We start from the raw sequence: 144,179 nt of genomic DNA on the forward strand, positions 1-144,179 counted from the left end.
GTTTTTTTCCTCCAATCTAAAAGGTTGAAGTGCCTCTCCTAAGGTTTTGTGACTGGCAGGAAGAACATTGAGCTACAATTTGGGATATTTGGCCCCACCCTGTTTTGCCTGGAATGAATGCATCTCCAAAATTTAATTTGGCCCTTGGGCTGAAAGAGGTCCGGCACCCGTGATGTCAGCAACAGAGACCTAGATGGATCAGTGAACAGACTTGGTACAAGGCAGCTTCCTGTGTTCTTGAACTTGGTAAGCCTGGCACTTTGTTAACAATTCCTTCATAGTTTTCTTTAAGTTGCTGAGCTGCCAAGATTTGGGTTTGTTTGTTTGTGTGTGTGTGTGTGTGTGTGTGTGTGTGTCTAAGTGCTTCCAACTGTCAAACTATCATTTGGAAAATGACACTTTTCCCTGTCTCCAGTTTTCCTAGCCATTCTCCCATCTTTCGATTTGTAGAAAGTGCAAGTAACATGCCTGTCATCTCAAAGACGTGGCAATAAGTTTATGCCAGCACCTGTGGCATTTGTAGTGTCACTTTGGTACTGCAGCAGTAAACTGACATCAAGCGTACTCTGGGAATTCTTTGCCATTCTCTTTTGTAAAGAGAGAGAGTGAGAGATTGCTTGACTGCATCAAGATACAGCAACCAAAAACAGACATATGAAGAACACCTATTTCATAGATGATAGAAAGATAGTCATTCTATATGTCATTATAGGATTATTATCTGATTGCTCTGAAGGAGTTCTGGATATGGACAAGAGTTGGGGGAGGGGAGAATGACTGCTTAAAACCCCTTAATAAGCAGTGGCTGAGCATGCCTGCCACATCTAGTATTAGGGTGTGGATGACCTTAAGGCACAGGTAGGTTCATGGACATATTAGCATGCTGTGGATTCTAGCAGGCTACTCAGATTGGTCCCTCTGCACTCTCAAATCGGAGATAGCAGCAGAGATGTGGGATGGCCTAGGTCCTTTTCTCCTTCTGGCACAAAGAAAAAAGAAAGAAAAGAAAAACGGGGGTGATGTCAGAGGTGGAGCTACACCACCAATGTGATGTCAGGGTTGGGGTGGCGGCACATCCATCCCCTGATGTCATCCAGCCTGCAGTGGGCCTGGTGGACGGGGGATCCCACCTTCCCACCCCTAAAGTCTGCAGTTCTGCACCCCTGCTGTGGACTAGCAGGGTTCATCTGAATGGCTGGACCCTCAGGGAAGATGGGGTAGAGTAAACTCTTAGTGTACAAAGGCCAATGTGGAGAGCAGCTTGAAGGGGTAGTGGACAAAACGTACAGCCAGATGGAGGAAAGGTCCATGAGCTGCAGCAAGCAAGAATCAAGTCTCCTGCTCGTGTATTGTTCCAGAAAGATCAATATAGACTTTGTATGACATCATAAGATGGTTACTTTTCCTTTTCACAAGCAGCCTTTCAAGTGTATTTCTCCATGGAGCAACAAACAATAACAAAGAAATTGTTACTTTCAATTTAGTTGAGTGCTCGCATGAAATACCAGCTATTTATCCCGATGATCCTTTAAGTAGCCTGTCTGATAGTACTAGCTGGCATGGGGAGGATTATGTGCTTTTGTGCAACCAGAGTTCAAGAAAGACAAGTGGCTACCCCTTGCCCATAATGCAGCAACAGACCCGGCCCCACGACCCATTTTTACCTTCTCCCACGGTGGCAAGGGTTAGGAGAAATGAACAGGAAGCTTGGACCAAGTCCCTAATGGCAGATTAAAGATTGGTCTTATTGCATCCAGGGGGAATTTGATATAATTGGCAATAAACAGGAAGAACAGCTCTGACGTTAGCAGATGAGGTGCGGACCTGCAACAACGGCAGCTTTCATCCACAGATTAGTAGGAATGTTGCATCAACTCCTTCATTGATCCCATTTAGAGTCTCTTTCACACACACACACACATACACACACGCACCAACTAACTGTTTCATGGAGTTTCTTTGACCCCCAAGGGCAGGGGAAGCAGACTGAATAATTACATTTCTTTCTTTGTTAAAATGTAATATCCCACACTTCGGTTCCATTATAACTCCATGGTGTCTCACACGTTACAAGATATAACAATAAAAACAGAATGCATTACAGTATAGTAAGTAAAAACAATAAACTACCCCACCCACCCCCAAAAAACCACCCAAGAGCAGTCAGCAGCATTAATAAATCTAAAGCAGATTAAGATAGTTAAATATTTTTTTTTTCCAATGGGACAATTTCTTTTTTAAAAAAGGCCATTGCTTGGTGCTGAAAAGACAAAAGAGCGCCTCAGAGGCAGGAGTCCATCACTGACAAGTTCCCCTGCAGGTGGTCTCAATACTTGGGCAGGTTTGTGCAAGAGCAGATGATCCTTTAGAGTAGACTAGGGATGGGAGGGAAGTAGAAAATGAAGTCCAGGCCATCTGGAGATCTACCTTCTGCCTACCCCTGTTTTAGATGAGATACCCATTCATGAACTGCAAGCTCAGTGCTTTCGGGCTATAAAGCTTGGCACTTAGTAGAAACAGTGTGGTGTAGTGATCAGCATGTCAGATTAAGACTGTGGAGACTTGGGTACAAATCCCACTCAGACATGAAGCTAACTGGGTAATCTGGTGCCAGTCACCATTTCTCAGCTTAACCTAAAATGGGAACCATAAGGCCAAAACAAACATTACTTTAGGGATGGCGGAGAATTTCTCCACGAATCTCTGGGAGGCCGAATGCCAACGCATTCGGCCCCCGAAATTGGTGGAGAAATGGTCCGCCACCCCCCCGCCACCCCCCCCCAGAATGGGACTTACCTTTGGCGAATGTCCCTGGCGCTGGCGGCTCCCGGCGGCGGTTCGGTGGCGGTTCGGCGGCAGTTCGGCGGCGGTGGCTGGTCTTCCGACCGGCTGCCGCCGCCGCCATTTCCAAGTACAAAAACAAACAAACAAACAAACAAACAAACATGATAGGCTACGTAAAGATTTATGTAGCCTATCATGGCTAGATTTTCAAAAAACACCGTGATAGGCTACGTAAATCCTTACATAGCCTATCACGGCTGACTTTGGGGGGGGGGAAGCGTGTACGCAAATGGCGGCGCCAATGGGCGCCGCCATTTGCGTTCCTTATTTGGGCATGTGTAGTCTACGTAAACATTTACGTAGACTACGGCGAAAATAAGGGCAGCGCTATTTGCGTTGCCCTTATTTTCGCCATAGTCTACGTAAATGTTTACGTAGACTACACGTGCCCAAATAAGGAATGCAAATGGCGGCGCCCATGGGCGCCACCATTTGCGTATGCGCTTTTTTTTCCTCCCCCCAAAGTCAGCCATGATAGGCTACGTAAGGATTTACATAGCCTATCACGGCTGACTGCAGGGACGCAAGCGGCGGCGGCTACGGCCACCGCCATTTGCGTCCCGGCTGGCCAGGAGGATTCGCGGCCGGAGGGATGGGGCACCTCCCCCCCGGCCAGAATTTCGGCCGGAGGGACGGGGCGCCTCCCCCCTGGCCAGAATTTCGGCGGGGAGGAACGGAGCGCCTCCCCCCCACCGCGAAGCAAGCTGCAGGACCAGGTAAGTGACTTTCGTCCATCCCTACATTACTTTGATCTATCAGCGACACCTTTTTTTTTCATTTGCACTCTAGAGTAGACAGAGGTGGCCTGACCTAGAACTTAAAAGCCTCCATACCCCCCATTCTAAGGCTCCAATCCAGATCAAGGAGCCCTGTACCTAAAAATGAACGTGAGACATAGCTGCTAGAAACAGATTTAAAGTAATATTTGTTTTGGTCCTTCATAACCATTTATGGCTCTTCAGCCCTTAGTGCGTCAGCATCCCCTCCATTATTAGAAGAGCTAATCACACTTCCATGTACTACCAAAGCTGAAGTAAGACTAGATACCACGCTTGATATGGACATTGTTAGAGATAAATGTTGCAAGGAATTGAACTGCTGTATACACAAACATGCACAAGCTGCCCTCTCTTCAATACATTTTATTTCTCTTTATTTGAAATTAGAATTGATACAACAGGAACTGCTATTCCAAGCATCTGAGATATCCCTCCATCTCTTCAAAAGAAACGTGGCTCCCTCTGCCAAGTGGGCTTGAGGTGGGCATGTCCCATGGTGGCTTCTTTCTGGGCTGAGGTCAGTTTGGTTCTGGAAACTGCCCTGAATGTACTGATGTTCATGTAATTCTGAATTACCTTCCTGTATTGTGGGACCTATCCAATGGACAACATAAATGGATCCTGAGAGCTCTTACTGTAGCGAAAATACTTATTCTCTGACACTGGAAGGATTAATCTCCTCTGGAAATAGTTGAATGGGACTTAAAGCTCTATGTGTGAGCATGTCGCATGTTGTAGACAACAGCTCCCAGACATGTATCTAGATATCTGGTCTCCATCTAGGGATATTATATGCTTTAAAAGGCCTCTTCCAGAATGGGATCTGTTCAATTATCTTTTGGTTCAGTCCACACATTATCACTGTGAGTAATTGGTTACTTAGTAACTGTCATACTCTATTAAAGTATAAAGAAAAGGAGGGGGAACAGAACCACATATGCCACCATGAACTCATTCAAGGAAGGGTGTAAATAAAGCATAGATAGATAGATAGATAGATAGATAGATAGATAGATAGATAGATAGATAGATGCATATGCCCAATTAAAAAACCTGGAATTAGAGCCGTAATGAGTGACAATCCCAAGATGAAGCGCAGATTGCCCCAGCCTCTCCCAGAACATAGTTCAAGAGAACTTAAGAGTCTTAATGGGACCTATGGGAAGTACTCAATAAGGGATATGTCCCTGTTGCCGTGACAGAAAATCATCTGCCTTTCTTCCCTGTCAATAAGAGCTTGGGGCGCTTTAAATTATTATGTTGTTGTTATTGTTCAGCCTACCCCAACATGGTGCCCTCCAGATGTTTTGGTCTACAACTCCGGATATTCCTGGCCATTGGCCATGCTGGGTGGGGCTCATGGGAGTTAGAGCGCAAAACATCTGGATGGCACAAGTTGGGGAAGCCTGTTGTTGTGATCCTTGTTGTTGTTATTATATTTGTTTATTTGCAGATCCGTCTATTGACCGCTAATCACTTGCTTTATTTGTTTATTTGCAAATCTATCTAAAGCCTTAAAAAAAAAAAAAGGCAGAGGATTCTAATCTAAACAATATAAACTTAGAAAACCAGCTCTGAATCCCCTGAAAACAAACACTTGAAGAATTTTTTTAAATGGTTGTTTTTGAAAAGTGGAGGACGAAGAACAAAGGCAGAGAGAGAGAGAGAGTTCGCACAACATGACAGCCTATCATGGGTTAATTAACCCTCATAGAACTGTGGCGCATGCTGGCCACCATTATTGAATATGCAATCCCAAACTGGGGCTTGCCGTGTCATGCGAACTCGGCCAGCAAGGGTTATTTGAGGGCTAAACAACCTCACATAACCCTAATACAGACTGTGGGTTATGCAGGGGTTGTTTAAACTTCAAATAACCCCCCACCGACTGGGTTCACATGACACGACAAGCCACAGCAATCCCCGGTTGGGGGTTGCTTATTCAATAACGGTGGCCAGCACGCACTGCAGTTCCTGGAGTGTAAATTAACCCACGATGGGCTGTTGTGTCACACAAAGCAAGTTAGAGGGAGATAGAAGTCCACGGTGTGGAACCTTGCACAGAAAAGTCTGTTAACATAAAACTGGGACCCCCAGGCAGTAAGTGGCATGTGGCCTGAGACTTTGTGGTCCTCTTCTCTAGCATTTTGCTTTCTAAGTAGATTGGAACCCGGTTAATTTAACAAATCAGCAAAGATGAAGGGACATTTTCCTAGAATTAGTTTTCTTCCTTTCTCACAGTACCCACTAAATGTCTGCTTCACCTGTTGGCATCATGTAACATGTCAGACCCACGAGGGGCCAAGGAAACCAAGCTGTCTCTGATTATAGTGATTGAGGGTTACCAATCCAAGCTAAACTAATATTATCTGATAAGGATTGATATTTACCAGTAGCTCCACTCGTGGATTGTAAATTAGTCTCTAAATACCAGTTTGAATGCTAATTTTTAGCCCTAATTATATGCAGCCTTAATAATTACATCCTATTTCATTGTTATAATTACCATAGTTCATGGCAAGACTGTTCATGTGCATTTTGCAAGTGTGACTCCAAAGCCGTTAGTGTGATAAACAAGTATTAAAGCTACACGGTAATTAGTTACATACCAATTTACATTTGAATTGTGTACACTTGGGGAGAAAATTGTGTGAAGAGATTTCAGCTGCAGTGAAATCCACTGGAACAGAAGACACGTTTTATAGAGGCAAAAGAAAGGGGGAAAGGGGAATAGTTTTGCCAAAGATCTGAAAGTGCAACAAATTGTTCAGCTATAAAGTCGTGAGTGCTTTGGCAAAGAAACCAAGATAGATACTGCTTTTGGACATCAGATTTCAAACACTCTATGTTAGCAGTGGGTGTGATCTGGTCAAAAGCAGCCTTTAGTTGGATCATGCCCATTTTGGGGGTGGTAGTCAATTATCTGTTTGTTTATTTGATTTCTTTATTTGATTTATATCCTGATTTTCAACAACAACAGAACGGCTCTCAAGGCAACTAACAATAGTTAGACCAAGTTTAAAAGGCACAATTAAAAACACAATAATAAAAGTACCCAACCCAGTCCTATTCAGTCCATTGTGCAGTTAGGTAGTTTTAGACTCTGCATTAATGGCCTTCTGGTGGTGTGTTGAACCTCTTTCAGCCAGAGGGTCAAATTCAATTTCAGAGAAACTCTCAGGGGCCACATTCCAGTGTGGGTGGGGCAAAAGAGGGTAGGGCCAAAAATACCAGTATATTGTAGCTTAACGTTCTTACTGCCAGTAACAGAGGGAGCAATCCTAGGGCCACTAGACACTGTCTAGCAGGCCATAGGATATGCTCCTTTCTGGGAACTGACCTCGGAGCCCGCACTCCGAGGTTGGTTCCTGGAAATCTGACCTCCCCCCTTGTCCACGCTGCCTCGGAGGCAGTGCAGAGAAGCCCCATCCTCTGTGCTCAGAAGAGAAGCATGGAGCGACTGAAAAGGGGCGGGGCTGGGAGGCGTTCCGGGACGGAGAGAGCGGAGTTGCGTGTCCGACACATCCAACATGTCATATGGCAGCTTCCTCTCCCGGTCAGGGCCCCCCCCCGCTGCTACGCAGCCTAAAACAGCTGTAGGGATGTACGAAAGTCACTTACTTTGAACGAAATTTGATTCGCGGTGGGGGGGAGGCGCTCCATCCCTCCCCCCCAAAATTCTGGCTGGGGGGGAGGTGCTCCGTCCCTCCCCCCAAAAATTCTGGCCGGAGGGGGAGGCGCTCCGTCCCTCCACCCCCGAATCCTGGCCGGCCGGGCCGCAAATGGCGGCGGCCATAGCCGCCGCCATTTGCATCCCTGCAGTCAGCCATGATAGGCTACGTAAATGTTTACGTAGCCTATCACGGCTGAGTAAAAAAAAAACACACGTGTACGCAAATGGTGGTGCCCAGGGGCACCGCCATTTGCATTCCTTATTTTGGCACGTCTAGTCTACGTAAACATTTACGTAGACTACGGCGAAAATAAGGGGACACAAATAGCGTAGACACTACACTATTTGCGTTCCCCTTATTTTCGCCGTAGTCTACGTAAATGTTTACGTAGACTAGACATGCCAAAATAAGGAACGCAAATGGCAGCGCCCATGGGCACCGCCATTTGCATATGCGCAGTTTTTGTTTTTGTTTTTACTCAGCCATGATAGGCTATGTAAACATTTACGTAGCCTATCACTTTTTGGGTTGTTTTTTTTTTTACTGGAAATGGCAGCGGCGGCAGCCAGTCGGAAGACCAGCCGCCGCAGCCGCCGCCGCCGCCAGGAGGATTCGCCCAAGGCAAGTCCCGTCCTGGGGGGGTGGGGGGCAGACCATTTTGCCACCAATTTTGGGGGAATCTCCCCGAGATTCGTGGCGAAATTCTCTGACATCCCTAAACAGCTGTCTAGTGAAAAATAGCAAGGCAGGAGAGGCATGGAGGGAATGATCCCCCTGTGTCCCTACTGCCTTGCTTTGGATAGGCGGTCGCCTCTGAGGTTGGAGGCATCCGCCTATCTAGTTAGGATTGCACCCTAAGTCTTAGGAGGGGTATGTATTTCAGTCTTTTAGAATGGGGTGGGGGAGAAAAACTGCACAAAATCCAGGGAACCACCAAAGGATTCATGCTCAGGGGGAAAGGGGTGGGACCAGGAGAAGGGGCAGGGCCAAGGATTGGGAACCCAGAAGGGCCAGATTTGCTCCCCATTCCTCCACCCCCAGGCCTAAGGTTCCCCACCTGTGCCTTCTAGCCTGCCCCCTTTTTAGAATACTTCACTTGCTTCAAAATGTGATGACCCAGCCCTGCTGCCTTTCTGAGCCCTCCTGTCTGTTCTGCTGAGCAGGACCCAGAGTCCTGCCCGGATGGCACCACTGATGATAGTTGCTGCCAGTTCTTTTCTGTGAAATTAATAAAGTAGGCTGTATTCCTGGCTATATCTAGAAGCTTCAGTGTAATTTTATCCACACAGAATATTTTAGGGGGTACATTATTCCCTACTGCTCATTTCCAACCTCTGATAATTTACCTTACTAACACATTACGGGATCAGCCCTATAGGATCTGCCCTGGGTAAGGCTTCGAATTCGGATGCTTGTACATATCCAGTGCAGAGAGGGAGGCGCATCACACCTCCCACTCTGCATTTAAGCTTGAAGGTGCCTTGCCCAGGGGGGCTCAAAAACCCTGGAATCGGCACCATGGGTGACTTTAGTCCTTTCTATCTATCTAAAATTATTTCTAGGCCACCTTTAAGGGTGGAACCCTCTCAAGGTGACTTTCTTTCCCTACAGTTGGAGCCACCATCAGCCTTTGGATGGCTGCACTTCTAAGTGCCCTACCCAGTAGCTGCTGTTATTCCTATCTTCACCTACTTTGTCTCACAAGCAGACGTGACTCATCCCAAAGACCAATGGCATGATGTGTCTGTTAGCCGTCTGAGATGCTGAGTCCGTGCTGATAGATAGGAGAGCAATGATGCCCAGTGTATCGGCAGACCCAGAAATTTCTCGCAACCACTTTGTATTGTCATGATTGTGTCACAGCTCCACCCTTGTGGTGACTTGGTGTTGGCTGTAACCTAATGTCAGTGACCTAGAAGCGAATACTGGAACTCTGTATTCTAGCCTTCTCCAACCTGGTGGCCTCCAGGTGTGTTAGACTACAGCTCCCATTATCCCCAGCCAGAACAGTCAGTGGCTGGAGATTATGGGAATCATGCTCCGACACATCTGGAGGATGCCAGTTGGGGAAAGATGCTGTATCCAAACTGTGGACATGCAGAAGGTCCAAGAAGAATGGACTTATGTAGTGACCCTTACCTGAAAGCAAGAGCTAATGTCCTCTCAAAGCTTTGCCCCAGTAAACTACACATATATTCTTCCTCTCTGCAAAAACAACACTGAGCACATGTACAGTTCTTGCAGAGCAATCTTATACATGTTTACTCCCAGTGAAGTGGGTATATGATTGCATTCTTAATGGCTCAGTCACAGCACATCCCAATATCAGTGCCACTGGAGATTCTTTGCAATGGAGGTGCACTGGAGATTTGGATCATGCTCATTAAGTGAAAACTAGTCCCATTGCTTTCAGTATTAATGGCACTTGTCTTCACACAAAGAGCATAATCCAAGGCTCTAATGCACGTAGGAACCCCCCATTCCAGGAATGTCCATTGCATGTCCAAAACTTTGTCTAACATATAAGAAAATAGGATAAGAAGTATATCAGAGTCTTCCCATGTCCACACCATAATTCATACCTGGTACCTTCCAGGTATTTTTTGACTACAACTGTCATCTTCCTCAGCCAGCCTAACCAATGGTCAGGAATGATGGGAGCTGTGATCCAAATCATCTGAAGGGCCATGGGGAGACTGCCATTGTTGCAGACTTATTTATTTAGCATGGCTGTATCCAATTACTCTCCAGCCCACCTTTTATTTAGTCCAAGCAACCAAATTAAAAAGAGACAGGTTCAACTTTTCTCATTTATCACTAAGGTGAGAGAGCCTATTGTTAAGCCTTTCTGAGATAAGCAACCATTTAATATCCTGTTTCTTCTAATTCTCTTAAAATATTTGTTCTTAAGAGTTGTCAGAAAGGGGAAGTTAAGAGTTACAATGAGGAACAACTTCCAGGATAATGCAAAGATAAGGCTTAAATAGCTTGACAATATCCCCTTTAATCTGCTCACTATTTACATAATGCTGGCCTATTATGTCTAGAAGGATTTAAGGAGCTTTCCTCCACGTGTTACTGATGGTTTATCATGTCAGTAGGGACTATATACATTTGTGTTACAAGCAGGTCCTGCACTCAACTTGTTCCCACACACATACACACACACTCAAAATAAAGTCATCTTCATACTTGCAAATAGTAGATGATGAAGCTTAAGAAAGCTTGTTTATTATATTGTTCCTCATTTTAAAAAATCGTGTGTTTTATATAGTTTTATGGCCCTTTGGCTCAAACAGTAAAATTTTGTGCTGCATATAGCAAAGCCTTCCCCAACCTGGGGCCCTCCAGATGTATTGGACTACAAACCCCATAGCATGCTGCTTGGAGATGATGGGGTTTGTTGCCTGTCACATCTGGAGGGCCCCAAGTTGGGGAAGGCTGGTCTTAGTATCCCCTCATATGAGCTCTTGCCCATTCAGGTCAAGAACAGAAGCTTCGGTCCAATGCATACCCCTTTCAAAGCGTCAAGAGCAAAGGTTGGGAGCAGGGTCTTTACAATGGTGGCTCCAACTCTGATTCCATTTTGAAGGAATCTTCAACCTTTGGAATCGACTCCCACAAAGTAGTTATGGCTGCTGAGCCACACCTTCTCCCCAAACGAACAATTCATGCTCCAGTAACTTTAGGAACATAGCAGCAAGCTGCCATATACTGAGTCAGTCCGTTGGTCCATCTAGCCCAGCTTTGTTGATGCTGGCTGGCAGCAGCTCTCCAGCATTTGAGACAGGGATATTTCCAGCCCTACCTGGAGATATCAGGGATTAAACTTAAAGGACTTAAAAAAAAAAAAAGAATAAAAAGATCAGTAGGTGGTTCATCGCTTACTGGCAGGTTCTTGCACAGTGGATAAAATCCATTGTAAGGCTGGTGGCTCTGATGTCAGTGGGGCAGTGAATCTGCTCCAGATTTCATTCAGAATCAGTGAGACCTCTGAAGTTCTGAACTTTAGAGTTCTGACTGGTTCTGAATGAAATCCGGAGTGGATTCACCACCCCACTGACATCAGAGCCACCAGCCTCCACTGAGTCCTACTTAGAGTAGGCTCCTTGAAATGAATGGGACTTAGGTTAGTCGTTTTGCGAACTTTTCACAGACCTTCCCTCCACACTGTCATATTGCTTCTTATCAGCTCTTACCTCTGGTCTGCAATTTGATTCCAGTACCAAGCCAGTGAGTTTCTTCATCGGGCAGCCAGATTTGGACACCCGCATCCTTCACATCGCTGCTTCACTGTGTCCTTCTGCTTCTAAAGAGCCAAGAGCTTCTGATGTCAGAAAACAAGTCTGGTGAATGTCAGCTGTACAGAAGGCTGCAGTGATGTAGTCTTCAATCTGTCACCACCCGAAAACATCAGAGTGAAATAGCCAAAGGCCAGCGTGCCAAAAACGGCCCATTCCCATGGCTGGAAAACTCTGCTGGCAGTCATTGAAGAGAATGTACTGTGGGCAAACCCTTTAAGTTGCTCCCCCGCCCTCATCACATCAGTTATAAACTCTCCAAGCAAACCTCCCACTGAAATAAAAAGGAGTTTTTGTCTCCGTGCGGCTATTTTACAGAAAGGAGCCACAAATATTTCTTGCAAGTAAATATGAGATTCTAACCAGGTCTATGAAAGGATAAACCAAACCCCTTTTGAGGCCAGGTCACAAGTTCACTTTTACAACTTCGAGGAGTTGGTGGATGACCACGGGGAATAATATCAAAACCTGGGGGATGCGGCGCTGCTCCTATTGAAGCCTGCGGCAAAACTCCTTGTGATTTCACCATAGCAGGACTGAAGTCTTCTACTTTATACAGAAAACCAGCTTTTGCAGTGATACGTTTTTAAAATGAAATTCTGTTTTCCCCCCAAGCTCAAGTAATAAAGCTCAGAGAAACATTTTTTCCCCCTATTTTCCACGTGGTGCAAGTTTTTATGCCATTCTATCCCTTCAATGATTCATGTTCCAGCAGAGAAATTAATAAATCATAGCCAATTCTTGGCATTTATTTCTAAGATTGAATTCGTGTGTGTGTGTGTGAGAGAGAGAGAGAAAGAGAGAGAGAGAGAGAGAGAGAGATTACTCCTTTTTTAATGGAAGACATCGCTTCTAGGACTCAAAGCCATTGCAGATTCCTCCCCCACCGCACCTCCTCCCACCTCACTTCCCCCTTACATTATTTCATGGTGTGCTAGCTTGTCCATCAATGGACTGTCATTACCCTGCCAATCCTAGTGCACCGAAGGACTTTCATTCAAAGTAAGAATGAGGAATGAAAGCTGGTGTGCCTGTGCTGTGCGATTTGATTGAGTCCGTACACCTCCGATCTGCTTTTTAAATATGGGGGGCGGGGGCGGGATTGGAGAGTAGTTGTGGGCTGTGTGCGCACCCAGAGTAAAGAAAAGAAGGAAGGAGAAAAAGGAAGAGAGAGAAACATTATCTGAAAAGGAAGCCGAGGCACAGAGAAACAGAGAGAGAAGAAAGTACCTGAAGGGAATCCGACGCACAGAGAGAAAAAAAATCTCATTCTTTCTTTTCTCTGTGCTTCAGCTTCCCTTCAGCTGAAGCATCCCTTCAGATGCCCGCCTTTCTGTGTCTCTTTCTCTCTGCTATCATCCCGTTTTTTCGAAGGGAGGAAGGAAGGAAGGAAGGAAGGGCACTGAACTTCCTCAACTTTCCTGGAGGCTGGTGCGCGCCCAGAGTCCGCTGGCAGCTATTGTTTGGCCTCGGGACGTCTGAAAGGAGGCTGGAATAACCAGAGGGGGGGGAGGCGGGGGGAGAGGCGGCGCGCCCGCGGGCCCGCCGCGTAAGCTTTGCCAGCGGAACGGAGGGGTCTGGAGTTGCAGGAGCGGCGAGGAGGAGGAGGCCACCGAAGGGTCAGAGAGGGAGAGCCTCGAAGCGGCCGCCGCCGCCAGGGCAGGCGAGCTGCCCAAATCGGCGGGCCTTCCCCGAGCCTGCCGGGGGTGGGACCCTGGGCTCCCCCGCCGCCTGATGGTTGGGAGGGCGGCGGCGGCGGCGGCGGCGGCAGCAACCTCCCCCTTTTCGCTCGCTCCGCCGGAGTGGCTGGAGATGGATCGTATTACACCATTTGCCTCGCTCGGGTTTGTTTTGCTCGCGGCGCGCCCCGGCGCTGCCTCCGCCGCTGCGGCCGCGCGGTTCTGCAGGGGGAGGCTTACGAGGAGGTGAGCCGAGGAGGAGGAGGTCGTGGAAAGGCACCGAGCCGGCCATCGGATCTTGCTCTCGCTTTGATTTTTGTCTGCCGCCGCTGCTTTTGCTTTTTCTTGTTCTTTTCATCCCTCGGCGTCGCTCGCTCCGGTTCCCAGCTGGACCCCCCCCACCCCGCCACCCCCCCCCCCATCCGGACTGGCGCTTCACGAGGTAAGGGGAGCATCGTTTCAACACGCCCCGATTGGAAAGCGGGTTTCTGGGCTGGTTGGTTTTTTGCCCCGGCACCGTCCGAGCTGCAGCGACGAGCGTCCGCACCTGAGGGCTCGCTGGTCATTGTCTGACATCGTCCGCGCAGGAGAGTCGATCAGTTCGCCACGCGCGTCGGCCGGGGTGCTCGTCGGTGGCGTGTGGCGGCGGCGCGGGGTGGATGGGGGCAGTTAAAGGCAGGATGAGTCCCGAGGCCCAACGAGGTTTGATAGGCTGCGATCCTGTCACCCTTGCCTGGGAGTAAGGCCCACAGAACTCAAGCCGGGCTTACTTCTGAGTCGACGTGCCGTCGAGGATCGAGCTGGTCTTTGGAGTCCTGGGTTGCAGGCGCTGCATCAAGCGGGGGGGGGACCGGGGGGGAGAAAAGGGCTCGGGATACGGTCGAGATCCTTCGAAAAGTTGCGCGCCTCTTCGCCGTCCTCCTCTGCGGGCGTGCCGTGGGGATTTTCTTTGCCCCTTGGGGGACCTGGACGGAGGTCGCCTTCTCTCCAGACCGCGAGGAAGCGAGAAATGACAAAAGAACGAGGGAGAGAAAGCAGCCGAGTTCGGAGTCGGGGTGTCCACGTTTGCAAGAGGTGGGCGAGGGCTGGGACGAGGGGTCTGTGGGGATGGGGACGGGGAGATGCTCTACCGCGAGGCCAGCTGAGGAGGAGAAAAGGCGGGGAGGGCCGAGGGCCCTGCGGACGGCTGGGGAGGTTTGGTGGGATGACGATGTTGGTGTGCGAAGAGAGCGAGCGCGAATGTGTCGGGTATTTTCGCCCATAGCAGCGCAGACAGCTAGAGGAGGAAGGTTGGGAGTCGGGCAGGGAACGTCGGAAATGGCAGCGAGACCCAGCAGCAGACACCTGACGACAGCCCCCAGTATCGGCAGCAGGGAAACCTTCTGTGGCCCGCAGAGCAGCTCGAGAGTCGTGGATCGGCTGGAAAGTGCTCAAACAAGAGGCGCGGGAGCTCACGATCCGCCCAGCGAGCCGGTCCTGCTTCCCCACCCACCCCTCACCCTGGCCCATCGGAGAGCCTTAAGATTACCCAGCAGATTAGGAGAGCAGGGAGAGAAGGTGGACACTGAACCAATAATGCTGAGAAGTCCCTAGTTGTCCTCGATCCAGGGGTTTTGCGCTGCTGGCCCTGCAAATCACGTCGCCCGAACACAGCCCTGACAAGACCTGAGCGGGGTGATGGCTCACCCGTGTTGCATCTTCAGTCTTCTCCTGCATCCAAGCATCCTTCAGGCTGACGGACTGACAATCTGCGGGGGGGGGGGGGGCGGGGAGCCATAGTGCCATTCTCTCCATCCCATCATATTTCTGTATCAAGCCAAACCCGAACGGGCACCAACTGCTCTCGCAAATGTCCAGACAGCCCCCTCCCAGCAGTTTCCCCTGAAAAGAAAGGCTCCCCCTGTGTTCTTTCTCTGCTTTTTTTTTGGGGGGGGGGGGATGGGACATACTCCGGCTTCCTTTTTCTTTCTCCCCGTCTAGAGAAAGGACATTTGGGGCTGAGGCGGGGGAGTGTACCCCAAGTAATGAGCAGGCCTTGAGATGGGGTGGCTGGGGAGGGGGGAGGTAAAGGGGGTGGTTTTTTAAACTCCAAGCGCTCTGGCTTCTTGACATGTTGCCTGCAAGGGTCATGGGGATCCCCGGATCGCTGAGCTTGCAAGGGGGTTCTTCTCCCTTCCTCTGTAGACTTTAGCCCTGTTCACAGCTGGGAACTTTCTCTGCTGGGGTGTGTGGGGGTGAGAAGAACAACAACAAAACCAGCAGCTTGAGCTTCTGTCTCTTGGGCTGGTCGCACCTCACACACACACACACCCAGATATTTTGGGCGGAGGGACCTCTCCCAGTTGTGGAGTAGTGCAAGTTGCTTGGTGGAGCAGTTTTATTTATTTGTTTGTTTGTTTATTGCATTCATATCCCACCTTTTTTTCCTCCAAGGAACTCAAGGCGGCGTACATAATCCTCCTCTCCATTTTATCCTCACAACAACAACCCTGTGAGGTGGGTTGGGCTGAGAGTCTGTGACTGGCCCGAAGTCACCCAGTGAGCTTCCATGGCTGAGTGGGGACTAGGACCCAGATCTGTGGACTCCTAGTCCTGTTTCTGTGTGTGTGTGTGTGTGTGTGTGTGTGTGTCTCCTACCAGTAGAGGCTGGTGGCTCTGATGTCAGCGGGGTAGTGAATGCGCTCTGGGTTTCCATCAGAACCAGTCAGAACACTAAAGGAGCTCTCCAAGGTGCTTCACTCCTTTAATAGCTCCTTTTGAGTTTTGACTGAAACCCGGAGCAGAATCACTGCTCCACTGACATTGGAACCACCCTCCTCCACTGTCTCTTACCCTCTCCACCCCACCCGCTAAGTGCTAACTAAACTCTGAATGATTTAGTGGCTAGCCTGGGAGGAACCAGGCGGCTGCTCCCAGTCCTTCGCAGTAGCCAAGCTTTCGGAGATAGAGGGAGCTCTATTTCAAGCTACCCATCAATTATGGATGGAAACAAATAAGAAAGTCAATTCTGAATTAGCTCCGCACAGTGGCAGGGGCTGCCTTTTTTCACCCTTTCATCTTTGCCTCCTGATGAAAGCAAGGTTTTGTTGAAATGCAAAGGAGTGAAACTTTTTTTTTCTCTCCCCCACCTTTTTGCTTTATGGATTCCAGAGTGGCGAAAACTTGATACAGCTGCTTTCACAGAGCAATTAGGAAAGGTTTAAAGAAGCTTCTCTCCCTCCCCCCTCAAAACACCACCCTAATCCACCCCCTTCCTAATTTATAAATCTTGGATAGAAATGCTAGTTCCTCCAGCTGTTCCCAGATAGTGTTTTCCTGCGTTAAAAGGAGCTTATTTCTGGAAAGCAGAAGTGAAGGGATAAAACATACAGAACAAGGCACCTAGGTAAGCCCTCCTGGCCACAGTGCATTGAGGGACTTACTTCTGAGTAAACAGGTGTCCGATTGGGTTACAGAGCACAGTACTAAGTCACAATGCTGCATTTCTGGTGGCCATCCTGTTTAGCTGCATAAATAGCTTAGTCCAAGACCAGCTAACGGACATTTCTCGATCCCCCAATTGTCTAATGTGGTTGATAAAACTGTATTTGCTACACTTCCATTTCTGTTGAGCCAGTATTAGGTGTCTGTTCTGATACGCGCACACTCCACAAAAGACACCAGAGTACTGAGGGAGGGATAGCGGGATGTGACCCAGAGCAGAAAAGGAGATATGTATTTTTATTTACTTTTGCATACATCAGCGGTAATGTGATTGACTGTGACGGTCTGTGTGCGTGTGTGTAATACATATATTTACAATGCAATTAAGACTGCCGTTTCCATGTACTGTGTAATCAGAACTGCCAGCTTAAATAGATACATCCAATATTCCACGAGTAGCCACAGCAAATGCTAGGATTCCAAAATGACTCATGTTGAATGGCTATAAACATTGCCTTTAGCTATCTTCAGGAGACCAGTATATTGTATATAGGCTTTGCTAATTTGAGATCTGCATTGAAAGTTCTTACAGAGCAATCTTATTCATGTTTACTCAGAAGTAAGTCTCACTTCACTGGGGGGCTACTCTTAGGTAAGCCTTAGGCAATCCGAGTTACTTCAGAGAAAAACCCAACTTAACTCACCTGCCTTACTTCTGCATAGGCATCGTATAGAACTGCACCGTTAGCACTAAAAAGGAAAGTACTGGTGATGTTCACTTTTAAGGCGATGTTGCTTTGGGATTGCTCTCAAACCTATGGAATGATTTTGTTTTAAACCTTCTGAAAACATTTTCAGAAACAGTCTCTTGGAGATGGTTTCTTTGCTGTATGTAGGAAAGGAAGATCTTCCCTGAACCGCTGTAATTTTACTTTTGTTGTGAAAGAGAGTTGGCTGTTTTCAGTCATGCCAGGGGGAGTTTAAAAAGCTCAACACCATGTAGTATTATGTATCTGGTTCAGTAAATGAAGCAGTACATAACCATGCTTAATGTGGCGAGTGAGAGGCATATTCTGTTCTGCTGGCAGATATTGTATAAACATTTATTCTGGCTCAAATAAATAGAAATTTCCAGATGAGTTCCGTGATTCTTTTTTTCCTTGTCTAACATAAACTTTAAATACATTTTATAGTATGTAAGAGAAAGCTCAGCTGCTGCTTTTTTTTCATAGGGAAGAGAGTTGCTGCATTTGCAATCCATCAACTTGTAGAAATTTAAATTTATGTTCAAAAGGACAGCCAAAAAGTATAAGCCAGAGGCTGTTTTACATGCCTGCTCACTTTTGTCTAGTTACTCCAAACGCCTCGCCATCCCTCTCCTCTTACTCTGCCGTCTGTCACTCCCTGTGCTTATTTGTGTCAAAAAGACCAAGACAACAGCCTCTTCTAAACATGCTTTGTGTGACACTAGCATCTCTTCCAGGAATACAGCGAATGCCTCAGCTTCTGTTCCAGAAACCAGCTTGGGTGAATGCATCTTTTTTCCCCCAATCACCAGTGCCCTATGTGATGGTCCATCCAAATATTTTTAGCATTTGGGGGGCGGAGGGCGGCTGTTTGATCTCAGCTGTCTGTTACAGAAACTGTTAGACATTTTGAGCTGTGAGACATTTGGTCTCGCGGTTCCTTGAAAAGCCTACCATTAATACGTCCAGTTCACTTATGCATAAATGGGGTGCCATATTGGGTCATGGCAAAAGTGTGTGTGCATTGGGGCAGGGAAAACCTTTCCCAAGTTAAAAACATGTCTGTGTCAAAATAACTTGTGGTTACCATTAACCTGAGTGACCAAGGCTTGGAGCATATAGTTTTATTTTTACATGCAGAGGTGGGCAGAATTCAGGCTTGAAGGATCTACTTTGTTTTTTTCCTAAAACCCCGAGATCCACTTGTCCAAAGGACATACACTTAGAATGAAAAGAATTCTGAGCCTAGGAATTTGTTTTTGAGTACCAGAAGTGAACGGAGGTCACACTTCTTCCGCGTACAAATCCAGTCCTGGTTATCCCAAGCATTCTTAATTTCAGAAGTATAATTTAAGAGTGGAAGAGAGTCATTTTGTTGCTGCTATTGTTAACCAGTTGGGAGGCAGAAATCCTTGCTGATCTACTACAGGCCACCTAGAGATCTACCAATAGATCCAGATCTGCCTTCTGCCCACCCCTGCTTTAATGAATGGATGAGACACAAGCTCAGTGGAGCCTGGTGGCTCCTATGTCAGTGGGGTGGTGAATCCGCTCTCAGTCAGAACACTAAAGGAGCTATCCAAAGTGCTGAACCCTATCCTCAAAATGGGCTATTTAGGTCATTTAGAGTCTGGACTGGTTCTGACTAAAACCTGGAAAAGATTTACTGCCCCTCTGATATCAGAACAATCACCCTCCACTGTACAGGATGTACCTCAGTTCCCAGGGTGGCTAGCTTAAGAATGCTTGCCCAAGATCAGCCTTACGTTCCCAGCAGTAGCCAACCAGATGTGTCTGGAAACCTCCCAAATTGGGCATGATGGAAATAGCTCTCCACTTTTGTTTCTCCCCATCGAGCTATTATGGCTACTAATAGACAAGGGTAGACTTTTCCTGCATGTATTTGCCAGATCCTGGTGGTTGTGGTTGTTTTTAAAGCCACCTGAGCTATTAGGTGGCTTTATTATTATTTATTATATTATTAATATTATAATAATATTATTATTATTAATCGCCACATTTCCAGAGGGGAATTCCATAAGTTGATGATGTATTGTATGACATGGTGCCTCCAAAGGAGGGGCTTCTTTTAGTCTATCCTGACATTGCCACCGATCAATTTTGTTGGGTGAACTCGGATTGTTCTATTACAAGAGTAGTGGGGGAAAGTGTTCCCATCCAGGATTTTATAGGGAAGCAAGCATAGAGTCCTTTAAAGGCCCAGACTTGCTTGATTGCTTTTCTTTTCCCTGACAACCCCATTCTTAGACTTCAAACAACAGCATTGTAAATAGATTGATTTCCCTATTCCATTCCTTTCTATATTCAGCAAGAGATGCCGTCTCATCCAACATGGATCCATGCCATGTAAAATCCCAGAAACATTTACATGCAGTTCATTGCAGTGTGGCTGTTCCTTAAATTGTTTCTTATTGCCGTTTGGGGCTTTGCTTGATTGGAAATTCAAAGGATTTTGAAAGACTTGTATCTTTTCTTTTCTTTTTGGCTCAGTCAAGAAAAATGAGAAGGTGATTACATATTTATTCATTAAACATACCTATAATTCTAGTCCAGACTGTCAGCACACATTTCACAATTGCAGAAATTAATAATTACCCCAGGAGCAGCTAAGGAGAATGTGGAGGAGAGAATGTTTATTATGGTGGAATACTGTGTTAATTTCAGTCTTTAAAGTCCTGTATCTAATTAAATCAGCCCAAATGTTGCTTTCATCAAAACTACTGGGAGGACAGATGATCTGTCTTTATGCCTCAGATAAGCTGCTGCAGTTGCCGTTAAAATCCATCTAAGCTGTTTTATTAAGTTGTTAGTCTGTTCTGTGAATAGCTGCCAAGTTCAGGCTGAAAAGAAAGTATGTTCAGATTTGTTCCCATGTCACATGGAAGAACAGTTCAGTGAAAAATCACATTACTAGCTTTATCATACTGTTTTTCAATTGCTGTGTGTGTGTGTGTGTGTGTGTGTGTGTCCACGTGCACTGCCAGTTTTCTTTTCCTGGTCATGCCTTAATGGTCATTCCAAAGCAGCTGTTAACACAAGTTGGCTCATTTTATTGAAAATAATGTGTTAGAATGAGAGAGAGAGAGAGAGAGAGAGAGAGAGAGAGAGAGGCTAAGATGCTGTCATTTCTAAATGCTAGTATTTATATAACCACAAAGATCAAATCTTAGGGTAAAGTGTGGATTTGTTACAGCAAATGTGGGAATTTTCACTGGGAAAGCTAGGAAATGTGGTGCAGAATAACCAGTAATTGTTGCATGTTAACCTGCTTTGATAATATGTATCAATATTTATATTTAAATTTGGAAGCCTCCTTTTGGCTCTAAAGTCAGGCCCTGAAGGTGGCTTACAAAAATTGCAGTTACCTATGATGTAAAACAAAGACAAGATTGAAGCAAATCATCATAGTAGCACACACATAATCAACGCATAAAATTCTGCCCATTACTGAATGTGTACATTATCCAACAAATGCATTTGTGCTGCATATTAACACATACTAACCAGAAGACATATAAATATGATGTACGCAATGGAGGACATCTCTGTTTATGCTATTAACAATATAATCCTAGACATGTTTATTCAGAAATAAGCTTCATTGTGTTTAACGGTGATTACTCCCAAGTAAGTGCATATAGGATTACAGCCCAATTTATGTAAATTCTCGGGTGTTTTCAGTTACTTTGCAGACTTGCTGATTATTCTGCGCATTCTCCAAGAGTTTGCATTCACTATAGCGTATCTACTTGCATATGTGTGTGTGTGCACGTGCATGATAAGATTTTTGAGGCGTTCTTATTTCCCTAACTTTTCTGTTCCATTAAGCTTTTGTTAACTAAACTGGATTAGCATTTTAACAACCCTGAAGTGAACTTCTGCCATTCTTTCGACTTGGACACTGTGTGTTGCTCATCCATCATCCTGTCTATGGCTACACCAGGCTACTGGCTCTATAACCATTTGGAGAAACCATCCAACTGTGAACAACACAGCTGGCAACAGCAATTTTTTTCTTCCACACCACTGGCAGCATTGTCTGGCTTTGGTAACTACAGTTAACATCCAGAACGGGAAGTTTCTTTTGTGTTCCTTGGCTTTGTCCTGCCCCAACACAGCTTAGCGGACACACCTGCAGAGGAATGGGTAGAAAGGTTACAAAATGGCTGCTGGAATATAAGGCATAATGAAGCGTTGAGGGGTAGGGCATATCGCTCTGGGTTTAGAAATTGGGGGGCTCATTTTTTAAAAAATAAAGTCAATACCCATCCCTGACTCAAGATGCAATATGGATGTTAGGGCCTGATTTGAAAAACCAAAAAGAAGCACAACTTAATTTAGGCAGCAATCCTATATACCAGGAATCCCCAACCCATCCACCACCAAGATGCTCTGGACTGCAACTCCTGTCATCCCTGACCAATGGCTATGTTGGCTGAGACTGATGGGAGTTGCAGTCCAAAACATCTGGAGGGCAACAGGTTGGGGAAGGCTGCAGGGATAAGTCACAGGTGCACTCATTTGAGCTTCTGAGTAGACTTGTATGGGATTGCACTGTTGGCAACACTGCTTCAGAATGATGTAGCACAGTGCCAAGCAATGCATGCATTTCTTCAGAGTAAGCTGTGTATTGTTCCCTGATGGGGAATATTGGATGAAGAGAAATTGATTGGGTAAACCGATGACTAAAAGGCGTGGTGTTAGGCACTTTCTTGGATGTATTTTATTTGTATTCCTGCTTTTTCAAATGAGCCCAGGGATGGCTTATCCTCATTTATCTTCAGCACAACCCTGTGTGTTAAGCTGATCCGAGAGAAGGTGGCTGACATCAGGTGAACTTTATGTCTGAGCAGGGACTTGAACCCATTAGCTTTGGCTTGAATAAGCTTTGGCTAGTGGGCAGTATATAAATGTATTAAACAAACAAAATGTCTCCTTACTCCAAGTTGGACATTTTGGCCTGGTTCAGAAACAAAGGTAAAATCTAGTTTCGTGTGATGACCATTCTCAACCCTCTGGCAAGGCTGTGAAGAGGAGATTAAAAGTATCCACTTCCATTTTAAACTAACTGCAGTTTGTTGTTTTGTCTGAATCAGGAATTGAGGTTAATTTTAACTATGGTTTATTTAAAAAAAAACCAAAAAAAACCCAGCAGGATCATAAACCACAGTTTGGAGTTCCCTGTTCAGACAAAGTATAGTTAAAACTAACCACAGTTTTTTTCCTGGTTCAGACAAAATGACAAACTGTGGTTAGTTGAAAATGGTAGTGGATGCTTCCAGTCGCCTTGTAAGCCACCATGCCTGAAGAGGAGAAGGGAGGAAGCCTACAAGCCCAAAGCTGGTTCGTGTAGGCCTAAATTATGGTTTAGTGTTACATCTGAAGCAGCCACCATTTGCTGCACCAAACCTGGATTAGATTTGCCATTTTAACAACAGAGTTTGCAAAGTAGTTTAGCAAATTACTACTTGGAATTAAGGTATATCTTGGAGTAGATCAAATTAAACCACCAAGAACATTAGTTTAATTGCTTTGGCATTTAGGATATTAAACATCTTTTTTTTTAAGGATGTATTATAGCATTAAAAACAGTATTTGCAAATCTAATCCATCATACAATTGAATCTAAGCTAGTTGAGCCCCATTGACTTGAGTCATAAACTTAACCAACCAAACACTTGGTCAGCTGCAGTGGACAGGGTGTTGTGTTTAGAGCTAGGCTTCCTAAATTCAAACCGCTCCTCAGCCATGAAGTAGCTCCTTCATGTTACTCAAGATTTATTGTGCACCAGCAGCATGCCAGGTGCCTCACAAAATCTAGAAACATCCCTTTCCAGAGGGTGCAAAACCTTTGTTAGGTGGAGAGAGCACTATTGACAGAGAAAGGCTGGGTAATGAAAGTAAACAGGGAAGGAAATAAATCTTAATACTGAATAAATCAGTTTACAACCAAGACACGAAGTCTTAACTGGATTATTAACTGCACTGGAAATTAGCAAACAGCTGGTATAGGCCATAGCATCTCTATTGTAAGGGCTATTTCTTGTGTTTCCACATAGGGATTTAATATGAATCCTACATAGATAGTAACCTGTAATGGCTTGTATCTTCTTTTTCTCTCTATGTACAAGCACTGGGAAGCTGCCATGTACTTCAGCTCCCAAGTGCCTATTCACTGCATAAAGTATATGCACTTATTTTGGGAAGGACTACAGTTCAGTAGTAGAGGACATGCACTGCATGCAAATGGTCCCGCATTCAACTCCTGGCATCTCCAATTTTGGCGTGTTTTTTTTTTAAAGGGTCATGTTGCAATGGGATGTGAAAGAGCTCCACCTGAGACTCTGGTGAGAAACTGACACTTAGAGCAGACGGTACTGGGCTAAAACAGGTGACAGGAAGCTGCATTTTACCAAGTACAACTAGGGAAGTACGGATTTTGTAAAATTTGCTCCGACTGCATTTCGAGGATTGCCAGGTGCCTTTCATTCCGTCATCCTCTCATTGTTGGAATCAGATTTTTCCCAATTTCCCAAATTTGTGCAAATTCGCACTTGCACAAATTTGCACATGTGCAAATCCCTCCCCCCAATGTACCTTTTCATGCTTTAGCCTATGGGGGAAATGTGCATTTTCAGCCCGTGGTTTTTTATTTTACATATTTTTCTATGACTAAATTTGCATAAAGTTCCAGAACGTTTTTTTTTTAAATGGTCCACAAGTCTGCAGAACCCATGCAGCTTGGAAAGAGCTGGCCAATGTGTAATCCGCAGGTTGCATTCATAGAAATCTTAACTCATTTGATTCCGTTGTGGATTTCTCTGACATCCCTAGGTACAATACAGCTTTCTGTCACCTGTTTTGGCCCAAAAGTAGACCTTATGTTAAGAATGTAAGAAGAACCATGCTGGATCAGACCAAACTCTTCTCTAGTCCAGTATTCTGTTCCTGCAGTGGGCAACCAGACATCTCTGAAAAGCCTACAAGTAGGACATAAATACAGTAGCACTCTCCTGCTCATGTTCCCCAGCAACTGGCATTGAGAGGCATTGTATCACCATCATGACTATTAGCTATTGCTAGCCTTATCCTCCATGAACATGTCTAATGCCCTTTTAAAGCCGTCCAAATTGAAAGACATCACTACATCTCACGCTAGCGAATTCCCTAGTTTAACTATGTACCGTGTGAAGGAGTGCCTCCATTTATCTGGCCTGAATCTCCCACTGTTCAGCATCATGGGAAGACCCCCATTGAACTGTAGTATTATCCACACCATCCATAGTTTTATAGACCTGTGTTAGTTCTTACACAGAAGAGTCCGGTAAAAGAGTTCTGTACTATGTGGTAAGCCTCTCCCATTCGCACATCCGGTGCGCTCACAGATTAAGATGTTTTTAATTTATTTTTTAGAAAACACCTTCCAGCCATTTAGGAGCTATATTTTTCTCTTTTTAAAAAAAAAAAAATCATTGTTGTTGCTGCAGCAGCAGCAACCGAGAATATCAGGCGTTGTTGTCAATAAGGACAATACAAAAACATCAAAATTAATGGTGCTGAAAGTGGGAAGTCAGTGGCTCAAACAAGCAGCTGACATTTGTATTATGCCAAAATGTTTACAAACCCTGTAAATTAAATTGGTCCTTTGAAAGCTTTGATTTATACATTTAACACAGCATGATTACCCTTGGACTTTTTGACCTTGGTAACATTAATGCACCATATTTGCATGCATAAAATCCCCTTGGTTAATGGCTATTTACCTAAAGGTGACATTTCCCCACCCACCTCCTGTGTTTGTTTGTTTTTAATTATCAGCCAGATCCACAACCCAGTTAAGCAGTGGGTACTTGGAATTAAGACAGTTTGGAATAATGGGGCTAAACCTGTTTTAATCTAAGCACAAATGATAGATACTGGGCTGCAATTGGCCTTTCCGTTTTTTCACATTTTTTCTGTAAACGTAAGTCATGCTGTTCATGTCTTTTCTTCAGAAGGAATAATTCTGTCAGCCAGTCCTGCTGCATTGCCCCAAGCAGCAATGTACTGGAACCTATTCCAAGTCCTCCCTCGGGTAAGCCTCCCTTCAGAGCTGTTAAACAAACGGTCCTTATCGCTCGTGCCAAAAGGCCCCTGCACATGGGTGATATGGAAAACTCATTTCTGTCACCTTGGCACTTGAAAGGTCCTCGGCAGACTCTTTCCCCACCATCCCTGGGAGCAGGCTAGCAAACATCCAGCTCTCCGCAGCACCCAACAAGTGGAGTCAACGAGCAACATGTGAGGCAGAGGGCTGCAGCTGTGATCCTGCTCACACTGTAGGCAATCCACTTTCTCAAAAGTGAATGGGAAGGGCAGGCTGCTGAAGAGCTTGAACAAGGAAGCTCAAGGCTGATGGCTTGGACCTTGCCTGATCAGTTTCTACTGGGACCAGTGCCAGCTCCAGTATTTTTAGGGCCCTTGGGCAAGACACCCTCCATCAGCCCCCTCCCTGTGTGAGTCTGCCTTCTCCCCACCATTGTCACCAGCTGATCTTGCTCCTTCTCCTCTTTCTCCTCATTGCTCCCACTTGCAGAGAGCCAAAGAGCTAGTAGGCAGCGTTTCTCCTCCTCCTCGCCACCACCATTGCCTGGGTCGGAGCAGGAGGCGGGTGAACAGGCAGTTTGCAATGGTGAAAAGGAGGAGCAAGTCCAGAGGGTAGTTGTCGGTGGCCCCCTGCCTGGGGTGTGGGCCCTCAGCAGGTGCCCAACCATGCCTACCCTTGTCGACGGCTCTGGCACTAACCGCGCCTAATTGGCTTCCACTGAGACTATGGTAGATTCTGAAAGCTGACACTGGGAAGCTTCTGGATTGGCCAGGCCTGGAAGAAATACTAGAAAAGTGGCCTTCTGTCCAGTGGGGCAGAAGGTTTTCTGGAAGATTTTCCAGTACGTTATTTTCCCATAGGAAAATTTCCATTTCATAAGTTTATTAGTAACAGTGAATAAATGTCAATTGAAAATACAATATTAGACAAGCTTGGCAGTTTCTAAGTTGTAGGAGAGTGGTTGTTAGCATGTCAGGCACACTTCTTTAGGTTGCTAAAATGTGTTAGTGTGTCAACAGTTTCCAGTACTTTTCTGTGTTTTCTTAAATATAAACAGTATAAGGGAAGTGCATGCTATTGTCTTTCAATTCTTACAAGTATTCCAGTAAAAAGTCCTACATATTATATCATTTAAATCACATTAGGGTGTAGTTCATGCTGGCTGGTGAAAGTTGGACGTTGTAGAATTTTTTCCTGTCTTGAACATACATAGGATTGCACCCTAAGTGTGCTTTAAATTTTCCACCCTCAAATATTTCAGTTCAAATACTTGCAATGTACTGGGACAAAAAAAAATAACATGGTGCCCTTTCTTTAGCTGTGTTATTTACCTAATAGAAGTAAAATGAACACACTAAATTAAATTGCACAAGGATATCAGAAAATTTCCTGATGCAAATTACCCTATTCAAATTACCATAATGTATTTTTGTATTGGGGCCGTGGTGGCTTAGTGGTTAAGACGCTGAACTGCAGACTGGAAGGTCGGCAGTTTGAGACCCGAGTGCCGCGTGACGGAGTGAGCTCCCGTCTTCAGTCCCAGCTTCTGCCAACCTAGCAGTTCGAAAGCAAGAAATTGCAAGTAGATAAATAGGTAACGCCTCGGCGGGAAAGGTAACAGCGTTCCATGCGCCTCGGTGTTCAGTCATGCCGGCCACGTGACCACGGAAGCGTCTTCGGACAGCGCTGGCTCTTCGGCTTAGAAACGGGGATGAGCACCGCACCCTAGAGTCGGACACGACTGGTTGGGGACACCTTTAACCTTTTTTATTTTTGTATTGCTTTTTATTATTGTAGTTGAAATTGTTTTTAGAAGTGTATTTGAATATTGCTATATGTAAGCTGCTTAGATATTTCATTATATTAAGCGGAATATAAATACTACTAATACATTAATAATAAATAACAATTTCCAGGCAGTTACACCTCCTTTCCCCAACCATTGATGGTTTGGCACTATCCCACCTTTTCTGCTGTTTTTTCCCCATTCTAAAAGGTTGAAGTGCTTCTCCTAAGGCTTAGTGACTGGCAGGAAGAGCTTTAAGCTAAAAGATGCTGGTATTTTTTTGTATTTTTATCCCCACCCCTTTTGTCTTCAGCCTGGTCCACCACTGAAATGTCCCCCCACACACACCCCCAAGAGCTTCTGTGAAATTGAATTCATCCATCAGGCTGAAAGAAGTTCCCTCTCCCTGCCTTAGGGCCATGTGGGCAAATTACCGGCTTTTAAGAAAGCTCTCTCTTAAATAAGGAGGTGCCTATAATTCTTTCTAAATTTGCAGCTGTACATATAAACTAGCATATGCAAATTTTATACGAATCTGTGCCTCCCTTTGTTGTCTTTTTTTGGTGATGTGTTCCTTCTGTTTAGGCAATGTGTAAGTGGTCATCCTACCAATAATGCCTGGCCAAGCTTATCTAGGAAATTAGCAGAAGTGTGTAAGCTAACAAAAAATAAAACTGAGAACAGTGGATCTCACCCTTAGAGCCAGGGCAACTGGACTTGATCGGGGATCAAGGGTAGGGGGGATGCATTTTGGACTCCGTTTCTTGAACACCTTTTCATTGTCTGTCTCGCAGCATTTTCATCTGTGCATATTTTTTGTAGTGTTGATTTTAAAGTAGGGAAATGTTCATCTTTTCCAGCTGCTACAGTTTTCAGTACCTAGAATCCCAGATGTTTTTAGGGCAGACAAGGCAGGTCAAATATGCATTACAGAGGCCCTATCCCAAATTAACACTAATATGATCCCAAGACTTGCTGTACCAACAAATCAATGCTTCCCACTGGATATCCTGGCGACTACACCATTGGAACATCACAGTACACAACACTGACCCAGTGTTGCAGTGGATATATGCCAGCGTTGTAGACCAGATATATCAGTGCAAATTAAGTATTTATTTATATGTAGCTTGCTCTTTTTGAGGGCTCAGGGCTGGTAAAAATAATGAGGTGCAGACATTAAAAAGTGATAAACATTTCCTGTTCCCCAGAGGCTTAGCATCTAAAGGTCACAAGGAAACAAAGGAATGGGGGAGGGGGAGAGGGGAAAAGACCGAAATATAATCACAAATAAACTGATAGTACAGAACAGATACAGATGAATGCACCTGTTCATTTATAAGTAACATTGCTGAAAGGCAGAAGGTAGCATAAAGTCAGGGAAGAAAATGTGCTACCAATGAAGTCTATGTACAGACATATGTATCTTGAGTCGTGAGCTTGCAGCATATCTGAACTAATCTCTTTTTGGACTGACTTCCAAACCAGTTCTTCCTGTTTCCAACAGAAGCCTGCTATCCAGAGTGCTTATTGGCTGGCCCTTGTGGCAATCACAAAGCCACATCCTAGCCCTCAGCCGGCTGTGCAGAGTGCTGATCGGCTGACGTTTGCGAATACAAAGCCACTCCCCCACCAAGTAGCATTTCAATTTTATGACAAAAGACTGGTTTTTGTTTTGTTCTTAAGATGCTGAACTGAAGTTTAATTGAAGAAACATGATGGGCAACTTTTGTGGGGGGGGTGGGGGGGAGTTTTTAAATAGCCCAAAGCTGATGAAACCTTTATTTGATGACTTTTAAAAATAACTGGAAGAGTTGATTGTCTGATGCAGTGGGGGAGGAGCAAATCATCCATGTGAGAGCCACAGCCAGATCCTATGTGTGTATCAGTCACTAGCACAGGGGTGGACAATCCGACGCTTCAGGACGCATGTGACTCTCAGCCTAATTTCAAAAACCCGCCGCAAGCCATCACTTCAATGTTGTGGCAAGACTGATCTGTCCTTCTCCGAGTAAACCACTGGGTGGGGAAGGAGAAGGAGGGGACGGCAGAAAGAGGGTGAGAGAAGAGGATGGCATTGTATCCTGTGTTTGCAATCTATTTATACACCACTCAGACAACCTCAGTTACAGGTTTGTTTGTATTTATTGTATAATAAATACAAACAAACAAATAAGAGAGAAAGGGGGTGATCCCACCCACCACTGGCATGTGCCACCCTCCCCCAACTGAAAATGTGGCCTTCAACACAAGAAAGGGCAGAAGATAGCATAAAGTCCTGGGACAAAAGTTATCCCTTTCCTGCACCAGAGGATTGAAATAGGGTAAAGCAGACCCCGCCCCACATCAGGAAGACCTGATCTGCTCCCAGATGGAGGTGCATCTGTATTCAGACTTAGGCCAGATCTACACCTTGTGTCATATCATTACAATCCCATCATGGTAACATTATATCCCTCTTGTGCATGTATACCTCATAGGACACACAATGACATTTGTTGCAGTATATTGTATAATGTGGAAATAACACTACAAAAGGAGGAAATAACCCTACAAAAGCAGTATATCAAATGAGTAATGTTCCCTAACAGTTATCAGTGCACTTCAATACCACTATAAAGCAGTAGTGTAGATCTAGCCTTAGTTTAGGATAGGGGAGCAGAACCTTGGGCCCAGGGCAGGGGCAAATTCAGCTGACCTTGGATCCCAATCTGGCCCTTCGCGGTGCCCCAGATGGCCACACCCCATTCCCCTGCCCACACCCCCTTTCCTCCAACCACCTATTATTTGGTAGTTTCCCGGCTTTTGTGCTGTTCCCCCCCCCCCCGTTTTAAAAGATTGAAATTCCTCTCCTAAGGCTTAGTTACTGGCAATGAGGGCTTCAAGCTAAAATATGCTGGTCGTTGGGGCCCACCGCTTTTGCCTTTGGCCTCACCCACCACTGGAAGGCAGCCCCCAAGAGCTCCTCCAAAATGGAATGTGACCCTTGGGCTGCAAGAGGACCTGCACCCCTGTTTAGGAGGAGAGATCTCAAGAGACAAGTGGAGAGACCACAGTGAGTTTTAAATGATTTAAACACTGATCGAGTTCCGTTTAGAGATGCGTGAACATCTCTGTTTTTGGCTCAAATGTGCTTAAGTTATAGGAGGGCAAATTTTGACTGAACACTAGGAGAAGCATCTTGATGGTAAGAGCACTTTGACAATGAAACCAGTTGCCTAGATGGCAGAGGTGGGTTCTGCCTCACTTCAAGCAAAGGCTAGACAGCCATCCATTGCAGATGTTCTAGCTCTGGATTTCTAGCTCCACAACACCCTTCCAACTCTATGACTCTATAAGAAATGGTCAGATTTTTGCAAACATCCCTTTTGAGTACTTGCAGAAGTTCAAGGGCTTTTCAGAACGCTTTCGCCTTGGTAACACAGGCAAGTACATTTATGACTATGTGCCAAAGTGCTCTTTTCGCTTTAGCATCTGGGGAAGGAGGATGAAGACCTCTCACCTGCTGAAAAAGGGATGTATGAGAATTTTGTTTTTGCTCACAAAACATGTAATCACGCCACATTTGAAGCTTTGAGCACAAGCACCTGTCCACCAAAAATATTCACAAATTGCCGAACACGTGCTCGTGTTAGTCGCATTCCCGATTTATGGTTTTATTTGTGCAAATGTCTTAACCTGTACCAATTTCCTCTGTAGACTGAATCAGTTCTGCTTTAGACCATGGAAGAAATTTGAGCAAATTAGGAAATATGCACAGATTTGGAAAAATTCACACAAACCTCCTGTTTGAGTGCTGCTCGATTTACACAAATCTCCCATTTGCCCAAAGCGGCCAGCAATCCCAAACAGGAATTAGGCATGAAATAAATGGTGAAATGATATTTCAAGAATCCTGGTGGTTTCAAACATCGCTCATTTGCCCATCCCTATAGTGAGATGGACTATTCCCTCCCACTGCTATTTTCCCACCTGCCATAGTAATTTTAATATAATTTAATTTTTTGCTTGCAAGGATGGAAAAGACCAGCAGGGGAGGTGGGTGATACATTGTGAGTCATTTTGAGGATCAGACCCAATGGGTCACCTTGAAATTATTTGTCTGATTTTTGTCAAGCAAGACATGGGAGGACTGGCATTTTGTAGCCCCCCCTTTTTTCTAATGCTCTCTTGATCCCTAGGTACACTCAGTTGTAAATCATATTAATTGAAATCAATTAATATGATTTAATATTATAAATATTATAATATTATAATATTATAATATTTCTTCCTTCTGAGTAAACACACTGGGCACCAGAATTAAAAACAGGAGTCAAGAAAAGATTAATCAGGCTCTGGATGGATGTAGGTTAGGCTAGAGGTGGGCGAGGCCAAAGGCAAATAAAGCCAATTGGTCCAAAATGAAAATATGGAACAATGTTGATCCAAGGGAGGGGGTGATTACATGACATGGATCCAGAGTTCAGTGACAAAGGTTATGTTCTGCTTGTGATAAGGTCCTAAATTCAGTCCTTGACATTGCCTTGTAAATAATCTCACGACACAGGGCAGGGAAGATCCCAGGGAAGATCTTGGACTATGATCACTGGTGCCACCAGGGCAGGAATTTAGGGCAGAGGCCCAAGGCTTCAATCATCAGAATGAGCAGAAGGGCCCCAAACAGAGCAGTGCTGGCTTTTCACTTTTTGAAGTAAGTGAGATAATACACATGACCATCTGTGGGGGAGGGGACGATTAAGCGCACCATCCTGTGGTTGGCTGGGGCATACAGGGAGTTGTAGGATTTTTTTCTATCTAAACATGTATAGGATGGCACCCTAAGTCTAACCTTACTGTACTACTATTCATTAGTAACAATGAATGGATGTCAGTTGAAAATACAGTATTATGCAAGCTTGGCATTTCAAAGTTGCAGACGAGTGGTTGTCAGCATATCATGCACACTGCTTTAGGTTGCTAACATTTATTAGTCCCTTAACAGTTTTCAGTACCTTTGTGTGTTTTTCTTACATTTAAACAATGGAATGTAAGATCAATGAATCAAGGTAAGCTGGAGGTGGTCAAACATGAGATGGCAAGACTGAACATCGACATCTTGGGAATCAGCGAACTAAAATGGACAAGCATGGGCGAATTTAATTCAGGTGACCATTATATCTACTATTGTGGGCAAGAATCCCTTAGAAGAAATGGAGTAGCACTCATAGTCAACAAAAGGGTGGGAAAAGCAGTACTGGGGTACAATCTCAAAAATGATAGAATGATCTCAGTACGAATCCAAGGCAAACCATTCAACATCACAGTAATTCAAGTCTATGCCCCAACCACTGATGCTGAATAAGCTGAGGTTGATCGGTTCTATGAAGACCTACAACACCTTCTAGAACTAACACCAAAAAAAGATGCCCTCTTCATCATAGGGGATTGGAATGCTAAAGTAGGAAGTCAAGAAATCTCCGGGATAACAGGCAAGCATGGCCTTGGTGTACAAAATGAAGCAGGACAAAGGCTCATAGAGTTTTGCCAAGAGAACACGCTGCTCATAGCAAACACTCTTTTCCAACAGCACAAGAGGCAACTCTACACATGGACATCACCAGATGGTCAATATCAAAATCAGATTGATTATGTCCTTTGCAGCCAAAGATGGAGAAGCTCTATACAGTCAGTCAAAACAAGACCTGGGGCTGACTGTGGCTCAGATCATGAGCTTCTTATTGCAACATTTCGGCTTAAATTGAAGAACATAGGGAAAACCACTAAAGCATTCAGGTATGACCTAAATCATATCCCTGATGAATATACAGTGGAGGTGAGGAATAGATTTCAGGGATTAGACCTGATAGACAGAGTGCCTGAGGAACTATGGACGGAGGTCTGTAACACTGTTCAGGAGGCAGCAACTCATTCCATCCCAAAGAAAAAGAAATGCAAGAAAGCAAAGTGGCTGTCCGATGAGGCTTTACAAGTAGCTGAGGAAAGAAGGGAAGCGAAAAGCAAGGGAGAAAGGGGAAGATATACCCAACTGAATGCAGATTTCCAGAGAATAGCAAGGAGAGACAAGAAGGCCTTCTTAAATGAACAATGCAAAGAAATCGAAGAAAACAATAGAATGAGAAAGACTAGAGATCTCTTCAAGAAAATCAGAGATATCAAGGGAACGTTTTGTGCAAAGACGGGCATGATAAAGGACAAAGAAGGCAGGGACCTAACAGAAGCAGAGGAGATTAAGAAGAGGTGGAAAGAATACACAGAAGAACTATACAGGAAAGATCTGAATGTCCCTGATAGCCATGGTAGTGCGGTCACTGAACTGGAGCCGGACATCCTAGAGAGTAAAGTCAAGTGGGTCTTAGGAAGCATTACTAACAACAAAGTTAGCGGAGATGACAGTATTCCAGCTGAGCTATTTAAGATCCTAAAAGATGATGCTGTTAAAGTGCTGCACTCAAATAGCCAACAAATTTGGAACACTCAACAATGGCCACAAAACTGGAAAAGGTCAGTTTACATTCCAATGCCAAAGAAGGGCAGTACCAAAGAGTGTTCAAACTACCATACAATTGCGCTCATTTCACATGCCAGCAAGGTGATGCACAAAATCCTGCAAGCTAGGCTTCAGCAGTATGTGAACCAAGAACTACCAGAAGTACAAGCTGGGTTTCGAAGAGGCAGAGGAACTAGAGATCAAATCGCCAACATTCGCTGCATCATGGAGAAAGCAAGAGAATTCCAAAAAACGTCTATTTCTGCTTCATTTACTATGCTAAAGCCTTTGATTGTGTGGATCGCAACAAACTGTGGCAAATTCTGAAAGAGATGGGAGTACCAGACCACCTTACCTGTCTCCTGAGAAACCTGTACGAGGGTCAAGAAGCAACAGTAAGAACCGGACATGGAACAACCGATTGGTTCAAAATTGGGAAAGGAGTACGACAAGGCTGTATATTGTTGCCCTGCTTATTTAACTTATATGCAGAGTACATCATGAGAAACGCCAGGTTGGATGAATCACAGGTCGGAATTAAGATTGCCGGGAGAATTATCAACCACCTCAGATACGCAGATGATACCACCCTAATGGCAGAAAGCAAAGAGGATCTAAAGAGCCTCTTGTTGAGGGTGAAAGAGGAGAGTGCAAAAGCTGGTTTGAAACTCAGCATTAAAAAAATGAAGATCATGGCATCTGGCCCCATCACTTCCTGGCATATCGAAGGGGAAGAAATGGAAGCAGTGACAGATTTTATTTTCTTGGGCTCCAAGATCACCGCAGACGGTGACAGTAGCCATGAAATTAATAGACGCTTGCGCCTTGGGAGGAAAGCTATGGCAAACCTAGACAGCATACTAAGAAGCAGAGACATCACCTTGCTGACAAAGGTTCGTATAATCAAAGCTATGGTTTTCCCAGTAGCAACATATGGCTGTGAGAGCTGGACTATAAGGAAGGCTGAATGCTGAAGTATCGATGCTTTCGAACTGTGGTGCTGGAGAAGACTCTTACAAGTGCCCTGGACTGCAAGGAGGTCAAATCAGTCAATCCTAAAGGAAATCAACCCTGAGTGCTCATTGGAAGGACAGATACTGAAACTGAAGCTCAAATATTTTGGCCACCTAATGTGAAGAGAAAACTCCCTGGAAAAGACACTGATGCTGGGAAAGATTGAAGGCAAAAGGAGAAGGGGACAGCAGAGGATGAGATGGCTAGATAGCATCACCGATGCGATGAATATGGACTTGAGCACACTCCGGGAGAGAGCGCAGGACAGGAAGGCCTGGCGTGCTATGATCCATGGGGTCATGAAGAGTCAGACACGACTGAACGACTGAACAACAACAACAAAGGAAGTACATGCTATTGTCTTTCAATTCTTACAAGTATTCCAGTAAGAAGTTCTACATAGTATAACATTTAAATCACGTTAGGGTGCAATCCATGCTGGCTGAGGCATGCTAGGAGATGTAGGACTTTTTTACTGTCTGAACATGCACAGGATTGCACCCAGAGTGTAATATTACCTTACTGTACCACTGACTATAATTCCCTGCCAGTCAGAGTAGCCAACCATGGGTTAGGTGAGTAGACTCACCATAAGTAATCTCCATATGGGACTTAGGGGACACCATAAAGTCAGAGGCGCAGGGGGATCAGGGATGGTTTAAAAGCAGTGGCCAGTGTGGGGTGGCAAATGCTGGATCCTGAATAACTGGATGTTTTAAGAGGTAATCTTACCATTGAAACAGTCCATCGCCTTTGCTGCTGCTTAAAGCGTACTTCTTCCTCTCTGTTTGTTAGAGTTAAAGCTGGTCTTAAAAATGAGGCATAATTTGTTGTACCTGCCTTCCCATTTATACAGCCCTGAAATAATAACCACTTGGACACGCAGAGGCCCAGAAGAGAACAGGCTTGGCATTGTTCTGAAGTGGCACATTCACTCCCTAGGACTGGATAATCAGCAAGCTAGCGCAGGCTTGCTTTCCACAGCTGGCTGAGCGCCAGAGCTGGCTGCAGAGGTAGCTGGTCCCTGTTATTTTGCCACCTGGAGAAGGATTTATGTGGGAAAGGGCGGGGGGGGGGGTTGCAAACAGTGCAAAAAGCTGTCAAGGAAAAAAAAAGCTGAATTTCAGGTGATCCATGAGAGGAACAATATACAGTCTTCCGTCTCACGGACTCTAATGGCTTTCTTCAGGTTGCAGAGAGATCCGCTGCTTAGCGATGCTTTCTTGGCTGCAACATGTGTGCGCATTAAAGATGAAAAATGAGTCATTTTGTAAATTATTTGCCGACAATGGGCTGATCTGCACATGCAGCAAAAGGCGCCTCTACCAACTGATGCTAGTGGTGGGGATTCTTAGTTTATCAATCTCTTGTGTGTTTAAAAATAAAACCAAACCTTTCCACAAGTAGAAAATGAGCATGCACAGCACAGGGTGGGCTAGAACAGTTCTCCTTGATGTGCTAGTTTTCCTTCCTTGCAGGGAAGGTTTTTTTAAAAAATAGGGGAGGGGCATTCAGAATTGCCATTCCCCACCTGCAGTCTGAAGTGATATAGTCCATTTTACCACCTCATTTTGCTGCATATGTAGACCAGACCTAAGTCATGTGGCTTCATAATGGGAACTGGTTTACAGATATTTTTAGCCATACGTCTTTTGAACATCAGGGTAGACTAAAACAAGGGTGATCAAATCACATATTTTGCATTTAATTGGATTTCCTGCAGAAGTCAAGCAGAACAGTTTTGCTTGTTTTGTTTTTAAGATGAAGGTTTCATAGATAACCTTGTTGAAAGTTTTCCAGATCCAGAAGTACAAGATCTTACAACAGTGACTATGAGGGACCAATTGCATGACCCCCAATTAATGGATTCAGTTAATTTTGTATAACGTTTAGGTACATTTTTTGTTACCAATATAGCTTTTATGAGTTGCTTTTACCATCTGCTTCTTCTGCTTCCATTGTCATATCTGGCCTGCTTAAGGTTTGTTATGGATGTGGTTCTGCAGTGCTTTTTTAAGTGTCCATGTCCAGTTGAGGTTTGCAATAATCCAGAGAGAGTGACCACTTACCCAGAATAAAGCCAGATAATAGAATGAGAAGAATTAAGCGGTCAAACATTTCCTGGCCTATACTATGTGGCCTGGGCCGCGGGTGGGGTGGGGGGTATATTTGGACGCTTTCCACTACAAAACAACAACTCTAACATAAAAAAGCATGACAGGGAGAAAGTTTCAGCCTTTGTTGACCTGCCTGCCCACCTGCAATCCAGAAGAAGCATAATCCTGCTGCTGGTATAAAATGGCCTTTATAGTTGTGGCCATGTAATTGCTTCAAGGTGAATAGTTTATTTCCATTATTCCCTCTCTCAAGAGAACAACTTCCTACTCATTAAAATAATAGACTGGTGCATCATGGGGCATTTCTTATGATGCAGCAGGGGGAATGAGGAGAGGTTAGAGTGGGGAAGAGAGAGATCCTAGGCATCAATCCAAAACAATGGAATGGAACAGTTAATTAGATGCAGGTATCACAACGACCTTATACATCCAGACACAACCTCTATGAATACATCCAGGAAGGAAAGAAAAGTGGCTTGTCTGACATTCATGCTGGTAAGATATGCACTTCTAGAGAACATAGCTGCCTTATGCCAGGTCAGATTGTCTGTATGGCTCAGGGAGGGTGTTGTACTCATGTTTTGCTGATTAGTCACTGTGTGAACAGAACGCTGGACTAGATGGACCCTTGCTGTGATCCAGCATGCATCTTCTTAGGTTCTTATGTTCTTATTGTGTACTCCAGGGGAAGGCAACCATTTTAGGCTCACGGACACATTTGACATTTTGAAAAAGTGTCCCAGGCACCACCGCAAGTTGTTATTGGGGGGTAAAATCTTGGGAGCCCTCCCCTCTCTGGATTCCCACTTTTCTCCTCCCCCACCACCGTTTTTCAGCATGGCTCCCTTTCCCCCACCTCTGTTCAAGTCAATGGAGTGATAAGGAGAAAGGCTATTCTTCCAAAAGGCAGTTGGAGGGAGAGGTAAGCCCACCCACTGCCAAGGGCCCTATTGCCCCAAGGGTCCTATTGCCCCAAGGATCCCCCCCAAGGCACTTTTCAGTAAGGCACCCTTTCCACCACCTGTATTCAAGTCAATGGAGCAATATTGCTCCATTGACTTGAATATAGGTTGGGAAAAACATACCAACTGGGAGATGAAGGGGCAGCAGAACTGAGTGGAGGGCAGCACAAGGGGCCTCACAGGCACATTGGGGGCCAAGACAGGCACCACTGTGCTGGCAAGTGCTGTGTTGCCAACAGCGTTGGCTGCAATGAGCCCCCATCCCTCAGTGAGTCTACCTACCTTCACTGCCATTAGCCCTGTTTGGACATAACGCTAAGCCATGATGGTTAAACATTTTGAGCTAACTATGATAGCTTAGCATGTTTTTCTGTGGGGTGTTTTTCCTAACCACAGTGGCTACAGAACCACAGTGTAACCACACTCACTAACCATGTGCTGCAGTAGAGTTAGTGGCCCTTACAGTGGCTTAGCATGTTGTCTGTCAGGACCCCATGGTTAACCATGCACTATCATAGAGCTCTGCGGCAAGGGTGGCTGGAAACAGCCCTTCCGCTCCTGCCAGCATGCCAGGTCGAAATTTGCCTAGTGACACATGACGCGTCAGCCAAGAGCCAGGCTCCTTGCTCTCCTTCCCCGCCAGCAGTATGAAATTGGAGAAGCACATGGGGAACAAAGATATTTTTGATCCCACACTACGGTTATCAGCACTTCGACCTTGAGCTTTCTGCACTCCCAGGCACAAACACCTGTGCCACAAGCCAGTGGGGAGGCAGCTGCTGCAGCAGCAGCCACAAGATGACCACTAGCTCTGCTGAGGCCGCTGGGATGCATGGCAGGAGGACTGCAGGGGTTGGTGGTATGGGAACGATTAGGCTAACCACACTGCGGGCCATGGTTCTGTGCACATGTGGCAGAAGCACACACCGTGGTTAGTGATAACCACCATGCCCCATCGTTAGCCTAACCACCCTTCCCCAAGTTACATCTGAACAGGGCCATTATCAACAACTACTCTTGCTCCTACTCCTTGCTCTCACCATTGCTACCACTTGTTTGCTTGACAGGCAGCGAGCCTCTGAGCAAGTAGGCCATGGCATCTAGTGCTCCTCCTTCTCACCACCTCCATTTTCTGGGCCAGAGCGAGAGGCAGGTGAACAAGGAAGTTGCGGTGGTGAGGAGGAGGAGTGACTCCAGGGGACTCTTGGCAGAGGGCCCTCGGCAGGTGCCTCATGCCTATCTTTGCTAGCCCTGGTTGCTGACTCCTTGTCTGCTCTAACTCAGGGTGTAGTGGAAGACAAAGCTCAGTAGAGAATGAGACACCGGGCTGGTTCACATAATCACCGCAGCCCACTTTGGCTTATTTAAACCATGGTGGGCTGCATCACGTGCTGGCGGCAATTTTGAATATTCAACTCTTGGCGGGGGTTGCCATGGTTTATCATGTCATCCAAACCTAGGCCCTGAAATAACCCATGGTCTGTTGTAGGGTTATTCAAGGGTTGTTTAACCCTCAAACAACTTCTGCCACCCAGTTTCAGATGACACGACAAACCATGGCAGCCCCCCACCAGGGGTTGAGTATTCAAAATGGCCACTGGCACGCACCACAAACCACCGTGGCTGAAATAAGCCACAGTGGGCTGTGGTGATCATGCGAACCCAGTCACTGCCTTATATGGGAAACTGAAACTGAAAGCAGAAGGACTGAAGCACAAGAAAAAGCAGCCTGTACTAGTGAGTTTGTTAGAACTGTTCTCCAGTCTGTGGTTAACAAAATAGTTATTGCTAATATACTGCAGTCTCTGACATTCATTAAACACAGGGGACTCAGGGCAGAGGTCTTCCCCATCACTCATCTTTTTAACTGGAAATGCCAAGGACACCTTCTGTACACAAGCTATATGCTTTACCACTGAGCTGTGGTCCCTCCCAAAAAGGTACAGCCTCCCCAAAAGGTACAGTCTAGAACCAGCAACCTTCTGTTCTGTCAGCACTGGTTCTCACCTCCACGTGGCCAGCCTCTGCTAGGAGGCTGCCTCCTGCTCTCTATTTACACTAAGAGGGCATTTCTACACTTCTTTATTCAGGAGTAAGTTCCTCTGAGTTCAGTGGGAGTTACTCCCTAGTATGTGTGTTTAGAAATGCAACCCAAGAGCTTTATTTTGCTTGCAATGAAAAGGAAGGGACTCAAAAGATCTGTGAGTCACTTGCATTTTCTCTTCTTTTCCATTTCCCCTGAAATTTGTCTTGGGCATCTCTCACAAAGAGAAGGTGCACAACCTCCCATTGCAGGGACATTTTGTGTTTCTCTTCCCCCTGGGGAAAAGCATACAGCTTTGAAAAAAAAAGTTGTGGTTCCTGTTTCCTGTGGTTATCACCATGTCCTGAAATGGCCGGTCAAAAGGCCTTGGTGTTCAGGGTGTGAGATTAGCGAAGGGTGTTCATTTGCTGATGCTGCACACATAAATACGTGTGCCTTGCAACCAAGGAACACCTGGTAGACAGAGCTTTTGCAACGGGCCTGTTGCATCAATATGTATTTCCCAGAGATCAGAGCAAAGCAGCCATTTCTCCTTCTAGCAGTTGTGTCAGCATTCGCATTGGTACATGATGCATTTACAAATGCATGCTCCCAAACTTCGCGCACACAGACACAACATAGTAGCAAATGTAATAATGTGATCCAAATGCCTGGTGCTAGGCTAGAAAGAAATGTTCTTCTGCCATTATGTGAAAATTTAGCGTGACTGGAACAGCGTCTGCATTTGATTAGGCAATTTTAAAAATGTAAGAGTCTTTACACTTGAGGGCCATGCCGCAAAACAATTGCGCAGTCAGTGTACTCAAATTGGTTTGCCTCTCCCCGACTTCCATGTTTTTATTGTGCTTTGTCTCAAATGAGAAATGTGAGACATCCACATGGCAACTTAATGCCTTTTGATGTAATATGGTAAATAAGAGCAATGGCATGAACAAATGCTTCAAAAGTTTTATCTTCTCTGAGTGAGGGAGGCAGCGATGTGCATACAGCAAGCTCTGCTTTTCCAACATGAGAGCAGCATTTCTGGATTTGTTATTTCACTACATTAGCTAACGGTTGACGATTAAAGCCAATGCAGCATGTTAACTTTAAGAATGACACCCTGATCCCATCAGTGGATCAGCTAACACCATAATGTGTTGATGCAGATGTGGTCCTGACTGCCTCTTACCTGTGAGGCAGACTTGTTCAGTGACCAGGATTGGAGTTCATCGGGAGCCCCATGTAACAGCTGGGTAGAAATATAGGGTTGAATACAGACTTAACCATGCTTAGAGTGGACCCACTGATACCAATGGAACTTTAGTTAGTTATGACGAGCTTAAGTCCTATATATTTAAATGGATCTGCTCTAAGTGTGGCTAAGTCTGGATCCAGCCCATAATATATATATTTTTAAAAGAGGGTTTCATGCTCCTTTTTCCCCCCACCCCATCCTTCCCCTTTGGGGAACAGATTATGCCCTTCCACCTTTCCAATGGTTAAGGGACATGGCAGTCCCAACCTTAACCATGATTAATACTAACCAGGTTTCTCACATAACCAGGATCTGAAGCCACAGTTTAACATGGTTTTCAAACAGTGATGACGCATCAACTCTGGTTAGCATTCCATGTGGTTAAGATTGGTGCTGACGTATTTATTTATTTTATTTATTTTCAATATTTATATACCGCTCCACATCAGAAGATTTCGGAGTAGTGAACAACAAGGTAACAGAATAAAACACCAAGTTAAAAGAGTGAAAACATTTTTTAAAAAGACAAAACCCAATAAGATAGAATTTAATAAACCCTTAATAAACCCTTAGACATATCCCTTAGCAGCAGCATATGTAGGGATGTATGGACTGTGTAAAATCCGCTCTGTCTGTGTTCCGCGGATTGGCAGGCACCTTTCATTCCGTCATCTGCCCACAGACAGGTGCAAAACAAATATTTTCGTCATGTGGAAAAATATGGAAATAATTGTGTAAATATTTATGTAAGTATTTACGTAAGTATTACATAATTTACATCAGTACGTAACATTTAGTGTATTGTCCCCCATAAGTATTACATAATTTACATCAGTACGTAACATTTAGTGCATTGTCCCCCATTCTATTCAACGTTTCCTCAGCAGAAACTTATGTCTTTTTCTACGGATTTATATGTGTAAATTTTAGGAAAGTAAGAAACTCATCTGAAAGTCCATGGACTCCGCATGGCCTGAGGGGACGCTCCACAGTAGATCCTGCAGGTCAGATTCTTAGAAATCCAAGCTCATTTTAGTCTGTCTCTAATTTCTCCAGCATCCCTAAGCATAGGTGGGACTTGCTTCCAAGAGAGGAGAGAATGGGAGCTGTGGGGCGCAGGATGGGTCCAGTTCTGATCTTTTAACCACCAGGTTAAAAGGTCTTTAACCAGTTTAAGAGGAAGCCAGTAATACATCTGCACTAGCCCAGTGGCCCAAGCAGGGCATAAATGGCTGATCGGCACCTCTCTGACTAATCTGATTGGAATTTAGGGTTGGCGGAGAATTTCTCCACGAATCTTCGGGAGGCCGAGTGCCGACGCATTCGGCCCCCCGAAAGTGTTGGGGAAATTCTCCGCCGGCCCCCCACCCCCCCGGGATGGGACTTACCTTCGGCGAATGTCCCTCTCGGCGGCGGGTCCCAGCAGCGGTTCAGCGGCGGTTCAGCAGGGGCAGGGGCGGCGGCTGGTCTCCCAACCGGCTTCCGCCGCCGCCGCCATTGCAAAAAAAACAAGTAAAGTAAAAAAAAAAAAACACACCCGTAATAGGCTACATAACAATTATCACGGCTAGATTTCCAAAGTCACGGCTAGATTTCCAAAGCTATTTGCGTTGCCCTTATTTTTGCCGTAGTCTACGTAAATCTTTACGTAGACTAGACGTGCCAAAATAAGGAATGCAAATGGCAGTCCCCATGGGAGCCGCCATTTGCGTACGCGCTTTTTTTTTTTTTCAAAGTCACCCGTGATAGGCTACGTGACGATTTACATAGCCTATCACGGCTGCCTTTGGAAATCTAGCCGTGATAGGCTACGTAAATCGTTACGTAGCCTATCACGGGTGTGTGTGGTTTTTGTTTTGTTTTTACTTTTTTTTTCGCGGCTGGGTAGACAGGGCGCTCCTACCCAGGCTGAATTTCACCGGCGAGGGATGGGGCGCCTCCCCCCCCAAGCCTGAATTTCAGCCAGGCGAGGCGGGATGCCTCCCCCCCCTCACCTGAACTTTTGGGGGGAGAACCGAAGCGCCTCCCCCCCACCGCGAAGCAAGCTGCGGGACCAGGTAAGTCCCTTTCGTCCATCCTTATTGGAATTTGAGCTATACACTGAATTTCACACTTCTCTGAATGTTGCAGTGCCATCCTTGGCAGTTTAAATGTATGAAAATACACATTGAAATAGTATTTATTATGGCAGGAAACACAGTTAAATACATATTAAAATACTTCTTTAAATAAATAACTTCTATCTACCAAAAATTCTTTCTATACTGCCTTTCAGGGTGGATAGCATTCACTGTGGTTATGATTGTGGTTAAGATAACTTGAGCATTTTTATAAAAAACACACACACACACACAATAGGAGATTAATGCAGAAACAAAATGGAGTTATGGGTAAAAACATGTGAAAGTGACATGGGCTTGAAATAGATTCAGCCCTCCCTAGCAGCAACAGAAGAACTATCCTTCGCCTAGTCAAAGATGCTGCCCGTCTCCTAGGAGAATCAATATCCCTTATCCTCTCCATTCTGGTGGGTGCAGGTTTGCAGTGATCTTTACTATGCCTGAAAGCTGGAAAGGCATATAAATTGAAGGGCCACCATAGCTCAATGGTAGAGCACCGGCTTTGCACACAGAAGGTCCCAGGTTCAATACCCAGGATCTCCAGGTTGGGTTGGGAAAGACCCCTGCATGAAACCCTGGAGAGCTGCTGCCAGTCAGTGTAGACATAATGAGCTACATGGACCCTCAGTGTAAGGCAGCATCCTGTGTCGTGGAAGGGCACCAGGGGCACATGCCTCCTTGCTGCCAGAGCAGGTGTCTTGTCTTGTCCTGGCATAGAGCAGCGGTACTGTGTGTCTCATGGGGCTGGCGGGGGGGACACCACAGGTACCATAGTGCCAAATACAACTTGCTGATGCCAGTGATGATGTTAAGTCATCTTAGACCCTGGAGGAGCGGGGCTTTAGAAGTCCATGTATGTTACTTTGGTTAGAAAAGCACAACTAATATTTCTCTTCTCGCCCCACACCCACCTCCATTCCATGCTTTACAAGTGCTTTTACATTCCTAATACGTTAGAGCAAAGCAAACAAACACAAAAGCTCTGTTTCTTTGTCAACTCGGGGGGGGGGGAGGGTTTCAAAGAAGTACCCTGGACATGTATGTGCAGTTGTGCATTCTTAAACAGCAACATCATGATGCCAGCAATAAAAGGGAGTTTGCTTCTGCTGCCTGCCTTTACTTGGGAATAAGCACAATTTCGTTGTAGAAAAGGCTGATATATATTTTTAAAGGAAAAAAATAATCCAATGAGCATCTGTAATCATGGACATGCCTGGCCAGCCACACCTTGCCTATAAAATGGTTTTAAAAGAAGAAAGAAAGGATGCTTCAGTAGCAGCATCAGCCCTGGCATGTCCATGTTGGTCCAGATGCTGGCGCTAGGCCTGTTTGCTGTTGCCCCCATCACTTGCCGCTCTCTGGATGGTCATTTGGGGAGCCCCCGGGGTACAGGGCCCTGGACCTGGACCTCAAGGTTGAGCCCTAGCTTCACCGCTAGCTGTTGCTCGGTGCTGATGTGTCTGAAGAAGCTGGAAGCAGCAACCAGTGCTGCCTCCAGGTTTTGGAGCGCCCTTGGGCAAGACAGCCTCAATGGGCCCCCTCCCTCAGTGAGTCCACCTTCTCACCAGCATTACCACCAGCAGCTATCGCTCCTCCTCCTCTTTCTCATCATTGCTGCCACTTGCTTGCTCGACAGGCAGGGAGCCACTGAGCAAGTGGGCTGTGGCAATTACTGCTCCTCCTCCTCACCACCATCACTGTCTGGGCCAAAGCGAGGAGCAGGCAAACAAGCAGGTTGCCATGGCGAAGAGGAGGAGTAAGTCCAAGGAGCTCATGTCAGCAGGACCCTGCTGAGGTGTGAGACTTGGGCAGCTGCCTGACCATGCCAACCCTTGACATCGGCCCTGGCAGCAACAGGTCCTAAGTAGCGCCGTCAGCCAACCAAGGACCTCTTAGCTAATTCGTCGGATAAGATTTGGTCCGTTAACTAATCCGTCAAATTTGCGAACATCTGGGTATGGAGGGGGGGAAACAAGAGTTATTTTCAGAGGAGGAAATAAAGTTGTTTTTAGATGACGAATGCTTGTGTTGCAGCAGGCACCATTTTATAAGATGCATTCCCCCTTCTGTCACACCACAGGGAAGGCCTCTCCTAAAATGGTGCTTGCCAACTGCATTTTTTAAAGGATGTGTATTTAAACGAAGTTTAAAGGTTTACTGAAAGGTGGGCATTATCCATTGTGTTCTGGAATAGTAAGTTCCAGGATAAGGCTCATCCTTTTTCTCTCTCTGTGAGTTTGTTTATTTATTTATTTATTTATTTATTTATTTATTAAATCTATTAATCGCCCATCTGGCTGGTCACCCAGCCACTCTGGGCGATATACAATAATAGAAACAGTTTAAAACAATAAAATTCTACATTTAAAACATCATATTTCTAAAAATACCCTAACCCACCCCAAATGCCTGCCTGAACAACCACGTTTTTAATGCGTGGCAGAAGCTCATTAAAAAGGGGACATGGCAGAGTTCCCTAGGGAGGGAGTTCCACAGAGTGGGGGCCACCACAGAGAAGGCCCTCTCCCTCATCCTCCCTATATATATTATATATTGGTTTGTTGAAGACTTTTCTAGAATAAAATTTGTTGTTGTTTATTGTTGTTGTTTTAAAATTTGCTGTTTGATTAATTAATGTAAAAATGTTTTAAATGAATTAATCTGCTTGGTCAATATCAAGCTTGCAGAAGCCTATCTATTTTTTAATTTATTTAAATGTATTGATAAACCTTTGCCGTAAGGTTTGTCTCCATATATCAGTCCAGTATTGGCAGTTACAACCAACTGCGGGGCTCCACAGCGTGGCAAATGCTGATGTCTTTCTGGATTGCCTCACCCCTATGCCTCACCCCTTAGCTTTCCTGACTGATGTGTCTCAGCCTGGACTGATGCACCTGGGTTCTACTACTCCAGTGTTTCACCTGAGAAGAAAATGAATAAGATAATTTGTTTTATTAATTAGTACTTTATTTTATTATTTATTTATCTCCCACCTTTCCTCCAAGGATCTCATGCCAGTCTATATAGCTCCTTCCCCTCCCATTTTATCTTCATATTAACCCTGCAAGGTAGGTTGGGCTAAGGCAATGGTGGGCAATTTGCAACCCTCCAGATGTTTTGGCCTACAACTCCCATCCTCCCTCATCATTGACTGTGCTGACTAGGTCTGATGGGTGTTGTAGGCCAAAACATCTGGAGGGCCATAAGTTGCCCAACTGTAGGCTAAGAGGTAGTAGATACTGGCCCACAGTCATGCAGTGAACTTCATGGTTCAGTGGAGGTTTGAAGCCAGGTTTCCCCAGTCCTAGTCCCAAGGCCAACACTCATCTAACCTCTACACCACACTGGCTCTCAGTGTTCTGTGGAATTATTTTGATAGTGGCTAGAAAAAGCATATGCATTCAACCATAATTCAATGTCTCGGAAAAGGGTGCCTTCTCAACCAGAGAATCAAAATAAACATGTACAAGTATTGTCAACTACATTTCAGGAAGTGGTTGGTTTCCAATTGTGGCCAGCTAGAAGTCACAGTTATCCACATATCGGGGCTTCCTGGTTGTGCCATCCCTGCACAAGTACATCAGATAACAATCATGGGGAGGGCCTTTTCTGTGGTGGTGCCCTGGCTTAGGACTTTTCTCCCCCACTTAAGTGCAACAGGCACCACCCTTGACGGTGTTTCAGCACCTGTTGAAAGTGCATCTGTATGCCCAGGCATTTGCTGATTTTAATACTAGCTTCATAGATTTTCTCTGTTCTTCTTTTGATCTTTGTATTTTATTTTAATTGTGGTTTTTGTGCATTTTGTAAACCTTCCTGTGGGTTGATCATGAAGGGCAGTATATTCATTTATTGTTTTATTTATTATTACATTTATATTCCACCATTTTTTTTTCTCTTGAAGGGAACCGAAGCTGGTTCACGTGGTCCTCCTCTCCATTTTATCCTCATCACAACCCTGTGAGGTAGGTTAGCCTGAGAGTTAGTGGCTGGCCCAAAGTCACCCAGTGAGCTTCATGGCCAAGTGGAGACCCAGATTTCCCGAGTCCCAGTCCAGCGCTCTAAACCACACCACACCATCTGTCTATATATATAAATAAGGCTTTTGTAGTGGGGGGGGGGGATCATTTGAGAAAACAGTGCATCCATGCTCTCAAACTTCCTTTATGTTCATCTGGCACTCATGGGGTGTCTCTAATGCAAAGAATTCGACATAATGATTTGAGGGGCTCAGTTTGAAGCAGTCAGTTTAAATTAACAGTATATAGACCTGTCAGGATAGTTAATCAGGAGGCATAAACTAGAGTACCTTGCACTTTGTCCTAGAAACACAGACCCTGGCAAACCGTCAAGTGGAGCTTTGTCCCACAGGAGTGATGTAAAACAGAAGACTTTTGACGGTAGAGCTAGCGTTGAAAACAAAAGGCTGTTTTTGGCTGGCGGATTTTCACTTCACCCCAGCAAAAGGCATCAGGGATGGGGTGAAAAATGGAGCAAAATGGACCTGTCAGAAAATGAATTTTAAATCAATTTAATTGAAGCCATCGCTTGCGTTTCGGATGGTGCCTTGTTTTCCTCTCCAGCTAGAACAGAGTAATTTGGGGGGGGGGATCACAAGGGACTTCTTGTCATCAAAGTGTGTCTAAATAAGCGGTGAGTATTTGCATCATTAAAAGTCACCCTACCCATTTACAAGCATTCTGTCGGCTTGGAGGGGGGAGGGAGGAAGCAGTGCTCTCCCAGAAAAGTTAAAAGCTTGCAAATAACTGAAGTTAAGATCAAAGCTGTGATATTCAGTAGCAGAGTTTCATTATAAACCTTTTAAAATGAAGAAGAACCCCCAACTACTCTCGTCTTTCATCTCAGGCAGCAAAATGTCTTGGGCCAGCCCTTCTGCCTGAGCATTTGTCACAGACCTTCTGCACATTGCAAAGGATTCCGGGGCAATCCATAGCATACACGCTCAGTTCATGCAGGCCAGACCTCTTTTTGATCCTCACAATAGTCACAGACAAAGTAAGAGAGTGCCTTGGAATGCATCCAGTACTTCCCTCCTCCCCCATCTGCACATCGTTGTGGGTATTGGTTGTACTGGGCAAGCAATGTTTTTTATTTTTAGGGAGACTTGTCTGTCGTCCCTGATTGTCTCATTGAGGAACATGCCTTTCATAAACTTCCAAGGAATCTTCAGAGTTGCCCCAAGATGCAGTTTTAGATTGTTTAAATTTAAATCATTGATTTAGATGATTAAATCACAAACGTTGTTTTAGGTTGTGATTTTTTTTTTTCAGTAGGGCAGGGGAAATCATCTCAGTTCCTAAGCAAGGACATTCATTTTGCATGGGAGTTGGCCCCAGATAGATAGGTGCCAGGCAGTCTTGCCAAGGATAAAAGAAAATTTGTAAGCATCTGTTGTTTAGGTACCCAACTTGCCAGGTGACTGGGACTTTCCCATTGTTGTTTAACAACAACCAAAACCATACAGCAGGGGTGCATAAGCTCAGCTTGGGGACCTGGCCCTTCTAGGGTCACAGTTCAGCCCTCTAGGGTTCCTCAGATGGCCAGCCCCCTTCCCCAAGCCCCACTGCATTTCCCCCAATCACTGATCCTTTCATGGCTTCCCAGCTTTTGTGCAGCTTTTCCCCCACTGTAAAAGGTTAATATGCCTGTCCTGGCAGAAACTAAACTAAAATATGCAGGTATTTTTGCCCCTGTTCCGTATGGCTTTGACCCTGCCCTTTGTGCTTTCAGCCCACCCACCACTGGAATGCACCCCCCTGAGAACTCCTCCAAAATGGAATTCAGCCCTTTGGCTGAAAGAGGTTCAACACCCTGACCATACAGGATATTTCTTTTTCTTGTTACATATACAAGATCAATTTCCATACCTGTATAAAGATAGCCACTTCTAGAATTTGGATTTACACACAAAACTATGAGCATTGCTACTGCTGCTATTTCTTCTCCTACTGCTGCTAAACTATTTAATATTTATTTAGTGCCAAAGGTATGCTTGACTTGGTTTGCAAATTAAACAAAGGCTCATGTGCTTCACGTTCCTCTCTCGCTTTCCACCCACTCATGAGATCTCTTTTTGGAAACATCACTATTAGTGCTTAAGACAAATCATGCTAAGATCTATTTTAAAAAAAAAAAACTAGAGCCACGGCATATTTGTAGATCACTCTTCCCCATACTCTGCATGGGATCATTGAGAAGCTGTTAGCAATTACCAAGTGTTTCATCTTGCCTTCCCCAAGTGCCAACCAAATGTTTGGCCCAGGACCCATGCAGAATAACAAAGGAGCAACTGCCATGGACTCCATCAGGCAGAGTCCAACCTGAAATGTTCACGTGATTGCACGAAAACAGCAGTTCAGGACCATCTCACAACTGCCGCAGGGGTTGTAGCTACTGTTCGGGTTGATTTTTGACCTCCAAAGCACCACAGGGAGGCAATTTGGTTCGGTCAATGGCTTACACTCAGAACTCCTCATGCACAGACTTCAGTTCTACCTACGGATGAGTGAGAAGTTCAATATTCACACTTTTTCGAATTTTGCAATGCCGTTCTTCAATCAAAAGACATTTACAAAAATGGGTATGTGAGAGAAAAGCGCACAGACAAATGCATATATTAATTGAAACAGTGTTCAAAAATACATTCTAGTAGGGGGATTTTTTTTGGTGAAAGTGCATATATTAGGCAAAATCATGTACAAAAATGCATATATTAGGCGAAATGTTTACAAAAATCTGTATGAATTTTCATGCAAAGTTTTTTTAAAAAAAAATCGCATTTTTCCTAATGGAAGAAATGGGATGAAACAAACTCAAGGTTGGAAAAATCAGAAAGTGAGCAAAACCAAAATTGAGACATTCATCCATCCCTAGTTCTACCCTACTTCTCTGCTTTGCACATAGCAATGTCAAAGGGTAATACATATCAAGTGTTGCATGTACCATTGGCCTGCACATGACTGATATGTCCCTTTGAACCACATTGAAAAAGCCTCAGTTGTAATATCATTCAGGACAGATTAAAGGAAAGACTTCTTCACACAGCACATAGATAAATGATGGAATTTGCTACCACAGAATGTAGTGATGGCCACCGCTTTGGATGGCTTTAAAAGAGGGTTAGACAAATTCCTGGAGGAGAAGGCTATCAGTGGCTACTAGTCCTGATGGCTATGTGCTACTTCCAGTATCAGAGTCAGTTTGCCTATGTACACCAGTTGCTGGGGAACATGGGGGGGGGTGCTGTTGCATTCATGTCCTGCTTGTGCGTTTCCCATGGGCAGCTGGTTGGCCACTGTGTGAACAGAATGCTAGACTAGATGAACCCTTGGTCTGATCCAGCATGGCTCTTCTTGTCCTTATGTTTGTCCTTGTCCTTATGAACCTCTAGCATTCATTCACAGAAGTTCAGGAATATCGCCTTTCTTTTTGCCCTCCCCCTCTGTTATTTTATTTAAGCGGAGCAGTAGAATAAAGATAAAATGATGAATAAAACACCACTGATAATCTGATGGAATTTAAAGTATGAATTAGGAATGATACATTTTAAAGCCTTGCATTTTGGAACCTGGTTGGGTTACCCAGTTCATTCACAGGATACATTAGACACCCAGGGCTGTATGTCACTTTTCTCAGTCTCTGTTCATTTGTGGTGGTTTCCAGTGCCCTAATCTAGCTACTGTGTGCGTCCATGTCATTCTGCCCATGTGTGCAAATATGCATATAATGAGAAAATACGATTCTTGAGAGTGGTGCACCAGTAGCCACCGCAAGCAGCCAAACAAGATGTAACAGTGGGAAGGAGAGGGGGAAGTAGAGGCAGGGTCTCTGAGCGTCAGTCACAGGCGTTTGGCAGGTCTGATCTGATGCGGTCCACTGGCTGCCTAATGAAGACCAAACTCTGCATCCTCAGCACTTACACACAAAGTAAAGGGCTGTAATCCAAGACTGATCACCAGTAATCACAACAGCCATGCAGCTCATGGTATGAGTCACCCTCTTATTTATAGCTTTCCCAGTTGGTTGACCCAGTATTCGCCATACTCTGTTGTGAAAAAAATAGGTAGTTTCAATGAAGAGTTTGCTTTGTTTCCTTTGTGGCAAGTGCCAGTTTTTCCTCACTGTTGTAAGCTCAGCTTTTGTTGTTGTTGTTCTGTTGTTCAGATCGGATGCTTTGGGTATAACAGATCTAGTGTATTTCCAGACGAGGCTTTTATTGACCAATTGCTGTTCCTCGTTCATGGGAATTTATTTATTTATTTATTTATTTATTTATATACCGCCCAATAGCCAAATTTTACAGAGGGTCCAGATGATGTCTTCAGTTTGTAACCCTCCAGTGTTTTCCCACCTCTTATTCTGTCTTGCTTTCTCACCCGAAGGAGGAGGAAAAGATCAAACAGCTGCATGATACCTTTTTATGGGCATGATACCATCCTCCATCTGGAAGTACCCATAGTGGCAGCCGTCAAAACGTTTTCTCCAGAGCAGTCCAGCTAAACCCAACAGAAATGCTCTGACATAAGTAGATCATGACTTATAACCTACTGCTAGTTAATGTTTATTCACTCCTATGGCATGCAAAGGGATTCATTGAGCTAACCATGTGTGGAAACCACAGTTCCATTTTCCTAGCTCCGAGCAGCTGATTTCTGAGGATAAGCCATCTGCTTGTTCAGATTTTGGCTGGATCTGTGAGACTGTTGTTCCTTCAATATCATTAGTTGCTTGCTTCAGTTAAAGATCTTGGTCACATTTATGTTGGGCAGCATCATTGGTTTTGATGTCTTAAATGGAACTTGTAGAATTTTGTCCAGTAGAAACATACACATTCCACAAAAATGGAGGTGGTTTTGCGCAAGAGAGTTAAAACACTGAATAATACAGAAGCTGTGTGAAAGAAAGAAAGAAAGAAAGAAAGAAAGAAAGAAAGAAAGAAATTGTGACAGGGCAAATGGTTTATTACAAGCATGGCGGAATAGTAGAATGCAGATTTTGTAAGAATACGTGTTCATTCATAAAAGTGTTATGTAGACATGCCTTTCCCAAGGACCCTCCAAAATGTGATGAGTATTCCCTGTTCCCAGTAGCCATGATCTAGAGAGCACAATGCTAACTTTAGAAATCCAGTGTGTTTACACAATGCATCGGATTCATTCAGTCCATGGGCATCTGAGCTTTAGGCCAAGGTGGCCTTTCACGCATAAATGCTATGAAATGCTCTAAGAAGCTGTGAAAGTCTGTTGTACCCTGTTCTAAAGGAAATTGTACATTAGCACAAAGGAGACCATGGTCCAATTCTTTATGTTGCTTAGGCCAGGTCTCCACTAGTTCCTGTTTAACACTAGACTTGTGCGATGGATGTGATTGCTGCTAACTGCCATGTGTCATTGGTGATGTGACTGCCAGGTTATCCCACTTTGCACCATCCTGAAATAAGAGGTTCAGCATGTATGACCATCTATCCTCTGTAGAAGTGTGGACCTGCTGGTGTGGAACCAGCTGTATATCGCTGGCACTGCTAAATCAATGAAGATCAATTGTGTGGCTGATACGTCTTGCAGAAAATATAAATGCCCCAATCCAGCAAGAGGGATCTGTGTATGGAGGTGTCAGGACTCAAGCTCACGGTGGGTATTGAACTGGTGACTTGAGGGATGTCAGGTAGTGATTTAGCCTATGGTCTGCCACTAAGGGCTGGCTGAAAGAGAGCTACAGGAGAGCAGCCAAAGCAGCCTGCTTGCACCAACACACCAGAATGGATCTGATAATCCTTCCTGACCCCTACTGAAGTTTCCAGATCAGGCTTACTGTTTGGTCTGAGCAACTAAAAGACTTGCTGTTGCTGGCCACGGACTCCCTTTGAATTGTTCTGCCTTGCATTGCCCTTAACTGCTTTCCTAGCTCTGGAAACTCATGGTCATGTCAATGCACGTTGAATGAAATGCATCCAGTGTGACTCCATCCACCCAACAACACAATCAAAGAGGTGCATTTCCATCCACAGTCAAAAGCACACATGGAGACCCATCGCCAGCTACTACCTTGAGCAACACACATGGCGCAAACTTATTTATCTGGATCGTGGCCAGTGTGTGTGAAAACACTGGCCACTGTTGGCTACCTGACAGCGCATTCTGGCTGGTGTGGAGAGCATGAGGCTCCAAAGAACATTTATGGTGGAGGGGGTTGTGATTTGGAGAGAAGGAACCCTTTTCTGTGCCCCACTAGTTCCAAAATCCAGCTTCCCACTATTTTTTAAAAATAGACCCCTCTCTAGTGCCCCAGCTACTGATGATATGCATCCAATTCAAGGGTGACCGAGTCTGTCACTTAACCAGTCAGGTAACCTAATCTGGATAGAATCCCAGCGGATTTATTCCTGTGCATTTCTCCTGCCTAAAATATTAATGAACAGATTTTTCTTTACCCTTAAACTGAAATTACAAGGTTTACAGACTTAATCTGGCTCGGATCAGACTTTTCATCTCCTGCATAGGGCCAGATCTTTCTTTTTGCAGTTATAGGCACTTTTCCTTGACAGAATGAGAGGGCAAAAGGTGAGCATTATTTTAAAGAGATTACTGAGAATAATAATTTAAAAAAAACGAGCCTACCTTCATGTTCCCATGAAATTTTTGTCCTTGTTGAGGGGGGGGGGGTCCCTCTCAGTCAGGAGGTCTTTAATGAGGGATTGTCAGGATGTGTCCTTTGAGGTCAGGTCTTAGCCACCCGTGAGCTCAGAGGCAAATATGTTCTCCAAGTAATTTGTGTATGGCTTATTCACCTTCCCCTGCATTGCTTTTCAAGGACGGCCATGTGGTTCCAGGAATGTGAAGGTGTTCTTGCAAGAATAGCACCTTCACACAGTGCATAGTTAAACTGTGGAATTCACTACCACAACATGTAGTGATGGCCACCAGTTTGGATGGCTTTAAAAGGGGGTTAGACAAAGTCATGGAGCAGAAAGCTATCAGTGGCTACTGGTCCTGATGGTTATGTGCTAAATCCAGTATCAGAGGCAGTATGCCGATGTATAACACTTGCTGGGGAACATGGGCGGGAGGGTGCTGTTGTGCTTGTGTCCTGCTTGTGGGCTCCTGGTCAACAGCTGCTTGTCCACTGTGTGAACAGAATGCTGGACTACATGGATCCTTGGTCTGATCCAGCAGGGCTCTTCTGATGTTCTTAACAGGGTTAATGCTGCCTCAGGTAAGGCTTCTGTGCAGTTCGACAGTTTGCTGAACAGGATTATTGAGTACACCGTCAGGATAGTCGCAGATGTCCTCTGTGGCTGTGACCTTCATTCTCCATCCCAGAGCCTTGCCAAAGACCATCCTCCCAAAGCAGTGCAAGGTGCTGCACTGCTTGGGTGGCCAGGGCTATGAAGGGATAAGATAGGCTAGTTCAACCTTACCCAGCCCAGTGCCCTTCAGAGGGGTTGGACTTCTTCATAGGCCGCATAGTTGAACGATGGAACTTGGTACCACAAGATGTAGTGAGGGCTGCCCATTTGTATGGCTTTAAAGGGGCATTAGACAAATTCATGGAGGATGGGGCTGTTTATTTATGTGAAGTATTTTGTATGCCGCTCCTCAGCCAAAAAGGTTCCCAGAGTGGCATATGCACAATCAGTTAAACAAGGTTATGCATGCAGGCTTACAATTTACAGAGAAACAAGACACAAGGAGAAAGGAATGTGGAGGGAAGAGAGAGGGAAAATCCATTCTTTTAGCAGGGCTGGTAGGATGACTCCACTTCCCCTTTCATCTCCTTCAGCTCAGCCTGTTGGAATGGCTACTGCTGGTGACCGTTGAGGAATGAGGAGCTTTCATGAAGGAGGCTGCCAATGGTTACTAGTCATGATGGCTATACATTGGCTCCAATATTGGAGGCAGTATGTCTGTATTTACCAGTTACAAGGAACATGAGCGGGAGGGTGTGGTTGCACTCGTGTCTTATTTGTGGACTTCCCAGAGGCAACTGGTTGGCCACTGTGGGAACAGAATACTGGACTAGATGGACCCTGGGTCTAATTCAGCATGGCTCTTCTTATGTTCCTATCACCACACCTCCCGTCATCCCCAGGCAGAACACTGGCTGGTAATGATGGGAGTGGTAGTCCAACCCTTCTGGAGAGCATCAGGCTGTAGAAGGCCGAGCTAGTTAATTACATGCCCCCAAGCTCTTTGCCCTGAGTTGGCTGTAATTCCAGATAACTAAAGAAATTGTTTAAAAAGACCCTTTGTCAGACTTCTGATGGCTGAAATCCTACAAATGTTTAAGCCCGTAGGTTTCATTGGGAATCATGGCAGGCTTTGATGAACAGGTTAATCTCTTACATATCATGGCAGCTTGGCTCTAGTCCTGGTATTGCATCCATCAAGTCCACCTTGGTATGTGGGAAACTGAACGCACCTGTGACTTACTACATATTTGCTCCTGGATTCCAGTTTTTCTTTTCTTTTTTTGTAAAGCAGGGGTGGGGAACATGTGACCCTCCAGATGTTGAACTGCAACTTCCAGCCACCCTGGACAGCAGAGCCAGTGGTGAAGGATGATGGGAGTTGCAGTCCCAACAACTTCTGGAGGGCCACACATTCACCCACCTCTGCTGTAAACCAACGGGTTAAGAAGTTATGTCCAATATTGTCATAAATAAACCTAGTAAGTGGCCTCATTTGAACTAGTTTGGCATCTGCCAAAAACATTTTTCAGGGTCTTTTCCTCTCTCTTAACATTCAGTTATAACAATCAGGATTTGAACAAAATGGGACCACATGCACACGAAACGCTTCTGTGAAGCTGTTGGCCCAACCTTCCCGATGTTGGTGACAACAATAGCGTGCAATCCAATGGGACATGAAATTGTTCTATGCGACTCTACCATCTGACGCGTTGGCCGCAGTCCACCAAAAATGTATCCCACCAACTGTTCTGATGTTAGTCAACCAAATATGTTGTTGTTCAGTCGTTAAGTCGTGTCCGACTCTTCATGACCCCATGGACCATAGCATGCCAGGCCTTCCTGTCCTCTGCTCTCTCCTGGAGTGTGCTCAAGACTAGTTCATCAACCAAATATATCACTCCCCAAATACAGGATGAGCAACTCACAACTAGTCCAACCCATATGTGGTGGTCATGGCAGGGAAACCAAAACAGATCAATTAGTCCTTCACCACTATCCACTCCATTTGTATTTATTCAAAGTTTCCAGGAGTTAACTTGGATTATTACTTTTAATCTCAACCACACTTTTCAGTGTGCAAAGTTCTTGGGAATTCTTATCTCATTTACCCTATTGGTAGATTCGGCTGAGAACAGAAACTTGCTCATAGCTATCCAGTGATCTCCATGGTCAATTAAGGATTTGAACCTAAACAGAAGTTCTTCCAAGGATGATCAGACTAAAGTAACATTGCAAGCACAATCCTATGCTTGTCTGCTCAGATGTAAATCCCATTGAGTTCAATGTGGCTTACTCCTAGATAAGTGTGCATAGGATTTTGCCATGAATCTAGTACACTAGCTCTAACTGTGAGTAGCCAGATGTTCCTGAGGAAATCAGAACTCACCAGTTGCTTATCTGGCTTATCTTATCTCTCCTTAGCACAGTAGTTTCCAATTTTTGGTCCCTGGATTTTGTTGGACTACCACTCCCACCATCCGTACTGAACACACCCCATGGTTGGGGTGATGGGAGTTGTAGTCCAACAATATCTGGGTGGCACAGCTGGGAAGTATTGTAGCTATGTGTTTCTATGGCTTCAGAGCAGGGGTGGGCAACTTGTGGCCCTCCATATATTTTGGCCTACAAATTTGAGAGCCAGTGTGGTGTAGTGGCAAGAGTGTTGGACTAGGAGCTGGGAGATCTAGTCCCCACTCAGCCGTGAAAGCTCACTGGGTGACTTTGGGCCAGTCATACACTCTCAGCCCAACCCACCTCACAGGGTTGTTGTTGTGAGGATAAAATGGAGAGGAGGAGGAGAATGTAAGCCGCCTTGGGTTCCTTTCAAGAGGAAAAAAGGCGGGGTATAAATGCAATCAATCAATCAACTCCAAATAGCCCTAGCTGGCATAGCTAATGGTGAGGGTAGATGGGAGTTGTAGGCCAAAACATTTGGAGGGCCACAAGCTGGCCACCCCTGTTTTAGAGGGAGAAAAGCAAATGCACTTAGTAACGAAGTATAACAGGTAGGCAGTCTTCTTTAGTAAAAGACAGAAGTTTTATATGATCTGAGGAGAAACCAGAGTATACGTAGGTAGGCAGTCTCTAAGATTGCATCGCTGATTGCATAGCACTCATTTCCCCTATGGTTCTGTATCAAGCACTGTAAGAGGAATATTGTGAAGCTATATGATGCAGTATTGGAACCATATGTAAGGCATCCTGGGCTCTTTAAAGGCAGAGAGGATATATGTGTGATGATAGATAGATGATAGATAGATAGATAGATAGATAGATAGATAGATAGACAGACAGACAGACAGGAAGTGCTCCAAGTCCAAGGAGATTGTGTTTCATGCATAGCTCATTATAACTGTGTAGCAAAGTGTATTCTAACTGAGACCATGCCATCATCTTAGTTGTGTACCCTCTTCCATTGTTTGGGGGGTGGGGAGTGTTTATGCTAGGAAACCAGACTAAACCGTCCAATAATAAAAATGCAACATGGTGTTTCACATGCATTATGTCATAATCCTTACAAAAACTCCATAAGGTAGGCCAGTGTTATTGTTCCTGTGGTTCAAATGTGGGGGTGGGCTGAAGCTGAAAGAGAATGGTTTGCCTAAGTCCTCCTAGTGTGTTTGTGGCTGAGGTGAAATTTGAACACAAGATTCTGTTTTAATTTTTACTGCTAGACTGGCTCCTAAACAAGCCTTCCCCAACCTGGTACCCTCCAGATCTGTTGGACTGCAATTCCCATCATTGGAAGTTGCAGTCCAACATATTTGGAGAGAACCAGGTTGAGGAAGGCTGTCTGAAACAAAGCTGTGGATGCTTCTCTGCAAATCCACGTCTAGAGAGTCTGCCCATCAAACCTAGCATTGCAGTACATATTGCACCTCCAGAATCCAGAAGACTTTGGTGGGTGACAATATAGACTGGTGGAAATACCACTCCTGATTCATTGCATACCCTGAAAGAGCCATTGCCCCTGTTTACAGTATGGATTGCACAGTTTGGTTGTTCCTTCAGTGCTCATGCAATGCGCAACTCACCTCTGGATTTGTACTTGCTGCAGCTCTTCAAAGATACTTCAAAGCTAAAGCAGCCACCATTTTGGATTTTCCAGAATGTCCCATTCTGAGGAGTGGGTGGGAGGGAGACGGACAAAATTGGGAATCCAGAGAAAACTAAAATGGTGGTCACCAGCCTGAAAGAGCCCCAGTGAGAGTCCTCCCTTGAAAATTGCACCTCCCAACATGAAAAAGAGGAGAGGCAGTATAGCCCCTTCTTTCACTGACACCCTTCCTGGTAAGGATGTTGGAGAAATCTGAAACAGATTCAAATGACTCTGGATTTCTATGAATATGACCCACAGATTCCACAGTGGGCATCTTCTGAGTCACGTGGATTTGTGGACTGGTTGGTTTTTTTGTTTTTTGGTTTTTTTTATTTTCTGGAATTGTACAAAAATTTAGTCGTACAAAACTAAACCCTTACTGGAAAATACACTAATATATACACAGTTTTTAAAAACAGACAACATTTTATATCTCTGATCTCTCTTCATCATGGAGCACTCTTTTGTGCGCCCTGCTCATTGACTGTATGCTGAGCTACGAAAAATAAACAAAATGTTAATGTCAAAGGGAGTGTATGTAAATTGCAGCAGACTTTTTTGCAGGCTTTTGTGAAGGGGGTAAAAAAAATCAGATTCCATCAATGAGCAGATGATAAAGCAAAAGACACTTGACAATCCACAAAACACAGGTGGAACGGATTAAACTAAATCCGTACATCCCTTCTTCCTGGGTCACAGCTCCACGACTTTGGCACCATGCTCACCAATTCTTGCTAAGTCTGCCCTCTTGCAGATTTAATATCAGTAACATGAGACTCTGGAGACCTGATTCTAAAGTTGTTTTGGAACCACTTCCTTCCGCCTCTAAAATCTTCCTGTTGCAGAATACCCGTAGCTTGCATTTGGTTGCCATTGGGTCACATTGTTTCTTTCTTGTTCAGGTTTAGTCGTTCTGTTTTGTTTACGTTTATTCATTAGCAATTTAATGTGAGATGCTTCATCACAGGAGGCTGTCAGGACGAGGGAGAGCAGAGGGAAAATGCCAGGGATCGTTAGTGTCTATTAGCCACTGCTGCTCATCAATCTTGGCAAAGAGGGCAGCCCGTCAGTTCTGGACTGGTGGACCTGAGATGTAGAAACATCATTAACAGTTAGAAATGCATCTTTTTCGGGTCATTTCTTAATGGCTAAGAACTCCCTCGCACTTTTCTTTGCCAAGTAGTGCCCCCATCTCGGCTGATTCCAGTATGACCTCACCCAAGCAGGCTGCCACAAAAATCAATTAGGGACTAGGATGAGCTCAAACTTTCAGTGGTAGCCAGATCTAGAATCCCGCATGCCCTTGAACGGTCTTGTAAATTGGCACTCAACTCAAGCAAGTCAGAACTGTATTTTTTTCCAACAGTAAGCTTTACAAAACTTAGCACTTTTTCTTTTCTCTTTTAGGTAGTGTTCAAATTCCAGGAGACCAAACCTCCTTAGCTACTGTTTTTAAAAGTCTACTGTGGACGGGGATGGGGGCACATGATTTGGCTAAAATTAGGAAGAGGTCAGGAAGTTGGACTTCTGAATAACTTGAATACTGCTTTTTAACCACAAATGACTAACATATGTGCAAGTAAGTGGATTGGTCACATTGGTAGATTTATTTGCAAGGTTGCCTTCAAATATCTCACCTTTCTTTTGTTTTATTTAGGAAATGTATATCCACTTTTCCAGCATTTTAGTCCACACTGTGGTTTATGAATACCATGATAATATAGTTGAACAATATATTTTTAATAAAACCCATACAAACAAATCAAATGAAAACTACTGCCTAGAATAACATAGTGCCCTCCAGCTGTGTTTGACTACAACACCAATCAGCTTCATCCAGCTTAGCCAGCAGTCAGGAATGGTGGGAGTTGTATTCCCCAAACATCTTGCAGGCACCAGGTTGGAGAAGACTGCCATAGAACTGTGGTTTTTTTCCCATTTATTTTTAACAGTGTAATTTCAACAAAAAGAAAAAAGGAAGAAGAGGGGGGAAAGAGAAAAGAAATTATATACGTACATACATAGATTTGTGTATATTTCTATTAATGAATAATATGAAATGCATATATATGAAAATACAACTTTCTAGCTAACTTTCTAGAAAATACATAAGCTTCAACTAAAGCAGACCACATATCCAAATAAGTATTCATTCAAAGGTGGCATCTATATGCCATCCATTCAAATATTGAAAGCGTTGTAAGGTCCTCAATCCATGCATTAAAGGTGAATGTTTATCCTTCCAATGTTGTAATATCAGTCTTTTGGCTGCCAAAAGGGCATGGATAATCCATTTATACTGACCATTCCATAATTTCCAGGAACCAGGAAGATAATTTAAAGAGCATGTACATCAACGAATATTAAAGACTGTCCCAGTACAACATTTATCTGTATAATAACCTCCTCCCAAAAAGAAGCAGCTATTGGACTTTGCCAAAACATATGTTTAAAAGAAGCATTAGCTGTGTTGCACCACCAGCAGTTAGCAGAATTAGACAATCCCTTATCAAAGAGACATTGCGGTGTCCAATAGACACGAAACAAACGTTTTTGCTGAGTAAGATACAGGCTGGCATAGAACATGTGAACTAGCAAATATATAAAAGTTAATGGACGATTGTGAAAAGCTACGTCAACTAGGACAGATTCAGCCTGATGTTTATACCATAATAATGATGGCATTAGGGCTGGGGGGAAAGGTCCTGTAATCAGAGCGCTATCACAGATATGGCCCTTTCCTTGATAACCATATATCTAACTTTGGAAGCAGGGGCACCGAGGAAGCGGCCTCTCATGATGACCTCTCCTTATGGGCAGATTCATATGGAAGATGGAAATCCTTTAAATCAGGGCTGTGAAGACTTCAGGCATTTGGAATCTACTCTTTTTTTTTTCCTTTTTCTTTTTTTTTACTAGAATCTCGAGGGCCACCGACTGGAGTAAGTTGCAAAATACTGGCACATAGATACCCAGCAGAATTAAGGAGCAGGGAGCCTCTTGAGCACATGGCTCTGACCAAGAGTTTGTGTTCAGTACCAGAACTGAGCTTGCAGTCCTCTCACACAAAAATCCACTTCTTCTTTCTCCCCACACGCCCCAGCAAATTTTCTTTATTTCAGCAGGTGAATTTAGTGGGGGGAGGGGAAGCTGCTGTCAAACAATGAGGAGTCAGACTAGGGATGTACGAAAATCACTTACCTTTCGTGGATTATGTTTATGGTTGGGGGGGAGGCGTTCCGTCCCTCCCCCTGGAATCCTCACTGGGGGGGAGGCGTCCTCCCCCCCTGGAATCCTGGCCGACCGGCTGTGCTCCACAGGGATTCTGCGGAGCCGGTGGCCGGCTCCACCAGCAGCCGGACATCCGGCCACTGGCTAGCAGGGACGCAAATGGCGGTGGCCGTAGCCGCCGCCGTTTGCGTCCCTGCAGTCAGCCGTGATAGGCTACATAAATGTTTACATAGCCTATCACAGCTAAGTTAAAAAAAAAAAAAACGCGCGTACGCAAATAGCGGTGGCCATGGCCGCCGCCATTTGCATATGCGCGTTTTTGTTTTGTTTTTTAAGTCAGCCGTGATAGGCTACGTAAACATTTATGTAGCCTATCACGGCTTTTTTTAAAAAACCTAGCCGTGATAGGCTACGTAAATCTTTACGTAGCCTATCACGTGTTGTTGTTTTGTTTTGTTTTTAAACTGGAAATGGCGGCAGCGGCCAAACCGCCACCGGAGCCACCGCCAGAGCTGCCACCACCAGAAAGATCCGCCCAAGGTAAGTCTCGTCCCGGGGGGGCGGGGGTCAGGCCATTCCACCACTGATTTCGGGGGGCCGAATGTGCTGGCATTCGGCCTCCCCGAGATCCGTGGCGGAATTTTCGTACATCCCTATCAGACACCCTTGCAGTTCTACTAGAAGGGATCAGCCCTACTTTAGGTACCCTTTTCTCCATGCACTGGTCTTTCCAACACAAGTCAGGGTGCCATGTCTGGCCAATGAAGACTTAAATGATCTGGGTGCTAGAAACCAATTCTTAACAAGATGAGATTCAGTAGCACTTAATAGAAATTCTTGCATTCAGATGCAAAAAATCAAAATACATGAGTATAGGATGGGCGAGACCTAGCTTGGTCACACTACATGTTAAAACAGCCTAGGTGTCTTAGTGGATCACAAGCTGAATTTGAGTCAGGAGGGTGATGCAGCAGCTAAGAAAGCTAATGCAATCTTGGGCTGTATTAACAGAAGCATAGTGTCCATGTCATGGGAAGTAATAGTTCCACTGTATTCTGCATTAGTCAGGCCACATTTGGAGTAGTGTATCTAGTTCTGGGCACCCCATTTTAAGAAGGACGTTGACATGTTGGAGCACTTCCAGAGAAAAGCAACCAGAGTGGTGAGGGGTCTGGAAACCAAGTCCTACGAGAAACCATTGAAAGAGCTGGGTACGATTAGCTATGAGAAAAGCAGATTAAAGGGAGACATGAGGGGTCTGGAAACCAAGTCCTACGAGAAACTGTTGAAAGAGCTGTGTATGATTAGCTAGGAAAAAAGCAGATTAAGGGGAGACATGATAGCGGTCTTCAAATCTCTGAAAAGCTGTCATACAGCCATGTTGTTCTCTGTTGCTCCAGAGGCAAGACTAGAACCACTGGGTGAAAATTGCTGGGAAGCAGATTTCAGCTTAACATGAGAAAACACCTCCTAACAGTAAGAGCTGTTCAGCAATGAACCAGATTGCCTTGGTAGGTGGTGGGTTCTCCTTCACTGAAGGTATTTAAGCAGAGGCTGAGCAGCCACCTTTCAGGGATGCTGTAGCTGCACCCTGCAATGCAGGGCCTTTGTTGAGCACTGGGTTGGACTAGATGATCTCTGAGGACCCTTCAAGCTTATGATTCTAAGAGCATCCTCTGAAATGTTACAATATTTACACCATTTGCCAACAACCAGAACACTCAGTGGAACATTCTTGGTGGTTGCTGTCAAGCTCTCCTCCCTTTGCTGCTGGAGCTCTGTACTCCACTTGGGGGCTGTCAAACTTCAGCCCTCTTCCATCGTAAGGCTTTTCTGTTTTGGCAAACCTTTAGCAGCCATGATGAGTAACTTAAGCATCGATTTCAGCAAGCGTAGAGCCTAGGGATGTATGAAAATGACTTACCTTTCGCGGATTATGTTGATGGGGGGGAGGCGTTCTGTCCCTCCCCTCGGAATCCTGGCCGGGGGGGAGGCGCTCCGTTCCTCCCCCCGGAATCCTCGAACGGCCGGCTGTGCTCTGCGGCAGCTCCGCAGAGCAGCCAGCCAGGCCCGGCCAGGCCAGAGCCATCCGCAGCCAGATTTCCGGCCGTGGAGGGCTCTGGGTAAAAAAAAAAAAAACAACCGCGTACGCAAATGGCGGTGGCTACGGCCGCTGCCATTTGCGTTCCTTCTTTTTGACCGTCTTAATCTACGTAAATATTTACATAGACTATGATGGGGAAAATAAGGGGAACGCAAATAGCGTAGCAGGCGCTATTTGCATCACTTTTTCATTCACCGTTTAAAACGGCGAATCAAAAGGGGACGCAAATAGCACCCACTACGCTATTTGCGTTCCCCTTGATTTTCGCCGTCATAGTCTACGTAAATATTTATGTAGATTAAGACGGTAAACGCAAATGGCGGCGGCCATAGCCGCCACCATTTGTGTACGCGTTGTTGTTTTTTTTAACCCACCCCCAACCATGATAGGCTACGTAAAGATTTACGTAGCCTATCATGTCTTTTTTTTTTTTTAAACCTAGCCATGATAGGCTACGTAAATCTTTATGTAGCCTATCACATCTTTTTTCTTTTTTTTTTCACAAGCCTGGAAATGGCGGCTGCGGCTGCCAGTCGGAAGACCGGCCACCGCCGGAGCTGCTGCCACCTGGAAGATCCGCCCCAGGTATGTCTCGTCCCAGGGGGGGATCCGCGGGGGGCGGGGGGTGGCAGACCATTCCACCACAGATTTCGGGGGGGCGAATGCACTGGCATTCGGCCTCACCGAGATCCATGGCAGAATTCTCTGACGTCCCTAGTAGAGCCATGTAGTAGCGATTCAGTGACAATGGGTCACTTCTGCTTAATCCTTTCTACCAGAGTTGTCACCCAAATCTTTGTCAATTAATCATATGAGATTTATCAGTTGATTGATTAAATTGTCATAGATTTGCATTTTAGAAAAACAGTTGTTCTAAGGAGGGTAAAAACTTACTTTGTTTTTAGGTGGTGCACAGCGGTGTCTTTAAAGGGGCTTGCTTTATTCACGCACACTCAGGAGAGAATGACTCCCTTAAGCTTGCATTTACCATCTCCAGTTTTTATAAACGTTCGTATTGAAAATAATTAGCATTTTTGTTTTTAAAAATCAGAGGGGGGTGAGAATTGTGACACTTTATTAGTCGAACAAAATGTTTTGAAGTGCGTACACCTAAGCCCTGTGCACATTTATTTGGCAGTAAATCTCATTTTTTCTAATAGGGCTTAGAATCATAGAATAGTAGGGTTGGAAGGGGCCTACAAGGCCATCGAGTCCAACCCCCTGCTCAATGCAGGAATCCAAGTCAGTGGCTTACTCAGAAGTGTGTTACTTGGCTTACTCAGAAGTGTGTTGTAAGATTGCAACCTTCCAACACAATCCTATCCATGTATGCTCTAAAGTAATTCCCATTGTGTCCAGTGGGGATTACGCCCTACTAAGGGTGCTTAGGATGACAAAGGGTTGATTCATCAATTAAGGGTGCAATCCCATGCGTGTTTCAACAGAAAAAGTCCTACGACTCCCAGCATTCCCCAGCCACCATGGGAACTGTAGGATTGCTTTTTCTGTCTAAACATGCATAGGATTGCACCCTTAGTTCATAAATTGACCCTTAGTTGATAACGCTTTTAGTTGTTTAACTGTCATCACCACCACCACCACCACTACCAAGAAATACTGGGAGTTGCAGATTTGTGAAAAACAGGCATTCTAGATTCCTGGTACTTTGCTTCCTATAGTCATATTTATGAATTTGTATTCTTCTTTGGGTCTAATCTAGAGAAAGACACACATACACCTGTTCCGATGCACACTGGGGAAGGGTGGTGGCTAACCATGGTAGCTAACCATGTTGCATGGTGGTTACCACTAACCACTGCGAGTGCTACTGCCACACGTGCAGGTAACCATGTTCCACAATGTGGTTAGACTTACCATTCTCTAACCACTCTTCCTCCTGCAGGAACCCGCAGTCCTCCTGATGGGTGGACATGCATCCCAGCAGCCTTTGCGCTGTCAGTCATTTTGGTGCTTGGTGCTGTCAGCCATTTTGGTGGACACGGCTACTCCTTCTTTGGCTGCTCTTGCCACAGAGCTCTATGGCAGCTGTCAGTTAACCATGGAGGCTGTTCAGACATCACACTGAGCCATGGTAGAGCCCACTAACCATTGTAGCAAGTGATTAGTGAACGTGGTTTGTCTGTGGTTAACCATGGTTGGGACAGATGCCTGTTCAGATATAATGCTGAGTCAACGTGGTTAGCCCAAAACCCCTAACTATCATGGCTTAGCATGATGTCTGAACAGGGCCATTATGAATGAGTGTATTACATGTTTTCCTACATGGTAATAGTTCAGTATAGGAATAAGGTTGTGGACTCCTACATAGCTGCTGTAACTGCCTTCGCGGGGTGGGGTGGAAAGTCAGGGTATAAATCAAATAAATAATTAAATGTATAGAGTACACTTCCAATTGTTTGCTTTCTTGGAAGTGCACAGAATGGGCAGCTGCTGTGCAGTTTCACATCGCACTTAAAACTGTATTTATTTAAAATGATTGTATCCTGCTTTTCCGGTCAAATCCAAAACATCGTACAAATATATCATAAAATTCTGTTCTGCAAATAAATCATTAAGGGTGCAATCCTCTGCATGTTTTATCAGAAAAAAAGTCCTACAATACTCAGCATCCCTCCAGCCAGCCATGCTGGCTGGGGCATGCTGGCAATTGTAGGACTTTTTTCTGATTAAACATGCAGAGGATTGTTCCATAAATCACAGAACACAGCAGAAGTACAGGTTGCCGTGGTCTATAGGAATTCAGTCTCCCTCTCCAGGCTTCCTGCTCATTCGAGTGCAGATCTTGAGTGTTTGTACCTTGTGTTGGGTACCCGGGACAGATTGGGGATTCTGTTGATTGACCGCCCACCCTGCTGCCCATCAGACTCCCTGCCTGAGCTGACGGAGGTGGTCTCGGACTTGGTGTTGAGGACCCCCAGGATGATGGTCCTGGGGGATCTCAACTTCCATGCCAAGGCCGCTGTATCCGGGGCGGCTCAGGACTTTGTGGCCGCCATGACAACCATGGGGCTGTCCCAACATGTCATCGGCCCAACGCATACAAAAGGACACACGCTTGATCTGGTTTTCTCGACTGGGCAGGAGGATGGTGATCTGAAAGTGGAGGAATTAACATCTGTCCCTTTGTCATGGTCAGATCACTTTCTGCTGAGGTTTAGACTCCTGGTGGCCTTTCCCCTCTGCAAGGGTGGGGAACCTATTAAAATGGTCCGCCCCAGGAGATTAATGGATTCTGATGGATTCCAGAGGGCTCTGAGGGATTTTCCTGCTGGTATGGCTGGTGCTCCTGTCGAAGCCCAGGTCGCTCTGTGGAATGCAGAGATGACTCGGGCGGTTGACACGATCGCGCCCAAGCGCCCTCTCCCTCTGAGCAGAGCCCGGCCAGCTCCTTGGTATACACGTGAGCTGAGGGCAATGAAGCAAGAGGGGAGACGGCTAGAACACAGGTGGAGGAAAACTCGTGCCGAGTCTGACCGAACACAGGTAAGAGCCCACTATCGAGCCTACTCTGTGGCGGTGAGGGTGGCAAAGAGACAGTTCTTTTCCACCAGCATTGCATCTTCTCAGTGTCATCCAGCGGATCTTTTCCGAGTGGTTCATGGCCTGTTACATTCTGGGCCAGGGAGAGAGACGGTGGAACCTTCGGTAGCATGCTGTGATGAGTTTGCACGGCACTTTGAGGATAAAGTCGCTCAGATTCGTCATGAATTGGACACCACCATTAATGCAGTTCCATTGGTAGAGGCGTTCAGAGCACCGTCTGGTCCACTTTTATTGGATGAGTTTCAGTTACTGAGGCCTGAGGATGCGGACAAGGTGCTTGGCCAAGTCCAATCGACCACTTGTGTGCTTGACCCTTGCCCTTCATGGTTTATTAAATCAAACAAGGAGGGGTTGTCCGGCTGGGTCCAGGAGGTTGTAAATTCCTCCTTGAGAGAGGGAGTGGTGCCTGCCACTTTAAAAGAGGCAGTAATTAGACCACTCCTGAAAAAGCCTAACCTGGACCCAGAGGATGTTAACAATTATAGGCCAATGGCCAACATCCCCTTCCTGGGCAAGGTGCTTGAGCGGGTGGTTGTAGGACATCTCCAGGCACTGTTGAATGAAACGGATTATCTAGATCCATTTCAATCAGGCTTCAGGCCTGGTTTTGGAACGGAAACTGCCTTGGTTGCCCTGTGGGATGACCTCTGCCGGGAGAGGGACAGGGGGAGTGCGACCCTGTTGATTCTCCTGGACCTCTCAGCGGCTTTCGATACCATCGACCATGGTATCCTTCTGGATAGGTTGTCTGGGTTGGGAGTAGAAGGCACTGCACTACAGTGGTTCCGCTCCTACTTGGATGGCCGATTCCAGAAGGTGGTGCTGGGGGATTACTGCTCTGTGCCATGGCAATTGTGCCATGGGGTTCCACAGGGCTCTATTTTATCCCCCATGCTGTTTAACATCTACATGAAACCGCTGGGGGAGGTTATCCGGAGGTGTGGGCTGAGGTGCCATCAATATGCAGATGACACCCAGCTCTACCTCTCTTTTACATCAAAACCAGGTGAGGCAGTGACTGTTCTGAACCAGTGCCTGGGCACGGTAATGGACTGGATGAGGGCTAATAAACTGAAACTCAATCCAGACAAGACGGAGGTACTGTTAGTGGGTGGTTCGTCTGCCCGGCTAGGTGATATTCAACCTGTTCTGGAGGGGGTTGCACTCCCCCTAAAGGATCAGGTTCGTAGTTTGGGGGTGCTCTTGGATCCAGAACTGTCACTTGAGGCACCGGTGTACTCAGTGGCACGGAGCACTTTTTATCAGCTTAGGCTGGTATACCAACTACGCCCTTATCTGGACAGAGATAGCGTTGCTACAGTTATCCGTGCTCTGATGACTTCTCGTCTGGATTACTGCAATGCGTTATACGTGGGGCTGCCTTTGAAAATGGTCCGGAAACTTCAGCTGGTCCAAAATAGGGCAGCAAGATTGTTAACAGGGACTGGCCTGCGAGCTCATACTACGCCAGTACTTTTCCAGCTGCACTGGCTGCCAGTCCATTTCCGGGCCCGATTCAAAGTGCTGGTGTTAAATTCAACGCCCTTAACGGCTTGGGGCCAGGTTACCTGAAGGATCACCTCCTCCCATATGTGCCTGCCCAGACCTTAAGATCATCATCAGCGGCCCTTCTCTGTGAGCCCCTGCCAAAGGAAGTGAGGTGGGTGGCTACTAGGAGGAGGGCTTTTTCTACTGTGGCACCCCGGCTCTGGAATGAGCTCCCTAGTGAGGTTTGCCTGGCGCCTACATTGTATTCCTTTCAGCGCCAGGTGAAGACCTTTTTATTTGCCCAGGCATTTTAGCATTTTAGCTTTCTAAATTTTTATCTTTGCTGTTTTAAATCTGTATTTTAAACTCCTGTACTGCTCCTAGGTTTTATTGTGGTTGTATTGTTATATTGTGGTTTTAATGTTCTGTATATTTTAAATTGTTTTATTGTGTGTTGCTTGGATTTAATTTTTGTGAACCGCCCAGAGAGCTTCGGCTATTGGGCGGTATAGAAATAAATAAATATATAAATAAATAAAGTAAAATCAAGGCTGCAAATACTTAGGACGCTCTAATACTGATATGGGGGTGGGGTTGCATAGGAAAAAATGCAAAACAGACACACACACACATACACAACCGCCCCCCCCCCCCGCAACACACACACACACAGCCCTGCGTCCTGCTATGGTACAATCCAGGAAGGACTGTTCTGCCTGATAGTTCTGAACACACAGTTCAGCTCTTATACCCTGGAAACAAGATGGCAGCAACTTTGTTCCAAATGTCTCCTTCACAGCTAACCAGCTGGCCTACACTTTGTACCCACGGCAAATACCAATCAGTCAGCCTTTCTGAAACAATAGAGTTGTGAATGCAACCTGACTCACAACCATTTTTTTAAATATCTCCAGCCAGAAAGAAAGCATCAAATAATCCAAAACAGTTCAGAAAAGCAATCCATAAGATTCTACAATAACATCAGAACTATAGCCCTGTTTAAGCATTATACGTGAACAGGATGGATGGATTGATGGATAGATAGATAAATAGATAGATAGATGGATAAATAGATAAGACATTTTAAAAAGTATATACAGTGGATGAGTTTTGTTAAATAGAGCTTGCAGATGTATTCATATTTGTAGTGAATCTCCTGGAAGATTAAACGTTGCCTTTGTAAAAGAGTGGGTGCCTTCGCACTTAGGAGAGTGAAGAGAGTGGTATTCAGTGATGATGCTGAGTAATTCTGAGTCCAAAACATAAAAACAGAGGAAGAGCCATGCAGGATCAGACCAAGGGGCCATCTTTTCCAGCATTTTGTTTACACAGTGGCTGACCAGCTGTCAACAGGAAACCCACAAGAAGGACATGAGTGCAATAGCACCTTCCTGCCCATGTTCCCCAGCAACTGGTGTTCATAGGCATACTGTCTCTGATACTGGAGGTAGCACACAGCCAGCAGGACTAGTAGCAATTGATGGGCTTTTCCTCCAGCTGTTTGTCCAACCCCCTTTTAAAGCCATCCGAATTGGTGACCATCACTACATTTTGTGGCAGTGACTTCCATATGCACTGTGTGAAGAGGTCCTTCCTTTTATCTGTCCTGAATCTCCCACCAATCAGCTTCATGGGATGACCCCGGATTCTAATATTATGAGTGAGAGAGAGAAAATGTCTCTCTATCCACATTCTCCACACCATGCATAATTCTATCATGTCTCTCCTTACTTGCCTTTTTTCCAAGCTAAACAATTGCAGCTGTTGTAACGTTTCCTCATGGAGTATCTGCTCCAGCCCCTTGATCATTTTAGTTGCCCTTTTCTGCACTTTTTCCAGCTCGACAATATCTTTTTTTTTAGGTGTGGTGACCAGAACTGTGTACAGTATTCTAAGTGTGGTCACACCATAGATTTATATAAGGGCAGTATGATACTGACAGTTGTATTCTTATTTCTTTTCCCAATTATGCCTAACATGAAGCTTGCCCTTTTTACAGCAGCCACACACTGGGTAGACAACACGCTGTCCACCACAACCCCAAGATCTCTTTCTTAATTGGTCACAACTAGTTCAGATCCCATCAGGTTATACTTGAAGTTGGGAATTTTTGCCCCAAAATACATCACTTTATACTTGCTTACATTGAACCACATTTGCCATTTAGATGCCCGTTCTCCCAACCTAGCAGTTCGAAAACAAGAAATTGCAAGTAGATAAATAGGTACCGCCTCCGCGGGAAAGGTAACAGCGTTCCGTGCACCTTGGTGTTCAGTCATGCTGGCCACATGACCACGGAAGCGTCTTCGGACAGCTCTGGCTCTTCGGCTTAGAAACGGGGATGAGCACCGCACCCTAGAGTCGGACACGACTGGTTGGGGACACCTTTACCTTTACTTTACCTCCCAGCTTGGAGAGATCCTTTTGGAGCTTTTCACAATCCCTTTTTGTTTTAACCACCCTAAATAATTTGGTGTCATCCACAAACTTGGCCACTTCACTGCTCACTCCTAATTCCAGATAATTTATGAACGAGTAGAAAAGCATTGGTCCCAATTCAGATCCCTGTGGGACCCCACCATTTACATCCGCCCCATTGGAGAATTTACTATTTATTCCTGCTCTCTGCTTTTTGTTCTTTAACCAGTTACTGATCCATAAGAGGACCTCTCCTCTTATTCCATGTCTGCCAAGTTTGCTCAGGAGTCTTTGGAGAGGGACTTTGTCAAAAAGCCCTTTGGAAGTCCAAGTAAACAATGTCTACTGGATCACCCCATCCCCAAGTTTATTGACACCCTCAAAGAACTCTAAAAGGTTAGTGAGGCAGGACTTACCTTTGTGAAAGCCATGTTGGTTCTTTTTCAGCAGGGCTTGTCCTTCAATATGCTTACTAATTTTTATCTTTAATAATGCTTTCAACCAATTTACCCAGAACAGACATTAAGCTAACCAGCCTCTAATTTCCCAGATCCCCCTGGATCCCTTTTAAAAAATTGCTGTTACATTGGACATCTTCCAGTCTTCCAGTACAGAGGCTGATCTTAGGGACATGTTCCAAAAGTATCTGCTATGCTATTTCTACTGTTTTGTGATGATGCAAATGGTGACATATAAGATGTCCCAGTATTTGGCATGCTCAGTGGCGCTGACCTTTCCTCTATAATGTGCTGATAGTCACTTTCTGTGTTTTTCCTAGAATTGGGCAATTTGTGTGACTTCTTTGGAATTTTTTTATTTATTTTGTTAAATAACCAGCAACTGGATAACTGAATTCATCTTTCTGGTCACTGCCCACAGTCACTGCTCACAGATAACATGGACACAGTTGGGCAGGTTGAACTTTGAAGAGGCTCCTTGGGGGTTTCTGGAAAGAAGTGTTGCAAAATACTAGAGCAGCCGTTAAGGGAAGGTGGCAGATGGGACGGTGGGTAAACAGGGCATTCAAACATGCATAAAATTATGCATGGTGTGGAGAATGTGGATAGGGAGACTTTTCTTCCACTCTCATAACACTAGAACCCAGGGTTATCCCATGAAGCTGATTGCTGGGTAAGAGATTCAGGACAGATAAAAGGAAGGACTTCTTCACACAGTGCCTAGTTAAACTATGGAATTCACTACCACAAGATGTAGTGATGGCCACCAACTTGGATGGCTTTAAAGGGGGGTTAGACAAATTGCTGGAGGAAAAGGTTCTCTGTGGCTACTAGGCTTGATGGCTATATGCTACCTCCAGTATCAGAGGCAGTATGCCTATGTACACCAGTTGCTGGGGAACATGGATGAGATGCACTCATGTCCTGCTTATGGGTTTCCCATGGGCAGTTGGTTGGCAACTGTGTGAACAGAATGCTAGACTAGATGGACCCTTGGTCTGATCTAGCATGGCTCTTCTTATGTTCTTATAAGGCCATGGGTGTGCACACTGGCTCTGCCCCAATGTTCCTGTGTGTGCTGCCCTGCCCCTCAATCTTCCTGTATTGAGCAGGAAGGTCTGAAGGGATCTTCTACTCATGTCTACCTGGGTTCAAAAACACACACACTTATGTGATCACAGGATGCTCAAACAGGGTCTCCAGTTGCATGGAAAGGTCTACTTGTGTTGAAGTGAATACAAGTATAACCTTCCTTCAGACCTTGCCACTCTCAACCCAGCACAGGCAGGGTGGGGCTGGGGACATGGGGGTGGGACAGCATACTTGGCCTCATGCCCCCTACATGCGACTGTATACCCTTTTCAGACATAATGCCTGAACAGGACTGGTACGTTTCTAACCAACTTCCAAAGCGTGAAAAAAATTGGTCCATATAAGCTGTTAATTTCTAAACCAGGGGTAGACCACCCAGTGCCCTCCAGATGTTTTGGACTACACCTCCCATAATCCCTGACCATTTTCTTTCTGGCTGTGGCTGATGGGAGTTGAAGTCCAAAACACCTGGAGGGCACCAGGTTACCTACCCCTGTTCTGAATTCTCCATCCATGGCTTCATTATGTGCCTGTTCTTAAAAAAGAGTGAGCTTTCACATGAGCTAGCTGTCTGCTAGTCAATGCGCCCTATTGCATACATAGAAGTGATTAAGCAGCTATACCTATAATGACAAAAAAGTGTTAACATTCACATTATTAAGTCATCTTGTTCTGCATGTACCTAAGATCAGCTACTGGTCTCTTTGAATGGTTGTATATGCATAAACAAACAAAGGATATCACCTTGCATCTCAGCCTCTCTTTAGGAAGTCAAAGTCCTTTGGTGTGCAGTTCCATAATCCCAAAACGTGTATGTAATGAGTGTTTTCCTGAGCCCTTAGAGAACTTAATTAGCTGGAAATGATCAGTCCCTTCATTGTTGAAAGGTGTTTGTTCTCAAATGTCTTTTGGGTGGAAATATAAGGAAAGAGTGAGCATCTCCTTAAATATTCCAAGTAACAAACTTTGGTTGAACTTGTAATGTATAACTTGCAATGAGCATGGACTATGAAATTAGTAGCCTTCAGTCTTTTCAGAACCAGGATCCAATCTGTAATGTAGTAACCACGTTTAATTTCTTACTGTATGACCAGTTCTGGACGAAACGCCATGGCTTATTGTGAATTATTTAACTTGCAGCGAGCCACGGTGCCCGCTCAGGTGTTGTCATGTCATGTGAACCCAGTGAGTATGTCCTGTGAACCGTAAAACAGACCATGGGTTATGTGATGGTTGTTTAGTTTAACCCACACTTGCTGGGTTCACACAACACAACAACCCCCAAGCATATTCAAAATGGTAGCCACACGCAGTGCAGCCTCACCATGGGTTAAATAACCCATGGCAGGCTGTCATGTTGTGCAAACAGCCCCTATATGTCCATCTCATTCTCACTCTCACACACACAAACACACACATTCTCTCTCTGCCTTCCCCTGCCACCTTCTTCTCATCTCATCTCATCTCATCTCATCTCATCTCTCTCTCTCTCTCTCTCTCTCTCTCCCCTCCTTTCTTAAAAGCAATTTTTTTAAAAGGAGATTATGGTGATGCCATCAATGCACCGCACTTTAAGTTGGGATCAGTGAAGGCTGATGGCTCTGATTTTGGTGGGGCTGTGAATCCATTCCGGGTTTCAGTCATAACCAGCCAGAACTCTAAAGGAGCTATCCATGGTGCTAAACCTATTTTGGGGATAGGCTTCAGCACCTTGGATACTTCCTTTAGAGTTCTGGCTGGTTCTGGTTGAAACCCAGAATGGATGCACAGCCCCACCAAAATCGGAGCCACCACTGGTTGGGATGCTACCCAGTTGTGGATCATAATTCCTCCAGTTGAAGACCATAGACTAGATCAGCCCCTCATAATCCCTGACTATTGGCCATACTGGCTGGGAGTTGTAGTCCAAAACATCTGGTGGACATCAGGTTGCATACCCTAGCCTAGTGAATGGAGAGTTGGGGTACTAAGCCTTCAGATAATATTCAAAATACACAGGGCTTACGCGAACCAAGAGTCAGCCTTCAAGGTAACAGTAAAAGGTTGGCTTGGAGTTTACATGGATTGGATGGATGTGTCCTCAATTTTGTAAAGGAGCTTTGGTTAATTTACAGGCAAAGGCTTTATTGGGGACCATGTGGCAATTAGTTGGAAAAGGAAAAGAGATTGCAGTTTAATTAATATTCTAATCCCAACGTTAACTATCTTCCTGCCAAGTCAGCAAAGCTGCCTGTTCTGTTTGCAATCCTTGTGATTCAGCCAGGGTGACATTCGTCAGCTAGCTCCAGAAAAGAAACCCACTTGTAATTTTAGCACAAAAATTAGTGAGCATCAATATGTCGTAGAAAAGTTTTAATCAGGGCTGTCACCTAGCAGTTTTTCTGTCGACAAACACAAAGGAACCTTTCATGCAACATCATTTACTCAGTCTTTGCTGGCATAAAATGTGCATTAGGGAGTCACTCACCGGCCTGAGACATTGCAATAGAATCAACCTGTGTGTGTTGTTGTCGTTACTCTCCCGCAGGTAAATCAAATTGCCAGAAGTGGTTTGTCCCCCATCCACCCACACAGCCTCCACGCATGTCAGCCATGAGGGTTTTGCTGCTCTTTGCTTGTGCGGTGCTATTGACCGTCTGCCGGTGCCGTGCCGTCAGCTTTCCTGAAGACGACGACCCGATTAATGTTGTCGACTACCACTGTGAGTAACCGGCGAACAAAACATACCGTTTAATTGCCATTTATTTTTGTTGTTGAGCAAAAGCGATGGTTCCTTCTGAAATTCACCAGGTTTATCTACTCGCCTTTTCACTTTAAATAGACAACTTCATCATTATTATTTTTTTAATTAAAAAAAAAAGCAGTAAGAAAGGCTGCAATAAGTTCAGATTGTTTGGGGATTGGTTTTGCTTTAAGTGCTTTTGCTGATGCTGGCCATCTTTTATTCATTTACATTCAAGACATTACGCAAGGAATTTAGTTTAAACCCTTCTACTCCCAGTATATACAGCTAATCAATGCTGCCTATTGATTCTTTAGCTCTATAATCCTGAGTGATGGCGTAACCCGTTTTTACTTGCAGATTCAAGGCAATATCCAGTATTTAGAGGACGCCCTTCAGGCAATGAATCCCAACACAGGCTGGACTTTCAACTGATGTTGAAAATTCGAGACACACTTTATATTGCTGGCAGGTAATTTTCCTGCAGTCAGTTGATTAAATTAAAATTCTCTTCTTCTTCCCCCTCCCCATTCTATCCCCTTGGTTTTGCATTTAATCTGTGCACCTTGCTTAAAAAATATCCATAGAATGGGATCAAGAAATAGAATTGGAAGAGAGGGATCAGGACGCAGAAGAGGAGGGGAGGGGCAAAGTATCTTATGTAAGACAAGCCCTGCTGGGTCAGAACAAAGCTCCATCTTGTCTAGCATCCTGTTTCCGACAGTGGGCAGCCAGTTGCCTCCAAGAAGCCTGTGAGGAGGATGCGAAGACACTTGTAGGAGACACTGACTTCTCAATTTGGGTAAAACAACTGTAAGTGCCTGCTGGAACTGGAAACCCTGCAACCTGACTCTCATGAACGGGTGCCGTTAGTACCAGGGGTGGCTCTATATTTGGGGGCAAATAGGTCAGCAACCCTCTGCCTCTCCCCCACCCATTTACATTCAAGACATGTGTGCCATTTGTGGCAGAGAAACCCCCCCACAACCAGGTACATTTGCTCCAGTGCACAGCATACAGTTGCCAATCGCCACGCATGATCATCTCTTTCCCTCTTCTGACATTCTCAGGAGAATATTGAGTATCTGCCCTGCCCTCCCCCCCACCAGCCCTATTGAGCACCATCTGCTGCTGGTACTAATAGATCTCCCTTCCCAGCATAGTAAAATACAGCTGTACTACATAAGAAGGTTTTATGGGTCTGTTTGTGGGGAGGGGCCTGACCCCCTCAGGTATATTCCTGGCCCTTTCATCAATTTTCAGTTTTGAAAGTCTCCGGGCCTTGAATATATGGAGACATAAGGCAGTCACACGCAGGCAGGATTCTATCAGAAGTAAACTTGATCCTGCCTTCCGGCATTCTGGCCAATGAATGCAAAGGCTAACAAGGGAAAACTGAGAAGCACTGGGCCCTTATTTTTGTGATAGTTTAAATTTTAAGTTTTTATTCTATTAATATGTAATACAAATAAGTGAAAAATAAAATCAGGCTGTTTTAGCTGTTCTGCGTTTATTCTCCACAACATTTCTAGCTATGGGCCTGCTGTGACGGGACGAGGCAGAGGTAGGGTGGCAAGAGAGGGGGCTCTACCATCAGATGGTCACCTCAGTTAGCGAACTTTTGGTGCCATTAAGGTCAGCAAATTGGGAAACAGGCATTTGGATTTTCCATTTCAGTGGGCTGGTATAGCCCATCATATCTCAGCTTGATAAGCCAAAATGGTCATGGACACACATCCCCTTCTTTTTTTCCTTTCGTAGCAGGAATGACCAAACCAGGAACTCTTTAATGAAACATAGTTTCCTATTTTGTCTGAATCAGAAAACTATGGTTAATGGCTTCTCAACAAGCCAGGATATTAAGACAATTCATATCATGGTTTTATATCCTGGCTTATTCCAAAGTCATTAACCATGGTTTCCTGCTTCAGATGAAACAGGAAACTATAGCAAATGGGAAATTTCCTGGTTTGTTTGCTCAGTGGTGTAAAGGGGCCATGTGCATAGCTAAAAGTGTCTGCGCACTTTTGTTAAGCCAACATATGATCATCCAGACATAGCCAGTGAGTGAGGGTTCTTGATGTGTCTTATTCCCTTGTTCTTTTATAGGGATCAAGTTTACACTGTAAATTTGAATGAAGTTCCAAAGGGAGAAGTTGCTCTAAGCAAGGTAAGCAGATATTTAAAAAAAAAAACAATTTGACTTTTTATTTTAAAAATAATTATTATTGGTTAAAGATTGAATATTCTTGTTTCTTTGGTTTATTGGAACAGAAATTAACGTGGCGGTCAAAGCAACAGGACAGAGAGAACTGTGCCATGAAGGGAAAACACAAAGTAGGTTTGTCCCTTTTAAAAAAAGGAAAGGAAGAAACAGAAAAAAGATTTTAAACCATTGTTATCTTAAAAATGTTGTGCTTGACACCAGTTTGGAACTTATCATGAATTACTTGATTTGTTTATACAAGAATTTGTATTTCAGCTAATTGTGGAGGGAAATGCTGCTCCTTCCATTTCCAAATGGTTTTTTAGATGGAGGACCATAGGCCAAAAAAAAGTTCAAATTAACCTTATTTTATAAGAAATCCTAATGAATCACATTTGAATAGGTTTATAGCAGCCTTTCCCAACCTGGCACCTTCCAGATGTTTTGGACTTCAACTCCCATCAGCCCCAGCCTGCATGGCAAATGGCCGGGAAAGCTGGGAGTTGTGGTCCTAAAATTAGGGGGAAGCAGATTTATAGAAAGAGTGGGGTTATTTGTAATATAATGGAATAATAAGTGTCAGGACTTTGTTCTTCCTTTTTCTTCCTCTTTAGTTTGTCTCTCATATCGTTGATATTTTGTCATCTTGATTTTCTACATTATATTTGTGAGTGTAACCCATTGTCTCTATTTTTCTTCATTTTTTAGGATGAATGCCATAATTTTATTAAAGTCTTTGTCCCCAGGAATGACGAGATGGTCTTTGTCTGTGGAACGAATGCGTTTAACCCCATGTGCCGTTACTATCGGGTAAGGTTCAGTGCCCCGATTCAATAAGAGAGAGCCTTGTGCATAAACTGTCTTCTCTGCACATTGCCAAAGTGGGTGTGCATCACATGGCTCTCTCCCCTCCCCCTTTACCCTCACAACAATCTCGTGAGGTACGTTAGGCTGAGAGATATTAACTGGCCCAAAGCCACCCAGTGAGCGTCATGGCTGAGCAGGGATTTGAACCTAGAGCTCCCAGGTCCTAGTCCAGCACTCTAATCACTACACTGTACTGCTTTGCTTTTATGAGCAATTGTCATCTGAGCCCCAATGAATTGAATGGACATGTGAACTGGGAAGCACATCAGCAACTGGGGCCAACTGTTATTTGTTTCCCATGCCTAGTTGTGTGTGACGGCAGCTAAATCAAGGCCCTAAGTGTTCCCATCCATCGATTGTTGTCACAGCCTTACAGAGACTCCAATAAGAACAGTCCTGCTGGGCCATATCAAAGGCTTAACTGGTCCAGCGGCCTTTTTCCCACAGTGGCCAACCAGATGCTCTTGGGAAGCTCACCAGTACAGCATGGGCACAATTGCCATTTCTCACTGTGGCTGCCCAGTGTTGGTAATTCAGAGACATCTGAATCTGGAGGTAGCATATAGCCATCATGGGCTGTAGCCTTGTGAAAGTAAAAGCTGGCCTCCTTTGCACAGCTCCTTTAGGAACAGTTCTTGGAGCATGACATGGATGATTAGATCAAGTCTGACAGTCTGAATGATGGGGTATGCAAAGCAGCATTGCGCCTCCATCACACTCGCCTGCAGAGCTTGAAGTGACACCACCAAACTGTTTATTTTCCTTCTCCAGCTGAATACCTTGGAGTATGACGGCGAAGAAATTAGTGGCTTGGCAAGATGCCCATTCGATGCCAGACAAACCAATGTTGCCCTCTTTGCTGGTAAGAACATTTTTTTCTAATGAATCGTGATGATAAATGATACAGAAGGTGCAGAGGGAAGGGAGATTTTCAGGAAAGCTGTATCACATCAAGGAAACTGACCACATCAATGTGCCGCTGCAGAGTAAAAAAAAAAAAAAAAAAGTTAAAGTCTAATGCACCTTTTGAGGAATTAGAAGCTGTGTTATAAACGAATTATGTTAGAGCATGGCCAGAAGGCAACCCCTCCCTTCCACTGGAACAGTTCTGGACCCCAAAGCATTTTTTTCCCAGAGCCCTGAATGTTATTGCCATTTTTGTTATTGCTTTTAGCTTAACAATAACATTGTTACCACTACTACTACTTTTAGGGCACAATCCCTAAATTGCACCGTCGGTGATGGGAAGCCCCCAAACTCGGAGGCATTCGATCATCCAATGCAGGGTGGGAGGAACAGCAGAGGCAATCTTCACCTCCCCATCCTCCTGCCCTGCAGATTTTGCTAGACAGACTTTTTCACTCGACGGGCTGTCTAGGGAGGGTGCTTTGGAGGGGGAGGAAAGGAAGCTGGAAGGGGCTCAGGATAACTCATATCCTGGACTCTCTGGTCTCCTCCCCTCCCTGTCCACCAGAACACCCCCTTTCTTTTTCCTCTGAGGTCGCTTTTCCAGAGGGCAGCCAGTGCAGTTCTTTCTATGCCAGCTGCGAAGGGCAGGGAAGAGGGACGGATCTCCAACTCCCCCCTCTGAGGTTGGAGTATTGTCTCTGACCTCAGAAGGGGGGCACCAAATAATCCTATGTTCCTGCGGACACTCACCTAGGGACTGTAGGATTGCTCCTTTAATGGATTCATCTAACCGATCAATTGACTGAACACTGTAAGAAAAAGCAATGACTTTCTGTACGTGTTTCGTACAAATCTTTCCGTGTTGCTTTTCATGCCTGCTTTGGAAAGGCAAAGGGCCTATGCTGATGCAGATCTTGGGGAGATCTTTTGGGATCTTCCTCAGAACACACATACACCCAGCTGATGACCTCATAGCATCCAAGCACATGTACTTCCTACCTGGGAAGCCATTACTGCTGGGTGACACTGACTTTTGCACAGAGCCTGACCATCTGTGAAGGAGCTGGATTGTTCTGGCCCCTGGACTGTTGTCTGCATCACCTTGTGGTGCCCAGAATGCAGAAGCTGGTCATCCTTGTGGTGGAGGAATGTTTGGGAGGGAGGATATGACAACGAGGCAACAATGTGAGAGACTACTCAGAATTCTACACAATATTGATTCTTAATGTCCCCATATGTGCTACTGTTCTAGATGGCAAACTGTATTCTGCAACTGTCGCAGATTTCCTGGCAAGCGATGCAGTAATTTACCGAAGCATGGGGGACGGGTCAGCTCTAAGAACAATAAAGTATGATTCCAAGTGGATAAAAGGTACTTTTAGTAAAATACTATTAATAGCTACTTGCAGTGTTACTGGAACTTGTGTGAATGTGGGTATGGGTTAGGCTGAGGGGTATTGTCCCTTTCCCATAACCCCATCATTACAAATTAGATAGTTGCAGTTCAATTTCCTGGCCACAGTCTTTTTTGCTGGTGAGTAGGCTTTCTAAACATTTGACTCTTTAGCTCATTGTTTCTCAGACAATGCAGCACTGTCCCATCCATATTCCCCAGCAACCGCTATACATAAGCAGACTGCCTCTGATACTGGATGTAACATATAGCCATCAGGACTAGTAGCCATTGATAGCCTCATCCTCTATGAATTTGGCTGCAATCCTATACGAGCTTACCAGGGGGAAAGTCCCATGGAACTCAGTGGGACTTACTTCTGAATAGAAATGTATAGGATTGCTGTAGAAGTATTTATTATATTTAAAAATGACATAAACTAATTTAATGCCTTTTTCTCCAGCAAGAACAGTTTTTAGATGGCTCCGTGTGTAATGAAAGAGGGTCTCTGCCCACTTTCCCCTCCCGTCAATGTCCTGGTTCATTGGCTCCAGTATACATTTAAGTGCAAGCTTTGTGGTTGTGAGCATGTATTTTCTTTCAGTGTAGCTACTACACTGTGGCCCGCAACCCAAAGCCCAGAACTCCCTTCTTTGTCTTCATTCAGCAAAAGGTTTGGCCCAAGAATGAAACTTTTCCACCTCTCCCCAATCAAATAGTTTAATGAATGAAGCTGTAGTAACAAAGGCCCAAGCTGTAATACAATTCCTCTGAGGCCATTTTACAGTCCATTAGCTGACATTAAAAGCCTACACATTCACTGAAGCTTGACTTCATGGATGTCCTAAAGTGCCTTGAATACTGAAAGTTCACTTTTAGTCTGCATGTAACTACAGCAAAGCCTTTTGGCATTCATATCAGCGTAGTAACTTCAACAGTTGCCTGTTTGTAACGTCAGTAAAGACTGTTCCAGCTGTAACCTAAAGATACACATTGTGGTACTGCAGTAGCATGCTACAAAAGGGCATCTTGTGAAAGGCACATGGAACAGACTGGTCCTACTGTTCTGAGATGTCTTCATGTAATTCTTGCACTTTGGTTTGTATCCAGTGGGTTGTATTATTAGCGTAAGCTGGTATACCAATTATGCCTTATCTGAACAAAGATAGCCTAGCTACAGTTATCCATGCTCTGATAACCTTTCGTTCGGATTACTACAATGTGTTATATATGGGGCTGCCTTTGAAAATGGTCTGGAAAATTCAGCTGGTCCAAAACAGGGCAGCCCCATACATTCAAAGCCCTAAATGGCTTGGGGGCAGGTTCTCTGATGGATCGCTTCCTCCCATATGTACCTGCCTGGACCCAAAGGTCATCTTCAGGGGTCCTTCTCCAGGATCCCCTGACAAAGGAAATGAGCTGGAGCATCTCCCCTGTGAGAGAAGGTTACAACAGCTGAGATTGTTTAGGTTGGAAAAAAGGAGGGTAAGGGGAGACACGATAGAGATGTAGAAAATGATGCATGGTGTGGAGAATGTGGATAGGGAGACATTTTTCTCCTTCTCTCAAAATACTAGAATCTGGGGTCATCCTATGAAGCTAATTGGTGGGAGATACAGGACAGATTAAAGGAAGTAGTTCTTCACACAGCACATAGTTAAACTATGGATTTCACTACCTCAAGGTGTAGGGATGGCCACTGATTTGGATGGCTTTAAAGGGGGTTTGGACGAATTCCTGGAGGAAAAGGCTATCAATGGCTACTAGTCCTGATGGCTGTGTGCTCCCTCCAGTACCAGAGGCAGTGAGCCCATGTACACCAAGTGCTGGGGAACATGGGTGAAAGGGTGCTGTTGCACTCATGCCCTGCTTGCAAGTTCCTGGTCAACAGCTGGTTGGCCACTGTGCGAACAGAATGCTGGACTAAATGGACCCTTGGTCTGATCCAGCATGGCTCTTCGTATGTTCTTATGAGGTGGGTGGCTACCAGGAAAAGGGCCTTTTCTGTTATGGCACCCTGGCTGTGGAATGAGCTCCATAGAGAGGTTCGCCTGGCACCTACATTGTACTCTGTTCAGTGCCAGATGAAGACTTTTTTATTTTCCCAGCACTTTAGCTCTGCTGTTTTAAATCTGTATCTTTAATGAGCTTCCACCGTGCATTAAAAACGTGGTTGTTCAGGCAGGCATTTGGGGTGGGTTAGGGTATTTTAGAAAATGTTTTTATTGTAGAATTTTATTGTTTCAAACTTTTTTATTGTATACTTTGTACATTGCCCAGAGTGGCTGGGTGACCACCAGATGGGCAATTAATAAATGTAATGAAATAAATAAATAAATAAAATATCTGCGTTGCTGCTAGGTTTTATTCCAGTTGTACTTTTCTATTGTAGTTTTAAGCTTTCATATTTTATATTGTTTATGTTGTACTTTGTGGCTTTAACTTTTGTGAACCACTCAGAGAGCTTTGGCTTATAGAAATGAAATAAATAAATAAAATAATAATTATTATTAATTAATTTATTTGACTGATTTGTACCCTGACTTTCTACCAAGAAAAATGGTGCTCAGGGTGGTTTGCAATCATAAATAAAACTTGATTAAAACAATAGTAAAACAAGAGCATCCAAACACAATTTAAAACACATAAATAACTGAATAAAACAGCATCCAACCCAACAGGCCTGCTTCCATGCTAAAGGCCTGCTTGAATTAAAGGGTCTTCACCTGCCCATGGAAGGACAGCAGAGAGGGAGCCAACCTAGCCTACCTGAGCAAGGAGTTCCACATCCCGGGAGTGGCCATCAAGAAAGCTTGCTCTGAGATCACCACCAAACACGCCTCTGAAGGCAGCAGTCTTGAAAGAAGGCCCTCTCCCAAAGATCTTAAGACATGGTATCCAATGTTAGTCTAACTTAAGCCCCAGCCCAAGACATTTTGCTGCCTAAGGCAAAGGACAAGCTGGCACCCTCCCCCCGTACATGTACAGAAGCTGACTAGACTGACTGCTGAATCTTACTTTAACACTGGCACTGTGATAGTGTCCACCACCACCACACCTGAGGCAGCAAGCTAGTTTAAGGGGCCCAGGGCAGGTTGTGTGGCATAAACAGCTCTGTCCTCAAACAGCGGGGAACAGCCGGGGAGTCCAGGAGGAACCAGTGGGATGTTGCCACTGTTGCTGCCAAGAATTTGCTGCCTGAGGCAGTTGCCTCACTCTGCCTAATGTTAGGACCGGCCCTGCCCATTAATTTCAATAAGTCTAAGCAGCACTAACATTAGATACGACCTTTGACTAGCAAAGATCAGATACATAGATTTCCCCCAATACTGAGCATGTTTGGACATGTTTTTACCCTGCTGGTGACTCTCAAGAGGACATCCATGGCTGATGTAGCTTGTGTTCCATTTATGTGAATGCAGTATTTTCTTAACCCCTCTGAACAGGAACAGTGGATTTATTTTATAGATATCCTGTTTGCACATGGGGCTCCAAGTGGTCTCCCGTCCAGGAGTATGACCAGCTTGATGCCTGCTTAACTTCAGCAATGCTGTATCCACAGATGCTATGAGACTACTCGCTAACATGGTGCTGTGGGCTGTTAACTCTGATGTAGCAGTGCAACATTATTTTATTTATAATATATTTACCCTCTATGAGCAAAATACTTCATCTCCTCTTCCTTGCATCTTTCAGAGCCCCACTTTCTTCATGCCACTGAGTACGGGAACTTTGTTTATTTCTTCTTTCGAGAGATTGCTGTGGAACATAATAATTTAGGCAAGGTAAGAGTAAATACAGCTGTTTGTTATAATAAGCTACGAAGTCTCGGGGTGATTTGTAGAGGACTAAAAATATGCTTGCTCTGGAGTGCCTAACCTCGTTTCCTTTCAGCAAGGGCTGGTTTAAGAAAAATATGCTGATATTTTCGTACTTCTAATTGCTGGAGGAGGTTGCGGAATGTGGGGTTGTTGTTTTTCCCAGTTTCACTGCCTTGTTGTCAAGAGCAGGACTTCACCTGTCAAGAGGTTCAGCCCAAAACATTATGGTGCCTAAAGCTGAAACTCCAAAGGGGACACAAACACGCACACATGGATTAACATGGAGCACAATCCCTTTGATAGTTCCCCTTTGAAATCTTCTTTAAAGTGAATCTGCTGTTTATTTTAGTAGGGCTTGCATGGGAGGACTGGAGGATTGCATCCCATGTGGTCAGATTTCTCTGACTCGCCCTGTGCAGTGCTTAACGGCATCCAAAATTTCTCTGCAGAGGTGGCTGCCTCCTCCTGCCTCATGCTTGTATATCTTGCATTTAACTTTCTTGAGAACAGCAATATACTATCAGCCAGATCCTCAAACCCAGTTAAGACAGAACACACGGATGAAAAGCGGCTACCATAGATGGGAATCGTGCAGGCGGGAACCTGTGGCTATTTATATAATGTGCTTCAGCACTTTTAAAAAGAATAAAGGGGACTTCCCTTTTTATGCCTTTTCTCCTGAGCTGCTCTATCAATGGTGCAGAATTTGCTTGTTTTAGTAAAAAAAAATATGCTCAGCCTTGAACTATATGGCAGAAGTGCAGAATCGCAGGCCTGGGGGCCAGATCCAGCCCTCTTGGAGCCACAGTGTGGGGTTCTCCAGAGGGCCACACCCCTTTCCTTTGACCACCTATCATTTGGTGGCTTCCGAACTTTGGCGCGGTTTTTTCCTCATTCTAAATGGTTTTAGGGCTTAGTTAGTGGCAGGAAAAGCTTCAAGCTAATATATGCTAGTATTTGGGGACCCAATCCTTTTGCCTTTGGTCCCACCCCCCAAATGCAACCCCCAAGAGCTTCTCCAAGGGGTGAAAGAGGTTCAACGTCCCTGCTATAAGGGCTCCATTCTAGCAGGGCTGCCCCCAAGCAGTAAACCTGTACCACACATGTCCTCCAATTCTCTCTCTCTCTCTCTCACACACACACACACACACACACACACACACCATTTGCCCTACCAAGCTCATCCAGATTCTGGAGCATCTAGTCACTTGCATTTAAGGGGACTACACCGGGGGGGGGGGGGCAAGGTGGAATCCGTTAGCACCAGTGCACCCTTGCCTACCCCCTTGGCACCACTGAAGTTCCCTGCCCTCCCCAACTTCTTATTTTTATTTTAAACAAACCATTTCTTACTGGCAACTGGGATCACTTCAAAGCAAAGTGAGGGCCTGTAGCTGCGGTCATCTTCTTTTCCCATTAATGCCTCAGGGCCGTGGGGCTCAGTGACGTCCTTAGGAAATGAAGCTGCTGCAGGCCGATGCTTTCATCTACAGCACGCCCATTTTGCGGTGGCGCCCAGGAAAGCCTCTCAAATAGCCAAATGTGCCCGTGGGCCCAAAAAGGTTGCCTACCCCGGGCTAAACAAGCTGCTACATTGAAGGCATAGCGCACAGCTGATCCTAACTTCTTCTTTTTACTTTAGTATAGGTGAACCACCGCATGCAGGTAGGGGTGGTTAAACCTTCCCATCCAGCCACTTCCCCTGCTAGATCCACACCCACCCACCCACCACCATGTCGGGGCTAACGAAAGAAAACTCAGTGGGCACTGATGGAGATTTTATTTATTTCTTTAGCCCCCACATGTGAGATCAGCTACACACTACATATAGTGGTGTAGTATAACACTACATACAGCAGCGTGTAGTTTAGCCCTTAGTCTCATTCACGTTTGTGGACTTAAGGGAGTAAAACTGGGGTGCAGTGCTAACAATTGTCAAACAGCTTAAGGATCTGCATTTGTATTCCAATGAACATCCAGTGTCAAATGGAGACCTGAGATCTGTATATAAGAATACAAACCCTGCTCAGAAACACTTTTTTCTTAAAGGAAAATTCTGAGAATAGGGTAAGCAGTGTTGGGTCCAAGGACCAATCTCCACCCCTCAAAGTGTTTCTCTGTGACAGGGGTCCCCAATGTGGTGCCTGCAGGCATCCAACAATTATTATTATTATTATTATTATTATTATTATTCTATCCATTTTTTAATATCCATACATGGATTTGTATGAAATGCATATAACTTTCTAGCAATTATACAAGGGCATCAACAAAAGTGGACCAAAAATCCAAATAAGTATCCATGTGAAGGTGGCATCTGTATACCACCCATTCAAATATTGAAAGCGTTGTAAGGTCCTCAATTCATTGCATTATAGGAGGTGAGTGTTCATCCTTCCAATGTTGTAATATCATTCTTTCAGCTGTCGAGGGTGCAGAGAATCCATTTACACTGACCATTTGTTAATTTCCATGAAGCAGGTAAATAATTTAAAAGAACGTATACATATTCAAGACGGTTCCAGTTCAAAGTTTAGCTGTGTAATAACCACCCCGTAAAAAGAAGCAAGTACTGGACATTGCCAAAACGTATGTTAAAAGAAGCATTCGTTGTATTGCAGCCCCAGCAATTAGCCAAATTAAACAATGCATTATTAAAGAGTCATGGTGGTGTCCAATAGACACAAAACAAAGGTTTTTGCTGAATAAGACACAGCCTAAGCTGCATAGACACAACAGGTAGACACCAAAACAGGGGTCCACTAATTAGGCATTTTGTGCTGGTGCCCACAGCAGTTTCTCACATTCCCAAATGTGCCCACGGCTCCAAAAGGTTTGGGGACCCCTGCTGTATGGACTTGGTGTAGGAGGTCTACAAACAGCTGCTTTCTTATTGGCCAAGTGACAACTTATTTATTTTTAAATCTGCTGCTGTTTTCCTAGCAGATTAGCCATTCATCTTGCTTTTTCTTTTCTTCCCCATACAGGCTGTGTACTCCCGCGTGGCCCGCATATGCAAAAACGACATGGGCGGCTCCCAGAGGGTGCTGGAGAAGCACTGGACGTCTTTCCTGAAGGCGCGTCTCAACTGTTCCGTTCCTGGGGATTCGTTTTTCTACTTTGATGTGCTGCAGTCGATCACAGACATAATAGAAATCAGCGGAGTCCCTACCGTTGTTGGCGTCTTCACTACACAGCTTAACAGGTGAGAGACGAGCTACTGAACATCAAAAAGCCGTTCTCTGGTTCACTGCCGACATTCTGTCTGGCGCTGCTTTGTCGCCTGGCGTCTTGCAACTTCTCTGTGTCTTTTACAGCATCCCCGGCTCAGCGGTGTGCGCCTTTAGCATGGATGACATTGAGAAAGTCTTCAAAGGAAGATTTAAAGAACAAAAAACGGCAGACTCTGTTTGGACTGCTGTACCTGAAGAAAAAGTACCAAGGCCAAGGTAAAAAGAAAAAAGAAGAGATTCGTAGTCAAAACTCAGTTGCTTTGGCCTCATCTGTGTAGCTGCTTTGGAATCACTATAATGACATGTTGGCCAGTCAGTGCGCCTCCGACTGGGAACATTTTTTGTTAGGTTGTTGTTTTCCACTGCCCCTTGCACATGGCAAATGGGTCAACTGAATAATTTGTCAAGGGTACAGATACAAAGCTAGGTAAGCTTCTAAGTCACTGGTAGCAAAACATGGAGGACCCTTGAATCCCCCATCAGCAAGGCCTGGGTTTGACTGAGGGCCTTAGGAGTTTTTCCTAACTTTTATTAAAGTGAAATTGTCTAGATATTGAAATATTCCTCGGAGGACCTTTTATGGTCCCCCAGCCAACAAAGATGAGACTGGTGGTGCCTGACCCAAGATAGGGCCTTTGCAGTGTTGGCCACCAGCTTTGGAATGCCCCTCCCAAAGAGGCTTATCTGTTATCTTTTCTGCTTCAGGTAAATACTTTTAATTATTTACCCAGGGTTTTTTTTGAGATGCTGTTTTAACAAATGGTTTCTCTGACTCCGGTTTTACTTTATTTAATTTATGTGTTCCAATTAGGGTACTGGTGTTTTTAATTGTTGTTTCAGCCCATGACCATGCTGGATATGGATGACAGGGGTTATAGTCCCATACCATCTGGAGGGCACCAGGTTCAGGAAGGCTGTTTTAACCTTTTGATTTCTGAGCTGCTCTGCAAACCCTTTGGGGTTGAAGAGTGAGGAAAAGGTCTATGGTAGAAAGAAAGGAAGAAAGGATGGACAGACAGGAAAGAAAGAAAGAAAGAAAGAAAGAAAGAAAGAAAGAAAGGAAGGAAGGAAGGAAGGAAGGAAGGAAGGACGGACGGACAGGAAAGAAAGAAAGAAAGAAAGAAAGAAAGAAAGCAAGCAAGCAAGCAAGCAAGCAAGCACAGGAAAGAAAGAAAGAAAGAAAGAAAGAAAGAAAGAAAGAAAGGACAGGAAGGAAGGAAGGAAGGAAGGAAGGAAGGAAGGAAGGAAGGGACAGACAGACAGACAGGAAAGAAGGAAGGAAGGAAGGAAGGAAGGAAGGAGAAAGAAAGACAGACAGGAAGGAAGGAAGGAAGGAAGGAAGGAAGGAAGGAAGGAAGGACAGACAGGAAAGAAAGAAAGAAAGAAAGAAAGAAAGAAAGAAAGAAAGAAAGAAAGAAAGCAAGCAAGCAAGCAAGCAAGCACAGGAAAGAAAGAAAGGACAGGAAGGAAGGAAGGAAGGAAGGAAGGAAGGGACAGACAGACAGGAAAGAAGGAAGGAAGGAAGGAAGGAAGGAAGGAGAAAGAAAGAGAGAGAGAGAGAGAGAGAAAGAAAGAAAGAAAGAAAGAAAGAAAGAAAGAGAGGCAGGGAGGGAGGCAGGCAAGCAAGCAAGCAAGACTTTCTCTCTCTCTCTCTCTCTCTCTCTCTCTGCTGTTTTTTTGGAGCTGCAATTCCCATCAGTGCCTCCATCATGTTTTGAAAGGGTGCCTGCAAAAATAAAGTTATGAATACAATTATGGAACTACCTTATAGCGAGTCATGCCGTTGGGCCATCTAGTTCAGCATTGTCCCCTCTGATTGAGAGTGACTCTCCCAGTTTTTCTTAGTGCTGCTGCCTGAAATCCTTTAACTGAAGATGGGATGGACTGAACCTAGAACCCTGAGCTGTGGGCCTTGTCTAGTTAAATCTGTTCCACCTGTGTTTCCCAGATGTCAGGCGTCTTTCATTCTGGCATCCGCTCATTGACGGAATCAGACTTTTTGCAGGAGAATGTCGTTCTGCTTGCGCTAATTTGTATCTGCGCTAATAGGCACTTGCAGACGTGCGCAAATGTCCCAGTGTGCATTAGTTGATGCAGATGTGCAAATCTCCCCAAAAGTGAAAAAAAGTGAAAAATGCACAAGCCCCTCCCCCAAATCCATATTTTCATGCTTTAGCCTATGGGGAGAAATGTGCATTTGGTCAATGATTTCTTTCTTCATATGTTTGTATGACTAAATTTGTGTACAATTCCAGAAAGTTAAAAAGCAGTCCGCAAGCCCATGGGATCCGCACAACTCAGAAAAAGCCGGTCTGCTGCGGAATCAGTGGATCTGATTCATAAAAATCCGAACTCATTTGAATCTGTTCCAGATTTCTCTGACATCCCTAGCCTTGACATCTATGCATTTCTGGAGCAGGAGTCAGTGAGGATTTATCAAATGACATTATATTGCACTTAGCATTATTACATTGCACTTCCCATACAGATGTCGGAAAGAAGTGGCCTCCTGAGATTTTTGGAAAAATTGCTGAACCATCAGTTACAGTTAACTGTGTTTTTATTACACTATTTGAATCTTCTTGTGACCCCAAAGTGGCACATTTTAGTCCCTTTGCTTCTGAAGTCAAAGCAATGGAGCGTTTTTTGACCAGGTTTGTGTAAGAAAAGGGGAACGTTCTATGTTAATCTGTATTTTGATGTGGTTATATTTAATTATGGCCTTTGGCTTGACTTGTTCTGCTTGTGAATTTCCCAGAGGCATCTGGGTGGCCAGTGTTGGAGACAGAAGGACCCTTAGTCTGATCCAGGAAGGCAATGCTTGCGTTCTATATGTTGCTGCTGTTGTTGTTGTTACAAATAATATTTACACTTCAATGGTATTTACACGTCAAAGTATAAGAGAACAGGAATTTAAAATAACCTTAGAGCCAAAGTATTTCATAAAAGATGTAGGCTCTGTTAAAGAATGAAAACTGTCATCAAGTATGGCCTTCAACCAATTTAGACAAAATTTAAGATCAGTCACCATGTCTATGCTTTCGAACTGTGGTGCTGGAGAAGACTCTTACGAGTGCCCTGGACTGCAAGGAGGTCAAATCAGTCCATCCTCAAGGAAATCAACCCTGAGTGCTCATTGGAAGGACAGATAATGAAGCTGAAGCTCCAATATTTTGGCCACCTAATGCGAAGAGAAAACTCCCTGGAAAAGACCCTGATGCTGGGAAAGACTGAAGGCAAAAGGAGAAAGGGACGGCAGAGGATGAGATGGCTAGATAGCATCACAGATGCAATGAATATGAACTTGAGCACGCTCCGGGAGAGAGCGCAGGACAGGAAGGCCTGGCATGCTATGGTCCATGGGGTCACGAAGAGTCGGACACGACTGAACGACAACAACACCATGTCTATTCTGTACTCTTCTAGTTGTAGTTTGAGATTCCGTCTTAGTCTCCTTCAGGCATTAACTAAAGTAGTAAATGCAAAACGTGAGCAGGGCCATGGTGAGTAGCCCTGCCCCTGACACTGCATGCACTGAGTTGCTCCGTTCTCAGGCATGTGGGAGGCCACGGGAGGCTGTCCGTGGAGGCCTTCACATGATTTGGAGCCCTGCACTGTTGTGGCTCCAAGTCCCATAGAAGCCTCTGCACATATAACTGTACATCTAAAGGGCCATCTGCTGTACATATGGAGGTGGATGTGACATTGGGGGAGGGGCTACTTGGTGTGGCCCACTCCCCCCTCACATGCTGCATTTACTACTTTAGTTAACACCTGATTAGGGCTCTTGTTTTCTGCTTCATTTAGAATCCCCACATGGATGTCACTTATCTAAGCTACTTGATTCATGGAGCTGTTTTTACCCTAAAGCAATTCAGGGTGCAATCCTATCAGGATGCCCATCAGCCTCTGAACATGGAGGCTTTGGGGCATCCTGTGCAGAGTGGGAGGAGCGCGGAGGAGATCTTTGCCTCCATGCTTCTCCAGCTCTACATCTTTGCTAGATGGGTTTTTTCACCCATCCAGCAGGAGCTCTGCAGAGCAGGAAGGAAGCAGGCTGTGGAGGCCAGAGGATTCTTCATAAGCTGGCCACCCCAGTCCCCTCCCCACCCACAGAACCGCCCCCCTTCCCTCCTCTCCAAGGTTGCTTTTGTGACCTCGGAGAGGCAGCCAGCATGGTTCTCTCCACGCCAGCTGTGAGATGGAGGGGGAGGAGCAGGTAGCTCAGACTCCTGGGTCTGAGAGCAGAGCGCTGTCTCTGACCTTGGATCCAGGAATCTGAAAAATCCTATTGCCCCCCACCCCCGATGCTGTGTAGGGGCCATAGTATTGCTTCTTTAATCATCTTAAGTATTCATCTGTGAATTAACATTAAGTAACCAAGTAGATGCCAGATAAGGTGATTTTTAATTAAGCTTTATCTCTGGATATGTACTTTAAAAGATTTAACAAATAGTGAATTAGTACAGTTGAATGAATAGCTTCCTTATTTAGGACACTACCTTTTAATGAGTTAGACAGTTGGTCCATCTATCTCAGCACTGGACTACAACCTCCATCATGACCATTGGCCATGCTGGATGGGGCTGAGAGGAATTGGGGTCCAAAAACATCTGGAAGGCACCAGGTAGGGGAAAGCTGGTTTATGCTGACTGGCAAGGGGTCTCCAAGGTTTCAGGCACAAGTCTTTCCCAGCCATACCTGGATATGCCGGGAATTGAACCTGGAACCTTCTGCATGCAAAGCAGGGGCTCCACCACTGAGCTACAGCCATTACCCTGAGAGTACTCAGGTTATTCTCAGGGTAACTTACTCTTGGCAAGTAATATGACTTACTCTTGGCAAGTAATACAGTCTTTACCTGGCTGAAATGCTACCCAAAAATAATAATAGAAGAGACATTAATCACAGACATTATCCTAAGCTGCCTCGTACTGAGCTAAACCATTGGTCTGTAAGGCTCAGTCCTGGCTGCAGACCCTCCAGGACTTTGTAGGGGCATCCTTCCTAGCCTAGCTGCCCAGAAGTCCTTAACTTGAGGGGCTGGAGATTGAACCTGAGGCTGCATATGAGGTATGTGCTCTCCCCCAGAGCTATATCCTTCTCCCTCCCCTCTAGGAGTTTGCAGACCACAAGCACACCTTCCCAGTATTGGTTTAGTGGCAATGTGCCATATCAAAATGTGTGCATGTAGTCCACGGTTCAGGTGACTCACTGACCATGTATATGGGATAACCCAGGCTAAAGCAAAGCAATTGGCCAGCCACTTCCAGAATGTCTGTCTGAAATGGACCCAAGGCAGCAGTTTTCCTTTGGACCCGAAATATGTTTTCCCTTGGCCGTTTTACCCTGCCCTTTCAGAATTCTTAACCTTTGCATTAACGTTAAAAAAAATCGGGAAAAAATGTTGCTTTCCTTTCAGACCTGGCTGCTGTGCAAAACACGGCCTAGCAGAGGCTTACAAAACCTCCATTGATTTCCCAGATGAAACCCTCGCTTTCATCAAGTCCCACCCCTTGATGGATTCCGCCATTCCATCCGTCATTGAGGAGCCTTGGTTCACAAAGACAAGAGTCAGGTAAGGACTGTGGCGACACCAGGCCCAGGTGCTGCACATCTGAGATAAAATACAGTTCCTGTCACAATGGGAGGGAACTCTGGGCCTTTCTGCACCATCATGGGTGTTTTGGCGATGGAAGATTCTCCTGCAAAGAGGCTGGTTAGGGTCAACAATGTGATATCCTGGCAGAGGGGACAGCTGCCTGGAATGGAAATAAGTGCCCTTAAGTGGCTTAAAAAAAACACTTACCTGGATGTATGACGCTTATGCAGACAAACACAGACACTGTGAATTAAGACCTGTCACCGGGACAGGACTTTGGGGCACAAGACCAGGGCCTCACTCAGCAGAATGAGCGGGAGGGCCCCCAAACACAGCAGGGCTTGCTGATCACATTTTGAACCAAGTGCAATAATACACATTACCAGTAGAGGCTGGTTGCTCGTGAAATGTGTTCAGCACCATGGAGAGCTGCTTTAGATTTCTGACTTGTTCTGACTGAAACCCAGAGTGGATTTACCGCCCCACTGACATCGGGGCCACCAGCCTCCACTGCACATTACCCTCTAAAGAGGGAAGGCCCCATCGGACCATGAAGCCCAGAGTTTAAAATCACCAAACTGCTCTACTGTCTCTGATATGGAGGCCTCCCCAAGAAGCATGGTCTTCTCTGCAGCAGTAACTGACTTCAAAAGATCCTCTTTGCTCCGCTGTTTTTGTGGTTGGTTTTATGCATTGTCCGGTTCTGAAATGAATGTGTACGCCATTTTGAAAGGTATTGTAACACGGTGTATAAATTTGTAATTCTATATGCACTTATCTCAGAAGAATACCCATTGAACTCAGTGGGGCTTACTTCTGAGTAGACACTGATAGGATTGCACTGTGGGTCTTTGAAATCAATAAACAGCCCAACATCAGGTTATCTCAAGCAATTTAACATGGTTTCCACCCTTATGAACCTGTTCTGGCATTAAGAGCAGCATCAGAGGTCCTGTTCTCTGGCTCAACATTAACAGAGACCTAATTGGCAGGTAGCAGAGACAAGGCTTTCTTGGTGATGTCTCCCAAATTGTGGAAATCCTTCTTGGGGTGGGGGTGGGGAACAGACAAGAGTTGCATGTTTTGATCATATCTGAAAACTTTCTTATTCCAGAAGGCATTTTATATGGTTGGTTCTGCGGTTTCTTTAATACTGCTGTGTGTGTTTCAGTGCCATCTTTTATTTTTGTTTCATTGTTATTATATTGTGATTTTATTGAAAGCCACTATGGAAAATTAGTTTGAAAAGTGGGCTGTATCTAAATTACATATTAGATCAATTAGATAATGAACAAATAACTGTACACTCCCCCAGATCGAACTAGGATTGTACAGCTGCCTCCTATGGGTGGCAAAGAGGATGGAACTCCATGTTACAAGCAACTCGGGAGGGGGGGGCTGGCCTGGCATACCCAAGGGTAGTAGCTCTGTACTGAGTTCTCCCCCTCTGCAATGCACACTACAGCTTCTACATCTCTCCAACATAATGATGCTGTGTGTTGCCCTGTTCGTGCTAGCAGCAACCAGTGATCAACATAATGATGTCAGATATGTTGTACTAATGGGGTCTGCACAGGAGAACTACCAGGTGGGACATGTCCAGACCCATTAGTCTGGAGCCCTGGAAAGTCTGGTGTGACTTACAGCAGAGTTGCTTTATATACAGAGAAAACGTGGCAACACAACCTTTAGTATTCGAGGCAATAAACACAGGCTTGAGCCACTTTAAAAAGAAGTTCAATCAACTTACTTTATTAGTGCTTTTATACACATCATCAGAGAAGCACATAGCTCATGTGCTTGTTGCAAAGGCAAGAGGGAGAAGAAGAGAAAGGGAAGAGGAGGTTACAGGACAGCAAGGGGATGAGCTAGATAAGATGGTGTTGGCTATGCAACACATTCTCTCTTGCCCCCTAGTATCTGGAAGCCAGCAGAGTTGTTCCTATTATCCAACATGGAGAAGTGGAAAATGCCTCACAATACTGGACATACCTGCTTAGAAGCAAGTCCCATTGACTTCAGTAGGGCTTGCTCTCAGGAACATGGAGATAAGATTATAGCCTTAAATGTGGTGCTGACCACATCATACCAAACTAGCAAAAATGATGTGTATGGAATCATGACATAGAGATGGGTGAGCTCATGATGAACGGAACTTTTTTTAGGTCTACAAACCACTCCTGGCTTCCCCAAATCTTCCACTGTCATTCAGTTGTGTTTCCAGACAGTAGCTACTCCAGCTGTTGCTCACCTTTGTGGACCCACATTAATTCTTGATTCTCTGTTTTTTATGCATGGCATTCTTTCCCTCTTTCCTTAGTGTGAAGTGTGTTGATTGCTAGTAACACAAATAGGCCTGAGGTGAAGGTGTTGATTGGTGTTACAGCAGCTGATATCAAGACACTGAAGCCCCACCCCCCAAAAGCAGGCAAAAGCAGTGATACTTCCCTATTCAGTACCTAGGGGAAACAGGTGTTCAGGGGACTCTTTCCGAGGAGACAGCTTGCAGGTTCCCCAAACAGAGTCTGTTTAATAGACTCTGTTACTGTCTCCACTCTCTTGCCCTCTCTCCGTTTTCTGACAGTCCCAGCCACACTGGAAAAGCAAATAAGGATAAAAAGGTGGAGGGACATTGGTAGATATGCAGAGCAATTATTATGTAAGATCTCTTGGTCTTGACAGGTATCGGTTGACTGCGGTCGCTGTGGACCATTCTGCTGGCCCGTATCAAAACTACACAGTCATCTTTGTTGGCTCCGAAGCTGGAATGGTGCTTAAAATCTTGGCAAAGACCAAACCTTTTTCTTTGAATGACAGCGTATTACTGGAAGAGATAGATGCTTACAATCATGCAAAGTAGGTATTATTTTACGAGAACTGCTCAGAGACATTTTACAATGACTGTCTCATTTGAGTCACTTCTGTTCTTCACTACCTGATTTAAAAGTGCTTCCCCCACTTCAGCTCATGCTATCTTGTGCTTCCCGGTGTTTATAGGAATACGTGTTTGAGCAATCTGAAAATATTTTTGTGCACATTCTAATCCCATGTACACACATACATGCATGTGCCCCACTAAGGCAATGATATTTCTTCCCCTTCCTCATTCTCTGCCACCAGATGTAAATGCCAACACTGTAAAGAAATGGAGAAAGTCATTAATAAGGATCAGGATAATAATTACTCATGAAATACTGGATAACTTCATTCAGCCAGGCCTTCTGTGCATTCAGCCTTATCTACCAGGCTGGATAATGCACGTTGCTCTCTTCCTAGGCTTACATAGGTGGTAGAGGCTGACGGTAACTGAGATTGGGAGAGATGCTCCAACCTGTTGGAATGCGGGGCAGGGGGACTGCCCAAAAGCCGGGAAACGGCCAAATGATCAGTGGTGAGGGAAAGGGGGTGGGGCCAGCAGAAGGGGGCATGGCCATCTGGGGAACCCAAGCAGGCCATGTTTGGCCCCCAAATATGAGGTCCTGTACCCCTGTGGGTAGAAGCTGGAAGTATGGTTCTCTGGCTTCTCCCCCACCCCCTTCTGCCACAAACTCAACCAGTCCATTTATTATATACATTCCACATGAATGGGCAACACTCTAAGCCACTATACTACAAGATTTTAACCTACCTTACAGGTTTATACAGAGGACAGAGGGCTGCTCTTTGGAGGGCAGACACACATAAAGAACGGACATTACTGGATCTGCTTGAGTCTCATCATGCAACACACACCCAGGTCTGACGGGGCTGCACTGTGTGTGTCAGTATGTGCCCCTTGCACATGCAGCTCCACTGAGTCCCACCTCATGGATCTGACTTAAGGATCAAGCGTGCCCATTGTGGATTTGTTTGTATCTGCTACACCCCCTATACGTCTCAAGAAATAAGTCAACGGCCCTCTGGTCAAACACACGGTACCCTCAGACAGCTGAAACTGGGGCCACAATATTAATTTTCCCACAACGCCCTGGAGCAACATTACATCAGGGCATTCTGGGATGCTGTCAATAGTTTTAAAAGAAGCATTGTGAGAAATGTTAAATGGTGGCTTACCAACTACCTACTGCTGCCACCAGGCAAGCCCAAGGATGGGCAGTGGGCACTCATGTGGGGGGGGGGGGACCCACCAGACGTCACTTTGTCAAGGGTTCCCCGAACCATGGAAATTAGTGGTTTATTTCTCCCATTACTGTATGCCTTATTTACTCCCTCACCCCCAATTCTACTGTGGACAAGCATTATGTTCTCTGAAAGCTCTGGAGACATTATATTTTTTCCTGCTCTTAACAGCTTATTTTAAAGAAAACATAACCCAGCTCAGATTCAATGTAAAATCAGAGGTGATAAACATCACCCTGGATCAGAAGGGGCCAAAGCAAATAACCATTTCAAAATTCCTTGTGCTGAACAGGTGTAATGGGGATGGTGAAGAAGACAAGAAGGTCATCTCCCTGCAACTGGACAAGGAGCACCATGCTTTATTTGTCGCCTTCTCCAGCTGCATCATTAGAATTCCCCTAAGTCGTTGTGAGCGTCACGGGTCATGCAAAAAGTAAGCCTCCTCCTTCCGAACCGTTCTATACAGGGGATCATGCCGAGCTTCAGGGGGGGTCAAAGGTTAATTCCTTCTCCTCTGATCTTGCTGCAGGACTTGTATCGCTTCTCGAGATCCTTACTGTGGCTGGCTGAACCATGGGACCTGTGGAAGAGTGAAATCAAGCATGTTGTAAGTAGCGGGGGGGGGGCGTTCAGCTCATGATTCAATGCTGCAGCTTTAGGTATATTTGAAATGCAAATTGACACAGAAGTTCATCACTTCAGGTGTCCAGAGCAACCCTCAAACAATCATCTAATTACCTACTCATTTCAAGACTCAATTTAACGTGCTTGTAGTAACCTTCGAAGGCTTAAACCGGGGGGTAGGCAGGAAGTAGATCTCCAAGCATTTTGGACTTCAGCTTCCATCATTCCTGACCCCTGGCCATGCTGGTAGGGACTTCTGGGAATTGAAGTCCAAAAAACACCTGGTGATCTTCTGCTCACCTCTGCCTTAAACAGCCTCAGACCAGGTTCTGCCAGAGCCTTAACATCAGTATCAGAGGTCCTGCTCTCTGGACCATCCTTAGGTAAGATCCAGTCAGTGAGTACCAGGGACAGAGCTTTCTCAGTGGTGCCACCATGGTACTAGAATTCTCTCCCTGGGGAAGGAAGTCCAAATGGTTCCCCCTATTGCCATTTTTAGATAGCATTTGAAGATCTTTTTATTCCAGAAAGTGTTTTATGACCAAGTCTGCTATGTTATTGTTTGTTCATTTGTATTTTTTTGCTGGTTTTCCATCTTTCTGTATGCATTTAATTTTTATGTGATTTTTAAATTGCGTTTTATTGTAGCTTTTTAATATAAGCTGCTTTGGAAAAAGGCACAAGTGGTGCCACCAGTGGGCTAGGTTGGGTCAAGTGTGTGAAAACGGAAGGAGAGCCCTGCTGGATCAGACCAAATGGCTATCTAGTCCAGCAACCTGTTTCACACAGTGTCCAACCAGATGCCTCAATGGGAAGCCCACCAAGCAGGAAGGCAAAAGACATCATTCACTGTTGTTCCCCAGCAAAAGTATATAGGGAGGCACTTCCCTATACAGGGAGGCAAGAAACGGTAGCCCTATGCAGTCATTCTCAAGCTATGAAGACTAAATGCATGAGGAAAGGGAGTGATCCAGCCCTGTACCCCATCATTGCACATTTCTGTCACCTTATACTCATGGAAATACCCTCTGCTCTTCCCCAGTAGCATATTGGACACCTTCCGACCTGAGGGGCTCATCTTCCGGCGTCATATCTTTTAGCCTTGTGATACGTTCCATGGGGTTTTCTTGGCAAGAATACTGGAGTGGGTTGCCATTTCCTTCTCCAGTGGACCACATTTTGTCAGAACTCTCTGCCATGACCTGTCCGTCTTGGGTGGCCCTGCACGGCATAGCTTATGGCTTCACTGAGTTACGCAAGCCCCTTCGCCACAACAAGGCAGTGATCCATGAAGGGGACTCATGGAGAACAATGGTATAAAGAAGAAAGGCTCCTGTATCCATGGAGGCTCTTCTCGTTATCCTGTCGCCTTCCAGAAGTTATGGAAACACATGAGGAGGGCTGCAGGGCTAGAGGGTTCCTTCTCCTCATGAGTTTATTCTACATGTATTCAGAATGACTGAGCAGGGCTAAACTGTGGTCCAGATTGTGCCGGACAGTTCTATTCTGAAGATTCTATTCTATGAAGGTTCTATTCTGTGGGGCAAAGTCTTTGGGATGTTCCCCTGAGCCAGACCCACTGGGATAAATGGGAGGCATGAGAGAACACAACAGCGCTTGCTAGCACCTGTCTGTGCCTCCCATTCGTTTCAATGGGGACTGTGTAGGAAACTTTCAGAATGGATGGTGCATCAAGAAGCATTAGATTAGGCAGCGACCATTCAATTTAACCTATATAGAGTTATGAAGGCGAGCACCTGCTTAAACAGCTGAGTTATGGAGCCACACAGAGGTTGTTCACATTCAAGCTGTCGCCCCATTTTGTATCTAACGTATTAGTTCTTGTGTCCAGCATCCACCTCCCCTTACAAATGCTGAATGAACATGCTTTGTGATTTTTATGTTTCTTTGGATGATGATGATGATGAACAAGGAGAACACCACCATTGGTTTTCCCAACTAATGCTGTTAATTGCAGGTTGTCTTTGTTTGTTTCATACAACCACAGCGTTGGAGGATATGAGCAAGATGTGGAATATGGTAACACCGCGCAACTTGGCGATTGCCACGGTAAGCTCCAGCCCCAGATGCCGACTTGAGAATGTGGCATGGTTTTGTTTGTGGGCCACACTCTGATGTGGATGTCACATTAATGGCACTGAGCACTCCCCCACTCCTCCTGTTAAACCAATTGGCACAAAGCTAAGCTGCTTGATCTTGGGTGGTGGAGCCCTTTGACCATTTTTCTCCCAACCGTCACGATTGTTCGTGAAGGTCTACAGCCACGTTATTAAGCCAATACTTTTTCCTTCCTTTTTTCTTTTCCTTTTGGGTAACCAATTGTATTTTATTTTCTGATTTTCAGTTGCTCAGGCCTTGACAATCTTTTGCTTTTTCTTTCGGTTACTTTTCACTGATTACGTGTTCCTTTAATTCTTTTAGAAATTTTGCCTACTACAACTACACCAGATTACAAAATATTTGGCGATCCAACATCTGGTTAGTTTTTTTCAATCATTTTTTTCCCGATTTAATGAAGCTTTTCTTTCCTTCAGTTAAGCATTTTCAGAACCCCTTCTTTTTCTTTTCCCCCTCTTCCTTTGGTGCAGTTGGCAAGTCTTCATATTTTTTGCTTTTCTGCTTTTACTCATATTCCCACTGATGGTCAAGATACAGCCAGGACTTTTATCACTCACTCAGCACTTTTCACCTCGTGTAGCTGCATGCTTAACTGCTCATTATTAATTGAGATGCATCTTTTATTAACAGACAAACCTGATTAACTTAGATGACATTCTCACTGCACGAACTTAAGCTTCGACTCTCGTTCCCCTCTCCACCATCATGAATGCTACTCTCCCTTCCATCATTATTTAGTAGATGGATGCCTGACCCTCTTCATCTCTCTCCCTTCCTCCCTTCCTGTCCTGTGTCTTCCAGTTATTTATAAAGCAAATACACATTTTCTGAAATGTGTGTTTCTCAAGCGTTGGAAATGTGTTGATTCCTTCAAGGTTTGGAAATGCATTTGTGCTAATAGATTGCATTTAGCATCATATCTCTGGAGGCTATATGTACTTTTCTTCCAGAAACACACACACACAGCAAATGGGAGAAAGGCATTACCTCTTATATGTATTGGTGAAAGTGTAAGTTCCTCCGCCACCTCCACTCCCAGCCCCAGTGGGATCACGGAACTCTTCCTCTATGGAAGAAACCCTAGCCATTCTCAGAATGACTGACAAGCACATAAAAGGCTTTTCATGCCCGCAATGCTTTTTCAATTACCTATATATGAACTTTTTCCTCTCTCCTAAGCTCATTATTCCAGCTCTGATCTTTTAGCCCGTATTCGAGTGGAGAAAATTATACAGCTGCTTTCCAAGATTTATCTGGTTTAGGTCCTGAAATATATATGCCTTGAGTTCAGTTCCAAAAAGCAGTGACCTCCTGTTTGGGGGTTGTTACTGAAATCTGAGTATCTCCACTGGATAGGCTACAGTTAACAACAGTGCCTAAAGTGAGAGTAATAGTTGGCATGGTTAGATATGTAAACTCCAGAATTAACAACTGGTTAACAGAAGTATTCTCTTGCTGGCTCAGACCCCCAAGTTCAATCTAGTCCAGCGGTTTCCCACAAAGGCCATTCCCAGATACCTCAGAGGTGATGGTGATATCTTCCCCAAATTCTGGCATCCAGAGACCTACTATCACATGCCTTCTTTATCGTCTTCTTGACACTAGGTGAAGACCTTTTTACGCACCAAGGTCTTTTAAACTCCTATTTTAAAAAGTGCTTTAAAGGTCTGAGCCGATAATTGGTCTCATTTCTCGGCTGCTCAAAAGGAGCGTTTTCAGACTGCATTTTACTGTATTCATTGTATTTTAATCATTGTATTGTATTTCAATTAGTGCTGTGACGATCCATGCCCCCTACTTCTGTGAAATTCTTCCCTCCCTGCAAAAGGGGCATTGTTTTTTCTGCCTCTTTTGCAGGGAGGGGGAGAATCTCAGATAGTGTTCTCATTGGGGAGTTGTAGGAAGTGCCTAAGGGGTGGTCGTCTTTCTCTTTTCTACTTTTAAAACACCCTTTGTGCAGTCACAGCATTGCAGGGCTCTTCACACAGAGGCTTTCAGCCTGGCAGCTCTTCCCAAAATGCCCACAAAGACCATGTGCCATCTCATGCCTCGTGGGCATTCAGTAGACCTCCTCGGCCACCTCCTGCCTTTAAAAAGGTAAAAGGTAAATGGGGACCTTTTCCCCGCTCCTCAGTGAGAAAATTCTTCAAAATACGCTCTCTCCTCAGCCACTTTCGCTGGAGCTTTCATTTCTCCCACAAACACACACCCTGAATTGCTGAAAATGAAAGAATCAAAGTATTTGGCACAGCGCTAATTTTAATACTGTATTTTATGTTGGGGTTTGTAAGCCATCCACAGAGCTTATGTTTATAGGTGGCGATAGAAACATGGTAAATAAATAAATACTAGCCTTGCACACAGAGGTTCCATTTATTATTATTGACCATTGTCACTAATATATTCCTCTTATATTGTCGCTAATAGACTAAAGAATGGCCATTGGCCATGTTAGCTATATAGAGCATCCATGAAATAGGCAGTAGAGCTGTGAACCCCAGAGGCTGGGCTCCAACACTGCTATGCCCCATTTACATCTGCAGGTGGCCTGGATCTGGGTCGAGGAAACTGAGGCCCTCCAAATGTTGCTAGACAGACTGCCATCATCCATGACCATTGGCCATGCTGGTTGAGGGTGCAGGGATCTGGAGAAGAACAACACCTGAAGGGCCAAAGATTCCCCCTCCCTGCCCGAGAAATCTTCCCTATTTCCCGCCTCTCCCTATATATGCCTGTCCGAGGACTGAGATCTGTTGGAGGGGCCTGCCTCTGCATCCCACCAGTGCGAATCATACACTATGGTGAGACGTGGGAGAGGGCCTCCTCTGCTGTGGCACCCTGGTTGTGGAATGCCCTCCCTTTGAAGGCCCGATTGGCACATACATTGGTTTAATTTCGGCCCAAGTAAAAACATGGCTTTTTACCAATGCCTTTGAGGGCTAAATGCATTCCCTAAAGTAGCACACTGTTTTAACTGTTTTATTGTTTTAGATTTTGATTGGTATTAGCTTGTTTAATGGTTTAATAAGTTTACATTGTTTATTGTTTTATACTCTTTAAATTGATTTTATCTGTATGCCGCCCTGAGATCTTAATGATATAGGGTGGGATACAAATGTTTTAATAAATAAATAATTTTTTCAAGCAGGGGCCACTCTGACTCCAGGTACTGCCACCGAGGCCACTCCCAGCACAGGTCCACATTCCTCTCTTTCTCACTGCACATTCCATTTCCCCTCCACCTCCAGCAGCTGTACAGTGTTTCACTGCAGCCAGCCAGTCATATTGCTCTTTGCCTCTCAGGATCCTCTCGCATAAAAGCTAAGTGGCTGTTTACTCCTGCGTTCTCCTCTCCTCCTTCCAGCCATTGTACAGCTGATGAGTGTGTCAGGTCTCCTGACTCCCCACCCCCCAAAGCTTCCTCCAGTAGCCCAGATCACAGCAGATGGCCCACCTCTAAAGCAAACAAGGCAACGCTAGAGAGCCCCTGCTGAGACTGAGCAACTTCTGCAAAGAGAGAGTGAAAGGGAGATGCAGAGGACTGCAGCTGAGGTGACTAGGAGCCCTTGGCCTTGCACTGAAGAGCCCTGCCCTAGATAGACCTTGGTTTTGACCCAGCTAGGCAATTCTTATGTTAACCAGATCCTAGTTCTCCCTGCAGAAAAGCTTTGTGTAGCTCAACACCTTCCATACTTTGTGTAGCTCAACACCTGGCAACAACAGAAGTTGGCCCTTTAGAAATTAGTATATTATTAGCATGGCCAAAAGGACTGGAGGAAAATGATCAAGCAGGTCAGCATCAAAATGGAAGCTCTGGAGCCTTGTTTGTAACAAGGGCACCGACTACCCTCCCCGTCCTATTTTGCAGTATTTTTCCTCCTGAATCCCTCTTAAATGACTTGACTGCTGCTCTTTTGAACTCCAAAGGCAAAAAAACAAACACCATATTGGACTTCAGTGAGAGCACCATCAAGCACAGAGTTTGATCCTGACTGAAACGCTCCCTCTGATATTTCATTAATTCCCTCTGCCAGTGACAGTTTTCATAGGCTTTTTTCTAATGCTTCTGGGAGCTCAACAACACATGATTCTATCGTTTAATGTCTGATGATATTTGCACTTCCATAACTGAACAAGTATGGTGTTTGATCAACAAACATTTAATTGATTTATTTGCTCAAGATCTAATTCTGGTAGGGAGGGAGGGAAGTTGCATTGTGTGACAACTTTTCCCATGCATGGACAAATGAAGACTTTCAGGCTCCTTTTTAAATGTTGGCACTCAATTCAACACTTTCAGTTAATAGGGGTTTTGTGACTAAGACATGTTCAGCCCAAACCTTCCTCTGTTTACATGGCTAAATATGCACAGGAAGTTTAGAAAGTGGCACCGCCCTAACATCAACATGAATTGTGCCATATGAGCTTTAGCACGGAACACTGGAAATTCCAAGTTTTGCTTAAGAAAAAAATCAAGATCTTGGCCTTTGGGATTACAGACTGATTGTATGAAAATGCCTTTAGAGTTTCTGATAGAGCTGTGTCCAGCCTATATGCGGGCAGAGAAATTGGGGGGACAATTTCACTGAATTTCTCCTAGGGGAGAGGAAATTCTCCCAACAGTTTCTCACAGATAGCGCTCACTAGTGATAGAGGTTGTAGCACAGGTTCTTTCTTTTTTCCTCAGGGTTTTTGGTTTACTGCACTGCTTCTGTAGGTGGCAACTGTGTTGAGGCTTCCACTTCTTTTGAGGCAGAATTTAAAATTTCTTCTGTTGGTATTTTTGAGCTTACCTAATCATTATGAGGTGGCTGAGGGTGCTGTGTGTGTTTTCTCTCTCTATTACACATCTTTCCATTGCTCTGCAGCCTCCCAGGCCACCTGCACTTCCTGAACTGAAAACCCCATGGGAGGAATTGCCTCATGACGTCTTCCTCACAATGGCTTTAACTGAAGTGCGGGAAGCTAAGGACGCTACAGGGTGCCACAGAGATTACCATACAATGACAGACAGGACACCCACACACACTCCTTAGCCACCTCATTACCAAGGAAAGCACAAAAACCCCAAACTCAACCCGTGAGAATTTCTCTGAAATTTCTTGCCCTTTGAATTTCTTTTTGAAAGCAATTTCTTTTCTCTCAAAATTTCTTTTCTCATTGAATGAGAAGGGTCAAAAAACATATGGGATAATTTTTCAGTGTAGGCTTGCACCCAGTCCTACAAATCCATTTTAGCTATAGAGCAGGGGTGCAGAACCTCGGTCCCAGGGGGCCAATTTTGGCCTTCCTTGGCTCCCAGTCCAGCCCTCCACGGTTCCCCAGAAGGCCATGCTCACTTCCCTGGTGCCACTGCCTTTCCTACAACCAGTGATCATCGGGTGATTTCCCAGCTTTTGTGTCTTTTTCCCCATTGTTAAAGGTTGAAATGCCTCTCTTAAGGCTTAGTTACTGAAAGTAAAAACTTTAAGCTAAAATATGCTGGTAATTTTGGTATTTGCCACTCCTTTGCCTTCAGCCATACCCAACCCCAAATTGTGGTCCCCAGGGATTTGGCCCCCAGGTTGAAGGAAGTTCCCTGCCCCTGCTAGAGAGGCATCAAGAGTAGCTTGTACTGCTGAAGCTTGAGGAAGCTTGAGGAAGCATCCTTCTTCTGACAGGTGGGGCTGAGACAGCCAGATCTGCCCCATTTTGCCATACACAAATCAGCCCTTTCTTAATGACTTCCTGAAATCAAGACAGGGCTGCACTGACTCCCTGAGCAATCTTGGCACTAGAAGAAGCAGGACCTCATTAATGTCCTAAAAGTCCCCAGTCACAACACTGAGTCATATTGGAGGGATCCCCAGCATGCAGCAGCCTTAAGGTGCAATCCTATGCATTTTTAGACAGAAAAAAGTCCTACTGCTCCCAGAATTGCTGGGAGGTTTGTTTGTCTGTTTGTTCATTGCATTTATATCCCACCTTTTTTCCTCCAAGGAACCCAAGGTGGCATACACAATCCTCCTCCTCTCCATTTTATCCTCACAAAAACAACCCTGTGAAGTAGGTTGGGCTGAGAGTCTGTGACTGGCCTAAAGTCACCCCGTGGGCTTCCATGGCCAAGTGGGGACTAGAACTCGGATCTCCTGGTTCCCAGTGTAGTACTCGAACCACTACACCACACTGGCTTGTAGGACCTTTTTTTTTTTTTTTTTTTTTGTCGAAACATGCATAGGTTTGCATCCTTAGTAGCTGTTGCACCATTAGCGCAAAGGCATCAGTTTTGACAGTGCCAGGGCCCTGATCCTTGGGGCTCTGGCAGTACAACACATGTTACAGTATAGCAGCACACCCAGATAGGTCTGGAAAGAATTTCCACTGATACATTCATGGTCCCTTTGCATCCAGCACAACATTTCATCACTACATGGTTCCAAGTTTTTAAGCCCCATACTTAATCAATTTTCATCCCACTTTTCCTTGAGCAACCATCAAAACAGCTTGTGTACACTTAAAAAAGGGGGAAAGAAAACCACAGTCTAAGCATTGTAGCTGTTAAACATTAAATAAAATTATTGTTGCATGCCTCCCAACCTTCTGCCCCAAAACCCCAAAAACAAACCCAGCCCCAAATCCAGAACAAACAGTTCTCAAACAGTTCTCAAAACTCCCCTGCCCCAGTTCTAAACTCAGAAGATCATGTGCAGTATAAATCTATGCATGACTGTCTGGTTTGCATACTTGATGAAAGTAGCTGGATGCAGAACAGAATATTCAGTCAAGATTGAGTCCCCTATCATATGTTCATAGTTTAGTTCCTAAATGTTAGGCGATTGCTCCTGCAAATTGCATCCACTTTTGATCATCAGATCCCATGTGTCTAGTGACTCACTGTGGGCGTGTAAGGCTCACTAGTGGCTGGTGATCGTACTGGAAGGGCTGCACAGCTCGTATTCATTAGGGGCCTTGGCTCAGTGGTAAAGCAGCTGCTTTGTATGCCGAAGATGTCAGGTTCAGTCCCCAGCATCTCCAAGTTGGCTGCAAAAATGCCTGCCTGAAACCCTGGACAGCCACTGCCGCTCACTGTTGACAGTACTGAGCTAAATGGACCAGTGGTCTAAGGCAGTTTCCTAGGTTCCTATTAGTACATTCCCCAAGTATCTCGGAGCCTTGGAAGCAAGCTGCTTCTGGGTCATTCAAGATAGTGAACACAACCCTGCAAAAATTGGTTGCAGCTAAGTCCAACTGAGACTACAGGAGCTAAAATGCACAGTTAGATGTTAGAGGCTGCGCTTCTGTGCACAGTTCCTTGGGAATCCATTCCATCCGAGCCAGTGAGACTTACTTCCTAGTAAATATGCACGTGATCTGACTGTAAATCCCAACCAACTCAATTTGGTTGTTGCAGCAAGAGGGCTTTCTAACTCGGCATGTGCAACCCTAGGGTAAGTATACAGGGATGTGGACTGCAAAGATTGTTCTTTATGGCAATCCAGATAATATATCTAATCATGGATACTTGCTTTACATGGGACCACAGCAAACAGATCACTACTGAAAGGGAGTTTATGTGCCATTTTTGGCTCACTTGCACAGTCCGATGACGCCACAAGTTTCAGCTGCCTGTGGGTTCTATATACTTTCAGATTTGGGACTCCTTTACTGTACAACATGAACATGCCCATGAGATTGGGGAAGGGACCATAGCTCCATGGCAGAGGACATGCTTGGCATCCCGAAGGTCACAGGTTCAACCCCTAGCACCTCCACTGAAAAGGCTTAATATGCCCATTAAGCACCATCTCTCCAGATATAATTTAGCAGTCACTGAGCAAAGTTGCCAATTGATGAAGGTTTAAAACAAAAAACGTGAAAGGAAAGAAATTAACTGTAATGCACATTAATAGAAATCTGTTTGCCACCACAGACATGGAGTTATCCTCAGCTTCTATTACCACAGTTGGAAGCATCCCAGTTCTCTCACCCAAAGTGATTGGTTCCTGGAAACCTAAAGCGACTGGCTCTCGGAAATTTGTAGCTCAAGATGACCCAAACACTTCTGATTACTCTGATCCATTATCAGGGGTCCCGAAGGGTAAGGCTTAATCAGGGAATATATTGTGGTTGAAAGGAAACCTGATAGCTTCAGCAGTTTCAAAGATTAAATTGAAATGCTTGGTATTCACTGCATGCAATATTGCCTATTTATAGAACAAAAGGTACAACTGTGTATCTGTTTCCTTGTTGGGCACGCATATATATATATATATATATATATATATATATATATATATTTGGGGAACAAGGAGAAGCAACACGAGTCTTGCAGAGTTACTATCAACTAACCATTGCTCATCCTTGTCTCTCCCAAGTCAAGATCCATAGGGCTGGGTTTGTTGTTGTTTTTCCTACATGATCAATGCATGCTTTACAGTGCAATCCTATGTATCTCTACTCAGAAGTAAATCCCATTGACCTCTACTCAGAAGTAAGTCCATTGACCATTGGAAGTCCAGTATATAGGATTGCAGCTCTTAAGTGTTCCAGCACCTCGCTGCCTTTCATGTACTTTATTACGGATGTCAACAAGCTTCCTCTTGGCAGGCCAATTGTGACTCCACATTAATGCACTAGCCACGATAATAGAACATTCACTCACAAATGGGGCCCCGCTGTGGCATGGCTTTACAACCAACAGCTGGAGAGTGGTCGTATTAGGGTGTGGTAGCAAAACTGGCAAGAGTCCTCAGGCAACTTAAAAAATGATTATGGTGTAAGTGCCCATATATTGGCAAATCCTTCATCTGCTACAAAATGTTAATTAGTCTTTTAAGATGCCAAGAGACTCTTAGTTGTTTCTGTAAAAAACAAAATACCTGATCAGACTTGGGATTTAAATATTCTAAATCTCTCCCACTAAGAATAACTTTGCACATGCATATTCTTATTCTTCTTCACAGAAGGTTATTCTCCATGTAGGAAGAGACCTCTACATCGTAATGTATGAAGGGCAGTGTGGTGCTTGGGAGTGGGGTGGGGAGGGGAGGGGAAAGCGTTGACCATATAGGTACATGTATCAGACAGCCGAGGCATATAGTGACAACCTGATCTATGTGCCCATGGTAAAAAAAACAGTGCACTTTTTCATACATTGCAAGAGCAGCTTCTGCATGGTGAGGTGTCTTGCATGCTGATCAGAGTGTTGCCAGTTCAAGACTTGCTGTGGGGAGATGTATGGAGACCCAGCATGGCACCATGGCTGTTGGACTTGGGCAGGACAAGCCTTGATTCAAATCCTCCCCAAGCACGAAGTCCACAAGGATAACTTTAGGCCTCTCTCTTTCTCAACCTAACAGTCACAGGATTTTTGTGGAGATAAAAAGGGGTAACCCCTTCCTGAGAAAGAAACTAGGCTGAGAGAGAGTGTCTGGCCACCCCGGGAGCTAGGATTTGAACCCAGGCCTCTGTCATCTACCCACACTGGCTCGTTTTTGCATACCTCTTGGTAGATGGCACATAATTGCATGAGCATGTCTCTCTCTGTTTTAAGACCCACAAGTTATCCACAAACCTTCTGCATTTTACTTTTCACTGAAACGTATCAGGTTTCCTTTCAGCCATTTTGGCAGTGCATTCATAATTTTGCTTGAGGTGTTTTATCTCGCTTGATTGTCCTTTAAAACCAGTTCGCTTTTCTAAGGATTTGCTCATGTGCTCTCAGTCACGCTTGGTGACATTTCCTGTAGTAAGCCTTCTCAATCCTTTTCTCCTTTTTTCCTCTTCTGCACAATGCCATTAAAACCAATAACCCTGAACATTAACTTTCTTCAAAGGCTTTGCCTCTAACAACAACAAAAACCATGATACTCTTCTTCGTCTTAACTTCCCCCTGCGTGGAATAACACAATTAGATGCATTCTGCCAAACTAACATTTTCTTAACAGTACAATGTCTGTGGTTGCTTTAAAAAACACTGTCAGAAAACCCTGCAAGTTCTGATATTAACACATGAATTGCAAAATTAATTCTAAGTTTCTTCTTTTTCTTCCAGGTCTAAATTAAACGTATTCTATATTATTACAAAAAAACTAATACCCACCATTAGCCATATGGTTTTTAAACTATGCTCTGTTCCAAATGTCCATTACTCACTGTAGTATAGACCTTAAAATGAGAAGATAATCATGACCTTTTTTTAATTTGCAGAGAATACCATTCCTAAAATAGCAAAGTTAGAAAGCATTCAGTATGGAGGGGAAAAAACAAAATAGCTCTAACAATGCAATGTTCACATTATACAGTTTTATACAATATCTGCATAATCCTATCTCACTTTTGATTCTGATTTATGAGTTGAGCAGGGAATTGAGAGAGAAATCTGTCCATGAGGTATTAATTGCAGTAGGACAGAGTAGCACTTTCTAACCGCAATTTTCCAGCAGAAATCGTTAAAGTTAATAACATACAAGCTACTATTTATGAGTCTTAAAAGGATATTTGGGGACAGAGAGAATACACTGGCAGAATATAGTATTATTGAGTTCTTCGAACTAATCAACACAGAGGTACCGCTTACACATTGTCCTCTTTTATTAAGGGACTTACGGAAGCCTCCCTGTGTCTGGAGTTCTGAATGCCATCACAGGCAGCTGTGGAAGGACAGCCTCCTTTCCACCCAGTTTTCATCTTGCCCTGCCCTTCTAGCAAGAAGAGAACTGGAACCACTGTCCACCCACCCTTACACAACTCTGCCTTTGCATTTCTTTGTAAAAGAACATAATGACATCTCTGTACTGGCAATGTTCCTTGTTCTCTCTGGCTTGCAGTTGGGAGGACGAAGAGCAAAGAAAAGCAGCCACCAGAGAGAACAAGGGTGGAAAACAGCTGCTGACATTCTAATTTCCTTGGTTTCTTGAGCAAAGAAAAGCATGGCACTGCTACAAGCCTGTGTAGGCAACAGTAGCTCTCCCCTGTCAGAGGTATAGAGCTAGGTAAGAGCTGCATCAAGTCTCTGCAGCTGCAGGTGCCTGGAATAGCTGAAAGATCCAGAGTGTAAACCAGGCATGTGGGAAGGGGTGCAACTTAGTATAGGTGCCTGATCTCATCTGATCTCGGAAGCTAAGCAGGGTCAACCCTGGTTAGTACTTGGATGGGAATCAGGCTTCCTGCATTGAGCAGGGGGTTGGACTCGATGGTCTTGTAGGCCCCTTCCAACCCTATGATTCTATGATCTAGGTACCCTTATTGAGAGGAAAGATGAACTGGCCAACGGTGTTCCTGTGTCAGCCATGCATTGCTTGCTTTCCACAGTCACCTTTGGCAAATTCGGTAAGAGCAGGGGCCCCAGAAAGGATGGGTAGAAAACCAATGCTGCAGCCCAGAACTGAAGCAAACCCATGCCATCACTGAACCGCACCTGCTGCTGACCTGACAGTCCAGCACAATGGCAGTGCAACTCCCTGGAGCAGCATAAATATTTATCTTGGCAGAGGGGGCAAGAGCCTTGGCCTGTATGGAAGATGGGGTGCAAGCTCTCCAAGTATTCTGGAGCTGTGGCAGTGTTGTAGGGTTGCTTGTACAATTCACAAGTACATTCACACATAGATATTGCACACGGGCAGCTCTTTTCAGTGGACTGGGCTGATGGACACATGGCCTAGACTTCCATATTATAGCGCAAAGTGGTACTGCATATATTCATTGCAAGACATTACATTGCATGTATGTGTGCTATACTGGTGGTGTACATTTGGAAAACCCAAAGCATATGAATAATAGCAATCTACCAACATAAATCGGTGGCATTTAGGTTTAGGATTGGCCTCTACATTTGTTTATTTGTAGGATGTTTATTTGGAAGTCCCTCTGAGGGCTGCTTCATACATTGGGCACAATCCCACAAAAATTAAGAACTTTCAAACCCAGTTTATTTCGATGTGAGGATTAAGCATGGGCTTAACTTTCTCCCATTGATATCAATGAGATTTGTGCTGGATTGCACCCATTATGTTTTTAGTGTGTACGTGTCTTGTATGTACCAAGCACGTATCAATTAGCATTTAAAAGTATGTATTTCAACTTGCACATACACTGCTGGGTAAGGGCTCTTAGCTGGTGATGACTTCCTGTAGACCACCCATGTTGTGATTCCTGTCCCTGAACCATTCCTGAGTTCAAGTTGCTAGATTTCTATTAAGTGTGCTTAGGACTGCAGCCTAAGATAAGCAGACTTCGTTTTATGGTTGCACAACATAAAACATGCTCTGATCTATCAATAATGTGTGTGTTTTTTGTAGGTGTAAGGTGGGAAGTCCAGTCAGGAGATTCCAACCAAATGGTACACATGAATGTCCTGATTACTTGTGTCTTTGCTGCTTTTCTACTGGGAGCCTTTATTGCAGGAGTGGCGGTTTACTGTTACCGGGATATATTTGTGAGAAAATCCAGGAAGATCCACAAAGACGCAGAATCAGCTCAGTCCTGTACAGACTCAAGCGGAAGTTTTGCCAAACTGAATGGCCTCTTTGACAGCCCTGTCAAGGAGTATCAACAGAACATTGATTCACCCAAGCTGTATTCAAATTTGCTAACAAGCAGAAAAGAGCTGCCACCAACCGCTGACACAAAGTCGATGATGGTGGTGGACCACAGAGGCCAACCGCCAGAACTGGCAGCTCTTCCAACTCCTGAATCAACACCAGTGCTGCAACAGAAGACTTTACAGTCCCTGAAAAGCCAGATGGACAAAGCACAGAACAACCTCAGTGCTTCTAGAAAAGAAACCCCTCTGAAGAGTCCCCAGTTTTTTCCATCCAGCCCCCCACCCCATTCTCCTTTAAGTCACGGACACATCCCCAGTGCTATTGTTCTTCCAAATGCCACCCATGATTACAATATGTCCTTCTCAAATTCTAATGCGCACAAAGCAGACAAAAAGATGCAGATTGTGGACCACCCACTAACAAAGTCATCAAGCAAAAGAGACCACAGGAGGTCTGTTGATTCCAGGAACACCTTGAACGATTTCCTGAAACATTTAAATGAAACACCCAACAACCCCAAAGCCATTATGGGAGACATCCAAGTGGCTCACCAGACTTTAATGCTGGATCCAATGGGAAATATGACGGAGATTCCTCCCAAAGTTCCTAACAGGGAAGCATCTTTATATTCTCCTCCATCTACCCTTCCACGAAACAGTCCAACAAAACGGGTGGATGTTCCTACCACACCTGCAGTACCAATGACCTCTTTAGAAAGACAAAGGGGCTATCACAAAAATTCTTCACAGCGGCATTCTATATCAGCCCTTCCTAAAAACTTAAACTCATCCAATGGTGTGCTGTTATCCAGGCAGCCCAGTATTAACCGGGGAGGATATATGCCTTCCACTGCAGGGACAAAGATGGACTACATGCAAGGGACACCAGTGAGTGTCCACCTACAGCCTTCCTTATCTAGGCAAAGCAGTTACACAAGCAACGGAACGCTTCCTCGGACAGGCATAAAGAGGACACCTTCCCTAAAGCCGGACGTGCCACCTAAACCCTCGTTTGTTCCTCAGACGCCTTCAGTCAGACAACTGAACAAATACAGCTACTAAGACTTGCATATTCTATCAAGAGTGTGGGGTGATGTTGTGGGACAGACAATAAGACAGAGACTCGCTTGTCATGAAAAAAAAGAGAGAGAACAAGCGGCCAAAGAAGCTGTTTTTACTCCAGCGACATCTTGTTTTGCCACATGCCCGGCCTACAGCAAGACTCAACTTGCTAAACATATTAAAACAAAGGAAGGTGCTGGCCATTACATTTCTTTTGTTTGGCACTGAGGAGACATGTAGCACAATGGGAGGGAACTATGTGACTGTTCTAAAGAGTTGTTCAAAGTACTTGGGGAGGAAAGAGGGAGGAAGAAGATCTGTGAGCAAAAATACTTGAAACTAATAATAATAATAATAATAATAATAATAATAATAATAATAAATGGGGTTCATTTTTAGACTGCCATAATGTGTAGTCTTCCCATGAAATGTGAACATTTTAATATGTATGCATTCGCCTTGCCTCTTGCACAAATGTCAGAAAATGATAATGTCTCGACAAGTATGTTGGTTAATAAGCAACTTGCTGAACTTTGGTCTCTAGTCCAACTGTAGCAAAAAAAAAATCCGCCGAAGGGTGACATTTTGCTTATGACACAGATAAAAGTGTGTGTGTGTATGAGAGAGAGTGAGCCACAAAAGCAAGGAGGTACTCAATCTCACTGCATTTTAAGCTATAGATACGTTTACATGGAGCATGACTGAACAAACCAGTAAGTCTGATTCAGATTCTTTTGGACTGTATGAGATGTGTGATAGATCTCATATGGGAGGGTACTCTGAAATCATGCTGCTGTAGAGTCAGATTTCTAAATTCCAAATGTAGCATTAATGGATGTCCATGGGTTCTTATCCAGTCCTTCTGACCAGCCCAAACTGAGTGTGAACTGTTGAAGTTCTCACTGATCTTCATCCAGAATGGGGGTTCCTAATTCCCATCACAGTGAGCCTCTCCCCCACTCACATTTTTTGGATATTCCCCTCTCCCCAAAATGAAACAAAAATAAAAGCAGGGAGTTAAGAGGAGCAACAAAAAGATGATATGGCTTTCCCAAGCAAGAAAGACACCAAGAGAAACAAGATGTCAGATTTTCCAAATACAAAGGATTGCTCGATTGCCTACCCATCCAGCACTGTTCATCCACCCACCTCTCTTCAACTAATGGGAAATAAAGTAAAGCCATGGTTTGTCTCTTGGCATCAAGTAACGTGCACAAAGACCGAGAGCAAGATGGGGTAAAGAAGGAACATTTGCCTCTCCACATCTCCAGCAACTGCTCACACCACTGCAGGGAGACCCTCTTCACCTTAGAGAACTTTAGATAAAGATGATGCATAAGCTATGAGAGAGAGAGAGGGGGGGGGATAAATATGGAATAATGTTACCCCATAATACAGCCATTTCCAACAGAAAGGAAGAAGCACCAATTGGCTTAGTAGGATCCTTCCATAAAAAATTTTGACAGCTTGCTTAGCTTGCAGTTTCAAGGTCATGCCGGTAATGACAATATTCTGTAAATAATCTGTGTGAGTTTACCTGGATCTGTGCATTTTGTGCCTTATTCATGAGAATGATTTTTTTAAAAAAAAAACTACTAAAACCCTGTCAAGTGTTCTCAGTAATAGCACATCGTAATTCCCCGAGTGCCAGCTGTAAGTTCTCTCAACAGTATCTGAAAAGATGAAAGAAGCAAGGAGGGGAAAAATATCCTCACAAGAACAATTAATTAACAATGAAAAGGCAGCCTATAAGCCAAGGAGACAGCAGCATTAAATCAACCTTGCCATGCTAAACATCCCACCCCTAACTCGCTTAAGGATCAAACAGTTATAATGTGAAATCATATGAGGTTTCTAGGGTAATGGAACACCTGCCAAAGCTGCACACGGTTCTTAGTGGATTGCTATGGTACGCACTTGCAGCTGATGTTCATCACAGATGGTGATCTTAGCTTGCAAATGATGTTCCTCCACTTGTTCGTTGAACATTACCAACACTATAGGCCACATAGGGGAATATTCATGTGCTGATAGGGCAAGTACCTTCCACCCAAAACACTGGTTTTGATTACATGTCAAGAAAAAAAGATGATAGTCTCTCTCTCTAAAAAATGGAATTCTTGTTCCTTAATATATAGAATTATTCTCCTTTTGCATTCTGTATGTTGATCTTTAAGGACCTTTACTCCCCCCCCCAAAAAAAAATACCAAGTATCCTTTTTTCCTAAAACGTTTCAACCTCACAACTAATAATTTTAAAATAAAAAAGAATCAAATGACAAAACTGAATTGAATTCACTTTACAAATATTAATGAATAATACATACTTGTATGAAACCGAAACATAAATGTTATGTGAACCCAAATAACTTTCTGTAAGATTGTGCTGCCTTGTTAGATGGTAATGTGAGTCCTCTCAGTATTTATGTTGAAATCTCTAACATTCAACATAGTCCTTATTCTGTTAATTTATTTTTTTTTTTGGTTGGGTTTGGGTTTTGTTTTGTTTTTGTTTTTAAAAATGCTTTATCCATTTGTGCAAAGGTAAATGCAGATTGTATCTTTTTTAATGGTACGGCTTAAAAAGTAACCCTAAAAAGGAAAGCTGCTCTATATGAACTATAGAGTACTTTAACATGTATAGATATCTTGTAAACTTGTATTGTGGATGTGTAAATAATACGTCCTTTGGGTTTTTAACACCGCATGTAAAGTCAAAATAAACTATTCAAAAGTAGCAAGCATCTCACATCTCGCTTGATTGTACATTTAGAAACAGTGAGCATAATTCACCGAGAACAGCTCCTGCACTAGACCACTGAGAATGAATGGATCCTGCACATACATACAGCTATGTACTCCAATTGCATACCGCTGCAATTGCACTCCAGTAAAGGGGAGCTGACCCATCCACTGAAGTGAGTAGGGTAGTCTTTGCTGGAAGGGGAGTCCACTGTGTACTACAGAGCACCCATCATCTCCAAGAACCCCCTGAATTGGTGGGTTACATTTTTATGTAGCTTGCTATTATTTTTCATAGGAATTGGTAATACAGCCTACATGATACAAATATATTAATCTTGTAACCCATCCTATTTCTGAAGTATCAATAAGGGCAACTGCATTTACCTCTGTATCTTTTCACTGTTCATGCCTGATGTGTAGATGACACCATATATGCAAGGATACCTGCATACTTTGACACCCTGCCCAACTGTCCTGCAGATCACAGACTCTTAACATTGGCCCATCAGCATCATACAGGATCATTGGGCAGCTGCTGGGACATCAACGCTCCAGTAGTGCCACCACACTAATGCCTGCCAGCTCTTGCCACTCCCCAGAAAGATTGAGTTCTGGCCACCATTTTCTTTTCCCACAGCACCCCAAACTAATTCAATGTCTGGGGCATTGTGGGGAAAAAACCAAAATGGTGGATGTCAGGAGACTGCAGCCCAGAGAAGCTCTACTACTCCTTGCAATTCAAAAAGGGGGGGGGAAGCCCAGTGCTCAGCTACAAGGTCACCCCCTGTAAACTTTAGGGTGGCCCACCCAATCAAGACCACTTTGCTGAGGGCCCCCTCAAACCAACCCTCCCCATGGAATTCGTTTGCAGCCAGTCAAAAGTGAGCCTGCTCCTATCTGCATCATCTGGACCCATTCCTTACCTGTAGGTGGGGAATAATATTTTGGGGTGCCCCCCCAAAAAAAACCCTATGCAAGTAAAATCCCAAAACCTAACACATCAGAGAATAAGGCTTTAGCCCAATCTGCTTCCTGTTCCACTGTTACAGTAAATTGCTTATGTATAGGAGCATTCATAAATATGAACCATCACCTGCAAGGTGAAGTGGTACTGCCTATTTTACTGTCTCAGAATTCTTCTGGCCTCATTCTGTATAGCTGGTATAAACCAGGCCTTAGAGTATTTAGGATACCCAAACTAAAATAACTAATCCTTTACAGATGGCTGGCATGTCTATACTGTGCTTGCCATAAAATTCAGAGTGTTCTGATGTTATTAATGTGTTCCCAGTTCACACAATCCCACTCCCTTATAAATTGAGCATTCACTTCATGCTACAGTCACACATAATTAGACAAGCAGCAACCACAATTGCAATGTAATTGCCCAGTGTCCACTAGGCCTGCTTTTTGAAAGTCACCTGCTGAACCCTTGGACTAGCCACTTAGATGGTGCTAAGGTTAGCCCTGATAAATTGGTACCTCTGCACCTCTGTTCCTGACATCAGGATGGATGAATAGATGGATAAATACCAGTGATCAAATGTCCTGACTCTCAGTCAACAGGTAATATCTTCAGAAAAAACAGGAAGAGGGAGAAACATTAACCTGGCTGGGAGGGAGGGAGGGAGGGAGGTGGCGGAGGAAAGAAATGAAAATAGATAGTGTAACCTAAACTATGATGACCACTTACCCATCACCAAAAAATAGAGGCCAAAGGTTGCATTTTGCAGATTGTCAGGTGGCTTTAATTCCAGCACCCACTTATTGACGGAATCAGATTTTTTCCAATTTCCCAAATTTGCACAAATCCGCATTTGAAAAAATTCACATTTGCAAAACTGTGCAAATCACTCCCAGATGCAAATCCCCCCAAAATGCACGTTGTCATGCTTTAGCTGTTTGTTTGTTTTTAATGTATTTTTCTATGAATATTTTGGTAAAATTCCAGAAAATTAAAAAAAACCCAGTCAACAAGTCAGCAGAATCCAGTCCACTCCGGGATCCATGGGGTGGATTCATAGAAATCTGAACTCATTTGCGAATTTCTCTGACATCCCTACGTGCAGATATTTAATGGCAGAAAAGCCAAGGCTAAAAATTGGGACACGAGAGAGGAGGAGGAACAAACAGTGTGAATCAACTCCCACCCCTCAAAGAACTGGAAGCAAGGCACAAGTCCCAAATACAGATGCCAAATGCATCTGATGAATCTGGCTTGACGCCCCCCCCCAAAAAAAAAAACTTATGCCAAAGTGCTCACTTACAGAATGCCAAAAAAGAGGAAATGTGTCACCAAAAAAGAGAACAAAAGAGGGAGAAGATTTGCATGACATTTGTGTATGGTATTTTATGTACAGATGCAGGTATTTAGAAATAATTGCTGTCATTTAAATACAAACACAATATTTCCCTCTCTCTCTCTCAAAAATTCCCTCTCTCGGCAGAGAGGGGAAGACTGTAACCAGATTATCTCTATGCCTACCTGCTCAGTCTGCTGTTCAGACATTAACTACTGATGGGTCACGTCAGGGTCCCTGCTCATCCTTCTTGTAGTTCTTATCTTTACCCTGGACTTCAACTTGACAGCCCTTCAAATGGAGGACCCCTTCAAACAGAGGTCTGTCCTCTGACAGCCCTTCAAATAAAGGAATATCCTCTTTAAAGTCAGGCACATGGCTACCGTACATGCCACTACAAATTTAAGGTGTCACATGCCCCTCTGTTATTAAAACGACTTCTTTACCAAATCAAAGCTGCCTTTCAGTACTGTGTGCTCTCATTGAAATAAATTTGGTTAACTGTAGAATTTTGCAATTTCTTGTGAGGGGAGTTTCATTTTAAAAAAAAAGATTGTACCATTTCCCCATTCCCTTTAAGTAAAGGTTTATCCCTTCTTAAATTGTTTGGTAACAGCAAGTTTTCCCCTGGCTGAAGAAAGTTTGGAAAGACCATTATTTTTCTGAAGGCAATCTAGGACAATCTACTAGCACTAAAATATGTTGAGGGGCCAGGTATTGTCACCCACGGTGATTCCGTGCAGAGGTCTGCCCTTTTTGACATTTCTAGTTTGTTTGGCACTATGCTGTCTTTCCTGTACAGACCAAATTTGCCCCATTATACCATGCTTTGTACTTCCCATAGAGTCTGTACTCAGAGGTGATCCTATCCAACTAGCTCTCTCCATTCCATCAGGTTTCTGTTATGCCCACTGTACTGTATTCTTCTTTAAAACCAAGCACTCCAACACCCGCCATCTTTGCTCAGAGGCTTCTAGCCTTAAGACAGAAACATCTATATATATCTATATATATCTATATGTATCTATATATATATCTATATATAGATATATATATATTGTGTCCCTCTCCAAATGTCTCTGGCGTATGTGTTTCCCCCTGTAGCCCTTCAGCCTCTTTGACTGGCTATCATGTTCTACTGTAGGTTTGTGGCCTATTTCTACTCCATCCCTTAAAAACATTTTCACCGCCATCCCCTGGGAATGATTCTTTCCAAACCAGATGCTCCCCTGCTCCTGTCAGCTTTCTCCAGTGTGAACAGAGTGTTACACTAGATGCAAGGAGACTTGGGTTCAAATCCTTCTTCAGCCAAGAAGGCCATTAGGTAGCCAGGGGAAAAAGTGATGTGCCTAATCTACGTCACTGGGTTGCTGGAGGGAGGGGGGGTGACAATACCCCTGTGCTCTTCACATCCCACATCCTTCACATCCCACCATGTGAAGGAAGGGTGGGATCCAAATATGAGAGATCAATAACAATGAATTTAGTCATTTAAAAATTATTTAAAATGTTTTAAAAAATAATTTTAAAAAATTGCTAATGCCTCCATGCTCTCCTACACATGATCTTCAGAGGCCCTTCACCAAGTGTCAGGGAGGGCAATCCTATGTCCCGTAGACAGTGTCTGCAGGACCATAGATAGTTCAAATTCCTGGATCTGAGGCTGGAGTCAGCGATCCCAGGAGTCTGACCTCCCCACCCCCTACCCCTCACAGCCAGCATGGAGAGAATCACACCAGCTGCCTATCCAAGGTCGCAACAGCAACCTCAGAGTAAGGTAATGGGGACATTCCTGTGGGCAGGGAGGGGAGGGGACTGGTGAGGCCAGCTTATGGGGAATCCTCCAGCTTCCCTGACCTTCTTCCCTCCCCCTCCACAATGCCTCAGCTAGACAGGCAAAAAGCCTTTCTAGCCGAAATGCAGAGCAGGAGGAGTGCAGAGGCAAAGATTACTTCTGCCCTGCCTCCCACTCTGCACTGGATGGCCGTAAGCCTCCAAGTTCAGAGGCTTACGCCCATCCCCATAGGATTGCACCCTAAATCAGCCTTTCCCAACCTACAGCCCTTCAGAAGTTTTGGAATACAACTCCCAGATTCCCTGACTGTCTATGTTGGCTGGTGTTGATGGGAACTGAAGTCCAAATGTCTGGAGGGTACCAGGTTTGGGAAGGCTGGTCTAATTTGAGACAGGATGGTAGCTGGTGAGAGAGCCTTCTCAGCTATGGTGCCCCATCTGTCCCCATGCTATGGTGCACCTTTGTCCCCATGGAAGCATGCCTGGCACCTACTCTGTTATCTTTTCAGTGCCGGGTCAGGACCCTTTTATTTTCCTAGGTGTGATCAGTTTTCCTGCTATTTTTATTTGTGAGTCCTTATGCAATATTTAGCTGGTTCGTTGTTGTTTTAGTGTTTTGCACTGGTGGTGGTGGTGGTGGTGATGATGATGAAAGTGAAAACACGTGCAAATCAAACAACCATTATAGAAAATAATCCTCATCACTGATGCCATAATTGTAATGGCCTAAGTCTACCATCCAGTACACACCTTTCTGGGAGTAACTCCCATTAAACTCAATGGGACTTCTGAACAGTCATGCCTAGGATGGCACTGCAAGGCTATCATCTGAAGGCTATCAATGGGGATTAAGCCCCATTGAATTTAATGGGGTCACTTCTGAGGAATCATGCACAGGACTGCACTTTAGCTTAGTTTGGTTTGTTTAGCGAAAGGGAGGTACTTCTTTTTCACAGAGTTATGCACGTACGTGGCTGTCTCTTCCCACTCTAGTGTCGTTTCTAAAACTGACAACTGACAGCCTGAACTCTGACATTTCTCTTATTTGTATGTTTGTGCTAGGCCATTAGCCGTAATTTCACACCGCTTCATTTAAATTGTTCATAGACATTTGTAAGAGATGAAATATATTTTAATGCAGTTACACAATCTGTTTCAAGCAGAGAGAGAGAGAGAGAGACTCTATAATTACTCTGGCCGGCAGTGGGACCATTAAGGCCTTTCAACTCAATGAGTACTAAGGGAGTCATTAATATGCAGGTAAATGGCATGATAGACGACGAACCCTCTCACTCTCAGTCATTGTGACACTAAATCCAGGTGACGGGAAAGTGTAAGAAAAGGTTGCAGCCCACACAGTAACTCTCCCAAATGGGATAAGTGGGTTGTTTCACCCAAATGACTGATAGCATTCGCTTACCATGATCAACTGCCTGTTTAATTCCAGTATAGAAACAAACTGTCCTTCTTTAAATAACCAGCACCACTCCCTCTCCCCTTTTGAGCCACTCGCAGTATTTAGCATTGTTTCATGCAAAATAACCATCTTGGAAGGCTGATTCACACACAAGCATGCGCCTTGTGATATTTCCATGACTCACAACTGAGCATGTGAATTGTCTTGACCAAAAAGGCCTTGTGCTCCAAGTGACTCCAGATGACAGAATTTGGGGCTGCTTCACACCTGCACCCACATCACTTGAGCAGTAGAGCGCACATGCAGTAGAAGATGAGAGGGAGACAGCAGAGCCCTGCGTTGATAGAATGGACCGTACCACTTAGGACTGTAAATGGGGGAGATAGCATTTTTGAATGCTCCTCTGCTGTGTGTGTGTGTGTGTGTGTGTGTGTGTGTAGATAGATAGATAGATAGACAGACAGACAGACAGACAGACAGACAGACAGACAGATAGATAGACAGACAGACAGATAGATAGACAGAGATAACTTTCACTGTAAGTTAAAAACACACACATAGCATACACACACAGCAAGGAGCAGGCTGGGTTAGAACTAGGGTTGTCAGAGAAATCCGCAATGGATTCAAATGAATTTGGATTTCTATGAATCCCACCTGCAGATTTTTATTTATTTATTTATTTATTTATTATTAAATTTATTAATCGCCCATCTGGCTGGTCACCCAGCCACTCTGGGTGATGTACAGCATACAATAAAACAGTTTAAACCAATAAAATTGTACAGTAAAAACATTTTCTAAAATACCCTAACCCACCCCAAATGCCTGCCGCTACAACCACATTTTTAATGCATGGCAGAAGCTCATTAAAGAGGGGGCATGGCAGAGTTCCCTAGGGAGGGAGTTCCACAGAGTGGGGGCCACCGCAGAGAAGGCCCTCTCCCTCGTCCCCACCAGTCTAGCTGTCCTGGCTGATGGGACAGAGAGAAGGCCATCCGAGGCTGATCTTGTTAAGCGGCCTGTCTGGTGCTGCTGGAGGCGCTCCTTAAGATAGGCTGGGCCGGAACCATATAGGGTTTTAAAGGTCAAAACCAACACCTTGAATTTGGCCCGGAAAACAACTGGTAACCAGTGCAACTCCTTCAGCACTGGAGTGATGTGATCTCGCCGGCGGCTGCCTTTAATCAGGCGAGCCGCCGCGTTCTGTACCAGCTGCAGTTTCCGAACCGTCTTCAAGGGTAACCCCACGTAGAGCATGGATCAGCTTTTTCTGAGTTGTGTGAACTTGTGGACCAGGGTTATTGGGGGGCTCAACTTTTGGGGGGATTTGAACACATTTGCACTTTCACTAATGTGCATTAGCACAAGTGCACATTAGCACTTGCATTAATGCGCATTAGCACAAGTGGAACAGAATTCTCATACATTCCTAAAAAAAAATCTGATTCTGTCAATGAGTGAACAATGGAATGAAAGATGCCTGACAGTCTGTGAAACACAGACAGAACAGATTTAACAAAATCCATACATGCCTAGTTAGAACCTCTCTCCTTGAAGTACTACTTGCAGGCAGAGGTGGCCCCACCAACATGGAGAGCATTCAGACAGCAGCCTCCATTGCTTTGGACTAAGTGATGCCCCCACCTTTAGTCTCAAGTGGTAGAATCCACACTACCACCTAGGGTGGACATGTGTCCTACTTCACAGAGAACAGTCCTCAATTTGAAGGCCTGTTCAGTCCAAGACCAATGTAAAAGTAAAGAACAAGGAGGGAGAGCAGGGGCTTTGAAGTTGGCTATGAACAGTTGGCATCTGGACAGCAGCTTGAGCAGTTCCAGGGCTAAGGGGCAGCAAGGGAGAAAAGAGGATCATTTGGAGGAGGAGGAGATCTTTGGAAGGCAGAGGGAGGTAGAGCTGGCTGATGAAAGGTCCTGAGTAGGAGACTACCAGGATACAAGAGTGGAGAGAAAAGGGGGCCAAGGCCATGGTAGGGATGGGACAAAGAGCTTGTGCTGGATTCAGAAGCAGTTAGGAAGCCAGTGTAGGAATTTAAGAAGAGGGCATCACTTAGTCCAAAGCAATGGAGGCTGCTGGCTGCGATTTCGGTGGGTCTGTGAATCCATTCTGGGTTTCAGTCAGAACCAGCCAGAACTTTAAAGGAGTTGTCCAAGGTGCTAAACCTATTTTGGGGGTAAGAAAGGTACTTGATTTTGGCAGCAGATTGCTGGACAGAGGTGAGGGGACCAAGGTATGTCCTACTTTACAGAGGACAGTCCTCTACTTGAAGGTGTTCCCTAACTGAAGGGCTGTCCAGTACAAAGTCTAGTTTAAAGATAAAGAACCATAAGAAGCCGGAAGAGCAGAAGACTTGAACTTGCCCATCAACACTTAGAACCTAGACAGTAGGGAATTCCACCTCTGAGGCAGAGGCCGGGCAACTACCTAGCCCTTGAAAGCATCACTACCTCAAGAGGCAAGCCAATAGGGCTCAGAGGTGGAACCCCTCTCCTCCTACAGCGATGGATTAGCGGTGATCTCCTCTGAGGGCCCCCAGGCTCCCCCAGATCTCCTGACATGGGTGGCTCCTTGGCATTGTCTGTCTCTGGGACCTCTAGTTCCTCCTCAGTGGAGGATTCCTCCAGCAGGGGCATGACAACACCTTCAAATAGAAGACTGTCCTCTGGCAGCCCTTCAAATAAAGAGCTATCATCTGTAAAGTGGGGCATATGGCCACCCTATCCTTACCCCAGGGGTGGGCAGAAAGTAGATCTCCAGATGTTTTGGACTTCAACTCCAGCATTCCTGACCATTAGCCATTCTGGCAAGGGCTTCTGGGAGCTGAAGTCCCAAACACCTGAAGATCTACCTTCTGTCCGCCCTGTGTCTTACCTTATAACAACAGAGGGGAACTTCTGTTTCACGGGCCAAATCCAGCCTGCAGAGAGGGTTTAACCCTAGGAACTGTTGCCCATCAATAGGTAGCACCTGAGCAGCAGACTGAACAAGCAGGCACACAGGTCACCTGGTCCACACTCTTTAGTGAGATGTACTATATTTCCATTTGAGTTATAATCATTATTTCTAAATTTGCAAATACACACACGTGTGTGTATTATACAATTATACAATTAAACTGTGTAATTTAATTGTATAATTGTGTGTGTGTGTGTGTGTGTGTGTAGAGAGAGAGACTAACAACAGAGTATTCAAAAAATATATTTTAAGCTAAATGTTTCGGCTTCCACCCTCATCACTAGCTGTGCTTTTTAACAGCACAGCTACTGATGAGGGTGGAAGCCAAAATGTTTAGCTTAAAATATATATTTTAAGACTCTGTTGTTAGTCTTTCTATCTTTCTTATACACTGTACCTTAAGACTGACAGCTCTGACTTGGTTTCCTGCATTGAGCAGGGGGTTGGACTCGATGGCCTTGTAGGCCCCTTCCAACCCTACTATTCTATGATTCTATCCACAGTGGATCCAGAGCCTCCTTGTTGCTTTGCTGTTGTGCTGCTTTACACCAATCTCTCTCTGTCTCAGGAATCACCCTGCAAATGCATTCGAGCCCCTCTTCCCTAGCCTAGGTGGTCTGCAGAATTTTGTTCTTGTTAAGTAAACAGCAGTGGTACATTTGAAAAGTACTCCAAGAAAACCTTTTTTTTTTGGTAAGGTGCCTGACTCATATACGCATTTCAATTAGCTTCATTAAGAAAGTTATTACTCGTTAATTGAATAGCAACAGACGGCTAAGGATCACTTATTGAGACCTAATAAGTATGTGAGGGAGAAATCTACTCCTCGTGTAATTCCATCAGCAGTAAACTAGTGTAATTAGATTCTTACTAACAAACTCAAATTGCCAGGAATGTTGAGCCAGATAATTGGTATTTAGGAAGATACCTGGAGATATTCCTTGCAATATCAATTAACATACTTACTAAACGACAGCTCAAACCCTTAACAAGCGATTTAGACCCATGGGCTCTCGATAATCTTATTGAATGATAATTAAATGCTTAAACAGCACTATTGGGGAGTGGGACGAATAGTGCAGGAGGACAACTACTTTGGTCAAGAGAGCTCCCAAATGTGGAACACTCCAGTTCTGAATTAAAATATATATAAGCCATGGCCTTCCTGGGTGGTCTTGCAGAAGAGGTGCCATTTGTTCATGTCCAATTCTCCATTGGTAAAGTGGGAACAGGCGTATTCTTGCTTAGCGAAAACAAGACAGCTAAGAGAACCCGCAGAACCCTCAGAGGTTGTTCTACAACTTGGAAATCCCCTTCCTCTGTGAAGATTTGTAGTGCAATCCTATGTCCATTCAGAAGTAATTCCCACTGATTTTAATGAGAGGTAAATGGGTATAGGATTGCAGCCTTAGGCTTGGCCTACACATGCAGCAGAATAAGGTGGGAATCAGGTGAACTGAGTTTGCAGAATAGACTGCACCACTGCAGACTGCGGATGGGGAATTCTTTTTTTGAATGCTCCCCTGTGTAAAAACTTACTTGTAAATAATAGCCTTTAAGTGCTTAGATCCCAGGTACAACTTAACAGTTTGACATTTAAATGGCTTAGATCCCAGATACCTTAAAAAGACCATATCAAATTGCCTCGATTTTTAGATAATCAGCTGATGATCTTCTTCAGGTCCCATCCCAGTGAGACGGGTGGTGACAAAGGGGAGAGTATTTTCAGTTACAGTGCCACATTTCTGAAACTTTCGCCCCAGAAAGGCCTGTCTGGCACCTACTTTGTCATCCTCTAGACATTAGCTACAACCCTTTTTTAATTCATTCCGGCCTTTTAGAGATTGTATATGCATGATGGAGGGGAGAAACTTGTGTTACTCCTCTGCCATGCACATTGGCGCACCAGCCTGGTAAGCATGTGAACTGGTCTACAGAACAAAACTACACACTCAGATCTATCATCTGGCACATACAATGAACTGGTTTCCCCGAATGCATCACTTCAGATTTTCAGAAGAGTCATACGACTGCCTTCCCCAGACTGTGGCGAAATGAGGAACTGTTGTTTTTATTAAAGTTCAGAGGATATGTATTGCTGGGGCTAGCTATACTGATGATGGAACTTGATGGTCACTGAGATTCATTCCTGGGCTGGGATTGGTCTGTGGGGTTCTGGGAGGCATTTGACAGTTGAAGGGGAGAGGAAGACAGGACAGTTGGAGATTGAAGGTGGGAGGTGGGCTGGAAGCTGTGGGAAAACGAATTCAGTATCTTCATGAGTGCTGGTTTTATTAATTTCACATGGCTTTGGAAGAATATGAACGCTTATGCTACTTTATAAGAAAATAAAAACATTGTTATTTATCCAGTGTGGCTTAGTGGAGGTCAAAACCCACATTATCATCATCACCATCACCATCACCATCACCATCACCATCACATTTATATACCACCTTTTTCCTCTTGCACGGAACCCAAGGCGGCGTACATGCTCCTCCTCCTCGCAACCATCCTGTGAGGCAGGGTAGACTGAGAGCATCAGTGACTGGCCCAAAGTCACCCAGTGAGTTTCATGGCCGAGTATGGACTAGAACCTGGATCTCTGGAGTCCCAGTCAAATAATCTAACCACTACACCACACTGGTTCTCACACATAAACTGGAGACAGCATTTTATACAGCAGCAACATAGTTGCCCTGGTATACCAGAGGGCTCAACGTAATGGAAGAGAAATATTTCAACTGGTGGCAGCAGGCTAATATTTCCATTAGACCTCTCACTCCCACAGGATGAAGCATCATACTGACCCAACCTGGGATTTAAGATCGGCTGGGGAGTTTATGGTGTCCTTGAAGAATGTGGCCTGTGGGGTTACCACACATGGCAGAGCCTTCTCAGTGGAAGCACCTTGGCTATGAAAATCCCTTCCAATAGAAATTCAGCTGTTCCCAACACTGTTATTCAGGCACCAGTTAAAGACATATTTATTTGGACAAGCATTGGGGTGTACAGGCAAATGCCTTATCTGTTTTCTGCTGTTGTAGTGATGGTTTTATTGTATTTGATTGTGTATTTGTAATTGTAGAGTTATGATTTTAATGATGTTCATATGTTGCATTGTTTTTATGTGGGTTGTTAGCCACCTTGGGCTCCTTGCAAGGAAGGGCAGGATAGAAGATTGATTGATTGATTGAATAAATAAATAAATAAATAAATAAATAAATAAATATGGCTCAATGGTAGAGCACATACTTTGTATGCAGCAGGTTCCAGGTCCAGTCACTATCATTTCCAGTTAATATGATCTCAGGTCACAGGGCTGTGAAAGACCTCTGTCTGAGACCTTGGAGAGCCACAACACGTCAGAGGAGACACTGCAGGACTGGATGGACCAACGGTCTTAGCGTAAGAGAGCTTTATATTGCTCGTTCACAATATATGCATATTTAAATCCCAATTCCTCATCCCTAAAAAATCTGGGATGCTCTATAAAAAATGACTGAACAAAAAATGTCAGTACCAAAGAGAAGGGTAAAAGAAACACCTTTTGTTGAACACTGAGCCAGCAGAAGAGACCTGTGAAACTCAGAAGTGAGAACACTGCTCTGGCTTCATCCAAATTACACTGGATCATTTGCAACAATCAATGAGCATTTGCATAGTGTCAAACAGCAACAACAAACCATCCTGACATTAAGTAGAAAAGTCTGCACAAAATCAGGCACACAGGGGAGGGAATAAAATGTCATGGAAGGCTGAAAGATTATTAGCATTGTTATGCTAGAGTCGTTCTCTGGAAGGATGTTACAAGAGCAACAGAGACGTTACTCAAGTGTCTTAGACGACAGCTCGTCATCTACAACGGAGACAGAAAACGTCTTCCAGAGGAACAGACCTGGATTCTGAACATTAATATGTAAGGGGAGCTTAGAGGCTTTAAAAAGTGAGGCAAAACTTGAGTTGAAACTTCAGTGAAATAAGTGCTCCAGCAACACTCACATGAATTCTGCCAGGAAGTGGGGCCTGTATCTGTGGATAAATTGAATCTTGCTTCCTCCAGGCAGCTGCATCATTAGCCCTATTCACATGTGCCTCCACACCCGGAAAGCAGGGTAGGACTGTGCTCTGCTCAGCCTTTGTGTCCCCACACCAGGCTGACAGCACCCCCTTTTCAGGTATCTCAGTCTATGCATAAGTCGGGTGTGGTCCCCCTCCCGCCTACTCATGTAGTTTATGTGTGGAGACATGCATGACTACAGCTACTGAGGGCTTCTTAAGCCACTCTGTATGGAGCCACGTACAAATGCCAGAACCACCTATAGAGGCTGGTTCACACATGCATGCTCATCACTTGTTGATAGGGATGTACGAATCCCTTACCTCCGGCTCCGGCAGGGCGGTCCGCCATTTGCGTCCCTGTTCACACGATAGGCTTCGCAAATATTTATGTAGCCTATCGTGGGGAAAAACAGGAATGCAAATGGTGTAGTGGACACCATTTGCGGCCGTAAAGCTGGTAGATTAGCCTAAATGCAGCCATAAATGGCTGCATTTAGGCTAATCTACCAGCTTTAGGGCCGCAAATGGTGCCCACTACGCCATTTGCATCCGGAGACTCACTTACGAGTAGGGGTGCACAAAACCCACTTACCTGGTCTCGCAGCTTTTCACAGTGGGGGGGAGGTGCTTCGCTGCTTTCCCCCCGAAATTCAGGCCGGGGGGGAGGCTTCCCGCCTCGCCCGGCCGAAATTCAGGCCGGGGAGGAGGCGCCTCGCTTCGCCCAGCCGCGAAATTAAAAGTAAAACAAAAACAAAAAAAACGCCCCCGTGATAGGCTACGTGACGATTAACGTCGCCTATCACGGCTAGATCTGCAAAGTCAGATGTGATAGGCTACGTAAATCGTCACGTAGCCTATCACGGGTGACTTTAAAAAAAAAAAGCGTGTACGCAAATGGCGGCCCCCATAGGGAGCCGCCATTCGCGTTCCTTATTTGGTCGCTGTAGTCTACGTAAATCTTTACGTAGACTACAGCAACCAAATAAGGAACGGGAATGGCGGCTCCCTATGGGGGCTGCCATTATCCGTACGCGCTTTTTTTTTCTTTTTTTTTAAAGTCACCCGTGATAGGCTACGTGACGATTTACGTAGCCTATCACGGCTGACTTTGCAAATCTAGCCGTGATAGGCTACGTTAATCATCACATAGCCTATCACGGGGGCGTGGTTTTTTTTTTTAGTTTTATTGGAATGGCGGCGGCGGCAGCCGGTCGAAAGATCGGCTGCCGCCCCCGCCCCTGATGAAGACCCGACGAACCGCCACCGGGACCCGCCGCCGGGAGGGACATTCGCGAAAGGTAAGTCCCGTCCCGGGGGGGGTGGAGAATTTCTCCCCGAAACTTGTTCGGGGGGCCGAACACGTTGGCGCTCGGCCCACCGAAGTTTCGGGGAGAAATTCTCCGCCAACCCTACTTACCAGCAGCCAGCTCCGCAGGATCAACACTACAAGGAAGCCGACCCACATGGATTCCAGAGGGAGGCAGAGGTGAGTGTTCCGTTCTGCCATGGGCCACAACGGGGCCGAATTCTTACCAGCTTTACAGCCGCAAATGGTGCCCACTACGCCATTTGTGTCCGGAGACTCACTTACCGGCAGCCAGCTCCGCAGGATCAACACTACGTGGGAGCCGACCCACATGGATTCCGGAGGGAAGCAGAGGTGAGTGCTCCATTCCACCATGGGCCCCAATGGGGCCAGATTCTTGGAATGTGGCCTCATTGGGGTCCATGACGGAATTCTCCCCCATCCCTACTTGTTGACTACAACAGTGTTCTGCTTAGGGATGTCAGAGAATTCCGTGACGGATCTCGGTGAGGCCGAGTGACAGTGCATTCGGCCCCCCGAAATCAATCGCGGAACGTCCTGCCACACCCCCCACACCCCATGGATCCCCTCCGGGACGAGATGTACCTGGGGCGGATGTTCCGGATAGTGGCGGCTCCAGCGGCGGCTTCGGCGGTGGCGGCGGCTGGTATTCCGAACGGCCGCCGCTGCCGCCATTTGCAATCTGTGTCTTTTTTACCCTCCCATAGATGTGATAGGCTACATAAAGACTTATGTAGCCTATCACGTCTGGGTTTAAAAACAATAAAACGCGTACGCAAATGGCGGCGGCTATGGCCGCCGCCATTTGCGTTCCTTATTTTTCGCCGTCTTAGACTACATCAATATTTACTTAGACTAAGATGAAGAAAAGAAAGGGGAACGCAAGTAGCGCCCACTACGCTATTTGCGTTCCCCTTTCTTTTCTTTGTCTTAGTCTACGTCAATATTGACGTAGATTAAGGCGAAGAAAAGAAAGGGGAACGCAAATAGCGCCCACTACGCTATTTGCGTTCCCCTTTCTTTTCTTTGTCTTAGTCTATGTCAATATTGACGTAGACTAAGACGGCGAAAAATAAAGAACGCAAATGGAGGCGGCCATAGCCACTGCCATTTGCATACATTTTTTTTTGTTTTTTTGTTACCCAGAGCCCTTTGTGGCCGGGAATCCGGCTGCAGACGGCCCTGGCCTGGGCCTGGCTGGCTGCTCCATGGAGCCACCGCGGAGCACAGCCGGCCGTCGAGGATTCTGGGGGGGAGGACCGGATCGCCTCCCCCCATGTTGAGGATTCCGGCAGGAGGGACGGAACGCCACCCCCCCCATGAACAGAATCGGCGAAAAGGTAAGTCACTTTCATACATCCCTAGCGCTGCTGAAGATTTAACATCAGTACTAGAGTTTTCCCATTGCCCGATGACACCTCAAACACAGTGGGTTGGATCCAGACTTATCCAGACTTAGGGTGCAATCCTATGCATGTTTAGACAGGAAAAAGTCCTACAACTCCCAGCATTCCCCAGCCAGCTATGCAGGGGAATGCACCCTTTGAGTAGACTAACCAAAGGATTGTGCCCTTTGAGTAGACTAACCAAAGTCCCATTCATTTCACAGGGTCTACTCTAAGTATGACTACCTCTGGATCCAATCCAGTGTTTTTAAAGGAGTCCCCCAACACCGTCTGCTGCTACCAATTATGAAAGAATGAGAAATAATGTTGTGTACATGGCTGTGTGAATCAGTCTTTGAACTCCCTGTTCTGCCATCATCCCTGCACAACAAACGAATGAATGAATTTAAGCTCCTTCTATAACACTCGGCATCCCAAGAAGCAGGATCTCCAAATGGTTTACATTATTACAAAACATCGTCGCTGTTTCAAATTATCTCCTAAAATGATATTGTTTTGGCAGAAGGTGACAAGGTTTATTTGGAAGCAGGGAGGAAAAAACTAACCCCAAATCAATCTATTCTTCAAAGAGACAAATTGCAGTTTGGAGTCTCCTGATATGGCAAGATATTACAATGCTTCTGAACTAGTTGTTGCTGTGCTATCCCAGGTGAAAACAAGAGACGCTTTTATACAGCGACTAAGTAAGAATGTTCAAACACTTCTTTGAAATAGTCCCTCTCAGTATCTGGAGAGCATCACAAAGTTTCTCTGTATTCTCTGATGTCACAATCGCATCCTTATGAACCAGTAGAGACTGGTGGCTCCAGTGTCAGTGGGGCTGTGCATCTGCTCTGGGTTTCAGACAGAACTCTAAAAGATCTATCCAAGCTGCTGAACCCATTTTGGGGGTTGGGTTTTGCACCTTGATTAGCACCTTTAGAGTTCTGTCTGGTTCTGACTGAAATCCAGGATAGATTCACAAACCCTCCGAAATCAGAGCCACCAGCCTCCACTGGGTCTGACTCAGTAGAAGGCAGCTTCCTAAGTTCCTAATGCCCTTGGGCAAGACACCCTCAATGGCCCCCTCCCTCAGGGAGTCTACCTTCTCCGTGCCATTGCCAAGAAATGCTACTGCTCCTCCTCTTTCTCATCATTTGCGTGCTTGACAAGCAGACAGCCAGTGAGCAACTAGGCACAGACACCCTGGGTTCAGCACCTTGGATAGCTCCTATGGAGTTCTGACTGAAACCCAGAGCAGGTTCACAGCCCCACTGACATCAGAGCCAGCAGCTTCCACTGATATGAACACATGAGGCTGTCTTATACCAAGTCAACCTCTTGGTCTATGTAGTCCCAAGACTGTCTAGTCTGACCACCAGAGGCTCCCCAGAGGCTCAGGCTGAAGCCTTTCCTATCACTGGTTAGCCAAGACTCAGGGGTGGGCAACTTGTGGCCCTTCAGATGTTTTAGTGTACAACTCCAATCAACCCTAGCCAGCATAGCCAATGATGAGGAATGAGAGGAGCTATAGGCCAAAACATCTGGGAGGACCATGACTTGCTCACTCCTGCTTTAACTGGAGGTGGCAGGGATTGAACCTGGGGCCTTTTATTGATGTAAACCATGTGCTCTACCACTGAGCAACGGTCCCTCCCTAAAAGTACAGCTACCCTATCCCTCTGGGTACGGCTTGCCCAGGCTTTGAACATGTGACCTCTCATACCCCAAGTGAAAACCACAATTCTGTCCTGTTGTTCCAGTTCTTACAAATTAGGCAGCAGAAAAAGAAGAACAAGAAGAAGACAGCCTAGGATCTGATGCTCAGTTGTTATTTGTTATTCAAGAAAAAATACCTGATTTCAAATGTTTTTAACAGAACAGCTAGATGGATAATTTAGTAGATCTATCAAGAAATGGAAGGATGATTTGTACAGTCCTGTTTCACAAACAGTTTGGAAATAGGGAAACTGGGTCCCACAGGACTAGGGGTGTACCGTTTGCATAAAATCAGTTCCGTCTGTGTTTCGTGGATTGTCAGGCGCCTTTCATTCCATCGTCTACCCATCCATAGAATCACATTTTTATACTTTCCTAATTTGCACAAATTCGCACTCATGCAAATCCAAATCTGTGCAAATTCACACATGCAAAAGTCCCAAAGGTTAGAAAGACAGTCCACAAGTCCACAGAATCCACCCAACGGGGGAAATGCCGGTCTGCTGCAAAATCTGTGGTTTGAAAACATAAAAAATCCAAACTCCTTTGGTTCCAATGAAGATTTCCCCAACATCCCTATGCAGGACACAGAAAGGCATGCTACAAAAAGGGGGTGCATCCATCAAGCCCCCCTCCTCACCTCGATTCCCAAACAAGCTCATCTTCCTGCCAGGGCCCCACTCCAATAGACCTCATCTCCCTGGCTGATGAGGTCCCCCTGGCCAGACTCACTGATATTTTGCCCAGCTAAGCTTCTGGCTTCAAACTTTCTTCCTCAGGAACAGCCAGAGAGCCTCTGCAAGGCAGAGACTGGCATGTTCCAGGAGAGATTCAAGTCTACCAAGCCCCCTACTCCCCATGAGACCATCTGCAGATCTTTCTAGAGTAACTTTCCCCAACCGACACCCTCCAGGTGGCTTGGACCACAACTTCCATCATCCCCAGCCAGTTGGATGAGAAAGATGGGAGTTGTAGTCTGGCCAAACTTGAAGGGTGCCTGGTTGGCAAAGCATGTGCTAAAGCCTCATTCAGGGCTTGCTTGGTTGATTAGGGTAGGGGTGGATGAATTCAGTTCCAGGGCAACACACCCATCCCATGCAGCTGCTAATTTAAAATAAAAATGGCGTCTATAGTGCACCAAATGGGTCAAAATTAGTTAGTTGTTTTTTGAATGCATTTGGGGGCAACAGGGCTTGCATGCATTTTATGCACCCCTGGGTTAGGGAGACACACAAGGCCTTTGTAGGCTCCTGAGTGAGGATGCAATTGATCCTGGCATTGTTTTGAGTGGGATGTCAATGTGTATTTAAATGCAATTTCATATGCTCATGCATGTTAATACCTTGCTTGCATGTGAATATAACTGGGCAAGGCGACAGCCTATTACTCCCCCCACCCCAGTTTTCTGATGTTCCGTCTCCTCCCTGTGAAGTAAGGAGGAGAAGGAGGCAGAGTGACAGGCATGCTTGCCGTCATCTGGAACATTATTACAGAGCTCTTACAATTACATTACGTATCTTGGATTTCAAAATCAATGTACAATGCACCAGAGCAATGTTGTTGAAGATGCAACACTGTTGAGGGAGGTGTATTTCACATCTGTGAGCATGCCTACCAGTTAAAAGCATTCTGGAGGAAAGCAAAACAATTTAAGAAATTATAAGAGTTGCTCTTCCTTTAACCTCAATTTCTATTTTGCTCAATTACATGAAAAATAGAAATTTAAAGAAAAAAATAGATGCAATTTTAAAATTATATATCAGCAGCCAAAAAAGTCATTGCTCAGTAAATGGAGAGAAAGGGAGAGAGAAAGAGATGCTGACAATTAAATTATGGTTAAAGATAGGGATGGAAGAACCAGAGATGTTTGAGCTCGCCAAAATCCTCTGAACATTACTTCCATGCTCAGTTCAGCTGGCTCCCATTTTCATTTGTGATCTGTTCTCCGTTTGTTTGAATGGAGAAAATGCACATTTCTGCATGCATTTTTCAAAAGTGTGCACTTTCCCTCCATTGACTAAAGCTCAAAAATGTGTATTTGGGGGGAAATTCACATTTCTAAGTGTGCATTTTTCAAAAAGATGCATTTTTCTAATGTGATCATGAGTCTGGGCACGTGCAAACGTTTTTCAAAAAAGTGGGTTCTCATTCACATTCAGGGTTCCGAACAAGGCAAGTTTGGATGATTTGCAACCTGAAACAAAATTCTCGTACGTCCCTAGTTATCGATGGTCAGATAAATAGTAAGTTATATTTAACACTATGAAAGGCTTAAGAGGGAAAAGAACTGTCTCATCAGATTTTTTCACAGAATTTGAGGTAAAAATGGTAGTTTTCCTGAGATTTGAAATATGAATATGAGTTTATTGCCCCAGTCCAAGAAGGAAGATCCATGTGATGAGAAAGCAGGCTTCTACATGGATGCAGATGTGCATCTGGTGGGGGCACATACACTGGTACATCATGATCCAGGCCCCACTGAACTCACTGGGTACATTTTGCCATCCAGGGCCCCCTGTCATTGTGCAAGAGTAGATCTGGATCAGCACCCATGTTTTTAACAGTGCACAGAGGAAGAGACTGGATGCAGCAAAATGGCCCTCTAAGACCTTCCACCTGAAGCAGATGGTTTCCACTTATCAGTAAGGCTTAGAAGCAATTAATGTGAGGGTTGTGGTGGGTTGTACTGATGTGGATCCTCAGTAAAGGATAAAATGTTGACATGATTCTGTGCTGTATAAAACAGATACCTTTGTAATTTAATGTAGAACCCACATTCACAGGGCCCAGGTGATGCTAGGGTGGACATGTGCCCTCTATTACAGAAGGCAGGCCTTGGGGATGGCCGAACTCACCCTGGTCTGTGCCATGCATCACTCACTGGACCTTCACCAGCCACCCAACTCTGTTCACCGCACCTGGCAAGCAGCCTCCTGATCCCTCGCCAAGCCCCACCATTTTGCATAAAAATGGAAGCTCAGCCTTTTTCCCCCCTAAATCCCCATTTACACAAATGCCAGCTGTAAAGCAGCCATTTACACAGGATGACAGGCGTAAATGGTCCATTTACGCCTGTAATCTTGTGTAAATAGCCACTTTAAGGCAGCCATTTGTGTAAATGGGGATTTACGAAAAAGGCCAAGCCACCATTCTTATGCAAAATGGTGGCTTGGTGGACCAGCAGGCTGTAGTCCAGGAGGCTGAGCGAGGGGAAGTCGATTGGACTCCACCCCCTTCCCAGACTCCCACAACATCCTTAGCAGTCCTCTATTTGAAGGGCTGACATAAAATCATCCTCAGTTTGAAGGCATCCTCTGTTTGTAGGGTTGTCCTGTCTAACGCAGCTTTAAAGGTCAAGAACCATAAGAACTACTGCCCATCAACAATAACAATAATATAATAAAATACAGATATGCTTGGAATAAAACCGAAGTAAAAACCAGCAGCAGTGCAATGATCTAAACTTGCACTGACACAATTTTAAAACTTAAAGACTAAAAAAGGCATTCACCTGGTGCCAAAAAGACTACCATGTAGGCACCAGGTGAGCCTCTCTTGGGCATCCCAGAACTGGGGTGCCACCACTGAAAAGGTCTTCCAAGACCATGAGCCCATCTAGCTCAGTACTACACTGACTGGCTAGTTCCAGGCTACTAGTCCTTCCCAGCCCTACCTGAAGATGCCAGGGATTAAATTGGGGACTTTCTGCAAGCAAAGCATGTGCTTGAGCCCTGAATTATGTCCCTTCCCCATTGAGCTGCAGCCATGTTCAGAACATCACATACATGATCGCAAAAGCATCCATTTCGCTGCCTGCACACATGCTGGGAAACCACAAATGGTTTACATTGCATTTACATATGTTGGAGTAGAGAAATCTGTGCTTGTCACACATGACGACTTGCATGGCTTTCATCATGCCTTTGACTATATAAATGGTCTGTGGGGGTAATGTTTGAACTGGCTGTCGGAGGTTGCACAGCAAAGCCTAGGAGACAGATTTCTAGCTCCCTGCTCCCGAAATAGCAAGCAAAAAGAAGAAAACAATGCTTATTCAAGACTGGCACTTTCATAGATCTTTAACATGGTTTATTTTTATAATGTTGCATGAGCTTCCTAGTTCCCCAAGCGGTGAAAAGTTCCAGGGGCACCGCTAGCAGATTTATTTTCCTTTGGATGACAGAACACTGAAGACATAAAGCGTCTCTGTACTATTTGCTTTATTTACAAATACACAAGCAGACCATAAGTGGGAAAGACTGCTACAAGGCAGATCTCCAGAGAGTAACTCTGGTTAGTTTCAGCTAACTCCAGCTAGAAAATCTCAGCTCCCCTCCACCCCTCGGAAAATCTCACACGGACCCGCACTGCAATCATGAGTTTTTAAGCATCCATTGGCACCAATGGTGGCTTTTTAAAAGCCCAATTGCCAGATGAAATGATATTTTGAGGGGGCGTGTTATGTGTGAAAGCGTGTGTGCACGTGAGTGTGTGTGTGAGTGAATGACTGAGTGAGTGAATGAATGAATGAAAGAGGTGTGTGTGTGTATGTGAATGAGTGGGTGTGGGTGTGGGGTGGGTGTATGAAAGAGGGTGTGGCATGACCCTGCCCACTTTAACCCCACCTAGGTTTTGCAGCCCCTTCATGGATCACTGCCTTGTTGTGGCGAAGGGGCTTGTGTAACTCAGTGAAGGCATAAGCTGTGCCGTGCAGGGCCACCCAAGATGGACAGGTCATGGCGGAGAGTTCTGACAAAATGTGGTCCACTGGAGAAGGAAATGGCAACCCACTCCAGTATTCTTGCCAAGAAAACCCCATGGAACGTATCACAAGGCTAAAAGAGATGATGCCGGAAGATGAGCCCCTCAGGTCGGAAGGTGTCCAATATACTACTGGGGAAGAGCAGACGGTATTTCCAAGTAGCACCAGAAAGAGTGAAGCGGCTGGGCCAAAGCCGAAAGGACACTCAGCCGTGGATGTGTCTGGTGGTGAAAAGGAAATCCGATGCTGTAAAGAACAATATTGTTTAGGAACCTGGAATGTAAGATCAATGAATCAAGGTAAGCTGGAGGTGGTCAAACATGAGATGGCAAGATTGAACATCGACATCTTGGGAATCAGTGAACTAAAATGGACAGGCATGGGCGAATTTAATTCAGGTGACCATCATATCTAATATTGTGGGCAAGAATCCCTTAGAAGAAATGGAGTAGCACTCATAGTCAACAAAAGGGTGGGAAAAGCAGTACTGGGGTACAATCTTAAAAATGATAGAATGATCTCAGTACGAATCCAAGGCAAACCATTCAACATCACAGTAATTCAAGTCTATGCCCCAACCACTGATGCTGAAGAAGCTGAGGTTGATCGGTTCTATGAAGACCTACAACACCTTCTAGAACTAACACCAAAAAAAGATGTCCTCTTCATCATAGGGGATTGGAATGCTAAAGTAGGAAGTCAAGAAATCACCGGGATAACAGGCAGGCATGGCCTTGGTGTATAAAATGAAGCAGGACAAAAGCTAATAGAGTTTTGCCAAGAGAACACGCTGATCATAGCAAACACTCTTTTCCAACAGCACAAGAGACAACTCTACACATGGACATCACCAGATGGTCAATATCGAAATCAGATTGATTATGTCCTTTGCAGCCAAAGATGGAGAAGCTCTATACAGTCAGTAGAAACAAGACCTGGAGCTGACTGTGGCTCAGATCATGAGCTTCTTGTTGCAAAATTTCGGCTTAAATTGAAGAACGTCGGGAAAACCACTAAACCATTCAGGTATGACCTAAATCATATCCCTTATGAATATACAGTGGAGGTGAGGAATAGATTTCAGGGATTAGACCTGATAGACAGAGTGCCTGAGGAACTATGGACGGAGGTCCGTAACATTGTTCAGGAGGCAGCAACGAAATCCATCCCAAAGAAAAAGAAATGCAAGAAAGCCAAGTGGCTGCCTGAGGAGGCTTTACAAGTAGCTGAGGAAAGAAGGGAAGTGAAAAGCAAGGGAGAAAGGGGAAGATATATCCAACTGAATGCAGAGTTCCAGAGAATAGCAAGGAGAGACAAGAGGGCCTTCTTAAATGAACAATGCAAAGAAATCGAGGAAAACAACAGAATGGGAAAGACTAGAGATCTCTTCAAGAAAATCGGAGATCTCAAGGGAACGTTTTGTGCAAAGATGGGCATGATAAAGGACAAAGAAGGCAGGGACCTAACAGAAGCAGATGAGATTAAGAAGAGGTGGAAAGAATACACAGAAGAAGTATTCAGGAAAGATCTGAATGTCCCTGATAGCCATGATAGTGTGGTCACTGAACTTGAGCCGGACATCCTCGAGAGTGAAGTCAAGTGGGCCTTAGGAAGCATTAGTAACAACAAAGCTAGCGGAGATGACAGTATTCCAGCTGAGCTATTTAAAATCCTAAAAGATGATGCTGTGAAAGTGCTGCATTCAATATGCCAACAAATTTGGAACACTCAACAATGGCCGCAAGACTGGAAAAGGTCAGTTTACATTCCAATTCCAAAGAAGGGCAACGTCAAAGAGTGTTCAAACTACCGCACAATTGTGCTCATTTCACATGCCAGCAAGGTGATGCTCAAAATCCTACAAGCTAGGCTTCAGCAGTATGCGAACCGAGAACTACCGGAAGTACAAGCGGGGTTTCGAAGAGGCAGAGGAACTAGAGATCAAATCGCCAACTTTTGCTGGATCATGGAGAAAGCAAGAGAATTCCAGAAAAACGTCTATTTCTGCTTCATTGACTACGCTAAAGCCTTTGATTGTGTTGATCACAACAAACTGTGGCAAATTCTTAAAGTGATGGGAATACCAGACCACCTTACCTGTCTCCTGAGAAACCTGTACGAGGGTCAAGAAGCAACAGTAAGAACCGGACATGGAACAACCGATTGGTTCAAAATTGGGAAAGGAGTACGACAAGGCTGCATACTGTCACCTTGCTTATTTAACTTATATGCAGAGTACATCATGAGAAACGCCGGGTTGGATGAATCACAGGTCGGAATTAAGATTGCTGGGAGAATTATCAACAACCTCCGATATGCAGACGATACCACCCTAATGGCAGAAAGCAAAGAGGATCTCAAGAGCCTCTTGTTGAGGGTGAAAGAGGAGAGTGCAAAAGCTGGTTTGAAACTCAACATTAAAAAAACTAAGATCATGGCATCTGGCCCCATCACTTCCTGGCATATAGAAGGGGAAGAAATGGAAGCAGTGACAGATTTTACTTTCCTGGGCTCCAAGATCACCGCAGATGGTGACTGTAGCCATGAAATTAAAAGACGCTTGCTCCTTGGGAGGAAAGCTATGGCAAACCTAGACAGCATAGTAAGAAGCAGAGACATCACCTTGCCAACAAAGGTCCGTCTAATCAAAGCTATGGTTTTCCCAGTAGTAATGTATGGCTATGAGAGCTGGACTATAAGGAAGGCTGAGCGCCGAAGAATTGATGCTTTCGAACTGTGGTGCTGGAGAAGACTCTTACGAGTCCCCTGGACTGCAAGGAGGTCAAATCAGTCAATCCTAAAGGAAATCAACCCTGAGTGCTCATTGGAAGGACAGGTACTGAAGCTGAAGCTGAAATATTTTGGCCACCTAATGCGAAGAGAAAACTCTCTGGAAAAGACCCTGATGCTGGGAAAGACTGAAGGCAAAAGGAGAAGGGGACAGCAGAGGATGAGATGGCTAGATAGCATCACCGATGCAATGAATATGAACTTGAGCACACTCCGGGAGAGAGTGCAGGACAGGAAGGCCTGGCGTGCTATGGTCCATGGGGTCACGAAGAGTCGGACACGACTGAACGACTGAACAACAACAAGGTTTTGTGGGGGCTGCACCCACCTCAGCACGTGGACATTGGAAGGTTCTCAAAAAAGGAATGTAGCCCTTGGGCTGAAAAATGTTCCCCACCCCTGTCTTAAAACCTAATCTAAAGAAAATGTTATATAGCAACATAAGTAACTGCTTAATGCTGGGTCAGGCCGTTGATCCATCTAGTCCAGTATTGTCAACTCTGACTGGCAGCAGCAGCTCTCCAGAGTTTCAGGCAGGAATTTTTTCAACCCTACCTAGAGATACGAGGAATTGAATTTGAGAGCTTCTGCATGCAAAGCATTTCTCTACCACTGAGCCATGGCCCACTTGTTAGTTTAAACACCTGAAGTGAGTTTCAACTGCTTATGGCTTTGCCAAAAAAAGTAGGCACATTACTGCAAGAAGATGTGCTGCTGGTGTGGCAGTCAAAGGAATCCAATTTGTTTCAACTCTACAATGTTAAAGCCTAACCTCAGAACTGTAAGGCAGTTTTTGGCCTTCTCACTGGGAGCCTGCTTGGTTTGGTTTTCTGACTTGCCATGGTGTATAAAAAGCAAATACATCTGTAACTAGAATCTACATCTATACACGCACACACTCTCAAACATACACACAAAACACAAATATGTTTTGTTCAATTAGGCTGTGATCTGTAGATTAGTGGGAAAAATATTAGCAATATCAGGCACTTCCACAAGCAGCTGGCAAAAAGGGGAAACTATTATAAAGTAATTTCAGGATGTTTACAGGAGACCAGTAAATGGTGGTGGGGAAAGAATCCTAATAGGTTATACATGGTCAAAGATTCTATTTCCAACAGCAGGGACCTTGCTAATCTAATACACAGAAACACAGCCAGCTCCTGGTTTTGTGGTCAAGCGGCTCTCCATGGCTCTTCTAAACGTGAAAAAACAAACAATGCCCTTGAGAGAATGTGCTTCTTTTGCAACTGAACAACAGCCAGACCCCGAACATCCAAGATTAGGGGGAGATGTTTCCAGGACAAAGGCTAATGCAGCACCTGTAAATTACACCAAAGATTTCTGCTACTGATATGTAGGGCAGATAGCTCATGTGTGTGAGTGCACTAGCAGAGGGGTTGGTGGCAGGGATAAAAGGTTGTACCCTCAACATTTCTGGATCAAACCCTGCCATGTATGGAAACCAAAGAAATCTAAACTGTGATAGAAACAGCTGAGATTTCTGCCTGCTGCTGCTTTCACCAGCTGGTCTGGACGTCATGCTGAAGGAGAAATTTGTTTGCTTCACATTTTAATATGATCTGACCTAATTTGCAGTTCCAGAACTAATATGGGAATCAGAACATGGTTACTGTTTTCATACTTCTCCAAATTTTCCATTGCAGTTCTCTGATAAAAAAAATACATACACAAATGAATGCATTAGGGGAAATTGAATAGATCCCATGCCCTTGTCCCAGAACATGGTCTGACAGCACATGAGGCAACCACCTTGCTGAAGCTAAGAAGGTCTAAGTCTAGTCAGTGCTTAGAAGGAAGAGCACCTGGAAATCCCATGTAATTGCCTTGAGTTCCATGGCACGGAAGGTGGGGTCCTGTTTTTGAACTGTGAACAGCCTGTTTCCATCACAGCTGGTCATTATAAGAAGTGTATAACGTTAAGAACTGGTGCCTGTATTTTCTTGTTTTCCTTTCCCCTCCACATCCCTTTTCCCTTATGTGTTCTGTCTTTTTCTACTGTAAGCCAAACGGCATGACTTATAAATCAATGTGTTTCTATTGATTTGTAGCCATGCTGGGAACCTTTCTAGCTGAAGAGTGGGGTATAAATACTTTAAATAAGTAAGGGTGCAATCTTATTGTTTACACCCTTGATACTTGTAAGCCTCCTTGATACTTGTAAGATCAAGAGAAGGGCCCTCAGTCTTGATAGGCTCAGGGCCAGCCCTACCATTAGGCAGAGTGAGGCAGCCACCTCAGACAGCAGTTGCTGGTGGGTGGGAATAGCAGCAAGACATTGGAGGGGCTGAGGTGTGTATGTCACCTGCCCTACACCCCTGAAGCTGGCCTGCTGCCCTCAGATGTGGTGAAAGATGCTGTCCCATCACCAGTGTTGACGTAACATTTAACTGCCAATCTGATCAGCTTCTGTACATGGAATGGGAGAGGGGTGCCATCTTGTCCCTTGCTTCAGGCAGCAAAATATCTTGGGCCAGCCTGGGATAGGCTTACCTATAGGAGGAAAGACCACTGAACTGTCTAGGAAGCAAAACAAGCAAAAGATATCAAAGGCATCACAAATATCATGATTTGCTCCTGACTAGACATGAAAGGAGGGAAATCCCAAGAGCTGCTAAACGGTGGCCAGTGCTGTTGCTCTCAAAGCTGCAACGCCGACAACAAAAACCAGAGGC

At 44.8% G+C, this 144,179-nt stretch overlaps 1 protein-coding gene and 1 long non-coding RNA gene across 2 annotated transcripts; one reads left to right on the plus strand and one right to left on the minus strand.

Moving 5' to 3' along the window:
• The first annotated feature begins 13,189 nt into the window (after positions 1 to 13,189).
• Positions 13,190 to 116,939, plus strand: SEMA6D (semaphorin 6D). Its single transcript, XM_084817107.1, has 19 exons — positions 13,190 to 13,719; positions 75,514 to 75,687; positions 76,069 to 76,180; positions 77,818 to 77,878; positions 77,983 to 78,045; positions 78,623 to 78,724; positions 79,553 to 79,643; positions 80,943 to 81,062; positions 84,780 to 84,868; positions 87,892 to 88,109; positions 88,222 to 88,353; positions 93,560 to 93,715; positions 96,422 to 96,595; positions 98,151 to 98,291; positions 98,388 to 98,465; positions 100,491 to 100,552; positions 100,925 to 100,981; positions 108,531 to 108,698; positions 112,900 to 116,939. The coding sequence occupies exons 2-19, from the start codon at positions 75,570 to 75,572 to the stop codon at positions 114,204 to 114,206; spliced, it is 3,249 nt and encodes a 1,082-aa protein (XP_084673233.1). The 5' UTR covers positions 13,190 to 13,719; positions 75,514 to 75,569; the 3' UTR covers positions 114,207 to 116,939.
• Positions 19,972 to 35,691, minus strand: LOC146337115 (uncharacterized). Its single transcript, XR_014785254.1, has 3 exons — positions 35,576 to 35,691; positions 28,034 to 28,218; positions 19,972 to 21,599 (listed from the first exon to the last, which is right to left on the minus strand). It is a non-coding gene; the product is annotated as an uncharacterized LOC146337115 (long non-coding RNA).
• Positions 116,940 to 144,179: the final 27,240 nt, after the last annotated feature.

The sequence above is a fragment of the Heloderma suspectum genome, chromosome 11, assembly GCF_057233095.1.
Source record: "Heloderma suspectum isolate Gila_16-S chromosome 11, 16-S_ref, whole genome shotgun sequence".
NCBI classification, from domain to species: domain Eukaryota; kingdom Metazoa; phylum Chordata; class Lepidosauria; order Squamata; family Helodermatidae; genus Heloderma; species Heloderma suspectum.

Excerpts from the sequence above, each read along its gene's own strand:
- SEMA6D (XM_084817107.1), top strand. The coding sequence starts at position 75,570 with ATGTCAGCCATGAGGGTTTTGCTGCTCTTTGCTTGTGCGGTGCTATTG. Across the intron at positions 88,110-88,221 it reads TTCACTACACAGCTTAACAG|CATCCCCGGCTCAGCGGTGT; the intron begins GTGAGAGACGAG and ends TGTCTTTTACAG. Across the intron at positions 100,982-108,530 it reads ATTTGGCGATCCAACATCTG|ACATGGAGTTATCCTCAGCT; the intron begins GTTAGTTTTTTT and ends TTGCCACCACAG.